At 42.3% G+C, this 143,587-nt stretch overlaps 5 protein-coding genes, 1 long non-coding RNA gene and 1 other non-coding gene across 16 annotated transcripts; 4 read left to right on the forward strand and 3 right to left on the reverse strand.

Moving 5' to 3' along the window:
* Positions 1–9,623: 9,623 nt before the first annotated feature.
* Positions 9,624–28,370, forward strand: LRRC31 (leucine rich repeat containing 31). Of its 2 annotated transcripts, XM_030576528.1 has the most exons (10): positions 9,624–10,160; positions 11,128–11,385; positions 14,224–14,373; positions 14,765–14,932; positions 16,269–16,436; positions 17,749–17,916; positions 19,323–19,490; positions 21,407–21,574; positions 24,140–24,307; positions 25,556–28,370. In XM_030576528.1, the coding sequence occupies exons 1-10, from the start codon at positions 10,148–10,150 to the stop codon at positions 25,873–25,875; spliced, it is 1,749 nt and encodes a 582-aa protein (XP_030432388.1). In that variant the 5' UTR covers positions 9,624–10,147; the 3' UTR covers positions 25,876–28,370. The 2 variants fall into 2 exon arrangements, with proteins under 2 accessions (XP_030432388.1, XP_030432389.1); XM_030576529.1 differs by lacking the exon at positions 19,323–19,490.
* Positions 28,371–31,456: 3,086 nt separating this feature from the next.
* LRRIQ4 (leucine rich repeats and IQ motif containing 4) lies at positions 31,457–44,742 on the reverse strand. Its single transcript, XM_030574245.1, has 6 exons — positions 44,694–44,742; positions 39,190–40,311; positions 35,298–35,471; positions 34,006–34,144; positions 32,814–33,010; positions 31,457–31,606 (listed from the first exon to the last, which is right to left on the reverse strand). The coding sequence occupies exons 2-6, from the start codon at positions 40,288–40,290 to the stop codon at positions 31,457–31,459; spliced, it is 1,761 nt and encodes a 586-aa protein (XP_030430105.1). The 5' UTR covers positions 40,291–40,311; positions 44,694–44,742.
* A 55-nt stretch (positions 44,743–44,797) lies between these two features.
* On the forward strand, positions 44,798–73,356 carry LRRC34 (leucine rich repeat containing 34). Of its 3 annotated transcripts, XM_030574247.1 has the most exons (13): positions 44,798–44,863; positions 45,534–45,615; positions 54,171–54,291; positions 56,172–56,293; positions 56,448–56,512; positions 57,595–57,678; positions 58,936–59,064; positions 60,713–60,808; positions 68,661–68,815; positions 69,984–70,139; positions 71,195–71,321; positions 71,630–71,838; positions 72,325–73,356. In XM_030574247.1, the coding sequence occupies exons 2-12, from the start codon at positions 45,552–45,554 to the stop codon at positions 71,831–71,833; spliced, it is 1,323 nt and encodes a 440-aa protein (XP_030430107.1). In that variant the 5' UTR covers positions 44,798–44,863; positions 45,534–45,551; the 3' UTR covers positions 71,834–71,838; positions 72,325–73,356. The 3 variants fall into 3 exon arrangements, with proteins under 3 accessions (XP_030430107.1, XP_030430106.1, XP_030430108.1); XM_030574246.1 differs by lacking the exon at positions 72,325–73,356 and having other exon boundaries at positions 71,630–72,242; XM_030574248.1 differs by lacking the exons at positions 69,984–70,139; positions 72,325–73,356 and having other exon boundaries at positions 71,630–72,242.
* A 1,180-nt stretch (positions 73,357–74,536) lies between these two features.
* On the reverse strand, positions 74,537–95,393 carry MYNN (myoneurin). 7 transcript variants are annotated; one of them, XM_030574241.1, is made up of 10 exons: positions 94,961–95,150; positions 93,584–93,876; positions 89,039–89,841; positions 87,035–87,194; positions 86,091–86,269; positions 85,642–85,725; positions 84,897–84,983; positions 80,340–80,516; positions 80,191–80,259; positions 74,537–76,040 (listed from the first exon to the last, which is right to left on the reverse strand). In XM_030574241.1, exons 1-9 carry the CDS (start codon positions 95,120–95,122, stop codon positions 80,222–80,224), a joined length of 1,983 nt encoding a protein of 660 aa, XP_030430101.1. In that variant the 5' UTR covers positions 95,123–95,150; the 3' UTR covers positions 74,537–76,040; positions 80,191–80,221. The 7 variants fall into 7 exon arrangements, 5 of the variants coding, with proteins under 5 accessions (XP_030430101.1, XP_030430103.1, XP_030430100.1 ...); XR_004001868.1 differs by having other exon boundaries at positions 74,537–75,474; positions 75,908–80,516; positions 94,961–95,149; XM_030574243.1 differs by lacking the exon at positions 80,191–80,259.
* A 5,267-nt stretch (positions 95,394–100,660) lies between these two features.
* Positions 100,661–100,733, reverse strand: TRNAV-AAC. Its single transcript has one exon. It is a non-coding gene; the product is annotated as a tRNA-Val (tRNA).
* A 2,545-nt stretch (positions 100,734–103,278) lies between these two features.
* Positions 103,279–108,166, forward strand: ACTRT3 (actin related protein T3). Its single transcript, XM_030575753.1, has 2 exons — positions 103,279–103,481; positions 107,248–108,166. The coding sequence occupies exons 1-2, from the start codon at positions 103,279–103,281 to the stop codon at positions 108,164–108,166; spliced, it is 1,122 nt and encodes a 373-aa protein (XP_030431613.1).
* Positions 108,167–109,159: 993 nt separating this feature from the next.
* On the forward strand, positions 109,160–116,226 carry LOC115657533. Its single transcript, XR_004001997.1, has 3 exons — positions 109,160–109,474; positions 111,721–111,759; positions 112,631–116,226. It is a non-coding gene; the product is annotated as an uncharacterized LOC115657533 (long non-coding RNA).
* The last annotated feature ends 27,361 nt before the right edge of the window (positions 116,227–143,587 follow it).

Genomic DNA, 143,587 nt, shown 5'->3' on the forward strand with positions numbered 1-143,587 from the left:
TAGAAATAGGCAAAGAATTATCAATTCAGCTGGTGGTGTGCAACCGGCTGCAAAAACAGAGACAAGGTGAGATGAATGAAAACTGTTGTCACAGTAGGTTTGACAACAGTGGGAAAATAGAATGAGGCAGAGCAGTCTTCTCCAATTTGTCAGAAACAATGGATTTGATTGACATGACTCAGCTGGTGATATTTGTGTTTGAAAATAGCAGTGTAAAGGGAGATATTGGACAAAGCCACCTGTGAAGAAGTAAACAAGAGGGGAAGTTATTAAAAGTTCAAGAAGTATGTTATTTACAACAAAGTAGCGATGGACCTGGTTTGTGTAAGCAGATGCAGCGTCAGCTTTAACTGGATCCAAACAGGTTTTATCACATGCTGCAGACCGGACACTGATTTTCTAAATGATCACTGCCTTAGTTATCAGCCAGCACATTATGATGAGTAATATGTTTCATCAAGTCCTTTTAAGCCAGGTCTCCCTCATATGAGATTGTTGGGCCAAGGTAGAGTTTAGAAAAGGTTTTTCAGTCTTTTAACTGAGATCATAGAATCAAGAAATGGAGAAACATGATCTTGCCAACAAGGAGTTGTGGCCTGAGAACCTCTTGATGCTAACTGGCGAAGTGGTGCATAGGGCTTGCCTGGGTCTGGTATGTACATTTTAGTTCACCAAATGTCAACTAAAAGATGGTGTCACATTGGTCATCAATATCATTGTGAAATGCATATATGGATGTTGTGTAAGAAGTTATGCATATACACTGAAAATTATGTTCTTAAAGGTCTGTGTCTATGGTCTGGGTACCAGGAAAGATGAAAAACAGGTTTTCTGTCAGACAAGAAATGTTTATCTATCTGCCTGTTTACATGTAAATTAATTTTGCATGGTTCACAATGGATCTCCTATCTCCAGTCTGAACTGAATGCTGCTGAAGGATTGTGTAAACTTCCAAGAGAAAAAGGTAACATGAAGAAGTAAACATCATGGAGCGTGTGGGGTGGTGAACCCTATCTTGAGCTGCAAATCAAGGTTTGCTGTAGTATATTTGGGGCACAAAGGAGACACCCTGTCATCTTTCACCTAGGAAGTAAATGGAAAGTGAGTTTGCTTAATGAAAGAGGGATCTTGTCTAGGCTTAGCTGAAAATGCTGGAGAGAACTTTGGGTGAGATAAACATCTTCAGACAGGAGCGTAACTTGTCAGCTAAGTTTGCTCTTTAGAAAGCGTATTGCCAGAGGAACAGAATACACCAGCTGTAGGATTGAATTCAGGTTCACCACTTTGCATAACACCACAGTAATTAATATATAGGTTCTGCTAAGAATCCTCAGAACCTTTATATACTAAAGGTTTCTGAGGATTCGGGGATTGGCATATGTTTCTTGCTAACTTGTACAGAGAAAATGAGGCATGTTGCAAAGACCTGGAAGGCAGTGCCTGCGCTGCCAGAGGCTGGTGTTTCAGGGAGCTGATCCACTAGATGCACAGACAAGATTTCCTTACACTAGGGGCAGGTGGTGTTGAGCTGACTCTCAACTCTGGGTATTTCTGGTGTGCATCACAGGAGGAGTAGCTGGACTTTGCATTTCTGATTGACATTGCTAAAAAGTTGACAGTCAATTAAAAGCATCAGGACAAAAAAAATTGTTACACATATTCAGTGAATTCATTCAGTGTGAAATTGGATTTGTGGATAGCTCAGATAAAAAAGCAGTACAGCGCTTCCAGCCATGAAAAGCTGCCTTGGAGAAGTTTGTAGAAGAGACTAAAAATTAACAACTCTGGGTATGTCTACACTATGCCATTGTAGTGCAGACATGAACTACATGTACTACACAGGGTGTTTCTGGCTATATGTACAAGAAACATGCAAAGATCATGCCTCATTAAGGATACTCTTGTATATTGCATATGGAAGTCAATGCAATTTTTGTGCTTTGTGTCTATTAGGTTAGTGTAGTATGCCCTGTTGCTTTTTCTGGAGTTGCTATCCTTCCAGGATAACCACACGCCTAGAAAAAGAGAGAATGAAACAGGGCAGAGGCAAATTTAAAATACATACTGTATTTAGAAATGGGCCTTATCCTTTAAGTTCAGAACTAGATTTGTATATGAGTTCAGATTTTCCCGAAGTTCAGGGCTGTTCTGATGTTATGCTTACATTTGGCCCCATTGTAGAGATAAGAGTGAGCCATGAAGATACAACCAGGCAAGGCACAAAAATTGCAGTTTAAATTCTCAAGTATAAATGCCAAGTGGAATATGTCTAATTATCTAGTTCCAGAACAGACTCTAGGTTTTTAGCCTAATAAACCACAGAAAAGAGAGTTTAAAGCTAAAGATCAGTTAAGACTTTTCATAAATCATAAGATAGTATGGAAAAGCTGATAGAATTTCAATAATTAGAATTTGTGTAAAGAAGTCTGTTTCCTTAATCCAGCTTCTTTCAGTCAAAGCGGTCAAATGGCGCTAAGAGTCCATGTTAACCTGTAAACTCACTGCACTCTGATCACTCTGACACCAATTAGTATTTCCCTCCCTCCTCCCTCTCCAAGAAAGCTGATTGAGGTAATTAAAGATAATTAGCTAATCAGGCTGGTAGGCCACATGAGCTAATTAGTCCATCAGCTCAAGATTGATAAAGAGACACAGGTGGGAAGTGCAGCTGGTGGGTAGGTGTAGCTAACACTAGTGCTAGCTGAACCCAGTCTCACAGAGGCCTCAGGGAAGGGGGACCTCTGCTCCTCTCAGCTCCTGAGGGAAGGGTCTAAAGCACAGTAGTATTATTGCATGAGACTGTAAGAGTTGGTGGAGGGAACTCAAATAAATGGCACAATGGATACACAACCAGTAGAGTCCAAGCTAGTTCAAATGATGTGAAAAGGCAGGAGGGGAACACACCTTCTACAGTCCAGTTATTTGTTTTAAGAAGTCATATCTGACTCCTCAAGGCTGATTTAAACGTGCAAGTATGAGGCTGAACATGAAGGAACTGGAAAAATTAAGGAGAAGACTAAAAGAATTGTTATTGACATTAGTGCAAGATGGTTGATGAAACATGAGAGATGGCCTGATAAAGTCTGCAAGCATCCATACCAGTGGGCAAACATTCCTACTTAATATCATTAATACTGCTTCTGAGAAGAGAACTTTGTGTCTGAGTTGCTGAAGGTGCCATCCACGAATGCAGAGAAGAAAGTGACAATAAGCTTTTTGCCATTTGTTCAAGACAATACAAACAAAATGAAAAAGAAGAATGAACTTCTTGTGTGCAATCTGCAGCAGAGTGAAATATGTCCAATTGTGAATTCCACTTTGAATCATAACTAGGATGACCAGACACCAAGTGTGAAAAATCGGGACGGGGGTGAGAGGTAATAGGAGCCTATATAAGAAAAAGACCCAAAAATCAGGACTATCCCTATAAAATCGGGACATCTGGTCACGCTAATCATAACTTCCCATTTTTGAGCTATGTGCAGAGCACATGTCTAACCTTGCCCAAGGCAAGTCTATTATGATGTGCTCCAGACAGCTACCCTGCCTGACACCTCATTGAAGATCTACCACTGAGAAGCCATCATTGAGCAGTCTAGAGACCTTAATTTTGATTGTCTCTGAATTACTAGCCCAATCCCATGGAAAAATGGATTTTCTAACAGGAGTGTCACTATAGCTGCAGGTTTTGCAGCTTCTCAGCTTGGGCATACCAAAAAACCTCTTCCCTCATACTTCCTCCCTCGCAGCATTTAGGGCACTGCAACTGGGTCCACTTGTAACAGACTGGTGACTGTCTCTAGTCAGACTGGGCCAGGTTGTGACACAGTCATCCTAAGCATCTGACACATCAATGTTCAACACAAACCTTATTGAGAAAGTACTAACATCTACCGGAGTCCTAGAGCACATGGTGGACGTTCAAAAATTCTTCCAGAATCATCATCAGACTCATAGCTGGTTAACTGTGAAAAGAGGACAGATACCCTAGTCTCCCAATGATCTCAGTGGAGCTCTTTGGAAGATTGTGTCTCTGCATTTGTATGTATGTTGAAATTTGCAGTGAATATATATTGGACTTTCACTGAAACACAGCATGCATGTTATACTGCAAGCAGATCTACTAAGTTTACAAAAGCAACTGAAAGAGCTTTTGGAGCGACGTGGCAGATTATAGTCTGATGACGCAACTGCCTCAGTCTCAATGGAAATCTGACTTGTTCTAGTTAGCAACAAAGAATGGGAGCCACCCAAAGACAAAACTGGAAAACCTTACGTAGAAGCCTCTGAACCTGTCCATGACTGCTCCCAAATAGAAAGGTCAGAGGTTGAGCACCGAGCAGTGACCTTAAAAGTTTCTTTCCTTTCTTTTAGCAGTTCATAGAGTCATAGATATTAAGGCCATGAGGAAACATTAGATCATCTAGTCTGACTTGTATTACAATTTAAAATGGGGGCTCCAGATTTCTAGCCCAAATCTATATTTTTAAAGGAGATTGTGTCACAGCTCATTAAATCAAAAGGGTAGAAAATCATGGGTTTAAAATTATGGCGTATCCATGAATTCAGACTTGTCAGTTTTTAGAAGACTTGCCCTCCTCCCCATCTATGCAGTGAAATACACAGTCTGACATCATTATTTAGGATGACTATCAAAAGTACTTTAGAATGAATTGCTTATCACCAAATACAAACATGCTCAATGCATTAATACTTATTCTGGCTAAAGTTCTATATAATTTAATGGAGAGTTTTCCTGAAGTGAGGCCTGTAGGATCCGATCTGTTGTACCAGATGGTATCGTATGGAAGAAATACTGATCCTTTGACTCTCATGATTTCTAATTAGGTTTCTAGTAATTAATATAGTTTACAGGCCTTGCATGAACTCAGCAGATTACCCATTCATGTAAATGATTAACTGAAAGGGGATTACTCCTGGCATAAATTCAACCAAAAAGAATTTTCCTGCACTGAAAAACTACTCTGACAAACTGGGAAATGGTAATACAGTATAAAAAAATTGTAAATGTATTTTTCTAGCCCTGCAATTTTTCAAAATAATTAATATCAAAGCACTAAGAACACAAATATGATAATATAAAGGTACATTTCGTATGATCAATCACACTTTTTTTCTATTATGAAATCAAAGCACATTCTCAATGGAATTCTTGGGAATGGAATTTAGCAAAAAGGTCAGTTATTTTAAAAAAATACTTAAATTGAATGAATTTTAGTCCCAATCTTACAAATGCATACTTTTGGGAAGGCCCCTGTGTCACGTATATGAGAATGCATGCCTGGCACCCTTATTGCTACAGTGAACTTTTGGGAGAACCAGATAAGCACTCTAACGAATTCATACTCTTAGGAAACCACTACAGTGTCCTAACTGAGACAGTTTGAAGGTCATGGGCAGGACTGAAGAAAAAGTTCAGTTTGTAAGTATTAACATCTCAGTCACCTTCTACAGGAGAAAAATATTGAGTATACCAGCACAGTTATTTCAAAACATTACAAAAACTCTAGCAAAGAACATTTTGAATGGTATTTTTGAAATGTAAAAAACACTGTGAAAAGTTTAAATCTGAAGCCCTATTCCTGCAACCCTTGTATGCATGAGTAGTCTCATTGAGTTCAATGGGATTACTTGTGCAAAATTACTCCTATGCATACATGTTTGTGGGAGTGTTTGATATGTTCTCTGTAATACAATCAGTGTAACATCAAAGACTCTTTTTCTGGTCATTCTAAGACATTAGATAAATATTAGAATAAGGTGTTGGTTTAAGTTTTCATAACACAATGAAACCTGATTTAAACAGCCACCCAAGAAAACAGATTGTCTAGCAAAATCAGCTAAAGGCCAAACTCCAAAAACTTTCAGCTGAATTCAGTCCTCATGTACGCACACTGAAATCAACGGAGATACACCAGTGAGGGTCAATGGAGCTGCTTCCTCTGCACCCATCTTCAAGTAATGACATTTCCTGCTAACTAGCCTAATCCAGAGTACTTATCTGGGTTTCCAAAGACTTTTTGGCTGACTTTGCACAGTTGATGCACATCTGTCTTTGGCAGGAGTTCCCTCGGTTTAAATGTAGCCAGCAACAGATTAGTGGATGACACCAACACGCAAATTTGAACCAAATTGGAAAGATGCATGAAGAGGTTATAGCAGTGAAGGCTGCAGACAATGAGATTGTCCCAGGAAAATGAAATAAAATAGCAGATATACAAATTAAGTGGAGAGAAGAATTGGCAGCCATAATAATCACATTAAAACAAGTTTATTTTCATCCAGTCTCTGTAACAGTGTTGTAGCATAAGATTTTAATACAACCAGGACCTGAAATTGCTGTAAATAAGGTGTGGGACCAGTTTTGGGATGTTGTTTGCTAAGGTGAGGTGATGATTTCTGATCCAGCACCACTGAAGTTAATGGGAGCTTTGCTATATTGACTTCAATAGATGTAGGAGCAAGCTACAAGGCAGGATCTCTGTCTTAAGAAGTTGCCCACATTATAAAAAGAACTCCATCACCATTAAATGCTATAGTCTGAATTCAAAATAACTTTTTTTAAATTCTTGGTTATTAAATATATAAGTCCCTTAAATTCTTTATAGACTTTGGGCCAAATTCATCCCTGTGGAACTCCATTGAAGGGACTGGAATAAGAATAGGGGTGAATTTGGCCCACTATACTTATGTTCTGTGTTATTTTAACTAAATGTATTTTTTAAAATTGGTGCATGAAATAAATAACTGGGAGGGTGGATTTATGTTAGAAGAGGCATTACTAAACTGAAGAGAAAATCCCCATAATGATACTCAATGATTAAGTACATGGAATATAGGATTTCAATGTTTGCAAATCCTTTTTTCAAATCAATTTGTGGCATTAATCTTCTAATGGCATTATTCCCTTGGAATATATGCTGGATTAAGGAGTCACGATGAGGCAAAGTACAAAAATCCAAATTAATCTCTCTATAGTGGATTCTGAACCGACTGCATTTTTAACTTTGTTCTAGAGCAGGTTCTGTTCCTATCCTCACCCCAGTTATTACACAGTGGAAAGAACACGCAAGCGTGTTTATGTGGGGTACTCAAACAGTGGTGCAATCACAAACCACCTCCCTGCATAGCAACTGGGAGATACAGCTGATCTTCCATTAGCCAATCCTGCCCTGTCCAGTGTGTGTGCCCTATTGAGGGAAGAAGACACAGAGTCTCTTCATCATGCAGCAGTAGAGCAAGTACACAAGACTGCACATTGGAGGGAAAGTCAACCATTGCACTGCTGGGTAAGGAGGACATGACCAGGCCCATACACTGCAATCTGCAGCACATGCTAATCCAGGGCACAAACTGGGCCATTCCAAAGCAATGTTAGTGTTTACTCCACCACTCTGCAGCTGTCTGACCAGAGTCATCCTGCTCTGCACTGGAATCACTCTGCTGCCCCCTTTCCCATCATAGCTCCTGCAAGTAAGGCCAGAGATATACCCTAAGGGAGGAAGAAATTAGGTCACTGCCAAACAGCATTTCTAGATCCTGTTGCTGTGGCACTAGATTTTCTGCATAATCCTTTAAAAACCTGAAGCAGTGAAAGCATTTTTGAACGGACAGAACATCCCATGAAGTGTTAGTGTCAAAGCATTAATGTTAGCTTTAAGCTAAAGAACTTGAATGAATCTTTAAAAAAATACTCAAACGCCATGAGCACAGATTGTCACAAACTGCAATTTAACAGGCTCTGTGGCATTGCAGTGAGAGTGCAGCATTTTGTTTCATCAGCACCTGAGCCTTTATTGCAGGAAAGAAGGGAACAGCTTATCCACATTTCAACCCCCCACCACTCGATTCTCAAGCAGAAAGGAAAAGAGCAAGGCAAGGCAGTGGGTCAGATAGACTGGAGACAGATAGACTGATCTGACAGTGGCAGCAACTATGAGATGATGTGCTCAGAAACATGACATAAGATGGAACACAGTGAGATGATAAAAACGTAGCTCACAGAATGGGACCAATCGGAACCATCACTCATGTAAAGGAACTACATCGGGAGTCAGGATAGCATCACCATTCCTGGCATAGGATAATACTAAAGAATGGTAAAGGCCAGTAGAGACCTACTTGGAGAATTATAGTAGCTGGAAATGGAAAAGACCTATTAGGCCAACTCCTCCATCCCCCTGCCAGAGAAGTGTAGTGAGTTCATTGCAGTATGTTTTCTATTTGTTTTTCCAGTCTAGAGTAACACCCCATCCCAAGCACAACTGGGAGACTCTTTCACAATCTAATACTGTCAAGAAGATTTTTCCTGATATTCACTCTAGGTTTTTTCTGTCTTAATCTCATCCTGTTTACTCCTAGCTATACCCTTGTGCATCACCCTAGATAATTCCTCCCTCTCTTTGGTGTTTAAACCATGCAGCTATTTACAGACTGGTATCATGTTTACCCACACCACCTGTCTTTTAGCCAAACTATGTAATTGCTTTTAAATCAGTCCCTCCAGTCCTGCTGATCAATTTTGTTGTTCTTTGCCAAATGCCTTCTGGTTTGCCAGTATCTTTGGTGGTTTGGGTAGGTCTTGCTGAGTTCATGATTTGTTATCAGTGGGCCTCTGTTTGTGATCACAGTAGCTTTCTGTGTGTTGGGCACACGACTCCTCTGAGGATGGATTTAGTAACTCATATTCCTTAATTTTTATTAATGTAGAATTTGAATGGATTTAATGCTCACTCAGGGGGCCATTCTCATAGTCTTGGAGATGAAGGTACTCTGTTTACCCACAAAACAGATTCAGAGGCTCCTTAACTTACGCAAGCTTTCTGTTCCAGAACTCCTTGCATAACTTGAATTTTGCGTAAGTCGAGAATGTATACCCGACCATTTAAAAAAAAATAAAAAAAAATTCTAGCTTTCGGAACTTATGGAACTTTTTCCGTAAGTGCGGAATTGCTTACATAACCCGGGGAGCGTCTGTACAACGCAGGAAATGGCAGAGCAAGCTTCCATATATAGCCCTATCCCTATGCCTCCTCCTTGACCCGGAAGAATTACCTCTGCAGATGAGGGTTCTTCAGTATCCATGAGCCATACAGTCCTTAGTCTTTCTTCTGTGACTGTAGACACAATTGCTTACCAGTAGCCAGGGCTGGATTTAGGGGCAAGCGAGCCAGGTGACCTCCTGGGGTGCTGTAAGGCATTCAAAATTGTAACAAATGGAGGGGTGGGGGTGCCAAAGACACTCCTCAGCTGGGGCGCCATTTGATCTAGGGCTGGCCCTGCTAGTAGTAGTCATGGTGGTGTATCTTGGTTTGTGGATTCTTGTCGACTAGGAACTGAACTGATATTGCCATACAGTTAAACATACAGGGACAGCTCCTGCAAACTTTACTCAGTCAAAACTGACTTCAGTTGGAGCTGTGACTGAGCAAGGATTTCAAGTTTGGCCCATGATAGAACTGAATCAGTTTACAGTCCAGACAATCGAGTACCTAAGGTGAATGAAAATGAGCAAGCCTCTATTATCCCTCTTACTAAAACATTTCCAGCCAAAGAATGCAAACTATTTAAATGCTCTGCTTTGCTCACACTCCTGCAGTTCTTTTGGAGTGTACTGAGGGTGAGTGAAGAGGTGGAGGAAACACAGAGCTTTTTCTTCAGATACTAATGTAATTTGATCTATAAACTGACTCAGCCCTTCTAAAATCAGCTGTTTCCAACAAGCTGTGGGAGGTAGAAAGCTCAGTACGAAGTCCATGCAATGACTTCCTCATTTTTTCACTATTAATTTATTCTAAAAAGAAAACTGACAAGACTAGTCAAATGAATTATTCATGGACCTGGTTACAAAAAGAGTGTTTGCTAAATATTTTGGAGACCTGGTAGCTCACATTCAGCAGAACAAACAGCCCAACAAATTGCAGTTGATCAACTGGTTTGTAGCGAGGAGCTGATTTCAAATTTGTGAAGACAGAAACTCTCTGGTAGACAACAACAATAAAAAATGAAACCACCCAGACAAATCTGGTATTTAAGGAAGAGAGAACTTCACTTCTAGAGAATGGTACATTTGTTTTCCAAGCCATGAAAGTGCTTTAAAAGGTGCAAGGGATCCTTTATTCCAGAAATGGAAAAGACAGGTATGTATCTTCGTCTATTAAAAATATTACAGTCCCAATGCATGAAAAGTTACAAATGTAAACAACATTGCTTTACTTGTATATATAATTCTGATTTATATTATATCATTTGTTTTGTACATTGGTCATGAGAAACATAGTAGTGACTAATCAACTAATAAATAAATTATATTTAGAAATTCTCCTTTCCCACCTCTGCAGAGACATGAAAACCAAATAAAACATTTAAAAACAAAGTGGCATAAAAATTAGCTGTATGTAAAAGGACTGTTTGCCAACAGACTTTGTTTTTATCATTTCTTCCTTCAGCCTAATTGCTGGTAAAATAGCATAAGAACTATATATGAAGGACCCAGTGTTTCTTCTGTTACTTTACAATTTTGTTTTTCTTTTGAGAGAAGTAATGCTTGCACTGTACCTGAAATTAGCTAGTAAAAGCAAATCACAAGGCTTTTCTGGCTGGTGTAAATACAGAGGGTAAAATCCTAACTCCACTGAAGCCAGTGGGAGCCTTTCCAGAATGTCATCCCCAACACTTGGCACTCAGATGTCTGCAAATAATTTTCATGTGCACTGTTAGGCAGGAAATGAAATAGAGGCCACCCATCCAGGTATTCCCCTCCATTGATGAGATAAACTGGCTTTTAGGACTACTATACCCAATGAACTAACATAAAATGGCACCAATATAGCAGAGACTTGGGATCATTAGGTCCACTTGTGTAAAATATTGAGCACCTCCACTGTGGTGCTAAACATCCTCAGCTCCCTTTGAAGGCAACAGGAATTGCAATGAGTTCAGAATCTGGTCCACTGAATCTTATACTATTGATACTGACATGGAGAGAATGGTGTGAAAGTAGCTAAGAAATTCCTGATAATATCCACTATTGGGGGTGGGGGCAGGTAACCAATTAATAAATGTTGCTAAAAACTGTTCTACCTATGTTTGTCAATCCTCTGAAAGAAGCAAACCAGAGTTCCCAGGATAGATGTGAAGAGGGCATCTTGAAGAGATCCCCATTTCAGTTGATTATGAACCAAATCCAAAGGAAGAAATCCTCTGTGGAAAAGGGAAAACATCAGTGCTCATCAGGCACTAGATCCTTCAGGGGCTTACACACTGAGAAATCTGATGGCGAAAGCAAAAAAGAAAGTGAAGGAGCAGAAATCAGTAACTCTAGACCAGATAATCAGAATGAGGACCAAGCTCCCCATGTAGCAGGTAATGCTGATACCACAGTGATGGGTGCATTAGAAATGTATTGATGAATGAGCAGCAAAGAATCCTGTGGCACCTTATAGACTAACAGACGTTTTGGAGCATGAGCTTTCGTGGGTGAATACCCACTTCATCAGATGCATGTAGTGGAAATTTCCGGGGGCAGGTATATATATGCAAGCAAGCTAGAGATAATGAGGTTAGTTCAATCAGGGAGGATGAGGCCCTGTTCTAGCAGTTGAGGTGTGAAAACCAAGGGAGGAGAAACTGGTTCTGTAGTTGGCAAGCCATTCACAGTCTTTGTTTAATCCTGAGCTGATGATGTCAAATTTGCAGATGAACTGAAGCTCAGCAGTTTCTCTTTGAAGTCTGGTCCTGAAGTTTTTTTTGCTACAGGATGTCCACCTTAAGGTCTGCTGTAGTGTGGCCAGGGAGGTTGAAGTGTTCTCCTACAGATTTTTGTATATTGCCATTCCTAATGTCTGATTTGTGTCCATTTATCCTTTTCCATAGAGACTGTCCAGTTTGGCCGATGTACATAGCAGAGGGGCATTGCTGGCATATGATGGCATATATTACATTGGTGGACGTGCAGGTGAATGAACCGGTGATGGTGTGGCTGATCTGGTTGGGTCCTGTGATGGTGTCGCTGGTGTAGATATGTGGGCAGAGCTGGCATCGAGGTTTGTTGCATGGATTGGTTCCAAAGCTAGAGTTACTATGGTGCGGTGTACAGTTACTGGTAAGAATATGTTTCAGGTTGGCAAGTTGTTCGTGGGCGAGGACTGGCCTGCCACCCAAGGCCTGTGAAAGTGTGGGATCATTGTCCAGGATGGGTTGTAGAGCCCTGATGATGTGTTGGAGGGGTTTTAACTGGGGACTGTATGTGATGGCCAGTGGAGTCCTGTTGGTTTCTTTCTTGGGTTTATCTTGCAGTAGGAGGCTTCTGGGTACACGTCTGGCTCTGTTGCACGAGGAAATAGGGAAACAGATCAACAGAGCCAGACGTGTACCCAGAAGCCTCCAAATGCAAGATAAACAAAACCTGTAGGAGAACACTTCAACCTCCTTGGCCACACTATAGCAGACCTTAAGGTGGCCATCCTGTAGCAAAAAAACTTCAGGACCAGACTTCAAAGAGAAACTGCTGAGCTTCAGTTCATCTGCAAATTTGACATCATCAGCTCAGGATTAAACAAAGGCTGTGAATGGCTTGCCAACTACAGAACCAGTTTCTCCTCCCTTGGTTTTCACACCTCAACTGCTAGAACAGGGCCTCATCCTCCCTGATTGAACTAACCTCATTATCTCTAGCTTGCTTGCATATATATACCTGCCCCTGGAAATTTCCACTATATGCATCTGATGAAGTGGGTATTCACCCACGAAAGCTCATGTTCCAAAATGTCTGTTAGTTTATAAGGTGCCACAGGATTCTTTGCTACTTTTACAGATCCAGACTAACATGGCTATCCTTCTGATAATTGATGAATGAGTGCTTGGTTTTACTGCTAGCCAGAATCCCCTGATTTGTTGTTGGTAGTTTATTTTGTATGTGTTGTTTTCTCCTGATTAAGCCACTATCATGCTGTGCCTTATAATCTGAGGGACATAAATCAAGAACTGCGACCCATGTTGCTGAGGCTGGAGGGATAAAGCTTTTGAGTTTCTTCTCTCTTGATTTCTAGTGCCAGAAGTCGATATCAGAGTCAGCTCATCAGTTGCAGAGTTTATGTGGGACATCAGCACCTCAAGTGGTAGCTTGGTTTGCTTGTGTTCAAGGTCAGCTTCTGCGCACCCTGCTGCTAGAGCAATTTTAAGACAACAACAAAAGCAGATATTTCTCACCACTTGATATCATGAGGCTGGATATCAATCTTCTAATTTGTGTGTGTATACAAGGTTGCTATTAACCTTTGTGCCACAGAAGAAATAAAGCTATTATTGAAAGGCAGGTGAAAGGTGAGGTTTACAAAAGAGGTGGAGATGGGGTGGAGAGGCAAAATGTAGAAAGAAGGGGTTACTGTCTTTTGTGCAGCTTTTGGCTGCTGATTTTTGGCCAAGGGTATTAGGTAAAATTGCTGCAGGAGTATTTTTACATATTTGCTAAGTGTTCCTAAAGGCCAGGATAGGTGCACTGTTACTTTATGTACGAATTGGAATGAATAAATAAGATGAAAGGGGGGTTGCTGTGCAGAGCCAAGACTCGCCAAGAGCCACCTCAGTACCTACTCGGCAAGGTTAACGGATGGTAGAGACAGTGGTCAGAGCTGTCACTGAAGGATGGAGCAGCAGCCTTGTGGGATTGCACTGCAAGGACTGATTGAACTGGTGAACCTCCATTGCCTGTACTTCCAAACTGTACCAGCACTGTCATAGTCAGGCTGAACTGAGGGGGTTATAATACTTGTGCAGGACTAGTGCAGGTGTAATGATACACAGAATACATCCGCTTAGTGATTTACAAGCATTTTGTGTGCTTGAACTGGTCTGTAAGTGTCAAAAGTCTCTAGTGTAGACCAGCCCAAAGATTTCACTAGAGACTTTTGACACTAACAGAATCAGGTACCATAAGGTACCATCAACATCAGGGCATCAGGTACCATCAACCAGGGCATGGTGAACCTGTTCCCATTACTCAGGGTAACAATGGAAAATTGACATGGTACAGAGGTTCCACCAGTAATCTCTAAAATGGGAATGCAGCCATTCCACAAGTTCTGCCAGGGTCAGTATGTTTCATTATGTCTTAAGATGACAGTTGCAGTTACACAAGACAAAATCTCATCAATAAGATTACTGTTAAAGGTAACCACAATCCTGGTTTTTTTGGTTATGCAGACAAACCTCCACATCTCATTTCCAAAACAAACACAACATCTGGTATGTGGAGCGTTAAGCAGTTCATGCAGAAACTGGGTAAGAAGCCCAACAGCAAGAATATGGACCTAAATAATTGTGCATTAGATGCAACAGATTTATTGGAGCTGGGTAAGCACAAGTTTTCCCACCTACCTACTGAAAGCTTCTGGAACAGAGTCTTCTATTCTTATTTGCCAATGAAATAGTCCAACCCCACTCCTTTCCTCTCTCCCTCTGGTAATGATACTTTCTTCTTATTCAGGATTTTCATCTGAAGATCCCAAAGGATTTTGCAAACATTAACAATTTAAGCCACACAACAATGCTGTGAATCAGGTAGATAGCCTTATACCCATTCTACAGATAGGGAAACTGAGGCACAGTTTATTTTGAAGACAGATCACTCTGTATCATGTTACCATATTAATTTAGAAAAGCACCTCTATAGTAAGGCATATCGACACACACACATTTACAAATTTAAGTTGGTTATTTTTGCTGTTGTTTGTTTTACCTCTAGTTGCTGTGTTACCTTTTCTACCAGAGCTGGAGGAGCTCAATCTTTCCTGGAATGATTTTGTGGGAGGGGTTCTGAAACCCCTTGCTCTTCGGCTCCATCATGTGAGCAAGTTAAAAATCCTCCAACTAAAAAATTGCAAGTTGACAGCTGAGGATGTTACTTCTTTAGGTACAGTATGGCAGTTTCGTTTACTTTCCAAACCACTCATTACCAAAGGTCTATTGTGAGCTATTAAATCTATACTTCCATCACACCACAGCAGCCAAAATCTCAATCTGTGTCTGTAAACTCTCAGCTATAAAGAAGTGTAAAACACATATACTTGTGAGTAACTTTATACATAAGATTAGTCCCATTGAGTTCAGTGGGGCTATTCATGGGCAAAAAGTCACTCACATGCAGACTGGTTGAAGAATCAGGACCTATTTGCGCAAGTGCAACAAAATTACTCAAACTGGCTTAACGTTTTAAGCAACGAGCTTGAAATGCCTGCTGGTAGAGTGCTCAGAATTGGAAGATCAAATCACAGCATGATCAGTTTAGGCCTTTTTCCTTCAGCAGCAAATACAGGGAGCTCCGTGCAGATGAAGATACTGATATCTTTTGGAAGAGACCTTAAAAACAGACGGGCTGTCTGTTCAGTGTAAGCATTCAAGATCACTCTGCTTTTTGGAAGAAATTTGGCCAAGATTTGCCTTCCTCTCACTGTTCTGCTGTAATTGGCTGCAACAGGCCACCCAACAAAGGGTGAAGTCCCATTTTAGAGATGGTATTTGTATAAGAGACCCTAATCTTACAAACACTTACCGCTGAACATAGGATTTACTACTGTGAGTGAGTTCATTGTGTATGTACAAAGGAAGGGCAAACCCAGGGAAGTTTGGGGCTCTGCAAGTTTATGGATTATTTTGGAGGTTCACAAACTATGGCATGAGCTTGAGTCTGCTTTTAATTTATTGTTTGATTTTTTTCTCACTTCTTTTTTTAATACTCTCTACCTTTCTTTTCTTTCTTGTGTGTTTTATATTTTATCTGTTCCGGTGGATATTTTTTCTCTCTAGCCTGTCTCTGCCCCTTTTTCCACCAGCTCTCTCAGTGCTGTAAAAAAAACCCACCCCCACGAGGGGAGTAGCTGCCAGCACTGGTGCACTGTCCACACTGCCACTTTACAGCGCTGAAACTTGCGTAGCTCAGGGTGTTTTTTTTTCGCACCCCCGAGTTTCAGCACTGGAAAGTGGCAGTGTAGACAAGACCTAAGTGTCAGGGGTGGAGAGTAGGAGGGTTGTGTGTGTGTTACCAGGTATGTGTACTCATGCAACAGCAAATCACCTCCTGACTTGCATTTTCTTTTTCAAAGAAGAAAACCCAACAAAACTGCATAATTAAAATGAGGATGAAATGACTAGTGACATCCTTTCATATTGTGTTTAAACTGTATTTTTATCCTGTACTCAAAATAGTATGTAGAATGATTCATCTTCGACTTCTGGGTGCTTTGTAACAGGAGAGGCACTTGAAACCATTCCTCACCTTGAAGAACTGGATTTATCCTGGAATAATAACATAGGTGGAAAACTATCCCTCTTGACCAAAAGATTCCAGACAGGCTGCAATATCAAAATCCTAAAGTTTACAGATTGCAATCTAACAGCGAAAGATGGAGAATCTCTAGGTAAGTGTATTTCATGTACCTATGTTGAAATACTGGCTCCTCAGAGCTGCAACTGTTTTGGTTTCAGTTTTGGCATTTTACAAGAATCAATATTAAGCTTAGTATTGATTGAAAGTTATTAAATTTCTGGCTGACCACTATAACAGTATCTGTACTGGTTTCCAAAGAAGCCCTTTTTTCTAACCATATGAGATAGGATGATTTTGTGGTTATAGCATGAGGTTGGGAGGAAGGATATTTGGGTTTGAATCTCAGTATTACCAGTGATTTCCTGTGTGATCTTGGGCAAGTCACTTAGGCCAAAATTTTCCAAGCTGAGAGTCTACAGTTAGACAATTAAATGTGTATTTAAGCACATGAATAAAAATAGCCTGATTTTCAGAGGTCTGGAGACGCTTCAAACAGAGAAAGACTTAAGTGAGAGCTTCAAGTGCTAAGCCCCTCTGAAAATCAGGCCATTTATATTTATGTGACTAAATTTGGGAACCCAAGCCTCAAGCTGTGAAGCTCATTACATGAATAGGGCCAAATGTATAATTGGCCCAAGTCTATCTGTGCCATGGTTTTAACCATCCCAAAATGGGGTAAAAATACCTGTTTCACCAAGAAGTGTGCTAGTATGGACAAGGGTACTAGAAATATGTTATTTATTCACTTGTAGGGCCTGACCCAAAGCCATGGAAGTCAGTGGAAAGATGCCATAGTTTGGCATTTATGATCTTTGCAGTGTTCAAGATTTCCTGAACCTTTTGGGGTTTTTGGTGGAGGATTCATGGGGTTTGCAAAACTAGTTGAGTTTATGACACTTATTTTTTCCCTCTACACCCACCCCAACTTAATACTGTGTTCTTTTGAAGTGATTCTGTATTTTGAAAAAGTTTTTCTGTCTAAAGGGAAACTTTTGTGCTATGAACTAAAGATAAAGGATTAAACCTTCTTCCCACTCCCCAAAGCTAGAATAGCTCCAGTGGGTGGTCTGTATTCAATATATATAGTTCATCCTTTTGCATTAGAATGTTCTCTCTTCCCCTCACTGTTCCTTGTTGCACAGTTCTTTGTATTTTTTCCATTTTCTCACCCTACTGTTTCAGTGATTTTATTTCTCTGGTCCCTCCTGATTCCTTTGTTCACCGCATTTCTTAAGCAGACCATGAACCCAATTAATCTAAATCAAACTTTTGAGCCCATGTTGTTAGAATGTGTTTGAATGTAGACAAAACAAGTTGGCTCATTCCTGTTTATAGTGGTGTTTTCCGCAATATCCTTCCAGTAAATCTGGTAACTAACCAATTCTGTTTTCCTTTTATTTCAGCTCGGGTTCTAAATGTCATCCATGACCTCGAAGTATTAGATATTTCTATTAACAGAAACATTGGCTGCAGTATGAAGAGTATTGCTCAGGAATTGAAAAATGTGCCAGTTTTGAAAGAATTAAATTTGCACATGTGTGGATTAAAGCAAGATGGCCTCCAGTGTTTAGGTTAGTCTAGATTTAGTGTGGTTTAGATTTGGAATCCCAAATCTAAATCAAAAATCCATCTAAGGAAATGTCTAGACTACAGGCACTGAAATAGGTATTTTGTGTGATAGAAATCACAGGAATCATAACAATATCAAAAATATTGATAGACAATTATTCTCTTCTGTTTGGGGACCAAGTTGTTTAGTAAAGGAAACAGAGACTTTCAGCTCTAGTTTCTTGGTTCAAAGTCATCTTAAGGGGCTAGTAACACCGGTATGTCTACATTGCAATGTAAGCCCAGGGTTAGTGGGGGTTGAGTCAGCTGACCCATGTTAGGGAACCCTAGGCTTGAGCATCTACGCTGTATTTTAACCCTAGGTTAAGACTTTTGTGACCCATGCTCAAAGCTAGGGCTCTGGCATCCACACTGCAGTGTGCAGACCCAAGCCAAAATAATCATATCCCAGAGTCCCTAGAGCTTCGCCCTCCCTACCTCCTGAAATGTGGCTGCTCTAGCCCTAGGAATGTAGTGCACTGTGGGGAAGCTTTACTGCCTGGCCTGCACCTTACCAGGAAATAGCTCGCTTTGCAAAAGGTTTGACCAGTTCGCTTTCCTTTGCAAACCCAGGAGGCTCTCTGATAGTATGCTTGCAAATTGGTGATCAGAACAGAATGAGTTAACACTGACCTGAGCTGCTGCCATTTGCTGGAGAGGCGGGATGAGGGGAGGTTGAGGGTCTTCCATTTTCAATAGAGTGGATTGCAAATTGTTGAGATAGAGAGGACAAAGTAAGTTGTCCATGGAATTGTGGGTTACTTCTGGATGACTCCCAGGACCTGAGTCAAGTAGGGCTGTGACTACACTGTAAAGCAATAGGGCTCGGATCCTGGGCCTCAGCTTGACTTGAGCTTGGACTTTGCAGCCCTGCAGGGTTCTGGGTCCATGGGCCAAGCCCTGGGTTAGCACAACTGTAGTATAATGTAGATGCCCAGGCCCAAGCATGAGCTTACATTGCAGTATAGACATAACCTAAAAGTCATCACCTGAAGTCTGTCCAGATTATCTTTGTCTAGTTCCTAGTGGGCTAATTATTCACCACATAAAACTCAGTATCACAGTTGGTGCTATTTGGCACCCTTGACGGTATTCTCAGTAAATAGACTAGTATTAATGAGTATGAAGGGTGAGCTGCTCTCTCACTTTTGGGTGGTTCTTTTAGAGTAAGGTTGAGTGACATTAGTGGGAAGAGCTTTGCAATGTTGACTTGCTTCTGTTGAAATTACACAGAAAACTTTATTCTCCAGAGCTGTCATTCCAACACCTTTCGCAAATATTAACACTAGAGTAAACATACGTTAAGTCCACAGTCTGCCTTATGTGTTAGAATATTCAGTGACCATGAATTCTGCCTTTTTCATTTTAGACAGGGCTTTCCAGTACTTACCAGAGCTAAACAAATTAGACCTATCGTGCAATAAAGAAATTGGTGGAGGGTTCAAGGACTCAGCAGCTCATTTGGCCAGTTTTAAAGACCTAGAAGTCCTGGATCTCCACCAGTGCTGTGTAACAGAAGAGGACATGATGGTTCTCAGTAAGAACATTGTTAGAAAATTATTAAGAATAAAAATGTTTTTAACTTTGAAAACTTCTCACAGGCAGAAAATGGACCCCACCTCCATCAGATCGTAATAGTCAGGACTAGTTTATCCACGCAGATTTGGCAGCCCAGTGATTGTGGAGAACAACTACCTTTTTGGTTAAGGTACAGGACTGGGAGTCATGATCATGGGTTAGTCACATGGGGGCTGATCCTGAGTGGTGCTAAGAACTTGCAATTTCCCTTATTCAGCACCTTAGGACTTGCCTACACTTAAACACTACAGCGGCATCACTGCAGCTGAGGCATTGTAGCACATCAGAGTAGACATTACCTATGCCGACAGGAGGGATTCTCCCATTGGCACAGGTAATCCACCCCCCACAAGAGGTTAATGGAAGAAGTCTTCTGTTGACCTAGCGCTGTCTACATGGGGACCTAGGTCAGCTTCACTACACCTCTCAGGGGTGTGGATTTTTCATACAGTTAAACCAATTTAATTTTCTGGTGTAGACTAGGCCTTAGGCTCATGTGTAAAATGGAGCTAGTAACAGTTACTTGCCTCACAGAGATTTTGTGAAGGTTAATTCATTAATGTTTGTAAACTACTTTGAGACCCTTGAATGGAGAGAAAATACTGTTAGAATATTATTTTTGTTAGGCCACAACACTAAAGGGGCATTTCTGAATGCAAGCGACATAGGGCCATTTGGACAAATGTCCACATCATAGACATTAGCACCAGGACCGGCTCCAGCTTTTTTGCTGCCCCAAGTGGCGAAGTGGGGGGAAAAAAAAAGATAAAGCCATAGTTGGTGGCATTTCGGCGGCAGCTCTACCGCGCCGCTTCATTCTTCGGCAGCAACTCAGTGACAGATCCTTCACTCCACCGAAGACCCGGACATGCTGCCCCTTTCCATTAGCTGCCCCAAGCACCTGCTTCCTGTACTGATGCCTGGAGCCTGTCCTGACTAGCACCAACCAGGCAATCTTGTTTTGTTAATTGATCACACTGGAGAAACCAAGGGCCAGATCCTCAGCTGGTGTAAATTGGCATGTCTCCAAGAGATGAATGCACATGAAAATTGAACTCCCCTGTGGCACATAGTGGTAACTACATATCAAGGCAGAAATACAATGGCAGGGTGGTATTAGGAAAGCTTGTACTGCTGTTCTTTGAAGAAACTGAAGACTTCATTTTCCAGGGCTCGTTGTACAAACCCCTCTCAAGAGCACTATTTTCACTTCATGTTACAGGAAATATAGAGTTCACCTCTCACCAAGGAGATGGTTTGGTTTCTTTGTTTTCGGTTACCATTGTATTTTGACATGGATTTTAACCTTTAGAGTAAAAAAATCTCATGACTTGAAGTGTACAGTCTTGGTCCTCCTGATGGGGAAGATAATGTGAAAAGCTACTGATGAAGTAATACTAGTAAGGAGAAGAGTTAATTTAATCATTTAAGTAATAATTCTAGTGATTTATTTTTCATTTGATGCACATGTAATAGGACTTTGATACCTATCTACTGGTATATATTACATGAACATATTCTACCTGAGGTTAGCAAAGGCTGTGAGATTTGGACATAGATTCCCCCATTAATTTTAATAGGAGTTGTGTGTTTAAACCCCCTAGATGGCTTTGAAAATCTCAGCTACTCTATCTATTGGAGGCCAGACTCTGACACCCTTACTTAATGCAAAATAGTACCTACTCCTTGAGTAGTCATACTGAAAACAATGGGACTATTTATGGACTAAAGTATTACTCAGAGTGAGCAAGGGTGTCAGAATCTGGCAATATGTCTTGGGTTGAGTTATAAATAAAAGAAGTTGTAGCAAATAAAACTACAGCTATATAGTAATTTAGGATCACAATGACTAATAAATATTGTGTATTTTTAAAGCACAGGTGATACCTTTACTCTCGAGTCTTCAGGAGCTGAATTTATCATCCAATAAAAATATTGGAGTGTCTACCAACTACCTTTTTAGCAGGCTTAGATTTTTACCAAAGCTGAAATCTGTGATCGTCAGCAGTTGCTCTTTAGGGGAAGATTCTTTTGCATCACTAGGTAGGAATGATTTTTAAACTATTATATATTCTCTGTATGAAGCAAGATGCGATAGTGCAGTAGTTTTGCATTGTCCTTTGATGGGACTCAGCAGATCTGTGGTTGAATTCTGGCTTTGGTCATGAGTAAAAATTTATCTTTCGGTCTTACCCTCGGCTCTGTCTGCCCACATCGCAAAACCAGCACATAATTTGGTCTGTCTGCAAAGGGAAATCTGAAAGTGGAATACCAGGAGTACTATAGGTCAGGACTTAGGTGCATTGTAACAGCTTCTGACCACATTATGCCCGATTTTAATGTAGTCCTATTAATCCTTCATCTTCCAAAGAACTATAATGTATTTACTAAGTTTAGAAAAGAAAGCTAGAGTATACGATCTCATACTTCGCTGGAATTGTAATCATTAGTGGGCAGACCTTGTAATAATTATCCATTTAATACTGATGTCTTAATATTTACTACTCCTGAGTGCAAAGGGATCTTGACACATGCCCATAATAGAGACCTATAGTCGTGAGCATATACCTTTGTTTGAGTAAAGTTTTTTCATCTCTAGTTACCAACAGAAACTTTCTGGCCTCCAAGTAAGCAGCAAGTGTGCAAATCAAGAGCTTATAAAAGGGGTTATAGTAAAATATTGCATACAGAAAAAAGAACCTGTTGTTTATTACTGCTTGCTCTACTGAAGTCAATAGAAAAATTTCCACTGACTTCAGAGGAAGCAGGATCAAGCCAGCACTGGTTTGAGGTCTTTGCAGGCACTGTGCTAAAGAAGCATAAAATATTATTATTGAATAGTGATTTCTTGATATCTTGAAGTCAGCATTGTCAGAAAATGTAATGAATCTTGCCTTTAATTCATGGGTTTGCATCAAGAACTGCTCCCTTTAATTTGTCATAAAATGCTCAAAATTGCTCTTTTCACATTAAATTGACTTCAGTGGGGCTGGATCAGGCCAATATTGCTAATGTAAAACAAAACACCCATCTGGGTGTTTCACCCAGGCCAGTAAGGGGTTCAGTTAACACCTGCCTTGCAGCTCTGGGTGCCTAAATGCTCTGCTGCTGTGCGGCCCACAGACAGAAATGACCTGTGCTTGCCGATAGCGAGTGTAGGGTGGGGCAGAGTGAGGGCAGCCGACTTCAGCAGTGTTCCTGAGCATGCTCAGTCCGTGTGAGCATGCTCAATACAAGCCAAGCAGTGAATCTGTGAGGGGACACATGACCCCCATATGCCCACAGATTTGACACCAACAGCCTGCATTCAAGCTTGCTGATCACACCTTGGCTTTCACTTCCCTATTACTCTGCCAGGGGGTTTCAACAACCCTTCCAGCCCCAAGTTCTCCCCCCAAAAATGTCTCTGCAGTAGGGTTGCCAACCCTCCAGTATTGACCTAGAGTCTCCAGGAATGAAAGATTAATCTTTAATTAAAGATCACGTGGTGTGATGAGACCTCCGGGAATATGTCCAACCAAAATTGGCAACCCTACTCTGCAATACACAGCCGCATGCATCGTAGTACTCACAAAACCTTTTCAGGTTTGCTGCTCCTATCAAGAGACAAAACAGAGCAGCCTGTTAGTTTAACTGGGGTTAACATATCCTTCCCTTCAATCACAGTGCCACGCTGGTTAATAGTAAAACCAAAACAAATTTATTAACAAAAAGACATAGATTTAAGTGATATCAATCAAGTAGAAGGAATAAGGATAGAAATGGTTACAAACAAACAAAAGTTAAAATACTCTACTTAGCCTGAAACACAACTTGACAAACTAGTCATTTGTTCATAGTTTTCTCACCATAGACATTCTTCCAGTATGGCTAGTCCTTCGCCAGGATCCAAATACAAAGTTCACAGCACTTAGTTTCTTTGTCTGCTCATATAAAGGATAATTTAGGGATTCTCTCCTACTGTCTTTATAGCCCAGTAAAACTCTGAAATGTATTCTTCTGAAGTGTATCCCCAAATAAAGTTCCTTTCCCTTGGGGATGTAGACACCAGGCTGTCTGGTGTAAATGCCAAACTGGCTTCTCCCCCACTGGTGATTTTTACAGTGCAAATGATCTTCCTGCAACCTGCGATACAAATGAATAGGCCACTGGCTTGAGGGGTCAGCCCCTTTTTTTGTCAGAAAAAACCTGTTTATCAACTACCCTGACACGCTTGGTTTAAATACATTTTAGTGACATATTTCCACCACAGCTGGATACACTGAGCTGGTCAGGCCAGCTGATACTCATCACTGCTACATATCAGGGAGCTCCAAGCCATCTGACATATCTCACACCATCCCGACCCCCTTTAAAAAAGACAACTCAAGGACGTGTCTGTTAAATACCCATTCTATATGTGAAAAATCAAATGTTGAACTCTTTAGGGAGTATGTGAGATTTTATTTTGTCTAACTTTTACTAAGATCCAATAAACCTACGTTCTAAGCACAAGTAAGTAGGCAACATACTTAAAACCTATTTACAGGTGACTACATGGTGAAATGTCTGCTAAGGCCACGATGATTTCTGTTAGTAAGCAGAAGTTGCTGGTGCTAATCTTTTCAGCTGAGACTGCCCTTCACCTCCCTGAACTGGAGATATTAGACCTTTCTTGGAATAAATGCGTTGGTGGGAACCTAAAGCTGCTTTTGGAAGCACTAAAGCTGGCAACGGAGATTCGAATGTTGAGACTGAGCAGCTGTAACTTGGTGGCTGAGGATCTGACTCTTTTAGGTATGTATAATGTGATGTTTACTAGCAGGCAAGCAGCCGCTGCATTTAGACCACAATTCAGAGACTTGTTCCATGGGTAGAGCAGATTTATGCATAAATCAGATGACAGGAGGCAGAATGCGGCAGTATCTTTCCACCACGGAATTTTCATCTTGTTGATGAGGAATATTTACTCAGTACTTCACACAGCGAGGGGGCAAAAACTGAAGAGTGTAGACAATATTGGAAAAATATGCAGGGACCCATTTAAGCTGAGCTATTTGTATTACTTCACAAATACAACACTTAGAAAATTATAAATGTACAATGCAAACACTAGATTTAAAGCCACTTCTGAGAAGTTTTATATTGTACTTTTCTGGGCTCACTAACTCCAGCTAAATTATATTTTAACAGCATTACATGTAACTTGATTTTAGGGTTTTTTTTGTGAAAGCCCCAACTCTTGGATCATGTTATTAGAAGAGAATATCAGATTTTTTTAAAAGTAAATTTCTACCCCTCTTAGTTGCTGAGAAGTGCTGGAAAATGGAACCCTGAAGTTTCAAACACCAGAAATCAAATTTAAAATTCTCATATTTTTTTTTAATCTCATGATTTTTAAGTCAGTCTGTTGATTTTTGGGAGCCTGACACATGACTTTTGAATGCTTGGAGTTGGCAGAACAGTAATAGCTGCTTTAAAACTTTTGGTCCCTGTAGACCACACAATGGTAAAAAATGCTTGAGGCCTGTTGACTCTACAGCCTTCACCATTGCTACCACTGTCCAAATGGCACCAGTGGTAAATTACAGGTCCTAATTTTCTTAGGGTAGACCCCTGGCCCCTGCTCCCATTAACTTTCCAGCATTAGGCATGGCTCTTTCAACATTTTTCTCTCTCCAAATCTCACTGTAAAATCTTCCTGCCAGTTTCATCCTATGCTTGACATTAAACTCCATCTGACTGATCCTTCATGAGGTTGCCATACACTTTTAACCTAACACCTTTGTAATCCCTTTAGTTCTCTTCGAATTGCATGTTGTAAACTACACAATGTCTTTTGCGATAAAATAGGCTTTGTGAGACCAAGAGCAAGTATCTCTGATTAGTTTGAGCAACATGTTTCATATCACTTAGTAACCAATCATTCCCATGTTTTATTCCTAAAGGACCTTAAATAACATGGTAGTTAAAGAGCACTATTCTTAGTCCTATGCTTTTTTAAACAATATTTGTAATGTGTATTCCAATATCCATTTCTTTCAGCATTAGAGGTCCAAGCTGGTCATCTAGCCAAATTACAGAAGCTAGACCTGAGTTATAATGACAGTGTTTCTGATGAAGGATGGGCCACTTTCTTTCAAGGCTTATCTGCACTCAAAGAACTTTCAGAGTTGGATGTCAGTCTTCGGCCATCATCTTGCCGTGACTGTGGAATGTGGTTCAGCAAGTTGTTAACAGATTTGTCAAAGCTGCCTGCATTCACCGAGATGGGGATGCAAAGGTGGGCCCTTCCGGAATCACAGCAGAGACAACTGGAAAGCTTTAATCAGGATGCCAAAAGGAACGTTCACTTTGACTATTGATGCAGGGTCTGGGTTTCTGAAAAGACCTTTCCAAGTAGCACATGCATTATGTATTGTGTGATTCTGACTCAGAAAATAGCCTATTTTTTACCAGTAAATCTGTTTTCATCATGTCTCTTGAAATAGTCCCCAACTACACAACGTTATTTGATGTGTGAAATACACAGATAACTCCATTTGATCACATAAACTCCAAATGTCTGAGTATGTAAGGAAGGTCTATCTTTCTTATATACATATCTAACTGTTTTTAATAAGCTGCCTTTTAAATGTGAGCCTCTTCTGCCTCATTTGTGGTAATGCCCTTAAGCATATTTGCTGATAGAAAGGTTAGAGCACGTTGGAACACTTATTCAAAATTCAGGACTGCACACAATTCTGACCCCTGTATGCTATGCCAATTACATATTGGTGGTTTTAAAAGGACCACAGCAGATTGAAGGACAATTCCCATGGCAATGCTGGGCTGCAGAGCAAGCCATAGGCATTCTGGGTACGACTGCAACAAATCACAGGATCCCTTGGAGCTCTTCTTGCTTATGTGAGGGTTTGCCCCTGCAACAATCTTTATTGCCCTCTACCTAGACTACTCTGTGTTGCCTCTCTCAGTAGGTACAGCCATGGAGTCTAGCCATTAGCATTAAGGGTCTGATCCATTGCTCCTTGAAAGCAATGGGAGTCTGTGATGCAGTGTGCTCCTCACACCAGCCCTGAGAGAGTTGAATTAGGACAGGTGGGCCCAATCCATCAATTACGTTCCAAATGGGGGAGGTTTAGGTTGCTTGGAGAGCACTAATTAGGAAGAAGCTCAACTGTGAGGGAAGAAGCAGGGCCTCTATAAAGCCAGGAAGCTAGCAACAGAGATGAGTTTGCAGATCTTCTCCCTCTCCCCAGGGAGAAGCAGCATGGTAGGAAGGGGTCTAGGGATGAGAACAATAAGGTGGATGTAAACACAGATCTTAATGGCTTGTTACAGGATCCTGAATTGGAACCTAGAGTAGTGTGTGGGCCTGGGTTTCCCTACCATCTACTGCAGAGTGGTACTGCTAGGAGCAGTGAATGGGAAAACTGCCTGAGTTACTGTGGGACAAGACAGCAGGTTTGAGGCCTGCCTGATGCTGCTGGTGGAAGGGGAAACCACAGTGTGATCTGGCTGGAGGGCTGAGTCACAAAGTAGCTGTATTGGAAGTCTGTAGAGTGGAAGGAGAGTGGCATGTGGGAAGAGAAGAAAGGGATTGCCAAACCAGCTGGAGCTAACTGCAAGCAGAAAGTGCCATCCAGTGGTGAGTAGAGCACCCCCTGTGATAGAGTCCTCCTAGTGACTCCTCTGAGCAGGGGTGCTAGAATGGGGACCATCGCTGGAGGGTGAGTGATGGGTGGAGAGGGATGGGGCTTCTGGGGAAGGGTGGTGGTGAGGGGTTTTGGGGAAGGATGCTAGTGGGCCCCCACTTTTAGGGAGCTTCTGCTGCTCCTGCCTCTGGATCCTGGCTCAGGCCCATAGGGCATGTGTTACATGTTTGATATGCAGCACAAGCCTCCCATCACATTCTCACAATGTCCCTGTGAAGTAGGTACTGTTAGTATTATTATTCTTTCTGCTTTGCAGATGAAGAAAATCAGCACAAAAAATTGAGTGCTTTACTCTAGACCATACAGCAAGACAGGGAAGAATAATCAGGAAGAGAGTTTAGGATTTCCTGGTCCTCAGTCTTGAGCTCAGCCCATTTGACCCATTAAACTAAGGAGCTGACTAGAATGTTCAGTAACCCTTCTGCTGTTCTGTTTGACAGGGCCAGATTCACCCACCCTTGCTCATGTTAATTGCTGCCTTTAAAAGGGCCAGATCCTGCAACATGTGCTCACGTTGAGTAGCGTCTTAATCCACGAGATGCCCCATTGACTTCAATGGGATTATTTGTAAAGTAAGGTACATTTGCTAAGTGGTAGTATCAGAAGCTGCCCCTTAAGTGAGGAGTCCTATTGAAATCATGAGACAGATTGAGTAATAAAGTACTGCTCAATTAGTCCTGAGCCTTCAAGCAGAAAGCTTTTCCCAGTGGCAAAGACACATTAGGCTCATTCTCAGCCTAAGTCACTTTACTCAGGAAGGAGCCTCTGCCGGAAACCCCTTCTGTGTAGGAGTTTAGTATTTTGAAGATTCTTTTGGCAGCTTTCAGCACCGGCTATACTGCAGGCATTAATTTCTGTAGTAGAAAATCCTCTCTTCTGGCTGGTCAGTATGTGTAACCGCCAAATAGACTGCTGCTTTGTTTACCTTTCCCATACTGAATTACTACATTGTTTACTCTATGATTTCATTTGGGCATCTCTGAACTTCCTTTTTCTAGTAACAGCTTGATTGTAAAAATGCACTTTACTATCTGTAGGAGGCAAAACAGAGATCAAATTGTATGTTTGGTCAGACGTGGCATAAAAAAGTTGTTTTCAGAAAAGAAATTCTATAAAGGTGAGCATTGAACTCTGATAATGCAAACATTAAAAAGAAGCAAAGAGCATCAGTTTCGTTCTACTCAGGACTAATGCTTACTACTTGAAGCCTGTGCTGTCAATGTGTCCATTTCTAGCAATAAATATCATGCCAGGAGAATCTTACATCTAATATGGAGGCACTGAAAACATTTTAACATTAGTTTTAACACACACTTTATGTGACATCCAAACTGAGATAACATTACAATGATCTACCAAAAGACCTCCCTCCTTTGCTACACCCCATAGCAAGTAGTCAAGACCTTATGAATATCTTTTTCTGGTATCGCCAAACTCACAATTTCTTAAGATTGTCCTCAATGTGGAGACACTTGCCAATATGCAGGTTGTCTCTTCCCTTGATTACAGTAACCTCCTGTCTCTATTCACATCTGCCAAATGTCCTATATTTCCTTCAAATCCTTCCCTTTTCCAGCAACACCTCTTCAATCAGTCCTGTACACTTCCTAACTTGAATTATTGTCTTGTCATGTTTTGTTTTATTTAGTCTGCAAGGTTTTCAAGGGTAAGAAACATGCCTTATTTATTTGTTCTTCTGGTTTAAAAAAATAAATCTTACCCCCAAACCCCTTTGTATAAACTCTAGGGGCCTTAACAGCAATTATGTCTCCCAATCCATTAAAATATCATCTAGTAACGCAATACAATGGAAGTATTTGCATGCCAACTCAAACAGCAGCAAAACTCTATCCCATTCCACCCAAAGTGCTCCTGCTTTCATCAGAAGACCTATTAAATAGATGGCTTTTGCAGGGAGTCTTGAAGGTCAACAATCTATTGACCAAATCCTTAGTTGTGGAACTGTAGGGAACCGCAGAAGACTGTGTTACAGCCTAGCTAGGGTATTTCCACTTTCTCGGCAGTCGGTCACTGTAGGACACGGCACGCCAGTTATAACCTGCTCTTAACTGGTTAGGACCAGTTTGCATGGCCCTTAGCCAAAGGGCGAACACCGCCTGTGGGAAGTCCCTTGCCCCTGGCCAAGAGGCAGACACAGCCTGTGAAAAGTCCCTATTTGCTTATGTATAAATTGTGTTTGTGTCTTGTGTATATATAGCTGCATGATTCTGATCTCGCCTTTGGACTCAGGGAGTATTGCATATCTAGAGTTTTCCCAGACAGGGTTCTTTTTTTTTTTTTTGATCCTCAGCCTGGGCAGATTTTTCAAATAAGAGGCAACATCCAGGATTTTTGCGGTGCAGCTGTTACAACTCAGAAAGCACTGTCTCTGTGCACCAATTGGTCCCTTCCTTGCAGCCACAGCTGCTGGATCCTACCTGCCCAAGCCCTGGCTTCCAGCTCTGGCTCAGGGGAGAGGTCCACAGGGAGGTACTGCCTCCTGGGCCTGTGCCGGCTGCTCTGTCACCATGACAGGGAGTGATACTGCCCCTCACCTTGAGAATGAAGCTCCAGGTATCCTGTCCAGCACCCCCAGTACACACACGCCTCCAACTCCCCCCATAGCAGTGTTCTATTTTTGGGAACCTGAAATATGGTGACCCTATCATACCCCTCTGATGTGTGAGCCAATGGGGAAGGGCCAGCGCCCTACCTTCTCCCCACCTCTAGTACATGCTGGGAGGGAACGGGACTGCAATTTTTGCCTCCCCCTCACACAGACCACCCACTCATGCTCTGCGAAGCAGCATATGGACTAGTCACAGCCTGCCTCTTAATTTGGATTCAGGTCTTACCCAGGTAAATCTCTCGGCGAAGTCAAGGGAAGAAGGCATTGCCTGAGCAGTACTAAGTCAACACTAGGCAGTGATTCAGAGTATGGCATTCTGTTTGTGGAGTGCTGTTGTGTAAATGTGCAGTGCTGTGTACATGGGTTATACTAACACATGAGAAACATTCATAAATTGCTATATATGAGCAGGGGCACATTAATATGTGAAACCCAGAAATCACAGTACCATTTTGTAATTTGCAAATTCATTATGTTTCAAATATGCCTTTTACATTAAGACATTTTGCAATTGCATGAATTGTTTTTGGGACTAGACATAAATCTGAGGGCCTGACAATTTGCTGCTGTTAAATGCTGTGACTAGACCTACTCAAAATTTTCCATTAAAAAGAGACATTTTTGCAAAAATTTACAAATTTTGGACTTTTTTATAAGTCCTGGTGGGAATAATGATATTTCACCTAACATTCCTCTTGTATTGCTGAGTGAGGCAGTCATCACTTCTCATTGAACTCTTGTGTAGTATTGCTCTGTTTGGTGCTACGGTTGTTGCGTTTTCCCCAGAGGTGGCTGCACCTCAGTGGTAGGCAAAGTGCTATCTAATGGTATACATACATTTAAAACTCTATAGTAATGCAGCTGGATGAGGGGTCACCCAATACAATTAATAGCAGGTTTAAAACAAAAGGAAGTCCTACTTCACACAATGCATAGTCAAACCAGTGGAACTCTTTGCCAGGGGATGCTGTGAAGGCCAAAACTATAGTAGGGTTAAAAAAAAAAAAGCAACTAGATAAATGTCACTATTTGGCTGTTATGTTAGCTTTTCCTGGAGGATAGGTCCATCAATAGCTATTAGCCAGGATGGGCAGGAATGCAACCCCATGCTCTGGGTTTTCCTAGCCTCTGTTTGTCAGAAGCTGGGAGTAGACTGTGATTGCCTGTTCTGCTCATTCCCTCTGAACAACCTGACATTGGCCACTGTCAGAAGACGGGATACAGGGCTAGATGGACCACTGGCCTGACCCAGTGGGGATGTTATGAAAACACTAAACCACTGTAAGACCATTCTCATTACAGAAGACATAAATTTTAAAGAATGTAGTCAGCACAGAGCTCCACAGATACAGTTCACTTCCAGTTAATCAATTGCCCTTGTGCTTTGCAATCATATAAATTTTACCATCTAACCTCATTTAACTGGAGAAATTTTGACACATGCACAAAACTGGCCATAAAACACCTAAGTTATTTTTTAATGTTCAGTGTTCTGGAAACTTTAGTATTGATTATCCCTTACAGGGAGAAGCAAGAAAGTATCTGTCTTCCCAATGTACAAGAGTTCTAAACAGTTTGATGTAAAAATCATATACGGAATTACTACTTTTTGCCTTTTGCACCTTTGCCAGGCTTTTCTTTGCCCTTTTCTTTTCCTTTCTTATCTTTCTTTCCTTTCTTTAACAGTTTTTGAAGCTCAGCAAAAATTCCAAGCCCCTTCCGCACCATCTGCCCACGCCACCAAGCCTGGATCTGAAAGAGGATGGAACAATATTGTTACCCAGAGAAGAAGAGGGTGACTTCAAACAATTGACTTGAGCACTGTCGGCTAGTATTGATGCAAAAAGCTGGGGGTAAATTCATGATTAGACTAAATTAATTTAAAGTAAGAGGATCTGCCAACCAACTAAATTATATTTTTCAGATTATTTCCATGTGCTATTTTAAAATTAAACTAAAATAAAATTTCTCTAAAGGAGGGAACACTCTCGTTGTTCTCTCAACTCTTTGGTCAAGGCAAGGGTTTCAAGTGAAGAGAAGTCATCATCCCAACTCTAAACGTCACTATTTGGCTGTTATGTTAGCCCATGTATCCACAGCCAATTTGGACCTAGCTAATGGTATTACATTGGATCCAATGAAAGGGAAGTTGTTTCCTTTCAGAGGTTGGGTAGCAGTGTGTTAGAAATAAGAGACAATAACTGGGGGAAGGGAAGAATTTGAAGTACAGAAGAATCAGGACTGAGGACCTGCCCCTTGTTCCTTATCCCCATCTTTTGAGCAAAATGACTCTATTGCCTATTGGTGCTGTAGACTGAGCTTCTAATAGCCATCTAGGGCAGTGATACTCAAACCTCAGTGGTTCAGGAGCCAAATTAGCAATCACTATTACCCAAAAGAGCCACAGTAATTCATTGTTTCACTTTCTCTTTTATATTGTGTAATTAGAACCTCACAGCAAAACAACTAAGTATTCTACAATTGGTTAATAACATAGTTCAAGCATCCTGACTGGTTGTTAATTATCAGTGTTTTAATATGTGCTACAAAGAGCTCCAGGAGACACATTAAAGAGCCACTTGCGGCTCCTGAGCCTCAGTCTGAGTATCACTGATCTAGGGCCATTCCAGGCTGAATCTTTGTGCCCCCAGGTTCTACAGTCTTAGGACTAAAGGATGCAATTTATGGCTTCTTCCTCAAGCAAGGATTTGGCTTAATGGCTCTGCATTGTGCATGGACCCAGTGGCCATTCCCCTGCCAAGCCCACATTCCCCATTTGGCAATGAGATAGAGACTCCATAGAACACAAGGAGGTATCTGCTGCTTTACTGCCCCGTCATAGCTGACAGAATTTTTAAGATACGTCAGGACCTTGCATGCATGCCCTGTAGAATGTTGTGTAAAACACATTGCACAAATTGCATTAATAATCCAGTATTTGATCTCTTATGCCTTGTACCTTTGTAGCCTTGGCCTTTTGATGCCTCTTTTCCTGTAAATACTCCCTGATAGCCAAGTTCCCCTGGCTGCACACTTCAATTGGAGGGTCTGTCATAGGGTTCCCATCCAGCAAGACAAGCTGCAGCTTCCGAAGATTGTCCAAGTTTTCTGGGAGTTGGAACAACTGATTGTTCTGAACAAGCAATCTTTGCAAACCTGAACAAATAAAATCACAAAACTGCAATGCACAGACTAATAATAATCTGGAGTGTTCCCCTGGGTGTGCTTACAAATAAACAATGTATTGCTAGGGTGCGAAATATTTACTGTGTATATAAATATTTCCCAGCACATGAACAGGTTGTTTCATTCTATAGTATAAAGAGAGATTTTTCACAGGATTTCAATAACACCAGTATGTTTGTTTTAATGGTATGGTCAACGTTTCCCCCCCCCCCCACACACAAAAATATCAACAAGGGTGTTACTGCTGTTGTGCCTTTCTACTTCCACAGCCCTGACTTATGAGTTTTTAGGCTTAGGCTCAAGGTAACTGCAAGAATACAAAATTGTTTTTCCTCAAAAATAGGAACTAGAGTGAAGCACTCAACAGATAGCTTCATTTCCTAACTGATATGCCACACCCTGAGGTGGGTCACTGGCAATGAAAAATAGACTTGGGAGCTGGGGATCTTAAAGTTTGATCCTCTAAGCTTAAAAGACACCAGTCTGTTAGCAAAGGCTGAATTAGGCTTATTAACCTCTATTTGTGGCCCAACCACCACCAGGGGAGGAGAGAAGGCCACACTGAGTGGGTGTGGGTTACATAAACACCACCTACACACTGCATCTGTGCCTCGGACTCAGGGGAGTTTTGTGAACCAGCAAAATGCTTTCTTGGTAAGAAAGCCGCAAGAATTGTTAATTGTTCTACTTTGTCACAAATTGACCAATTTGAAAAAACAATGCCACCTATATCTGCAGATCATTAACTTTCCCATGGTGTATATTGCATCTGAATATATTCAGTAGGGAAAGTCTTCAACAGATCATCAGACAATAAGAATTTTTAATAATACAGATTACTCAATCTAGTCTCTCATTTGGACCAGGAAAGATGTCTGAGTGGGAAGAGAAATATTTTTGAACTCTGAAATCCCTGCTTAAAGCTATGCCCTTACAAACACAAATGCATAGGATGTTTTTTTCACCTTGTACTTGACATATGGAGTCTGGGAGTTCTTTAAGGAGGTTGTTGTGACAGTCAACTATTTCTAGGTTGCTCAGCAAGCCTATGGAAGGTGGCAGGTACTCCAGACAATTGTTCTCTAGGTACAGCTCTCTCAGATTCTGGAAAAAAATGTGCATGATTTTCTATTTAAAAAAGGGACCTGTATCCTTAAGGAGATCATTGAACAATGCACAACTGAACACTGGCAAATGCAAAACATACGACTGGGGTGATAGCATTGTTAGGTGCTCAGATACTATGGTAATGAGTGTGATATAACTGGATAAATTTATCCAGCAGTGTTTGAGCATCCCCTTAAAGTGCAGCATGACCTATCAAGGCTTGAGGATTTACTTCCTTTGCCTTGGTTCATAGTCATGCACATGCGCTATGTGGTCCTTCTGTCACTCCTGCGTGCTAGCAACCTCTTGAAAGGTATAGCGGCTGCTCTGTAGGCAAGCAGAGAGAACGGAAAACATGAATTCCATCAGCAACTGTAAAGTGGCTTATTGCCTGGGGCTTGGTGGTGATTGATCACCCAATAAAACATGGATTTAACAATGCTACAGCCCTGGTGTAGAGGCTCAACATATTTTATGGGATCAGAAAGATATACATACATAACCTATTCCACACAGGGAGATGGAAATAGTAGAGAGAATCTATGTGAACTAGCTTACAAATAATATAGAGATATCTAAGTTTTGGGTCCATCAACTTTAACAAGACATGTTTGTTACAAATGTTTTACCCAATCCGGGTCAGCTCCAGGCACCAGCCCAGCAAGCAGCTGCTTGGGGCGGCCAATGATGAAGGGCGGCACGTCCGGGTCTTTGGTGGCAATTCGGCAATGGGTCCCTCACTCCCTCTCGGAGCGAAGAACCTGCTGCCGAATTGCCGCCAAAGACTGAAGTGATGGCGGTAGAGCTGCAGATCGTGATCATGGCTCTTTATTTATTTATTTATTTATTTCTTTATTGCTGCTTGGGGCGGCAAAAACCCTGGAGCTGGCCCTGTACCCAATCCTGCCAGACCTCAGTGGGTCCAATTCTGCAAGGTGTTGTGTCCCATCAAATTAAATGGGACTTTAGTGTGCTCAGCATCTGCTGTTGACAGACCCTGTGCACCAAAACCCATTGTCCATGGAAGGTGCATTTGTGGAAAGCCTGCAGGACTGGGATTTATTCTCTTCAAACAGCTTAATTCTTGTGTGCTTCTTTGTGGTACCATGCAGAATTATTACTGAGCTCCTCTCTTTGCTCTTTTTCCTACCTGCAGTTTGCTGATGTCGCTTGGAAGAGTCATGAATTTAATCCCTTTATCTTGTCCCAGATATAATTTCTCTAATGACTGAAGGAGAAAGACTTCCTCTGGAAAGACACTGAATCTGTTTCCAGTCAGACCAAGGCATTTTAAGTTAGAGAGTCCCATCACTTCTGGAGGTATCTAGGCATGTTCCAAAACATACATTAAAAAAAATACATTTATATCCATTAAATAGCTATGTTTTGTTAATTGTTGTTTGCTGTTCTGGGAAATAATCTGTCACGTTACTATGGATCAACGAAGAATATCATGCTGGCCACATTCTATGATATAGCCACATTATGATTGAAATTTTTGCAACATTTCCCTGCTATATTCCCTTACTGAAAGGCATCTCTGTGTAAACTTTATCTGAATTAGGCTAATTCTTAGCATATATGTTCCTTCCAGAAGTGGCTTACTGCAGAATGAAATGTAACAGTGCTCCTGTGCTTCCCGATCCCTCTGATAGTATCTGTGTGTTATACATTAATTTACATAAAATAAAATGTTAAATTGGGTCATTTGCATATATTACCACTTCCACAAATATAGCCTTCAAGGGAAAAAAATAAAACAAATCAAGATCTCCTGGCAGAAGATGCCTTATATCACAAAAGTTAAATGTATTTGATGCCCTAAGAGGAAGATACTCATTATTGTTCATATATTGATGGGTTTCAGCTGTATAATTGTCCCCTAGGCTAGCATAAGATAATGGATCTAAAAGCATTAAGCACTTGTGCATCCATTGTAAACTTGCCTCCTGCTCTGTTTCAGATAGTATGTCACATTTATTGATCCTAGGCAAATGCAATTATCAGACCATTACTTCAGAAAAAGATAGGAATAAATAGAACCAGGCCCTTTTAGCATCTAATCTCTACTATTCAAAGCAGGTTACCATGTCTAGCTTTTCACTTTTTAGTGGTTTGGTTTTGGTTCCTTTTTTCCTAGCTGAATATCTGCCTGTCAGTGGCAATTGGTTACGTGGGGTAGTGAGGCTGTGATTCACATCAGCATTAGGAAACAAGCATTGTAAACATAATAACTATCAGTTTTATTAACTGCAATTTTAATTAAGCTACCGTCACTCATCCACTCCAATGGCTTTAAGAATGTGTTGTTCTAGCACCTTGCCACCTTTGGGTAGCGTATAACAGTGTCTCACATCACAAACAGCTTGTACTAATGCCTTATAACGGGTGGCCAAACTGGGGCTTGCGAGCCACATGTGGTTCTTTTATGGTTAAAGTGCAGCTTGCAGAGCCCACCATGTCACCCCCCACACTTTCCACTGGATGGGGGGAGCTCAGGGTTTCAGCCCCACCGTGTGGTGGTGGAGTTAGGGCAGAGGTGGGCAAACTTTTTGGCTTGAGGGCCACATCAGGGTTGTGCAATTGTATGGAAGGCCAGGTAGGGAAGGCTGTGCTTCCCCAAACAGCCTGGCCCCTGCCTCCTCCCACTTCCTGCCCCCTGACTGCTCCCCTCTGAACCCCCAAGCCATCCAACCCCCCTGCTCCTTGTCCCCTGACCACCCCCTCCCAGGACCCCTGCCTCCTATCCAACCCCCTGCTCCCTGTCCCCTGACTGCCCCAACCCCTATCCACACCCGCACCCCCTGACAGCCCCCCTGGGACTCCCACTCCCTGTTACCCATCACAATCGCTTCCCCCAGAACCTTGGCCCCATCCAACCGCCCCATCCTCCCTGACTATCCCCAGTACCTCCCACTCCCCGGCCCCCTTACCAGCAGCAGGAGCTCACAGCCATGACACCCAGCCAGAGCAAGCTGTGCTTCCTGGCTGGGAGCTCAGGGGCCGAGTAGGATGGTCCCGTGGGCTGGATGTGGCCCGCGGGCCATTGTTTGCCCATGTCTGGGTTTAGGGGCTTCTACCCAGCAGGGAGAGGTCTTGGGGCTTTAGCCCTGTGGGAGGCACCTGCCAAGGCTTCAACAGGAGCAGGGCAGAAGCCCTGAACCTTGGTAGGCACCTCCCGGGGCAGAACCCCCAAGCCTTGACAGGCACCTCCTGCAGGGCAGAAGCCCTGAGACCCCACCATCCTGCCGCTAAAAGCCTCAATCCCTGGCAGGCTCACTGGGTTCTCAACAGGGCTGTCCCTACCCATGTGCAAAGTATGCAGCTGCATAGGGCACCAGGAAATTTGGGGCACCCTGCCCCAGCCCCACCCCCACTCCCCTGAGGACTGCAGCGGGGCTGGGCCTGCACTCAGTGGTGGTAGGAAGTGCAGCGACCTGGCCCCAGACGTGCCACCAGTGAGTGCTGGGAGTGGTTCCCCCCAAGCCAGTCTTCCCCCCCCACCCATGGAGGCCTGGAGCTAATCATCCCCCCCCGAGGGCTGGGGCCCCACCCCCCACAGGGGGAGGGGGCTGTGTAGGGCCCCAGAATAGCTAGGGATGGTCCTGGTTCTCAAAATTCTGAAGATTATTGTCTGCAGCTTGGAGGGTCAGTAAGTTTGGCCACCCCTGCCTTATAATGAACACTGCACAAGCATCAAAGAAAATATCCTCCAAGTAAAGCACTGAAGTACAATTCTTCCATATCATATAATTCTTGGGAAATCTAGGCTCCCACCCTTAGTGAAGTTCATGCTTTGCACCCCAGTACCTGCAAGAATCTTTTTACTGAATTGGGGTCATGGAGTACTTAGAGGTGAAAGGATTTTTGATGCCTTGGGATATAGTTTCAAGACTCTCATTAATGTTAAAGAAAAACAATGAATATCAGGGTTAGAAGGGACCTCAGGAGGTCATCTAGTTTAATCCCCAGACAGATTTTTATCCCAGGTCCCTAGATAGCCCCCCCCAAGGATTGAACTCACAACCCTGAGTTTAGGAAGGCAATGCGCAAACCACCAAGCTATCTCTTAGAAGGTGTTAAAGAGCTCAATGCCATCCTGTAAACGTGGTAAAGAAGAGAGAGCTGTAGATATCTGAACAGATTAAAAATTAAGTTGCAGAACAGTTTGGTATTGACACTCATTGAATGGGGCTAGCAGGGACACTGGGAACTGGCAGGTTACCAATACCTAACTCCATTGCCTAGTGCAGGGTAGACTGTGTCATGGTAAACCAGCGTTGAATTGTAATGACGGAGAAATGAGAGAGGGAAGGTAAGTTATATTGCTTCTACAGCTGTCCCCATCCAGTGACTACTGTGGATGAGACCACCCCAGCAAAAGGCATGTCCCTAAGTTGGGAAAAGAGAAGAGAAATGACAATAGGAAGTCTCACTGTATGGGTGGTTGAAAACATTTTGGCTTCTGCATTGGGTAGATCTCTTCCCTGTAAAATAATATTCAACAGTTACAGTGGTGCTTTCCAGCCAAAGATCTCAAAGCGCTTTGCAAAGGACAGTAAGCATCACCAGCTCTGTTTTAGAAATGAGAGACTGAGGCAAAGAGAGGTGAGGTGACCTGCCCAGGATCGCACAGCTGGACAATGGCAGAGCCAGGAACAGAATCCTTTGTCTCCTGCTGCCCCAACTAGTGGCATCTTTATGTGGCTTTGCTGCCTGGCATAAGGATTGCTGGGGTTTGCATGCTTTAGAGGGTTAAATATCCTTGAGTCTCACATCATTGGATTCAGGCTTGTATTATTATTAATACTATTTATTATTTTAGCATCTAGGAACAACCGTGACGGGCCAAGACCCCATTGTGCCAAGTGCTGTACAAACACAGAACAAAAAGATGTATCCTGCCCCAAAAGACCATACATATTATTATCTCCCTATGTTGTAGAGTTAAGTGGCTCATACTGTTACATTTGAGATGCATATTAGCCTAGTGAATTTGAAGTGTATATAGAATCCCACACCAAAAATAAAGAAATCAATACCTCACATATTTGATTGTCATCCAGTGACAATATTTCCAGATTTTCCATAGCACAGATCTCCTTAGGGAATTCATAAAAGAAATTTTCACTAAGATCTAATATCTTGATACAGGTTAATCTGGTAAAAGAAGAAGGTAGCACTTGCAAGCCAGTGTTTTTCAAATAAATGAGGCAAAGGGACTTCCAATGGCAAATCTGACCTGGAAACTTTTCCAAGTTGTTACCAGACAGACCAAGCTCGTTCATTTCTGTGAGCTGTTTGAAGTTAGGAGGGAGCCTGCGCAGGAGGTTATTAGTCAAATCAAGCACAGTCAGTCTCCGGCAGCGATGCAATGTATCAGGGACTGATAACAGGTTATTGAAAGCTAAAAATAGTTTCACTAAGTTTGTCAAAGAGACAATCTCTTCAGGGACAAAACTCACTAGATTTTGTTCCAGATCTATTATTTCCAGATTATGAAGATGACAAAGCTCCAGGGGAAAGCTTTCAAATCTGTTTTTTTGCAAGTAGATCTCTTTAAGTTTTCTCAGATTCACTACTTCTTTAGGCATATACTTTAGATTATTGCCAGATAGTCCAAGCAGCTCAACATGATGGAGGCATTTACAGATCTCCACTGGGAACTCATCCAAGTTTGCATCATAGAGCCTAAGCTGACGGAGTGCCTGCAGTTTGCTGATGATATGCAGCGAACTGTAAGAGAGTGGATTGCTACTTAAATCTAAGCTCTGAAGATATTTCAGCTCCCCAAGTTCTTCACATATGTCGTGTATGTAGTTCTCATTCAGATAGAGAACTTTCACCTTCTTAAGATGATGGATGTCTCCTGGGATACTTTCAATTAAGTTTTTTTCCAAGTGCAATTCTTCCAGATCTTCCAGTTCAAAGATTTGTAAAGGGATAGTTGTCTGTTGCTTATTGGCTAAATCAATAAAAAATATCCGATCTGTGACGTGTACAGGTAGAGTGTCCTCTAGTTCTTTCGTCACTTGTGTTTCCTGTGAAATCTGCAAACTGTCCTTTTCAGGAATTGTGGTATCTGCTCTTGAGAAATGAACATTCACTGCGTTGGCATCAGGGCTCTGCTGAAAATCAACCATCTGTGCTACTTATTTTTAACTCTAAAGAGAAAAAAATAAGGAATCAGCAGTAATCCAACTTTAACCCACTTAAATAACAATAAAAGGATAAAATAGTTCAATATTTAGGGACAGATTCTGACTTCAGATGCACCCATACCACTGAAACTGATGTTACCCACTGACATCCAAAGCTTGAAAGAATGTAAATAAAGGCATTTTTTGGCCCTTAGTCTATTGGTAAAGGCACAAAGGGCCAAATTCAGTGGATGAAATGCTACTGAAGTCAAGAGAGATGCATCTGATTACATCATGACTGAGTTTAGCCCAATGAGCCAGAAAGTCCTAGGTACAAAATTATATTGACCAAATTTTGTTCTTGGATATACCAGTGTAAATTTGGAGTAATGCCACTGAAGCTAAAGCAGTTACTGCAATTTATACAAGTGTAACCAAGAGCAGAATTTGGCCTTATATTGTCAAGTGATTTTAAATTGAATAAACAGTCCTTACATAGTGTGTTTTGAAATACTTCAAAAGAGGTCTTGAATTTAAGTTTTATGGGCCACATCCTCATTTGGTATAAATCAGCATAGCTCCATTGAGCGATAAAAATTTACACCAGCAGAGGAGATGTGCTTATATTCTTAAAATGTTTTCAGTACAGAACAATTTGGATTTTTCTTCCCAAAATTCAGTGTTTTTTCAAATTTTCCAGTTTACTGGTGCACCAGTGATTCCTCCTGGAAATTAGATCTTTTCTTTCATTAAAGTGTCCCAATTTTCATATTCTACTATTGCTTTGGAATTTTTGCTCAACTGGGGCATTACCTTGATTTCAGTGGGAGTTGATGAACCCAAGTAGCATCATGCCTTTATAGGCTCAAAGGCAGCAAAACACTTAACTTAAAGCATGTGCCTATGCACTTTGCCAAATAGGAACAGGATTATTCACATATAAGGCTAAGGATGTGTTTAAATGCTTTGCTGAATCAGGACCATAGAGTTGTTCTATGGGTTTTCTGTAACAGGCATCATATTGGATATAGTTTTATGATTATACTTCCCCTAGCACAATGGCCCCCAGATCTCAGCTAAGGCCTCTGACCACTATTGTATTACATAATAATTCAATATTAGCAGAGTTTTACAAATGATATCACCATTTCACATGACACATATTACTTCTATAGTTTCTGACCAATATGGACAGGCTAAGTGTCATTTGAATCATATGTATATATGCATTTAAAATCCTAGGATTGCAGAATGTTACTGAATAAAGCAAAATGGAGAATAATAGGAAGAGGAGATGATTAGCTCACTTGCATCTGATGTCACAAACCTACTGTGATAGATGTTACAGTCTCACAAGTCAATGTTCAAAGAGCAGCAGCAGAGAAAGCAATAGGAGGAAAAGCTAAGAGGCTGGTGGCTGACTCATTTACTTCTACATCATAATCTCAGCTGGGATGTCATAATCTCAATGATGAGCAGTTTGCAAGCACCAGCAGAAAGGGAGAGGAATGAAAAACATACAAAATAACAAGTGGTATAGAGAAACTGGAGTGGGAATGTCTGTTGCCCCATCTCATAAAATAAGAACAAGAGAACAACCAATGAAATTGAAAGGCAGCAAATTCAAAGCTGATAAAAGGAAATACTTTTTCACATAAGCCATAAATTAGACTGCAGAACTATTGTCACAGGATGCCCTTGAAACCAAGAAATTAGCATGATTCAAAAAGAGATTGGACACTTATAACAAGAATATCCAGAGTTATAATAGTAAATGATAAAAAAAGTTTTGGAAGGCATATAAAATCTCATGCTTCGGGATTTAAACCAATCACTGACTATTAGGGGCTAAGAGGAGAATTGTTAGAGAGCAAATTATCCCTCATCTGCCTACTGCAGGGTTTCTTGCACCTTCTTCTGAAGCATCAAGTGCTGGCCACTGTCTCAGAAGGATATTGGACTAGATGGACCACATATCTGATCCAGTATGGTGATTCTTGTGTTCCTATGAATGGAAAAAGAGATGGGGAGCAAGGAAAAGAAGCTCAGATTTGGAAACAAAGCAGTAGCCATCATAACCATCCACGTTGGGATTACCAATTTCTAATACAAAGTGAGAGTCCTCAGTTTTCTATTTTTGATGTAGAAACAAAGTTTGTGCCATCATACACCCTGCTTCTGCCCTGTGAGAGGCAGCAGCACATGTCCTGTATACAAGGGTAATATTAAGATAGTGACAAACAGTAGAAAAATGTACTAAATGAGAGGGACAGATACAGACACCTACGTGTAACAGGGTAGTCTGCCCCTTTAAGGCTGTGCGGAAGCCAGGGACCAACCTGCCCTGTTCAATTATCAGACACAGTGCTGGAGGGGTAGGAGCTCCCTATAAAGGAATGAGAAAGCTCAGCTGGAGGCCTGGAGAGTGTTGGGTATTAGTCCCTCCTAGGTGGGGGAGACAGACTAGTGGCCTACATGTGGTGGACAACACAGGCTGGTGAAGTTGGGTGCAGAAGATGGTGCAGTGGTTACAGGACCTTGCAACCTGTTGGTTGTGCTCAGAGACTAATTCTGAAGAGATAATTATTGACTGGTGGTTCTAGACCCATTCTTGTAGATCCTGCCTGTGGGAGCGCAACGTTGGGTAAAGTGGTTTTGGCCATCATCCAGGGAGAGACCTGAGCAGAGTGGGAGTATCCCATGGGGGAGAGCAAAAATGGGACGCTGGGGGAAGTTCTCAAAGGGTCAGAATCCTAGCTAGCCCTAGATGTAGGGTTTCAGAAGGGTTCAGCTCCACCGCGTTGGAGAATTTCCCTTGAGGGGGAGAGGTCCGGGTGGTAGGTTACTGATCCAGCAAACCTGGGCACAACAAAAGAGAGTGCCTAGCAATAAAGTGAAATTATGCAGAATGCTATTGCAGCCAAGGTGTGGGGGCGGGGGAGGGGGGAACACTGTCTCCTAACAATTCCTCCATTAAGTAACATGTAAGGCATCCATTAAAGGGACACACAAAGCAGGTCAGAGCACCAGAAAAAAAGAGTTCTTCTAGTGAAGTCTGTAAGGGGCAGCCCATCAACCCTCCAATTTCATAGTTCTGACAAATTGATGCCATCATAGGATGAGAGACAACCAATTTCAAGGCTTGTACAAGTGAGGGAGAAAGGGAGGTGGACAGTTCATGGCTTTACAGGGAAGACCCCAATCAAACATCCTCCTGTGGAGGGAACCCCAAGTGTATGGCTTTTCAGAATAGAACTCCTCTGTAGGGAGAGGTATTTTCATAGCTGTGTCGCGGGACCCTGCTCCCATATGCTCTTCATGGGGAGGGATCCCCAGCTCACAGCATTGCAGAGCACCCCAGTTCAATGCATTCACTGGGAGGGACCCCTGGTTTCACTCCGTTGCAGAGCACTCCTGTTCAATGCATTCACTGTGAGGGACCCCCTGGTTTCACCCCATTGCAGAGCACCCCTGTTCAATGCATTCACTGGGCAGGACCCCCGGTTTCACCCTGTTGCAGAGCACCCCTGTTCAATGCATTCACTGGGCAGGACCCCCCCCCGGTTTCACCCTATTGCAGAGCACTCCTGTTCAACGCATTCACTGGGCGGGACCCCCAGTTTCACCCTGTTGCAGAGCACTCCTGTTCAGTGCATTCACTGGGAGGGACCCCCGGTTTTACCCCGTTGCAGAGCACCCCTGTTCAATGCATTCACTGGGCGGGACCCCCGGTTTCACCCCGTTGCAGAGCACTCCTGTTCAATGCATTCACTGGGCAGGACCCCCGGTTTCACCCTGTTGCAGAGCACCCCTGTTCAATGCATTCACTGGGCAGGACCCCCGGTTTTACCCCGTTGCAGAGCACCCCTGTTCAATGCATTCACTGGGCAGGACCCCCGGTTTCACCCTGTTGCAGAGCACTCCTGTTCAATGCATTCACTGGGAGGGACCCCTGGTTTCACCCCGTTGCAGAGCACCCCTGTTCAACGCATTCACTGTGAGGCACCCCCCCGTTCCCCCTGTTGCAGAGCACTCCTGTTCAATGCATTCACTGGGCAGGACCCCCGCTTTCACCCTGTTGCAGAGCACTCCTGTTCAATGCATTCACTGGGAGGGACCCCTGGTTTCACCCCGTTGCAGAGCACCCCTGTTCAACGCATTCACTGTGAGGCACCCCCCCCCGTTTCCACCTGTTGCAGAGCACTCCTGTTCAATGCATTCACTGGGAGGGGCCCCCAGCTTCATAGGTACCCCAAGCCAGTGCATGTCATGTCTCGCAAGCGAGGGGCTTTGCTGGCATAAGGAAGGCTACGCGGGGGGTTGGAGTCACCCCGGCGTTGGGGAGGTGACTCTCGCTCAGCTCCTTCCCTAGCAGTGCCCGGTGAGGGGCGAGGGTGGTCCCTTACCCGGGGCGCTCGCTGAGCGGGATGAGGGAACGCAGGCGCACTGGAGAACCCTCCGGCGGGACGGGCGCCAAGGGAAAAGCGTGCGGTCGGTGTCTCCATGGCAACCGCGGCCGGGGACCTGAGCTCGCCGCCGGGGCAGCGCTCGCGAACCCCCATGGGCACGGCCGCAGGTAGCCGCCGCGGGGACGGGGGCCGCCGCCTGGGCCCCCGGACTCTGACCCCCAGCCGCGGGGAGCCCCAGACAGTCAGAGCGCAGGGGCCCGCCGGCCATGGAGACCCGTCCCCAGCCTGGAGCGGGGCAGGGGGCGCGGTGCGCCGCAGGGGTGGGGGCTCACGCCGCCGCGCCTTGTGGGAGACCCCGGCGTGTAGGGTGCACAAGCGGGGGGGGCGGGGGTGTTCACGGCGTCTCTGGGCGTGATCAGATCTGCCACCTCCTCACCCCCATTCTGTGCTGGGGGAGAGACCGGCCATGTGGGGCAAGGCTGGGAGGGACCCACAGGAACTGAACTCGGCCCATTCTGCCAGCAGCACTTACTTACATACAGGGTGTAATGGGGTGGGGGGTGCCTCCGTCCGCCCTGAACGGGCGGATCGGGCAGGCACGGCTGGATCGGGCCCCTAACCGGTGAGGCGTGCTTTGCTGCGCCTGATTTTAAAAAAGCTTCCTTGAAACTAAAACTTGTGAGGACTATAGTTAATGTGTGAAATATCCACTTGTAATTGCCTAGTAGGTGTCGCTTGTTTGCCCAACAGAAATAAGGGGAAAGCCTTTAAAACGGGTGTGTGTGTGTGTGTGTGTTTGTAAAAGGGGATTTTTTTTCTTTTTTTTTTAAATATTAGGCTACTTCCCCCCGTGGTATGATATCGGATTCTCTAGGTGCTTTCACTGATTACATTGAAATGACAGCTCAAACCTCTGAAGGTAACTTTATTGCTAGACAAGTTATACCATGTTAATATTTAATTTGTGTTGAAATTCTCCACTGCTGCATATTGACACTCTTTATTTATTATTTAAGGAAATATCAATGTAAGGTACAGGTCTTTGAGAATATAGTTCTAATTTAAAAGTAGATTAAAGATGATCAAGTATGTTGCAACAGTGAAATCTTTCTCTTGGTTTTGCTTAGTGAAAAATTCAGTACTCACAGACTTGGGCTTGTTATTTTGCCATGTCTACAGGGCAGCAGGGAGCAGGCAGACGGACTTGTGCTAGTCAGGCTTGAGCTATCCCACTAAAAATATCAGTGTGGAACTTGTGGCTTGGGCTACCGACCCCCTGGATCTGAGCTAGGGTGGCTAGCCTGCATCTCCACCAGGGCCATCCACGCTGCTATTTTTACATGCTAGTTCAGGGTTTGGCAACCTTTCAGAAGTGGTGTGCCGAGTCTTCATTTATTCACTCTGATTTAAGGTTTCACGTGCCAGTAATACATTTTAATGTTTTTAGCAGGTCTCTTTCTATAAGTCTATAATATATAACTAAACTATTGTTGTATGTAAAGTAAATAAGGTTTTTAAAATGTTTAAGAAGCTTCATTTAAAATTAAATTAAAATGCAGAGCCCCCCTGACTGGTGGCCAGGACCTGGGCAGTGTGAGTGCCACTGAAAACCATCTTGTGTGCCACCTTTGGCATATGTGCCATACAGGGCCAGCTTTAGACCTATTCCACCAATTCCCCCAAATCGGGCCCTGCGCCTAAGAGGGCCCCGCACTCAGTGAGAATCCCTTCCCTGGCTAGAGGCACCTTTTTAACTTTTACTCACCTGGTGGCGCTTTGGGTCTTCAGCGGCATTTCAGCGGCCGGTCCTTCACTCTCTCCGGGTCTTCAACGATACTTCAGCAGCGGGTCCTTCGCTTACTCTGGGTCTTCGGCGACACTTCAGCAGCGGGTCCTTCAGTGCCACTGAAGAACTGGAGCAAGTGAAGGACCCACCGCCAAAGTGCCGCCAAAGACTCAGAGCACCGCCAGGTGAATACAAGCCCCATGTGTTTTTTTTTACATGTGTTTTTTTTTTAAGTCATCCCTGCCAGGTCTCCGTCGAAACTGTTTGAATTGGGCCCTGCACTTCCTAAAGCCGGCCCTGGTGCCATAGGTTTCCTATCCCTGTGCTAGTTCAAGGCCATCTAGCATGAGTTTGTCTACCTGGGCTGGGAAGGTAGCTCTCAGCCGCAGTGTAGACATACCCTATATGTACAATCCTATAGTAAACATTATGAGAAGATTCTCTCAAGCATCCAAGATTTGTTCAGTGCAGTAGAACAGAGGAGTGGTTCCTGATTCTGTGGGCTTGTCTGCATCAGCCCCTGTGTGAGTTAGGGCCTTGTCTCCAATGTCTGACACACAGCCTTTAACAGGCCAAACTGTTAATTTATGTAAAAAGTCCAAATTGCCTTGTCTTCAGTAGGGTTTTACTTCGAGGTAGGAACATATCTTTTTTTCCCCCAGTGAAGACAAGGACCTGTGTGGAGTGCTAGGGAAGTGTATCAATACATATGTACATATGAAAGGACAAAAAATAACCCTAAACTGGATGAGGGATGCTTAAGTGGTTGTTTTGTCTTTCATCTGTATTACTCTGTCATTTGTCTGATTTTGAATATTGATTAAAAGTGCGAAGTCTAGAGTCTTTCTACCAAGGTAGTATTTTTTTGTTTTTCCCCCCAAGTTTGGAAATGGAATCAATCTTCCTATCAGAACTGCTGACTGTTGAATCTCAGCCCACAGGGGCAGAATTGCTCTGTTGTTTATTTGTCAGAAGAGTTGCAGTTACTTTTAATTGAGTTATTTTAAAAGTTCACATCTCAAGCTCACTACAGGTAGGGGGAATCATTTTGAGGAATTTTGATTTCACTCTCTGAGTATCTGCCTCTTAGGCCTGGTCTATACTACAAAGTTAGGTTGATGTAAGTCTCCTTGCATCAATCTAGTTTTGCATGAGTCTGCATTCAAATATGTCTCCTGCTGATAAAGCGATGCAGTAACACCACCTCCCCAAATGGCATTGAGCCCTGGTGAATGTACTGTGGTGATGGAGTGCAGTGTAGACAAGCACTGAAACTCACTGCTTTGGTCAGTAGTGTGAACTCTGCTGCCCATGGGTCACAGAGATCTGAAGCTACCCACCCACCCTCACTAAAAACCCCACATGTTTTTGAAATGCCTTTTCCTGATTGCCCAGCTTGTGGATACACCATGCACATTGTTGTGTGCAACTGCCAAACCGACCATGCTGGCTACATGCTCCAGCCACACTCCTGCATGGAATAGACAAGAGGTATCAGATCTCCTTGGCCTGTGGGGAAAAGAGACTGTGCAGGCATGGAACAGCCATAAAAATGTGACAGATGACATGGGGGATGCATGTGAAGGGGTATGACAGGAATCAGGGATGATGTGGGAAAGCTAAGGAACTGCAAGAGGCATACCAGAAGGCCAAGGGGCCCAACAGTTGATCTAGTGCTGAGCTGCAGACCTGCTGCTGTTACAATGAGCTTCATGCCATACTTGCCGAGGAGCCTGAGAGACAGATCCCTGCTGTGAACAGTGAGGAGGAGGATGGGGGGCATGCGATCGGGGTGTCCAACTATGTTGCGAGCCAGGACCTGTTTGAGGCTCCACCACCGTCTAGTCAGTCCCAGCAGCAGAGCTCGGATGAGTAGGGAAAGGAACCTTGGGTAAATGTGTGAATGCAGTTCCCATTACAGTGATTAAATGTACAAATGATGCCTGACCCAATGCAGCAGGAAGCAGGTATTGACTTTTCATTAATTTACTCATAGAAGAGATAGCGGTACATCAAACAGAGGTAGAGTTATCTGGTTTTCATTTCCTTGTAGAGTCAGGCAAGGGAGGCCATGCAGAGCAGTTTGTTTATGTACACAGGGATGTCCCTTGAATCTTACAGGGATGTCCCTTGAATCCTCCAGAGAGATCTTGATGAAACTTTTATACTCTGCAGTCTTCTCCCAAAGCTTTCTAGGGATGGCAGTCTTATTTCTTCCCACGCCCGTCCACAATGACTTCATCAGGCACCATAGCGGTAAATAGGCTAGCAGCATATGGGCCCAAGTGGCTTTGGGATGTCAGCAGCAGCTGTGCTCTCTGTGCCACTGTTACTCTAAGGGTATGTCTACGCTACGGGATTATTCCGATTTTACATAAACCGTTATTTTAAAACAGATTGTATAAAGTCGAGTGCACGCGGCCACACTAAGCACATTAATTCGACGGTGTGCATCCATGGTCCGAGGCTAGCTTCGATTTCCAGAGTGTTGCATTGTGGGTAGCTATCCCACACCTATCCCATAGTTCCTGCAGTCTCCTCTGCCCATTGGAATTCTGGGTTGAGATCACAATGCATGATGGAGCAAAAACAGTGTCGCGGATGATTCTGGGTAAATGTCATCACTCAATCCTGCCTCCGTGAAAGCAACAGCAGACAATCATTTCGCGCCTTTTTTCTCTGGATTGCCCTGGCAGATGCCATAGCATGGTAACCCTGGAGCCCGTTTAGCCTTTTTTCACTGTCACCATATGTGTACTGGATGCTGCTGACAGACACGGTACTGCAGTGCTACACAGCAGCATTCACTTGCCTTTGCAAGGTAGCAGAGACAGTTACCAGTCATATTGTACCGTCTTCTGCTGTCATGGGTGCTCCTGGCTGGCCTCGCTGAGGTCGGCCGGGGGCCCATGGACAAAAATGGGAATGACTCCCTGGGTCATTCCCTTCTTTATGTTTTGTCTAAAAATAGAGTCAGTCCTGTCTAGAATATGGGGCAAGTCTACTAGATAACCAGAGAGAACATCCGCTCCGGGTCAGAGCCCCAGAGATCCCGCAGAAATGATGAGCTGCATGCCATTCTAGAGGGTGCCCCTGCAACAGCCCCACCCGTTGCTTCCCTCCTCCCCCAACCCTCCTGGGCTACTGTGGCAGCATCCCTCCATTTGTGTGATGAAGTAATAAAGAATGCAGGAATAAGAAACACTGACTTTTTAGTGAGATAAAATGAGGGGGAGGCAGCCTCCAGCTGCTATGATATTCCAGGCAGGACATGTCCATTACTTATTAAAGCGGCGGGGGGAGGAGGGGAGCTCAAGCTCCTACTGCTATGATAGTCCAGAATCTCCATTAGACATGAAGGGGGGTGAGGAGAGGAGCTCAGCCTCCAGCTGCTATGATGAGGATAGTTATGAGCCCTATTGTACCATCTGCCAGGACTGAATCTCCAGGACACAAAGCTTAAAGAAGGGAATCACCAGGAGTCATTCCCATTTTTGCCCAGGCACCCCCGGCCGACCTCACCGAGGCCAGCCAGGAGCACTCACAGGATGATGACGAGGGTGGCTATCAGTCATTTTGTACTGTACCGTCTGCCACCGGGGACGGGAGGGGAGAGGATGCTGCTGTTTAGCGCTGCAGCACCCTGTCTACCAGCAGCATCCAGTAGACATACGGTGACATTGAAAAGAGGCGAGAAACTATTTTTTTCCCCATTTCTTTGACGGGGGGGCGTACATTGACGACATATTCCATGAACCACTGGCGAAAATGTTTTTGACCCTTCAGGCACTGGGAGCTCAGCCAAGAATGCAAATACTTTTCAGAAACTGCAGGAACTGTGGGATAGCTCGAGTCCTCAGTCCCCATCCCTCCCTCCATGAGTGTCCATTTGATTCTTTGGCTTTCCATTACAGTTGTCACACAGCACTGTGTTGAGTCCCTGCTGTGGCCTCTGTCTATCATAGCCTGGAGATTTTTTCAAATGCTTTGGCATCTCGTCTTCTGGAACGGAGCTCTGATAGAACAGATTTGTCTCCCCATACAGCGATCAGATCCAATATCTCCCATACGGTCCATGCTGGAGCTCTTTTTGGATTTGGGACTGCATGGCCACCCGTGCTGATCAGCGCTCCACGCTAGGCAAGCAGGAAATGAAATTCAAAAGTTCGTGGGGCTTTTCCTGTTTATCTGGCCAGTGCATTCGAGTTCAGATTGCTTTCCAGAGCGGTCACAATGGCGCAATGTGATATACTGCCTGGAGGCCAATACCGTCGAATTGCGGCCGCACTTACCCTAATCTGACATGGCAATACCGATTTCAGCGCTACTCCCCTCGTCGGGGAGGAGTACAGTAATCGGTTTAAAGAGCCCTTTATATCTATATAAAGGGCTTCGTTGTGTGGACAGGTGCAGGGTTAAATTGGTTTAATGCTGCTAAATTCGGTATAAATGCATAGTGTAGACCAGGCCTCAGAAGCAAGAGACCAGCTACAGTCACCACTGCCTGTGGAAAATAGTGCCAGTACTCAGTACCATTGCCCTACATTCGTACCCATGGAGATGGGGACCAACATTTTATTGTTCCATCCTACAGAATTCTCTCCTCACTTCCCCCATGTCCCTGCTGGGCCATACTCACCGTGGCTGAAACTGGAGAGCAGTGCTGTGCACAGGCACTCTGGAGCTGAAGTGTCAATAAGCATGTCTTATTTAAAACTTTAGGAGAGCAAAGGAAGGGAGCTCTGAAATGTAACTTTCACTTTACAAATACAACAATACCACTGTGTATTTTTTCTGTGTCTTCTGCGGTTGTGGCCTGGAGGGGTCCCCCTCCACACCTGTTGAAAGCCTGACCTGGATAAGGAGGAAAAAAAAGACGACTCAGGAGGATATGATCTCTGAGATCCTGCAAGACAGTGCCGTTTCAGACTGTGAGCCGAGGGGCTGGTGGGTGAATATTGCTGACAGCGTGGAGAAGGCCCAGGAGTCCCAGTAGGAAAAGGAGAAGGAGGGAGCTGCACCAGGACATAATGGGGCTTTTCCAGCAGAAAACACAAGACGCTGAAGCCTCTTGACCTACAGGTTCAACAAGCATGGGCTCACCTCCCTTTGCAGTCAGTGAAGAACTCCATGTTAGCACCTTTCCATGTGGCATCAGGGGTCGTGTCTCTATGGCTCCCAATCCATGCTAGAAAACAGCAAGAACAGCTTAACATAAACTGAACTGAGAGAGCCCTGGTTGCTGTTTATATAGGCAAAATGGACTAAAATGGACATGAACATTTTCCCCTTTTAAGTTCTGTTAATTTATTTCCGAATTTTTTATTGTATTTGTTTTTTAATTGCACATAGGTTTTTTGTACTAATTTTGGGATGCAATACAATTCTATTTTTTGGCATCTTTATTACTTCACAACATATGCTACAGAATGTCTAGAACTACTGAAAGCACCCACTACTTTTTATTGTACAGAACGACAGAACTCATAGGATCAGTGACAAACAGTGTAATAATTATAAAGTTACAGCTAACACTGCATATTAAAAGGTACATTAACAGACAGTGTTAAATTCGTAAATGCACATCAACCACTGCACAGTACCCTGCAGCCCCCAAAACTTCAGGACCAGGTAGAGAGCACAGTCCATGACACCACATTACAGTACTGTGGCTAACTGTTACAGGGCTCTTTCAGGGCCTCCTTCAGCTGCCTAGCTCCATGTTAAGCTCTTCTAATAGCTCTTGTGTCTGGCTGTTCAAATTCAGCAGACAGCCACTCCACCTCCACCTTTGTGTCTTGCTGCACAGATATTATGCAGGATATGACTGGCAGCTACAACCATTTGCAGTGTTTTTCTTGCTGAGATCCAGTCATGACAGTAAACGCGGCCAGATTCTCCTCAAGCTAACATAAGCACATTCAACTGTCATTCTGCACCTGCTGAGCTGTTAGTTGAACCTTTCCTTGGTGCTGTTGAGTTGGCCGGCTTCATAAGCAAGTGGTAGGCTGGGTCCCCCGGGATCACTTTTCAGTGTTGGCAGTGATAATCTGCTGGTCAGGAAAGAATGTCCTTGGTTGCAGCTTTCTGAACAGTCCTCTGTTCTTAAAGATGTAACCATCGTGCATCTTCCCTGACCATCCAGTACTATTATTGGGGAAGTGTCTCCGGTGAGCCCCCAATGCTTGTATTACCATAGAAAAGCCTTTCCGCTGATGTAGTCTGTGGAAAGATGGGCTGATTCCAAAATAGGGATATATGTGCCATCTATCACCCCACAACAGTTCGGGAACCACACTGATGCAAATGCATCCACTATGTTTTGCACATTACCAAGAGTTCAGTCCTGCATAGCAGGAGACTATTAATGGCCCTGCATACTTGCATGACAGCTGCTCCCACGGTGGATTTTCCAACTCCAAAATAATTTCCCACTGACTGGTAGCAATCAATTTAGTGTTACAAATTTCCACAGTGCGATCGCCACTCGCTACTCAACTGTCCATGCAGCTCTAATTCTGGTGTCCCTGTGCTGAAGGGCTGGGGATTCAGCATACAGATCCAGGAATGTGGCCTTTCACATCAGAAAATTCTGCAGCCAAGCCTTGTCTTCCCAAACCTGCATTACGATATGACCCCACCAGTCAGTGCTTGTTTCTCAGGCTCAGAAGCGGCGTTCCACCGTCTGCGCCTGCTCCATGAACTCCACCAACAACACTGAATTGGTTCTTGCTATGTCCCATAATAATCTGTCCTCCAATAAATGTTTAAATCCTCTGCCGCTGCAGTTCTTCTTGAAGCTCTGCAAATATCAGAGGACCATACATCCTTGTGTTTGCAATGCTCATGATAAGAGTGTAGAGCGTTGTGGGCTCCATACTTCAGAGATGGCAGACAGTGAGAAATACCATGCAGTTTTGTAAGATTTTTTAAAAAGGCACCAAAATGAAGGGATATGAATGACATTATGGGATAGAGAAAGTTGCATGATGAGAACTTGACCCCTTGTTCCCAGTCATCCCTGCACAACTTATTCCTGCCCCACCAGGTATTGCTAGAATTTCTGAAAAGACAGTGTGCTGGATGATAGTGAGTCGCACACTGGAATACCTATGCACAGTGCACCACTGTGCATCAACACAAGCACTCCTGGTGAATATGCAGAGCACTGATGCAAGGAGCCGAAATGCTAACCATGGCAGCTTTATAATTGCGTTGACCAAAGTTTGTAGTGTAGACATGGTCAAAGAGTCAAGATGGTTCATAGTCCCAGATCCTAATGCTTGTCCTATATGCTCAAAAAGGAGTAGCCTGCAATGCATTTTTTCCATCCAGAAATGGCTACGTGGTTGAACTATTCCCCTCTGTTATGGCCTCATTGCAGAGATTCATGCATGTGAATTCTCCAGACTGCATTATTGCAACACACACTCTTACCTGGTGTTAACACTAAAGATCACTCTAGGCTTGTCTGTATGGAGAGTTGGAGCGTGGGAAATAGTGTAAATCTACAGTGCTCTAGCCTGCTATGTACTAAATGGTCATATGGAAACTCCTACAGGACACTAAAAGTCTATAGCGTGCTTTGACTTACTTCTGCCTCTCAATTTCGTAGGGGCCCCAGATTTTATATGATGGGCATGTTAGAAATGCATAAAACTGTCTACTAAATTGCTTTTTTTTTCAAGCTGTCATGTCAACTCGTCTAAGTCTCCATAAACAGTATTTGCAAGCCTGCCAAGAGTCGAGCCAGACAGAAAACCTTTTCATTGCCCACATGCTTGAAGAAGCTGAGAAAGCAGATATAACGTAAGGAAATAATAAATAGCATATTTTAAATACTTCTGAAAGCTTTGGACAGCGTAAAAGGACCAGGAATGGAATGATGAAAAAAAGTCTGTAGTTGCATATTCCTTCCAGACAGAAAACTCAAAATGTACAAAACATACAGGGCAGTAGTTTCCAAACTATGCAAGCTCTTGTCAACAGGTACGTGAGAAAAATCCTGTAATGGTGGACAACGCATTTTATTTAGTACAGAGGTTCTCAAACTGGAGCATGCCCTGGAGGAATGTTCGTGTGGGAGGAGGGGGAGGTGTGAGCGGTGATGCCAGGCAGCTCAGGCCAGCCCCAAGTGGCAGGGCTCGGGGAGGGAGTGCCACTTCCACTGCCTAACTCACCTTGGGCCAGCCCCAGGCAGTGGGGCTTGGGGGGTGGGGAGTGCCACCTCCACCCTGACCCACCTCAGCAGGCCACTTAAATTTGAGCTGAGCCCCACCTTTGAGTTACAATTTTTGGATGTGCCCCCCCCCCCCCCGTCCAGACAGGCCTGGCGTCGCCGCTCACCCCACAGTTTGAAAACCTTTAGACGCTGCCACAAGTACTCCTGTTCTTTATTCAAGGTAAAGTGGCCCGTTAACACGTCTGCAGTGATAGGATAAAAAGAATGGGTTAGTGGGTTACAGATTGTTATAATAAGCCATAAATCCACTGTCTCTGGTCAGCCCATGATTTCTGGTATCTAGCAGAGTAATGAATTTAAGCTGCCAGGCTCATCTTTTGAAAGTAGGTTTCTTTTGAGGATGAGGACAGATATGTTAGATATAGCGTGATCACTTTGTGAAAAGTGTTCACCCACAGGTGATAGGGTGATTTTGTCCTTTATCATTTTTCTGTGTGAGTTCATTTGAGAGCATAGTGATTGCCTGGTTTCACCCACACAATTGTTATTTGGGCATTTAGTGCGCTGGATGACACATACCACATATTGTGATAGGCATGTATAGGAGCCATGGATCTTGAAAGGTATGTTGATCATTGTGGCAGTGGAGATACGTCTGCAGGTTTTGCATCTGTTGTTCTGGCAGGGTCTGATGCTACTTTGAGCTGGTGTACCCTGGTCTGTGGAGATCTTGCTTCTGAAGATGAGCTTGGAGCGTTTGGGGGTTAGTTTGAAGGCCAGAAGTGGAGGTTCAGGAAAGATTTCTTTCAGATTGGGGTGGGTCCTGATTGAGTCTGGGTTGTGGTGGTTTGATGGCACTGTATATGGGTTCCAGTGTAGGGTGCTGGCTATAGATGACAGATTTCTTTGTGTGTTTGGGGTGATCTGAGGAAAGATGATATAGAGAAAATGGAAAGAGAGCTGCTTTCTTCTGTGCTCAATTATTGAGGGTGGGGTGGAGTAAAACAAAGGAAAAAGGAGAGAATGAACCTTCCAGAATAATCTCCTGAGTCATTTTGTTGCTAAAATTCTAAGTGGGGTCTTGTGGCAGTACAGTGTATCAGGCTGCCAAAATGAACAATTATGAATTATAGGTGGTATAGCATTGTTCTCCATGGATTTTTTTTTAATCCAGATTTCACAATCCTGATAAATATACTAGAGTGGGGAAAGCACTATTACATCTCCATCCTATGATGCATATGGAACTACACCTCTACCCTGATATAACGCCACCCAATATAACACGAATTCTGATATAACGTGGTAAAGCAGCGCTCTGGGGGGGCTGGGCTGCACTCTCCAGCTGATCAAATCAAGTTTGATATAACATGGTTTCACCTATAACATAGTAAGATTTTTGGGCTCCCGAGGACAGTGTTATATCGAGGTAGAGGTGTAATATTTTTGTATAGTGTTTCTTTCTCCTGCCATTCTTATGTTTTAAAGTATTTCTACATTACAACAGATTGACAAAAGGGATCACATTAAAAATAGCTGGAAATAACCGCTTGGTGCCAGTACAGAAAGTTACAGATGAGGATTTTCGAATGCTTGCCTGCATCTTAAGCAATAACACATTTGTTACAGGTATGTCATCTTATTACTTCATATCTCTTTATAAATTGGAAACTAGAAACGGTTTTGAGTCTTGGTCCTTTCTTCTTACCTTTCATGTGGAGATCAATTAGTTATTAATAAGTGATGTTTGTCTTTATTTATTTCTGTATTCTTTGCCTTTCAGGGCTGGACCTTAGATATAATGTATTGACTGATATTGGAGCAGAGCATGCTGCAAAATTCCTTCAGGTAGTTTTCTCTGGGCCAAAATATTTGATTTTTACCTCAAGTTTGTGGTTTCATTGGCCATGATAACATTTATGTGCAATATATTGGTGACAGTATGTGCTGTTTTGGAAAAATTCCAGAAATCTTGGCTTTTCATATCCAGATCCATCAATTTAGAATATCAGATTGCATTCATCGTAAACTTTTTGCAGTTGTTCAATATATGTGTTTTTTACAGTACAGTCTGAAAAAGAGGCATTTGTGTAGCATTTTGGTAGTATATTGTGCATGACAGAATTAATGGAAATGGACAAAACCATAATGTATGTCCTTAGTATGTATGGAAACTTAAAAACATAGGCTTCTAGTGCTAGCCAGAAGCAAGCTATGTACAGGAATCCCTGTAGTCTGCAACTCCACTTCTATGGAGTTAGCTCATTGGTGCAGAATCATGCTCTGAACCTAAACTTTCATTTTAAAAAGAAAATTTATACTTCTAGCTCTAATAGTTGTGTAGAAAATCTTGAAAATGTGATCAGTGTAAACCAATGCAGTATCGCTGACAGCCTGAAACAGTACCTCAGAAGCGTATACTATTGCAGTCTTTTCCCGGGGCTTTGAACTAAAACCTAAGGATGTCAATTTAAATATCAACACTATTAACTTTTTATTGATCATTTTAGTAGCATTTTAGCACTGGTAACCCCCAGTCCCAAGCTGCCTCCCACACCTCCCCGGTTATCTGAACAAATACTTCCCTACCTGCCTAAACCTCCGATTTGCCCCTTGTCATCTTCTGTGATGAGGTTATTTGTTGTAGATACAGAAACCTTTGGCATGTTGAAAACTGAATATGCAAATATAGCAGTTTGAAGCTGGGCCTTTGGTTATTAAGGATGTTTGTTAGTTTTTGGTTAATCACTGCTGTGTTCATGTTTGTGTTGTTTTTAAAGGTTGGTGCTCAATATATTAATTATGGAGAAAACAGTTTCTAAACAAAACGTCTTTCAAAACTGTGTGAGGCATCAGCTCTTTAAAATGAGAAAATGCTCTGTAAAATATACTTTTGAGTTTGGTGTTGGTTTCCTGTTTGTGTACTGTAGGAGAACTCAACCCTGTGCTACCTCAATCTGATGTTTAATGATATTGGCACCAATGGAGCAGAACAGATAGCTAAAGCATTGCATGTAAGTATTAATCAATATACTATAGTAATTTTGACAATAGCATCTGATTTGATATTGTGTCTTGTCATGGACATCAGCATCAAAGTTAATCTGAAAAACACCTTTTCTTTCCTTATATCCAGTATTTGTTGTAACAAAGAGATTGCTTTGTCTTCTCAAGACAGACTGTATCCCTGCTACTTTTATATCATCTTTCAGAAGAAGAGAAAACTGCCCTCTGCAGCCATTGATATTTATTGATTTCAGCTATAAAATAGCTGGATATCTCTTTATGAAAATTATTAAACTGAAAAAACAAAATGTCAGGTATTTCATCAAAATTTGATGGGGCAAAATTTCACACAATTCCATACATAGCCAAGAATTTTTTTATTTTTCCATTATGTTCTGAAACTTGCTATCAAATGCCTTTTATATGCCTATTTTTGTCTTTGTTTTTAAATTTTCCCCTTTTTTTTGTGGTGATATTATTTGCCTTGACATCAGTTTGTCTAGGATATGACTGTATAATCTCACATATCAGCATTATAAAATGTGTTTTTTGTAATTTCATATTTAAATTACTCATAATGGATTTTTCAGTGCAATTTCTGTTACAGTGGCACTGAGGAATTAAAAAATGAAAATTATTGTGTATACACTACAGCGAGGGCCTGATCCTTCAAATGCTTAAGGCCTGATCCAATGCCCACTGAAGTCAATGGGAATATTTTCCTTGACTTCAGTGGACTTTGGATCAAGCCCTTAGTTTTTCAAAAAAGAGGCCAATCTTGCAAAGATCTGCACACAAGCTTAATTGTCTGCACATGAGTAATTCCACTGAAGTCAGTTGACTTCAGTGGGCTTTGATTACTCATGTGAGAAAGGCAGATGAAAGACCTGCAAACTTCTAGTTTTCTAAATTAAAAAATTCAGCTATTAGCTATATATGTGAAATGACAGGCATTATAATAAAATATAATGATGAATGGATTTAACTCTATTTTTAAGCAGTTTGGACACAAATATCAGTCTGGAATTCTTTAATAAGCATATGAAAATTGGTAGATTATAGTGGAAGCACAGATACCCATAAATAATTCAGAACCCTCCCACCCTTACAAACCCTTATGCTCTTGGTAGATTTTACTCAGGCAACTAGTCCCAGTGAAAAGATAGGCAGTTACTTAGTTACTGTTAGGAGTTGGCTGTATTCCTTACAGAAGGTGACATTTTGTCTTCGTGCCAAAGGAAATCCTTTTAAATTTTCTTGCCTAGAGGAATGAAACGCTCCTGCACCTGAGAATGACAGGCAACAAAATTGAAAACAAAGGGGGAATGTACTTTGCTTCAATGCTGCAAATTAATTCGACCTTAGAGAAGTTAGATCTTGGAGACTGTGATCTGGTGAGTAAAGTAAAATTATCAGCTTAAACTGCAAACTAATAGCCTTTCAAGTGTATTATAAATAGAGTGACTAGTTAGCAACTGTGAAAAAACGGGACAGGTGGTGGGGCGTAATAGGCGCCTATATAAGAAAAAGTCCCAAAAAACGGGACTGTCCCTTTAAAAACAACCCTAACCTTAGCCCAGAGAACACTCTCCTCCAGAACCCTCACCCTAGCTCAGTGGGGCCCTCCTACCTGAACCTTAACCTTAGCCCTACATTCCACAACCCTATTCCGAACCTGGGGAGCTCTGCTCTGTATACCCATGATATTACTAACAGTCTTACCCCATACATTACGAAAAAATTTTCTCGTTTATCAGATTCTGTTTATTTTCAGCGGATCTCATAGTAATTCATGCCAATTATTTCAGTTTCATTCTCTTAACATCCTTTGCCTGCTGGTATTTTCAGGAAATGTTTGTATGGATTGCAATACTGCAGAGGCAGATGACCACTGAATGTCTCCAGCACACAGAGCTAAAAATAATAGTATTTCTGGGTCTGGGGTGCAGGTCCTGGGCTGGGGATTGGGGTGCAGGATGCAGGCTTTGGGATGGAGTTTGGGTGCTGGGTGCAGGCTCCGGGCTGGGGCAGGGGGTGGGTGTGCAGGAGGGGGTGAGGGGTGCAGACTTTGGGACGGAGTTTGGGTGCAGGCTCTGGGCTGGGGGTGAGGGTGTAGGAAGGAGTGAGAGGTGCAGGCTCTGGGAGGGAGTTTGGGGGTAGGAAGGGGTGTGTGGGAAAGGGGAGGTGGTGCATGCTCTGGGAGGAGATGCATGCTCTGGGGGGGAGTTCGGGGATAGGAGGGAGTGAAGGGGTGAGGGCTGTTGGGCTGAGGATGAGGGATTCATGATGCAGGACGGGGCTCAGGGCTAGGGCAGGGGTGTGGGGTGTGGGGTGAGGGCTGTGGGGATGAGGATGAGGGGTTCATGATGTGGGGGGGCTCAGGGCTGGGGCAGAGGATCAGGGTGCAGGGGGATGAGAGTTGGGGCTGAGGATGAGGGGTTCATGAGGCGGGGGGGCTCAGGGCTGGGGAAGAGGATTAGGGTGCAGGGGGATGAGGGTTGGGGCTGAGGATGAGTGATTCATGATGTGGGGGGACTCAGGGCTGAGGCAGAGGATTAGGGTGTGGGGGGATGAAGGGTTTGGGGTGTTGGAGAGGCTCAGAGCTACGGCCGAAGGACAGGGTAAGGGCAGCCTGCCCTGCCAGTATGGGATGGCAGGCACTAGGACCCTGGGGCAGCAGACAGCAGTTCTGCCGGGAGCCATTCTACTCCGGCAGCAGAAGCAGGCAGGGGAGAGGTGCTGTGCTGCTTTCTGTCAGGCAGGGACGTAGTGGGGTGGGGAGGAGAGACCCGCGGGGGCCGGGGGCTGATCCAGGCAGGGCCAGGGGAGAGACCCAGGTCCAAATATTGCTGGAGCAGCCCTGTATGTTCCTGGTGCTCGAGCACCGCAAACATATATAACCTGCCACCTATGTTCTAACTCATGTCAATTTGATATTTATGATATTCAAAAAATACATTCTGTAAGGAGCATGGTATCTTTGGTATGTTGCTTTATTTATATACAAGTTTTTCTAAAAAGTTTTATCTTTTTTGTTTTCAGGGTACACAAAGTCTAATAGCAATAGCAACAGTTATGAGCCATAACAAAGTGATGAAAGCACTAAACCTAAACCGTCCTATACTGTACAGCCAAGAGGTAGGGTCAGTTCAATTAAACAGATATATGCATACAGAGAAGCACTACTGATAGCTTTATGGAGGCCTATAATGGTCTTGGACAGTGTGACTTTCTGGGGCTTCTTTATATGCTTGTGTGAGAGCTGCCAGCATTGTTTTTTAAGTCTTTCTGCCCAAGGAAGAGAGACACCAAGAAAACTGTAGGCAGACTAAGGAGCCAAGATTTTCATACCTCCTTGCCTAGGGTTATGCTCCTGAATCATTGTCGTGGTATAATTCCCCACTCTGAACCTCAGCATCCAGCAGATGGAGTACCAGCATGAATTCCTCTAAGCTCAATTACCAGCTTAGTACTTGTAGCGCTGCCACCAACCAGGAATTCCAGTGCCTGGTACACTCTGGTCCCCCCAAAACCTTGCCCAGGGACCCCCAAGACCCAGACCCTCTGGATCTTAACACAAGGAAAGTAAACCCTCTCCCTCACTGTTGCCTCTCCCAGGCTTCCCCTCCCTGGGTTACCCTGGAAGATCACTGTGTGATTCAAACTCCTTGAATGTTAAAACAGAGAGGAAAATCCAACTTCCCCCCTCCTTCTCTCTCCCCCTCCCAGACTCTCCCTGAAAGAGAAAGTAATCCTAACACAGAGAGAAAATTAACCTTTCTTCTTCGAGTGCTGTCCCTGTGGGTGCTCCACTCTAGGTGAGGGTGCGTCCCAGCGCTGTCGATTGTAGATTTTCGGTAGCAGTGCCTGGTTGGGGCGCATGCACCCAGATGGTATCTCCCGTCTAGTTGGAATCTTCCTGAGTGCGTGCGCCCCACACCCTCCTCAGTTCCTTCTCAACCGTCCTCGGCTGAAGACTGGACTCGGCCAGCGAGATCCCTACCCCCTGTGCTGACAGCCTGAAAGACAGCTGTTTCAGCCTCTTCTAATGCCTTAGGAACTGCTCTGACAGAGCTTAGAGGCAGGGATCAGACCTCCCGCGCGGGGAAGGCACCTACTGACTCGGTCCCCTCAGCACCGCAAACGACTGAGGCGCGGACAACTCACTCCTCTTCGGCACCGAGGAAGGCTACAGCACCGGCAGCACGTTCCTCCTCGGCACTGGCAGCGGCTGCGGTGCTGGCAGCGCGTTCGGCTCCGACACCCAGAACGGCACTTACAGCCTGATCAGTTTCAGCGCTATAAGCTGCCGCGGTCCCGCCGGCGCGCTCTGCCTCAACAACGAAAATAGCTGCTGTGCCGACAGCGCGATCAGCCTCGGCACCGCGAAGAGGGTCGGCACCCAGCCACTCTTCTGCCCAAGCACCAGCAGCAGACGTCCTGCAGGGCACCTCTAGGCAAAACACAGTAGGACACTCTCACTGACTAAAGAGCTAGAGCAGAGAACAGGCTTAGCTCAGCCTAGGGAGCAGGAGCAACAGCTTCTCACTCAAAGTGACCTTTTGGTGCCACCTGAGCCACATTCTCCGCTCCTAGATACAGAGGACTCCTTTCTTGACCTGCCACTTTCTCCACCTGAACTGGCTTTCACCGATGGTGACCTTGAGCTACAGCAGCAAGCGGAGTTCTCCCCTCCTGCTTCTCCTCCACAGGCACCTTTACCTCCTCCGGTCATGGCTCAAGCTCAGCAGCCTCAGTTTCCCTACTTTGCCCCCCCGTGGGCGGCACCTGGGTTCTCCTACCCTATGTCTTGGGCTCAGTGGTACCCGTGGGAGAATCCTCCTACCAATCATCTTCCTTCGGTGCCTCAATCTCCTGCTCCACCCACTTCCAGGGTGCCTGAGCCCCCTCCTGAGACTGGGAGCTACGCACCATATCCTGACTCACCTAACCCTAACTCTCCATTAGCCTCAGATGAAGCCATCCTCCCTCCACCTCCACAGACCTTGGACGACTGCAAACAATTTCAAGATCTTTTTAGGAGGGTTGCACTTAGTCAGGATATCCCCTTGGAAGAGGTTCAGGAGACTTAGAACAAACTCCTCAAAATCCTTCAACCGTCTGCACCCTCGAAAATCGTGCTCCCTATAAACAAAGCACTCATGGAGCCTGCTGACACTCTGGCAAACCCCAGCTTCCCTAGTACCAACTTGTAAGAAGGTCGAATGTAAATACTACGTTTCTGCAAAGGACGCAGACTTCCTCTTTTCTCATCCACCACCGAACTCTCTTGTCATTGATGCAGTTGCGCAGCGGACCAAACAGTCACAATATCGACCCACCCCGCAAGACAAGGACCTTAGACGCCTTGATGTCCTGGGCCGCAAGGTTTATACATCCTCTACACTACAATTCAGGACTGCAAACTATTCTGCTCCCCTCGCCAGCTATGATTTTGATAATTACAATAAGCTTTTCGAATTTGCCTCATACTTCCCAGAGGACAGAAGAGCAGACTTCAAATCAATCCTGTCTGAGGGACAACTGATCTCCAGAATGGCCCTACAGGCGTCCTTAGACACGGCGGACACAGCAGCCCGTACCACTGCAACTGCTGTGGTTATGCGCAGATTCTCCTGGCTCTCTGCGTCAGGCATTCCTAAAGAGCTGCAGACCAAAGTGGAGGATCTCCCCTTTGATAAAGAAAAACTCCTCTCGAAAAAAAAAACAACCTGATGAACTCCTCCACACCATGAAAGACTCGAGAGCGACACTCCGCATCCTGGGCATTCACCCATCACTTCCCAGAAGACAACGATACCAACTCTACCAAAGACCACGCACACATCAGTACTATCGCCCTCAATCCAGACCATACGACATAACTAGAAATCGTACTAGACCTCCCAAACGCAGACAAAATCAAAATCAAGCCCCCACCCTCCAGCCACCAGGCAATAAACAACAGTTTTGAAGCTTTGGTCGAGTGTCTTCACGACCACCCCTTGATTCCACCACTTATTGTCCATTTGGCCACCGCCTCCAGTATTTCCAACATGCTTGGCAGCGGATTACACAGGACCGCTGGGTCCTCGAAATAGTTCAGACCAGTTACTCCATCCCGTTCATATCCTACCCTCCTACCCTTTCCCCTTCCCCGTCCCTTTTCAGGGACCCCTCTCACGAGCAGTTACTTCGCACAGAAGTGGCACACCTTCTGCAACTAGGCGCAGTGGAACCTGTGCCGACGCAACACCAAGGGACAGGGTTCTACTCCCATTACTTTCTAACGCAGAAGAAAACCGGGGGATGGAAACCTATACTTGACCTACGCCGACTGAACAAATTTGTGAGGACACAACAATTCAAAATGGTTGCATTGGGCACAATAATACCTGCATTGGATCAAGGGGACTGGTTCACAGCCCTCGACCTACAAGATGCTTACTTCCATATATCAATAAATCCAGCTCACAGGCACTTTCTACGATTCACAATCGATCAGGATCATTTCCAATACAGAGTTCTCCCTTTCGGACTCTCCACAGCGCCAAGAGTTTTTTCCAAGATCCTAGCTGTGGTTGTGGCTCACCTACGCAAACACAGGGTCACACTTTTCCCCTACCTGGACGATTGCCTCATCAGGGGCGACTCCTATGGCGAGACACTTCAAGCCACGCCATCTCCATTTTTCACAGCCTAGGCCTCCAAATAAACATCCAAAAATCTACCCTGATACCCACGCAACAGATCGAATTCATTGGAGCTTGTCTCGACTCAACCCAGAGCAGGGCCTCGCTCCAATACAACAGATTCCTCGCTATCACGCAGCTCATATGTACACTCTCTATTCATCCCAGGACGGAAGCAAGAATCTGCCTACAGCTCCTTGGTCACATGGCAGCTACCACCTTCGTGGTCCAACACGCCCGGCTACATATGAGATGCCTCCAAGGTTGACTCAACTCCAGTTTCAAACCCAGCAGACATCCCTTAGGGATGCTGCTAACTCCTCCACCTCATGTTATAACTTCCCTAAAATGGTGGATAAGTCCAGAAAACCTCTGCACAGGGGTTTCCTTCCAGCAACGATCCCCAACGCTCATGCTCACCATGGACGCTTCTCTGATTGGCTGGGGAGCGCATCTAGCGGAACACGGCGCAAGGCCGGTGGTCTGCATCAGAGACACATCTACACATAAATCTCTTAGAGCTCAGAGCAGTGAGGAGAGCATGCCTTCACTTTCTTCCCCTCATAAAGAACAAATACCTGCGAGTCTTAACAGACAACGTAGCACGTATGTATTACATAAACAGACAACGGGGAGCACGATCACATTCCCTCTGCATGGAAGCCATTCGACTATGGAATTGGTGCATACGACAGATCATCGCTTCCTACCTACCAGGCTGTCACAACACTACTGCCGACGCACTCAGCAGACACTTCTCGACGGAACATGAATGGGAACTGCACCCCGCAGTACTCCAACAGCTTTTCTCCCACTGGGGCACGCCGTCAATAGACCTCTTTGCCACTACCTGAAACAGAAAATTCCCCCGGATTTGCTCCAGGGCGGGACTCGGGAATGCATCCTTAGGGGATGCATTCCTCATCCCATGGGACAACTACCTCCTGTACACCTTCCCACCTATCCCTCTACTACACAGGGTTCTTTGGAAGATCGTGGACGACAAGGCCCAGGTCATCCTTATTGCCCCAGCTTGGCCAAGACAGACATGGTACCCCTACCTTCTCCGCATGTCCTCCCATCACCCATGGGCTCTCCCCAACAGGCCAGACCTCCTTTATCAGGACAATGGACGAGTCCTTCACCCCCAGCTCCAAAAGCTCCACCTCACAGCCTGGTTCCTTCATGGTTCCAAACCCATGAACTAGCCTGTTCCGAGCAGGTCCAATACGTCCTCCTGCACAGCCGGAGAGACTCCACTCGTAAAACCTACCTTCAGAAGTGGAGACGTTTCGCTCTTTGGTGCTCGCATAACCATTTAACACCCAATAATGTGACCCTCCCTAACATTCTAGACTACCTCCTGAAAATAAAACAGGACGGACTTTCGCTCAGCTCCATCAAAGTGCACCTGGTGGCGCTTACCACTTTCCATGACCTATTGGATGGGTACTCACTCTTTACACACCCCACCATTAAACGCTTTCTCTCTGGCCTGCAAAATCTTTACCCTGAAATTCATCCAACAGTGGCTACGTGGAATCTTAACCTCGTTCTTCATGCTCTCATGAAACCTCCATTTGAGCTGTTGGCTACCTCCTCTCACCTCCATATGTCCATGAAGGTGGCTTTCCTAGTTGCCAAAACATCAGCGAGGAGAGCTGGTGAAATGAGTGCCCTCATGGCCCACCCTCCCTACACAATCTTCTCCAAAAATAGTCACTTTGAGACCACATCCTAAATTTCTTCCTAAGGTGGTGTCAACCTTCCACCTCAACCAACCTATATACTTACCTACTTTCTATCCCAAATCTCACAAAACTCCGCAGGATGCAACCCTGCATACTCTCGACGTGAGGAGAGCAATTGCCTTTTATTTAGAACAGACTAAACCATTTCGCAAGTCTCCACGACTCTTCGTTTCCATTGCCGAAAGATCAAAGGGCATGGCCATCTCTAAACAACGTCTATCCAAGTGGATCTCTGACTGCATCAGATCCTGTTACCGGGCGAAGAATCTTCAACCACCCAACAACATTAGAACTCATTCCACTAGAGCCATGTCGGCATCCATTGCCTTCTTACACAACGTTCCCATTCCTGATATCTGCAAGGCGGCTACATGGTCATCTGAACACACATTTGCAAACACTATGCTCTCACACAAGACACCTCGGCAGACGCAATAGTAGGCCATACAGCACTATCTTCAGTACTCACTGCTGCATCTCCAAAGTCCCACCAACCATAGTGGGTATTGCTACACATTCACCTAGAGTGGAGTACCCACAGGGACAGCACTCGAAGAAGAAGAGAAAGTTACTCACCTTGAAGTAACTGAGGTTCTTCGAGATGTGTGTCTCTGTGGGTGCTCCACTCCCCGCCCTCCTCCCCTCTACTTTGGAGTACTAGTCGGATGCTCCACGGTAGAGAAGGAACTGAGGAGGGTGTGGGGCGCTCGCACTAAGGAAGATTCCAACTAGACGGGAGATACCATCTGGGTGCATGCGCCCCAACCAGGCACTGCTACCGAAAATCTCCGATCGATAGCGCCGGGATGCACTGTTACCTAGAGGGAAGCACCCACAGGGACACACATCTCGAAGAACCTCAGTTACTGCAAGGTGAGTAACTTTCTCTTCTCTCCCCCTTCCCTCCTTTCTCCCCACCAGTTCCCTGGTGAATCCAGACCCCGTCCCCTGGGATCTCACACTAGAATTAAAAAAAGCAATCAGGTTCTTAAACAAGAAAAGCTTTTAATTAAAGAAAGAAAAACAGTAACATTTATCTTTGTAAATTTAAGATGGAATATGTTACAGGGTCTTTCAGCTATAGACACTGGTAATACCCTCCCAGCCTAAGTATACAAGTACAAATTAAAATCCTTTCAGCAAAATACAAATTTGAACTCCTTCCAGCCAAATACACATTTGCAAATAAAGAAAACAAACATACGCCTAACTCGCCTTATCTACCTAGTACTTACTATTCTGGACATATAAGAGACTGTATCAGAGAGATTGGAGAGAAACCTGGTTGCACATCTGGTCACTCTCAGAACCCAGAGATAACAACCACCAAAATCTAACAGCACACACAAAAACTTCCCTTCCCCAAGATTTAAAAGTATCCTGTCCCCTGATTGGTCCTTTGGTCAGGTGACAGCCAGGCTCACTGATCTTGTTAACCCTTTACAGGCAAAAGAGATATGAAGTACTTCTGTTCTATTAACTCTTACTTATCTGTTTATGACAATCATAATTTAGGCACATGAAGAAACAGCCTTCTTTTCAAAGTGCTCAGTTCTTAATCTCAATAGAAGCAGTTGGATGATCAGCCCTTATTTAGGGGTTGTCTAACTGGGAATTGCAGAGTAAGAATGGCTTTTTTTGTTTAGCTTAAACTCTTTCCTAAGTGACATAAACAGAACCAAAGAAATGTCACTCTTAAAATGAGGTAAGTATCCATTTGAGGGGTTCTGACAGTATAACTACATCCATTTAAATTCACATCTTGGCTTTTACTGAAGAAACTTCCCTGTCTAGACAAGCCCATAGGTGCCTAACCATGGATTTAGGAGTCTAATTTTAGTCTCCTGCTTTTGGAAAAAATCTGGACCAGAATAAACACCACGCTATACTAAGGGCCCAATCCAACACCCACTTAAGTTTATCGGAGTCTTCCCATTTGTTACTCCTCTCTGGTCTGTAGGCTTCTCCATTGTGTCTACTTGACTGAAGCCCCATTTAAATTATTGTCTTAACCAAAGGTGATAACTTTGAAACCAATTCTCTGCCTCTTATAGAGGCAGGATATATGTTTTTTCTATAGTTAATCCCTCTTTCAAAGACTTCTGCTCTTCATAAACTAATTGTTGATACCTATTTCTGTCACACCATTGACGTCAATAGAAATTGGATCAAGTCCTAAAACGTTGTGTCATGGAAACTTGGAAAAGAAATGATCAAGGTAGTTGAGAGAACTAGTAGTTAGAGTATTGACTTACCTGAGATTTTCACTGCAGAGGTATACAGTTCCTTAAATCTGCAGCCACATTTTGGTAACTTTCACTATTTTCCCAGTGACCACAATAAGAAATTGTTTCCTGATTTTTTGTATATCAAGTTGTAATACATCAGAAGGAAGATGATTTAAGGCCAAATTCTGCTCATGGACATCTACCGTTGACTGCAGGGAAGGCTGAACTTCTTCTTGGAGCCAAACACCAAAGAGTGGTGTTTCACCCTAAAAACTGATATGATGTTAAAATTATAGTTTAACTGTGATTTTATTTTTAGGAAGAGACCACAGTTCACACAGCTCTAATGATGAAAAATAACTCTTGTCTTATGGAACTGCATTTGTGCAAACATGAAATGAAGAACTTCGGTGTGGAGCGTCTGTGTGATGCATTGTATGAAAACTGTAGCCTGCGATATCTTGACCTCAGTTGGTAAAAGATTCACCCTCTGTTTTTGTTTAAATTACACAAACATAGAGTATATTGTTGCTGGTGAAAATTGTGCACAATGCAATATCAGTATAGCAGGCATGAGAGGTATTCTATGGTATTGATACCATTCCCTCCAGAAAAAATGTGATTTTTCTAGGTGAAATGGAGAGTTGAGGTGGAAGCCGTAGTTGGAGGGAATGCAACGTTATTAAGGGATAAACTAGTATTTAGCCACAGCCTTGGCTGTGAGGGTGGTGGAGATATGCCACCACAGAAGGAGCACGAGAAAACATTCTGCCTCAGGGAGGTGCAATGCTCCTTGTGTATATGGAGGAGCAATTAACAACACTGCTTTAAGGGGTGCAGCATCCTCCACCCTCCCCAGCCTGACTGGTCAACTCTAATATGACTCTGGCTACAGAAAGAGCAGAAGAGAGTTCTCCCTCTCTCCCCTCCCCCGCTGCTTAAGGGCTATGCCATAGTCTAATCCTAAATTTTCAAGCTGCAATCTAAGTGGTCAGCTATATCTCATTAAATCATTTTCCTGCCTTGCAGGAGCCTGAGGCCTTAGTGCATTTCAATCCCTCCTTTTTTTCTACCCATTGTCACGCAATAGTTTAGTCTCCTGAGGGCTTTAATACTTTGGTCTAATTCTTGTTGTTGGGCTTGGTGTGGGGATAGGGTAGCTAGGTGGTGTTGGTGGCCTGTGATATAGAGGATGTTAGACTAGATAATCTGATGGTCCCTTGTGGCCTTAAGTTCTGTAGTACTGTACACCTGAGTGAAGAAAGAGCACTTACTCTATAGTACATACTAATCAGACAGTGTGTGAACTTATGCCACTCTACAGAAGATGTAAAAAATCAAAAATTGGAAAAATACAATATAAGATGTTTAGGACCTGATCCTGTTATCCAGCAACTATTGGAAGTGCCTGCACATGGATTGCTAGAAGGGGTTCTAAAAATCCCATTAATCTGTTAGCTTGTGTTAATAGTTGCCAGTTTGAGTAAAAATCTGGTTAGAGTACATGTATTGTACATTCCTTCAACAGCTGTAAATTTCAGAACAGTTTATTCAGCAGCTTATGAGGCATTTTCTGCCTAGGAAGTAATACTGCAGGTTTCTCAATAGTATCCCCCCTTTAAAAAATATATTTCTCTTTCAGTAATAAAATAACTCGTGATGGTGTGAAATTTGTGGGAGAACTGCTGAAACGGAATCAAACTCTGGAAATCCTAGATCTTAATTCAAACAGGATAGAAGATGATGGAGCCATCTATTTGAGTGAAGCCCTGGCTTTGTACAACAGGACTCTTCAAGCGTTAGTATAGATGAAACTCCCAAAAAGAGATTGCAGGTGTAACTAGTGGCAAACGTGACACAGCAGTATATGAGTTGGTACTGTAATACATCACTTTTTTACGCTAGTGATCCAAACTGCGAAGTCAAACAGTTTCCAAAATCACACATAGATCGGGACAGCTGGGGACATTGATGATGACAGTCCCATTGCTTCACCTGGGCTCTGGCAGAACCAGTGAAATGCCAGTCCAAGGAACGCTCCCTACTCAGCAAAGCAAACCTGAGTGTCTGGACTGGCTGGATTGAACTGCTGGGTTAATCTGTGGGAGGGAAGTCACATGGACTCTCTGCTCTTGGGAGGAGGGATGCTAGAAACAAGAAAGATCTGGTTCTCGCTTCCTTTTAGTAATTTGACTGTCTAGGCTTTGCAGAGGATTTGCAAACATAAGTCCTAATTGCTGCACAGAGTGCCATTTAAGTCAGTGTGACACACAGCAAGAATAAGGGTCTGTGTGTTGTTTCAGGTCTTAAAAAGGATTTTCTTGAAGCCTTTTATTAGTTTATTTCAGGTTCACCAGGAGATTGTCTAATCTCTCGGGCAGGATATATTTTGTGTCTTGTAGAAAACCATACCTTTGGCTGGATGTAAGCACTGATCATAGCTGTTTGCCTGAAGCCATTAGTTTTGGGGAGTAAAGATCAAAGGGTCTGCTAGGTGCCTCTGAAAACCTTTCAGGTTCACCAATACAAAAATATCTCTCCCAGCTCCAGGATCAAAGTTTAACTTGGCTAGAAGCCCGGGCCATGCTTCAAAAAAGACTAAAAATGAGAGCTGGCCACCAAGCATAGGGTCACCTGCTTTGAAGAAATGAATCGTCAAAGTCTTTGCCATCCAAATCAAGGAAGTGCCTTGAGGAATATTAGAATTATATAGTACTTAATAACAGATTTGAGCTATACAAATAATTGTTGTTGCTGATTTGTTCCAAATACCCGTACTGATGAGGTAGGAATCAAATGGCTTGGAATTTAACTTATATAATTTGTTTTTGTTTTATTTCTTCTGTTTACTAGGTTAGCAGTAGTGAGCAACAATATGAGTGGAAAAGGACTTGTTGCTCTTTCAGATTCAATGAAAACAAACATGGTGCTTTCCTACATTTATATTTGGGGAAACAAATTTGATGAGGCCACCTGTGTCGTAAGTGTTTTCTTCATCATTGACCCTTTCCACAGCTTATCTTCTTTTTATACAACTAGTATGCTCACTAAAACTATTTGTAAAACTTTATATTTTATTTTATTGTAAAATTATGGTAGTTGTGGCATGGTCTTCTCATACCAAGCAATTATGGGACAGTAAAAATATACAAGTGATTAAAATGCCATTGAGTGCTGACCCAGTCTGCATCATCTTCTACTGTTCTGCGTTGGACTTTCTAAGCCTCTGGCAGGTAGAACATGTTAGAGGAATGTTAAATTTAAATCCTTTGCATTTGTTCATTTCAGGCATTTTCAGACTTAATTAAAACTGGCCGCTTGAAACCAAATTGTACAGACGTGGATCCGTATGAAGTGGATGGGCATGTATATCTTGCAGAACTCTCTCATGGCCTCAAAAGGCATTACTATTGGACACCAAGTTATGGGCAGGTTGATAACAAAGATGCTAATGCCAGTCTTGCAATAGGAGCAGTTGCAGAACATTTGTGAACAAGGTAACAACTTGATGCATTTATATCTATCAGCGTGTGGGTTCTTCTGTCTTATTTCTTTGTAAATCAAAATGACAGTATATAGTTTCTTGAGGAAGGTATTTTGGAGTGCGCCAATATACATTTGAAAAGTACTAGAGATAAAAGCAACTCAAGCTGAGTCTAACATGAGTTTTTTAACAAAGTAGTATATGTTGTTGCTGTAGGTAGTGGTTCCCAACCTATTTAGCATTGTGGGCCACATATGCAGCTCTCTCTGTATATTGTGTGGATGCGACCCACAACACATACTACCTATATAGCCCTGAGGATGTCATATGGGCCACAGCTGTGCGCTGACTGAGCTGCAAGTTGAGAACCACTGCTGTAGATAAACAGAAGTTTGGTAAATGATGCCCAGACTATGATTAAAGGACTCTTTTGATGAAAGTGCATGGGTTTAATTGCTGTCATTTTTTATATAAGGAGACACAATGCTCTCTCTTACAGACTATTGTCTCAAGCGTTTGTCTTCTTTCTGTGCCTACTCATTTAGTCAATATGATCCACCCTCCCACAGAATAACAGAGGAAGAACAACCAACTATGACAGCAGTACTTTGCACTGATATCTTCCACAGGTACAGCACAAAGTTTTGGGTTTTAAGTAACAGATTATACTGTCCTTAAACAGAGAGTGTACATTGGTAAGAAAATCAGGCTTCTAAAATAAAGCAAAATTGTCAGGTAGGTACAGCAATGCATTTAAAAAGCAACTATAAGTATTATTGTTAGTTGGACTGGGGGGGCAGCCAGGCTCCCAGCAGGGAGCTGCCAACAGAGTTAAGAGACCAGGCTCCCATGTTGCCCCTCTGGTCCGTGGAAGCACACCTACTGTGCCATCAGGGTAGAGTGGACATGCACCACCACAGTAATTACCTTGATGGCTGTTAAGTAGACCTAATATAGGTCGACTTAAGTTTCTAGTGTAGACATACCCTTAGTGGAAGGTTTATTTTAGAAGTATGAGAGTATGTTTATATTCTTTGTCAAAATCTTAGATCATCCTCCCCTTTTGCTGCACATTTATGTTCAAAGTACTTCCACTGATTAAATTAACAACTTATGGATTGTTAACTAATAATTAATGCTAATGCTGGATAATTGTATTCATAAAAATAATGTAAGCTTAAAATGGGCTGTGATAAGTAACCATGACTCTGCCAAAAGCAGTGTTTTAATTGGTTTGATGAGAGCAATAACATCAAACAAAATGTGAAAGGATAAATGGCATCCATTTTGAAAATAAGTGATGTGTATTTTCAAAGAACACTTTCACTGCACCTCATTATTTATTTTAGCAGTAAGAGCCTTGGCCTGTGACAGCATTCTGTTCTATTGACATTATCACCAAAAGTTGTCCACATCTCTAACACCACTAATTCCTTCACGTACTTTTTGTGACAGAGTGCTATAAGATGACTACTTCTAAATCTATTATAGTACTTATTTCAGCAGGTTTCTTCAAAATAACAAATTCTGTCCGAGGACTAAGTTATCTTGTATACTTCTGAATTAAAAAATTACTGTAGGCAAGAAACTACTACTTTATTCCTGTGAATAAACTGTAATAGCTGAAATGCTACATAGTTCTCATCTTTGGAACTCCAAGGGGAAATTGAGGCACTGGGACAGGATATGATTTGCCCAAAGTCACCCAGCAAGACAGTGGCAGTGCTTTAGCCAACAGACTCTACTGTCTCCATAGAAAAAAATACAAGTGATATCTTAAAAAAAAAAAAAGATAGTCTTCTACAGAGGTTTTCACTGCAAAGTAGTTTATCTCTGCTTTAAAACATGGGGATAAATTTACATTGTTTTGCACACTGCTTTGAATCTTTCACTGCTCAAAACTAACTATAGTAAGTAGTACACCTCTACCCCGCTATAATGCGACCTGATATAACACGGGTTCACATATAGCGCAGTAGCAGCAGGGCTCGGGCAGCGCTTTAAAGGATCCAGGACTCCGCTGCTGCGGGGAGCCCTGGGCCCTTTAAATCACCGCCGGAGCCCTGCCACCACTAACCCGGGGCTGCAGCAGCAAGGCTAGGGCAGCGACTTAAAGGGCCCAGGCTCCTCACAGTGACCAGAGCCCTGCCACTGCTACCCTGGGGCTGTGGCAGCGGGTCTCTGCTGGCAATTTAAAGGGCCCGGGCTCCCCGTAGCGGCCAGAGCCTGGAGCTCTTTAAATCACTGCTGGAGTCCTGCCACTGCTACCCTGGGGCTGTGGCAGTGGGGCTCGCTGGCACTTCAAAGGGCCCGGGGCGCCTCGCAGCTGAAGCCCCAGGCTCTTTAAATCACTGCTGCAGCCCTGCCACTGCTACCCCATATAACTGTGTTTCACCTGTAACACGGTAGGGATTTTTGGCTCCCCATGACCCCATTATATCGGCACAGAGGTGTATTTAGAATGTTTTTGTTCCTTTACACCCCAAATATTACCTTGTAGCAAGGGACCTGGGTGTTTTCCTCTGTTGGAAAGAAAATGTAATGAATGATGCTATTCTCAAATAACCCTTTTACAGCTGTATACGGTGCTAAGGGCTGTCTCTGAGGCCTCTATGACGCTAGTGTACTGTGTTGTGATGGTGGTTATGTTAGACTGTCTCCCCTCCTCCTTTAATTACTACCCTTTGTAATTACAAACACCAGACAGAAGCTGAGGGAAAATTACAAAACAAGTTTATTAAAGCCTAACAAACACTGCAACCTATGTATGTACAAAACCCCCACAGGGGATTATAAAAAAAAGAATTGAACTATATATACACAACAGAAGGAAAAAACACTTTGTATATACAGGAAAAATACTTCAAAAATAACTTAACCCAAATCGATTACTAGTTCTTATCTAGACCCATTTCTGTAAGTCTTACCAACAACCTCTTAGAAAGTCCAGTCTTGTAATCCTTACTCAAGGCTTTTCTATGCTTGGAACTTACCCAATAATTATTGCAGAGTAGCTATTCTGGTATAACTCTCCATTCTGGAATAGCTAGCTATTTTGGTAAATTTCCAAGAGTAGTCATGCCCTCAGGCAAAACTTCCATTGACGTTAGTGGCCTTGCTGAGATTTGGATCACACTGGAGATATTCTTTAGATGTCTTTTCAAAATTTTAAAGAAATGTTAATGCTCTCGCTTTCATTTTTCAGAAAGGAGAAATTTGGTTAACTATTAACGGCATTTAACTATTTAAGATGTCCACGTTTTCCCCCATTCACTCTTTACATGGACCATCAATCCTCTTGATAACTTCCAGCTCCCAACTGAACTTGAGAGCAGTACGGTTTCACATAAGAGATGCATGGAAAGTACTCCAGGCATTGTCACAGATATGCAGTTGAGCTCTCTCTCAAAGCTTGACAGCACCCAGCTGGAACACTCCTACACATTTTTTACATTATATGTTTATTAAATTAATATATTTAAGGAAATTAACTCAGCAGCTGAGTCATTTTCATCAAAGTTGAGGATAAGAATTGGTACTCAAGAGTACAGATCATTAAATTATTGCTGCAAGAGAACAACTTTATCAGAACCTGTGTATTCTGTGAAGAGAGGTTTAAAACCGTTGTCTTGTAAAAATGATGATCTTCCTGTGTATAAAGAAAACTAAATGAGTAATATAAAGCAAATGTCACCTCTATAAATATCTAAACTGGATCCAGTATAAATCTAAGTACTGATTTTTTTTTTAAAAAGTCTGAAATGTAAGAATACTGTAGTAATCTAAAATTTTAGAAATATAAAAACAGTTGAAACAAACATTCTTATGGAATGCATATTCTACATAGGAATGTGTTTTTCAGAGAGTTAGTTTGCTCTTCTGGTAATATATGCATTACTCAGTAATTCTGAACAAGTTAAACTTTAAAAAAAAATAGTAATAGCACATCAGAAGAGATGTACTTTAATACATTTAAAGATGAACTTGCCAAATAGCAGTGTAACCATATGAGCTGGTGGAGCGCTTAAGACGGCTTTTCTTTTGTGCAATACTAATTACTAAAACTGCATTCATCCTTATACCTTTGCTGTATTTTTGGTCAGAAAATGCAGCCTTAGATCTGGTCACATGGAGTGGACCTTTGTCACTTATATTCAAGGCCCTGCTTTTTGGTGCGATTCTTCAGTCACAGAATTACCAGTTGGCCACGGAATCCTTGAGAGATTATGAGGGGAAAAAAACAAAGATTTCAAAAGAATGAAAAAAGCCACACTGCGCACCACTGACAACCCAAAATGATTCATCCAGTGTCCTAAACTCGTGCTGAAGGACAGTAGATGCTGGCAAATGCTGGAATGGAGCTAAGTGCAAAGCAAATACAGTGAAGGTCAGGAAGCAACGGCAAGGATTGGCTTCAGTGCAGTAAGAAGACTCTTGGGAGACTTGGTTGTACTTCATAATGTCCAGTAAGCCTCAACAGCAAATCGACCATATGTAATTAAGCATTAAACAATCAAAAACAGTATTACACATCACATTTAAAATTATAAACAACAAAAGATGAAAGGTCTATTTCATTTAAAAGGTACAGACAAAGAGGAAAACAGACACATGGATAAAGAAAGCAACAAATAAAAGACAGAGCCATGCCCAGGATTCAGGAATCCATTTGCAGAGGATAAATCCACTACAAAATTTTTCACAAGGCCCTTTCAATTAAGGTGAAGATGAGTTGTTATATGGAGTAGAGTAGGAATTATATTAAGTGGCATCTTCTATGCTCTTCTGTGTACCAGGGCCTAGACCCAAGGCAGCAATGCAGATAAAATGGTATCAACAAATAACCAGCCAACAAAGAATGCACTTAAAAATATCACAGGTGCTGTTTGTCTGACTGGAGAAAACATGCCTCTGTGGCTCTTTATTTGATGATTCTTGACAGGTCTAAGATTGACTTGGTGAGGCATAAAAACACTCCCACTAATCACAATGGACCTTAAGCGGTGACGCTGTCAGACACTAGAAACACTGCTTGTAAAAGAAAAAGCTAATGTAAATTCCTTGGGCCAGGCTTACAGACAATATAGTTCAAGCTGCAGTAGCCACAGTTGGATATCAACAGAGGCAGAAGAAGATATGGATAACTCAAGAGATATGACATCTCACTGAGGAAGGAAGGAGTTTGAGTTAGTCTGTATCCACAAAAAGAACAGGAGTACTTGTGCCACAAGTACTCCTGTTCTTTTTGAGGAAGGAAAGATACTGAAAGGAAAAATCCTGAATGCTAAAACCAACTAGAGTACTGGAAAAAGCAGAGGAGTGCATGAAAGCAGATAGAGTGGTGAAAAGCAATGCAAGGGCAGAAGAATGAAGATTCAATGAAGATCTAGCAGCTGAAGCTGCTGCTATTAAGCAATTATCAGGGCTATTTACCAAGTGATTAAAATCCTGTGTGTCAATTTCAGAATAGGACATGGGCCAATAAAAAGTAAAGATGGAAAAATGCTTACAACTGAGGTAGAACAGAAAAAAAAAATGGACAGAGCATTCACAGAAATCCTCAACAGACCAAGGTTGACTTCAGCACCAGACTTCCTTTAAACATGCAGACCTGACCAACTTGATGTTAACATCAGTCCAAGAGAGATGACAGAAGTACAGGCCACAATCAGGAAGCTGAAAAAAATAAAGCAGCAGCAGATGATCAAATCACTGCAGAAATGCTAAAAACATTTGATACCATCATCTTAATGAAACTTTCAGAGGTGTTCAATAAAGTTTGGGAAAAAGAGAAGCCTCCTGACCAGTGGAAACATGGAATCATCAGAATGTCCAAAAGGGGTGATCTTATTGACTCTAACAACTGAAGAGGAGTTACACTACTCTGTTGCAGGGAAAGCCTTCTGTAGTGTGATTCTAAACAGGATGAAAGAGGCAGTGGATGCAAAGCATAGAAAACAGGCTGGATTCAGGCCCAAAAGATTCTGTGTAGACCAGATATTCAGTTACAGACTACCGCAGAAGAAACTATAGAATGGCAAGCTCTCCTCAACAATTTCACTGATTTTTTTTTTTTCAAAAATACAATCATTATGGACTATTCATTCTTCACTCCTATAGAATCCCAGCTAAAGTCATAATCATCATCAAGGCCACGTACAGAGATGTGAAGTGCTCTGCAAGGGTGGACACCCAGACAACTGAATGGTTCAGTGTGGACACTAATGTGAAACAGGGCTGCATTTTATCACTGCTGTTGTTTGGCACTGCCATAGACTGAATATTGAAGTGTATTAGCAACACTAAGACTGGTATAGCATGGGGGAGTTGGCAACCCAGACTTTGCTGATGACATGCTGACTGACACCCATGAAAAGTAACTAATAAAGACACACAACCTTGCCGCCACCAATGACAGGCCAAGCAGGGCTCAAAATTAGTCATGCTAAAACAAACATCTTTGAAACCTAGATTTCAAGCAGTAATATTAATATTACTGGCAAAAGTATCAAGAAAGTGAACCCATTCATCTACCTTGGCAGCAATATATTGAGCAACGGACATCACAATAAGGAAGTGACATCAAGAATAGGAAAGGCACCCACAGCATTTACTAACCTTAATATAGAAAATCAAACCAAAACTGAGAATTTTCAATTCTAATGTAATCTCAGTGCTAACATATGGCGGTGACAGATGTAGATCTACCAAATGGTTAGACAGAAAACTAGACACCATTGAAAATAAGTGCCTATATAAGATTCTGAAGAGTGAGAGACTTCATTACCAATGAAGAGATCCATGAAATCATCAATCAGCAACTCATTTCCACCACACTCAGAAGGAAGCCCTGAACATATCTGGGGCATGTACTCCGGATGTCAACACAGACTCCACATGAAGCTGTTCAGTGGAAACCAACTGGTGTGAGGAAATAAGGAGTCCAAGAGAATCCTTAGGAAGAACCGTTAGCAGAGAGAGAGAGCAGAATAGTTTGTCTCAGCACCATAGAGCAGACAGAAGCAGCAGCAGCAAAAGACAGAGGAATTGAAAAGCCTAATATCTGTCCTGTGTGCCAACTCTGGCACAAGAATGTTTAACAAAAAACAAAAAAACCAACCTTTTTCACATGGGTCTTGCTACAAACCACAGGAACTGCCTAAAACTGCACTACTGGCACGGGAAAGTAAGCAGTAGATAAACACTGAATTAATTTTTTTAAGGAAATGTTTTTCTGTTATGCCCTCCTGAATTCTGGCATGGAATTGTAAGAGCCTATTGTGGGTAACCCAAAAGTTTAGGGCCTCTGGTCAATCTTCTTTACTAAAACACCCCCATCTTTAGTTTCACTTAATTTTTTTAAGAGTAAATGTATTGCTCATTTATTGTAAGATCATCAGGGCAGGAACTGTCTCCTCTGATGTGTCTGTACAGTGCTTAACCCAAAAGGGCTCTGATCCTGACTGGGAGCTCTAGGTGCTACTGTAATGTTAATAACTATGATGATAAAAGTCAAACATGTGCTACCCGTCTCCTCACAGCTAACTCAACACACCTTCATACTTACAATAATCTTAATCCAATCTGACCAACAGCATTCATCATATTCCATATTTTGACCTCTCCTGAGCAGAAGACTGTCACATCTGTCAAACTAAGAGATGTTTGGAGGATGTGGAGATATGACAGCTGGGGCAAACTCATTTTTGTCACTTCTGAATGTGAATCCAGGCCATGGAAAGGGAAAGGCATTGTGCTATCTAGCCTCTAAATCACTGTTCAAGGAAAAAGCCTCCCTCATCTGTCAGTGGCATTTGCCCAAAGCTTTCCATCTAGTCTCAGACTGGCAAAAGCTACTTCTGATCAACACCAATAATGCTTCAAAAACATTTCACCAGAGAACTGGCCCAGTTGCCATCATATACTTCTCTGACATTGGCCTGGAGTTTGGGAGCCTGTGTTTAATAAATTTTTCATGCAATTTTTTTTTTAAAACAAGGCTGTGTACAAGGACCACACCTGTGAGTCAAGGTATTTAAAGTAAACCAACAAACAAAAATATGGCTTGAAAGTCTGCTCACAAATGACACTAAAATGTTAGCTCTGCATGAGCATTGGAGGAGATCTCCAGAGTACAGTTACTTATCTATTTAACAGATGATTCTTAAGGCAGGTGCTCTGGAAAGATATTTCCTCCTAGGAAATGTCAGTGGTCAATTACAATGGTAAATATGATTTCAGATTAGCAAAATTTAACAAGAAGTGAGAAACAGCACTGCACAGCGTAGATACGTTACCAAATGTCTTCACTCAAAAGAATGAGTAAGAGAAAGTCCAACAGCTTGAATGATGATGTTCACCTTACCAGTAATGTGTGTGTTCACTATCAGGATTGTCTAGTTGATTCCCATATCGCACAGAGTCAGTACAACTGCTGCAAGAAAATAAACTGAGGTTCTGAATATCCAGTAACAGCAGATCTCAGCAATGTGTCTGAAGAAGGAGACTGATTACCAGTTATAGGCAACAGCATCTGATGGTCTTCTGTCCCAATGGGAAGAGGAAGTGGTAAAGACATCTCAGAAGGCTTCACATCTGCAGACTCTGACAAAGGGCTTTTCTGATTCTGAATGGATTCTTGTTCATTGTAGGAATTATCAACTGTGTCAGAATCAAGGGTGGTTTCAGATCCTCGAAACAAAACAAACAAAATTTGTAACACATTTATTCACGAGGAAAAAGTAAAATGCCTGCAATTAACGTAAGGAAAAGTACACTAGTGACAGGAAAAACTACTGAGTGGGTGAGGTAAATTAAGATATGAACCTTTTTTATCGTCAAAAACCCTCAACACTCCCCTACCATCAAATGATAGAATCATAGAAATGCAGAAGTGGAAGGAAACTCGAGAAGTCATCTAGTCCAGTCTCTCTCCCTCCCCCCACCCAAGCAGGAACAACTACACCTACTTCAGTCCCCTTACAAACACTTCATTACAACTATTTTCTTTAGGGAACAAAGACTGGGTAGAGAACTGCTCAAAATTCAGCAAGGGTGCTCTGCAGCACGGCAAAGCTATCCCTTTCATCTGGCTGCCCAGTAGGCTTAAAAAAGAGTTCTCCAAGTGTAAGCACTTGAGGTGTCTGAAACTCAGTCCTTGTAATTCAGTTAGACTTTAAAAAAAAAACAAAAAACACCTTCAGTGACTGAACAAGGCAGATAATGTTGCTGCTCCTCCATCACTTGGCGACAAGGTTACTTTTTGTTTTGAGTTACATAACCTGTCATACCAGTTCTGTCAGACAGATTCTCTGAAAGCTGTAGCTTGGGAATTTTGAACATGGATGAAAACCAGCAAATCCATCCCTTATTAAAAACAGAACTAACTCCCTTCTTCCCGCTGCCTCTCAAAAAAACTCTATAGTTTTACCACTGTTTCTTCGGAAAGCTGCCCTTTCATTTTATTTCATGGTGTAACAATAGTATTTTACACTTACCATAATACCTTTCAAAGCACTTGGAGAAACTAAGGGCTTGTCTACATGAGAGAGTAAAGGTTGCCAACTGACTTAAGTTATTCTGGGAGATTCCTCCCCCCCACCCCAAACAGGACACAGTGTCAATTTCTCAAACTATCCTATTAAAATATCCTGGATTGCTTTCAGTAGCCACCAGGAGATCAATGCTGATTTCGGGAGACTCCAGGCCAATTGTAGGATTGGCAACCCTATGAGACAGGTTAATTAAATTGGTGCACTTCCCGCTATAGGTATTTTTATTTAAGTGACTGCTAAACCAAAATAAGTGTCTATGAACCAGTTTAATTATACGGGTTTGACACCTGTATTAGGTTAAACTGTTGCAACTTTCCCATGTAGACAAGGCCTTAGGAGTTGATTTAATCTAAACAGCTATAAACCACTCTTACATCAAAATGAGTGTCCACACAGACTTTTCACTTAACGAGTGTTAAATCACGTCTCTAGTTAAACTCCTGCATGCCTAAGGTTAATTAAGCTTTGCTCTGTTCGTGTCAGTTCAATATGTTTATAATCTCTATTTGAAAGATGAATAAATTAGGGTGGAAAGAAGTTGTGACCTTATTCTGATTCACTGCAATATCTTGATAAAGTTCCATTCCTCAGCTGGAATCTGTAGATTACACTGGTCTCTCTGTATAAAAAAGTTCCTCTGACTTTTTATTGCCCAATTTGTGTAGCTGAAGTTGACACCCTTCACTCTGGCCAGATCAAGTAGCTTTGCAGCCTGTCTGTTCCTTCTAGAATACTGCACATCTCAGTGACTGAGGTCCCCTTTGTTTGCATGCAATGTTATAAATGTGATATTTCAGGTAGCATATGCAGTTATAAAATGTCCCTCCTGTACAGTCTGTGTCCCTGTTTTATCATCCTGGAGTGTCTGTGTTTTACTGCTGCTAAGCATGGTATTGATGAGGAACAGCAGCCATTGTAACCCCACTTCTTCAATGTTTATGTGGCTGCTCCTCCTCCTCAATTGTATTGTCTGTAGCTTCATTTCTTAGAGAAGGGCCTGACTCAAAACTCTAGGTTCCCTTGAATTGTGAGGAAGTTCAGATCTGGGTCAGAGCCTTGCTTCTCAGACCCATCTCTACTCATTCCCTTTCATACAGTACGTTGATGTCAATAAGCCCCAATACTCCAAATGCATTGTTCCTCTTTCTTCATACTGGCTGGCCCACCCAGGTTCATATCAGCAGCAAGTTCCATTGCCTTGCTGCACATTGCATCGCTCCCTGCTCCTCCACGGTTGGTAGATCAAGAGAATGAAGTGGGTCCTTTGCCACAAGCTGGGGCTGTGCCTTCCCAGGGTTCTGCTCTTTCCACCTAAAGGAGTTCACAGGCTACTCCACCCTGGGGGTACACAGTGTCCCAAAGGGATAAGAGAACCTGGGGGCTTGGCTGCATTGCCCTCGCCCCCCCTCCCAAGCCTGCCAGGGGAATATGCTGTATCCAAGAAAGGGGTGTGCCAGCAGGGAGCTCAAAGAGGCCTGAAACCTCCTCTTGGGCTGTCTCTAAATGGTGGCCTTGAATCCTGAGCACTCTTGCAGTATGTCTATATGGCACCACACTGTGGAGTAAGTAGGGGTGTGTTAACTGTAGGCTTGACAAAGTCCTGGCTGGGATGATTTAGTTGGGGACTGGTCCTGCTTTGAGCAGGGGGTTGGACTAGATGACCTCCTGAGATCCCTTCCAACCCAGTCTGAGCTTTAAGTATCAAGTCCCTGATGCCTGTGTCCAGGTCATGACAGCTCGAGAAATGATACATCACAACAGAGCCTCCATTATCTGGGCCACAGTAGAGTAACAAATCCTTAATGTCACAGTTAATGGGGAATTATGAGGAAAATCAGCAGGGATTCCCTGAAATATTCTAGCAGTGGGCTGTAGAACCTTGGGCATGTCAGGCATCATCTCTTCAATTAACACAGTGCTAGGAGGAACAGAACTTTTGCAGGAGAAGATTGTTTTTACACAGTCACTGTCTAGAGTACAAGTACACTTGAAAAATCAGTTTTGTTCAGGTCTCAGCTGAAATGGGTGACAATGGACCTTTCATTAAACTTTGACATATGTCTCCCCTGCCCCTGAATCCTTATAAGGCTTTGAGTCAGGCCCTGCTGAGGTTAGATAAGGATATTAATTAATCGTGCCATGCTAATACAATATTATGGTAACATGCAAGGGCCACGCACTAAGCAAACTTTCAGAGTAGCAAAGCAAAGGTTTGCCCTTCTCCTGTTGATGCTACTTTAACTCCCTTCTCTCCCTGCCACCACTTTTGCTTATTTCTCACCTCATCTTCCATGTGTCCACATACTCAGCCTGCACCACACTCCAGCTCCCTCAGCCTGGCCCTCCTTTGCTTGGCAGCCTCTACATCCGTCTCCCAACCCATCTCTTCACTATTCTTCCAGCTCCACTTCCACCAAATCCTCCCCAGCAGCTTACAGCTCGTCTCTCCCTGACGCTCCCTTCCTTTATCTACTAGATCTTCCCCACCCATTTTCTACATGCAGTTTCACCAGTCCGTGATCCTCAAAGCTGCCACTGCACATTACTTCTCCTCTCGTTCTGCTAGTCTCTCCCCTGTACTGTCTGGGCCAGCCCCTGTGATTTCTTTTTTTTTATACAACTAGAGGCAAGGAGGTTGTGATATTAATGCACTTAAGTACGGACAGATGTGATCCAGTCTAAGAAGGCATGTGGAGCCAATCTGGAGGGAGGCTGTTTACATTATCATCTGAACTGCCCACATACAGTACTGAGCATGGAGGAGTTGTAAGATATCTGTATACCAAAGTTACTGCCATTCAAACACTTGCATATAAATCTAGGAAGAATAGGACTAGGTATAACTGAGAAATCTTTTTTAGGATAGAATTCCTAACTGTAAGCATTGCACCAGCTGTCTATCTGAGCTTGTGTGCCTGTTAATCCAGCTCAGATATGGATTAACTTTGACTATATAAAAAAAAAACCCAAACCAAACAAACCCACCATCTTTAACCATTGCATAAAGGAACGGGCCTACAAAGAATCAGGAAGAGTAATTCCTGGAACTGGTGTGTCATGTACCTCAAATCTATACCTGGAAGAGCCATCAGAATGTGGGGTAGAGCCATACTGAATAAGATCCACAAAAGTCTTGTGTGACCCAGATGACTTTCACAGCTGTCTTAGAGCAGAAATCTTTCAGTCTTATTAGATGAGACCAGATTTTTAAAACATGAATAGTCTTGTCAGCAGCCCCCCACTCTCTATTGACAATAGTGGCTTAACACTGTAGTCACTGCATTTTCTTTAAGATCTCGCCAGGATTTCCATTTTAAAGCCTGCTTTTTCCAATCCTTATCTGAAGGATTTTGGTGCCATTAAAGCACATATTCTAGGCATTAAACAGAGCTACTAGCCAGACCTCTTTTCTTATCTAATTTTGTGTTACATTTAAAAACAAACATTTATTCAGCACTAAAGCAGAATTGTTATTCTGGTGACCTCAAAAATTCATTTTTATAAGACTAACACTTACCTGTGTGAACTTTTGTTTTGTGCTTTTTTAAATTTTTTATATCTGTGTAAGAATTTCCACACAGTTCACAGATAAATGGTCTTTCACCTGAAAAACGGGTTTGACAGTTAGAATTGCAGAACATAATTGCAAAATGGCAACAGAGAAAAACTATTTCTTAAGCTGTCTATGGGACAAAAGGCAAAATAACTGCAATGAAAATTACTTTAACAGCTTTATGAACTAAACCCATCTAAAAACAGTATCCAGAATGAAAACATTCAAAGAAAGACGAGATGAAAATGGTGAATACAGGACTGACTGCTTCATCCGAAGCAGATCATACAATCAACTTGTCTTTGTACAAATGTTTATCTGAAAACTAATACTGCACCGTGAATATTTTCTTTAATATTTAAATAATTCCCATGTTACTCCATATTACAATGCTTTACAAAAGACCGCACTTTATAATCCAAGGAATGGATAAAAAAGTATAATCTCTATTTTACAGTTGAGGAAACAGACTCCAAGAGGTTAAGTGGCATGCTGACTCACACAGAGACATTTTAACATCAGAGTTCTTGATTCTCTGCTCTGCTGAAGTCTTGTTATTTTAGATTTACAGCAGTTTAGATTTATTTAAAGAAAAACTATCAATTTTTAAATGAGTTAACATAGATTCACAGTGTGTCCTCTTAATTTATGTCTCAATTATAGCACAGTACATCGTATTTTAAATCCTGAAAAAAATCTGGAAACTAACCTGTATGAGACCGAAAATGTTTATTGAGCTCTCCTGAGGAAATAAAACTTTTGCCACAAATGCCACATATATATGGTTTCTCTCCTAAAGGGTACAGAAGGTGGTTAGTTTTTCCAATATATAGACATGTGTATGTAAAATACACATTAAACAGAGTCAGTGTACAATGCTGTAAACAGCTCCCCAAACCGCAATGAAAATTCAGATTTGCAACACTAAGCAACCCTCAAGGAAAAACCCAAAGAAAGTACTAGAGTCATGTCAGCTCTTTCTCCTATACAGATTCCATACCCACTAATGCAGACTCCATTACTCTACTCCTCCCCCAATCCAGCTCTTTAGACTCCCATATCACTAATTGCTCCCTTTATCTCTTCCGCTGCAGCCAACCGTCTCCAAGACGGATCCCCAATTTATGCCAGCTCACTCAGCAGCCCATTTATCCTCACCTGTATGTTTTCGAGAATGAGTTATCAGAGAACTGGACACTGCAAATGCTTTCCCACAGGTGTCACACACATACGGCTTCTCTCCTGTATGGCGACGAACATGGTACGTCAGCGTACTGGCCTGAGCAAATCTCTGCCCACACCTATCACACACGTAGGGCTTCTCACCACTGTGCTTCCTAGTAAGAAACACATGCCTTAGAGGATCCCGCACAAGATGAAAGGAACTTTGTATTACACCAGTTAATGTCTTGTATCTGGCTTCACTGTGGTGATATTTTGTGGCCTAACAGGAGTAAGATTAAAGTCTAGTTTTTAGATGGAAGTTTCTCACCCTCAGGGACAGCTCCAATTCCCAAAGTCAACAGAAAGAGTCCCACTGACTTTAGTGGCTGCTGGATCAGGCTAAGGGCATTGCACAGGCAATAGGTCAACCCTGAGAAGTAAGCAAGACTTGTGTCACTCTACTATGAAAGCTGACTATCAACGCTGACAGCCACTGCAGAGAGATATGTTGTACTCTCTCCCCTGCCAGAGAGTATGAATGGATTCATCCCTTCACCAAAACAATAATGGCAGAGAAGTTCTCTTCTCTCAGTATGGTTAGAAAAGGAAGAAATTACCAAACGCAACAGGGATGCTAGGATGAATGATCCCACATGGACTGCTATTCCAAATCAATGCCTTGGGTGGAAGAAGCATGCTGAGTATATACACTAGTCTGCAATGAAGACCGGGAACTGAAAGTAGGGAAGGGACTGGGAATGACAAAAAAAAAAAGGTACAACATTTCTTTAGGCCTGATCCTGCAAGCGCGCGCGCGCACACACACACACTGAACTTCCTGCACAAGTAGTAGTTTAAGTCAACTATTCACATGCATGAAACTAAGCTTGTGCATAAGTGTTTGCAGGATCAAGGCTTTAGTTAGTACTTTCACTCGCCTGGCATGGATCTTCAGATTGCTTGAAGTTGCAAACTGCAGATTGCACACATCACATTTATATGGTTTCTCTTCTCCATGATGCATGCGACTGTGGAAAACAAGCTGGCACTTCTGGGCAAAGCCTTTGTCGCACAATTCACATTTGTATGGCTTCTCCCCTGGGAAAGAGAAACTGTTACGCTTCCACTGTCTTGGTGTCTATGTAAGAAAGCCTTCAGTTAAGTTAGTTAACCCAAACTCAAGAGGTTGACCCTAATACTTTTTGTTTAGTGATGCCACATAGCACCCAACAATCAAGCAGCTGAGCCTGCACATTATGAGAACTGCAGCAGATAATTTTTTTAAAGCATCACCATGTGAAAATTCTCTCGTAATTAACTCTTAGTTTTAATAAAATCTATTCTTCACAATTAATACTAGCACTGCACTGTCAGTAGGCAGAGAATCAGTTTAACTTATGCAAAATCCTGGATATTTGAGATGGAGAAGACCTGTTAAGTCATCTGGTCTGTCCAACTAGTATGTTCTTCAGTTCTTGCTAATATCTCGTTAGTGTCAACTGCAGCACGCTAACAGCAGTTCCATGATCATTCACTATTTTTGAATTGCTATTAGGGCATTCTCTAATAAATATGTGCTAAGTAATATTCCTAGGTCTCATGGGACTATAGTAGGAGAACATTAATTTACATTACTATGGTAGAGCAGAATCTGTTAGTAGGCAGAGCTTTCAGAGATCCTTAAATGTAATACATAATGCCATAGATCAAGGCTCGACAAAAAAATAAACGACCAGACGCCTGCTCTCCAGAGGACTAAACCTGCCATCCAGTGGCTGATACAAATGATAAGGTTCCCAACCATCCATGCAAAGTCCAGGTGCAAGAATCAGGAAAGGGAAATGCACTGCTGCTGTTTCTACCAAAAACACTGTCCTTGAACCCTGCTCAGGGGCTCCAACTTTCATATTAGACTCTGGCTAGTCAGCGTCTGGTAGATAAGAATCCCTCTCCCTTGACTACTGGAAGGGAAAGGAGTTCTTCCCTCAGCCCACCCTTACAGCCTCTTATTTCCCCCTACTCTACTCCTTCCTGAGATTCCTGGAAATAGGTCTATTGCTTGAATCTGCCCAATGAGAAGCATAATGAAACAAATCACTTTTGGAAGTTTCACTACTCCCCTAGAGTTCTGAATAACAGCAGTAAAAGGCACTCATGTGTAGACAGTTTTACTCTGTCACCTACTGAGAAGGCTATGAGCAGCAGCCGCAAAGGCACCGGGGCTGTCTGCAAACAGCACGGCATCAGTTCATATTTGGAAAGTTATTCTCATAACCATGTGCTATAAACTTTGTGTAATTAAATGAAAGCTCAAATTCCGTAACAATTTATGGCTTAGCAATGCACTATAAAGAAGATATCACTGTCGAAGTTTCCTACTTGCCACTGGAGATTGGATTTTTCAGCCCCTGATTGTTATCAAACTCACTCTGGTACATCAAGACTTGACAGACATAAATAGCTGCACAGATTACTATATTGTGTACATCATGGAAATCTGAAAGCCAGTGAACTAATAAATTATAAATGCCATTAATGTGACATAGCAAGAAAGGAGAGTCTGATCTGTTGTATATCAGTCAGACATTTTCTGCATTGCACTCCGCTTATTTACCTTACAAGGATAAAGGACTGAATCAAATCTGCTGGGACTTCAGGAAGTCAAGGTATTCCCTACAGAGTGCTTTGACTGCAGTGCTATCCTTTCTAGCTATACTATTTTTCTAGACACATTCATAGTTTCTATTTTTAAATATTATAGACTGGCGGAATGCAATGAGCACTGACCAGAAGTTACCATCCAAATATACAGAATGTTAGCATGAAGATTCGAAGCTTCTGAAACAACATATTGGAAGAAAACAGGGCTCCTTTTTAGTTATGCTTCCCTATGCTATCATTAAAAATGGAAGAAGTCCTTATAAACCAAGACCACAACTTACCTGTGTGCGTTCTGACATGTGTTTTCAGCTGATTACACTGTGTAAATGCTTTTCCACAGAGCTGACACACATAAGGCTTTACTCCTTTGTGTATTCTCATGTGTCGTCGTAGACTACTGGCTTCTGAAAATATTTTCCCACAAGTGTTGCACACTGGCTTGGCCTTGGAGTATTTCTGATCGAGTTCTTCTCCAGAGCTCTCCAGTTGGTAAGAGTTCTTTTCACTAGCTATATTAGACATACTGTGTTCTTTCAATGCACAGTTCTGCTGTGGCTTCCCCCGTTTTTGTTTCACTGTAATAGTCTGAACCAAAACATCTTGTGCTGCAAAAGTTTCACTTTCCACCACAGACACTAGCTGTAGCTCTGCGTTATCGCTGCCTTGGGCAGCTTGTTCCGTTATCTGTATGGCCAGTTTATTTGCATCTAAAAACATATCGACTGATGAGTTCTCAATTATGTCATTCTGATATTGCACTGGTTTATTCTTTGTGTTTTTCTGAGAATTAAAAGTCTTTTTTCGCTTTCTGGTCTGAGTAGATTTCTTTTCTAAACCCACTTTTTTTGCTTGTGGCTGAACTGAGTCTGCAGAAGGGGCATCTGATTTCTCTTGATTATTGTAATCTTGAAGAGTGAGGAGGCAAGTCTGTTGGTTCAGTTCAATGTTTCCCGTAATACTAGAAATCTCTGTAGAGGAGGGATTAGCAATAAAAGCAAAGTCTTCCATCTTTATTTTACACTTAGTGACCACCTCCTCCACTTTGAGATAGTCAGCAGCCTGATGAATTTCTTTAACATTCCAACTGCAAGGAAACAAGGCTAAATGACAATATTTTGGACAAAGAAAACCTGTGTCTCTAAGAATCAATATAAATAAATACACCGCTACCTCGATATAATGCTGCCCTCGGGAGCCAAAAAATTTTACCACATTATAGGTGAAACCGCATTATATCGAACTTGATTTGATCCCCTGGAGCGCACAGCCCAGCCCAGACCCCCCCCCCCCAACACTGCTTTACCGTGTTATATCCGAATTCGTGTTATATCGGGTGGCATTATATCGGGTTAGAGGTGTACTAAGATTTTTACATGGCTGTTCTCTTATTTAAAAATAGTTTCATGGTTAAAAAAATACAACAACGGTCAGGGGAGAATCTAACAAAAATCTAACTTTATATCTTTGATATTTTGAGATTAATTAACACTGATATATGATAGGAGACGTACAAGCTGACAAAAATAATAATTCTATTGTGGTTTCATTCAAGGATCTCAAAGCACTTCACAGACAATAAAACCTCAACACCTCCGTGAAGTAGGTATTAGCCCCATTTTACAGACAAAATTGTTTTCAAATGGTCATTACTGTGGATCAGTGGCAAAGACAGGAGTAAAACCCAGGACTATAGCTTTAGGCCACTATACTTTTGCTATACCTGAACAGAGGTCAACTTATAGTGATTTAAAAAAAAAGTCTAAAAAATGGGTTATACACTATTCTAAAAAAAACCAAACAAAAAAACCTCTCTGGAGCTTACAATTCTTGAATACTAAATCAATGGTAAACAAAGTGATTTTATTATGGTAATAGGTTACCCACAGGACAGGTTTTAAATAAAGCTATTCACCGTCAACACAATAGACAAAGCAATTTCAGAACAATAAAATGACTAAGAATTATACAGATCACCTTGGTCTAAGCTTACATGGATTCAGTATAAATGGAAAAGGGAAAAAATGATGATTAAAAAAAAGAAAAGCAGTGAAGTTCAGAAGGTCAGCCCAAATTCTGATATTCTGAATATTCCTTCATGTGAAATAATATGCAATACTAAAGTGAGTAAAACAGAATTTACCACAGGTGTTCTTTCAACCCCTTTTTTCTTATCTCCTTCCCATTCTCCTTTCTTGTCTTATCTGTCTTTCATTCCTGTCTTTCTTCTTGTCCATCTATTTTCTCCTCCTCTTCCTCTCTTTACCTCTCTTCATTAAGGACTAGGCCAGCAGTTACAGAAGCATTCTAAGGATGCTAGAGTGGTCTCTAAAAGCATTTTCCTAAAGAAAAACTGCTGTAACTGATTTGAATAGCTTAGAAAGATAAATATTAACTGCAGAATAATATCTTGAACACAAACCCCTAAGTTAGTTCAGCATTAGGGTTGCACAGTTCAAATCACAATAGGCTAGGAAATACAAAACCTAAGGTTCCATCTATTGCTTTAACTTGTCTGCACCGCTGATGGAACATTAAATTGTATTATACGTAAGATACATGATTTTACCACAAAAATATATATTAAAGATACACAAAGAATAGAAAATACTGTGGAAACTATTAAAAACTAGACATTTATCATGGTACACGAGATATATCTGGTCTAATAGGGACTACCAAAAATACAATGGTATAAAAAGTAAATACAGTGGTGCTGTAAAAAAAAATCCATATTTTTAAAAACACCCACTGTACTAAATATGTGCAGTGTGGCAGAACTAATGATGCTCTCACATTGCCTGACTTTTTGTCATTTTATTTATGCAACCAAGATGCTGTATTAACAGTTTTACATTCAGTTTCTGCCAGAGTGGATCCAATTGCAGATCAGAGCCTAAGTAACTAAAAACTGCTATTTTTGGTACTCAGAGGTAGTAATTAGAATACCTTGTATTATACAAGTTTTCCTCTCAAGCACTGATTGCAGAGTGAAATTGTCTATGGCTCCAATCCTTTAACTATTTTTGCATGGAAGCAATTGTTTTCTTTCCCCAGATGAACAACAGGAAAAACTGACTTACACACAAAGTGATGTAAAGTGCACAAAGTTAATAACTAAAATGCGAAAAAATATTTGTTCTCTAATCACTTACAAGTAACACCTCTTATTACTGTACCTGAAACAGTAACAGGTAAAACAAATTCATACAGAAGTGCAATTTTGAATTGATGGTGTCCCTAAACTATCTATTACAGGGTGAATGGCCCCTTTAAGAGGAAATGAATCCAGTTCACCTGTGATTAGTTACCTGCCTCCCAACAGGGCCTGACAGAAGGTAACTTGCCTCTATAAAGACCATGGCAGCAGTTGAGAAATGGGAGCCTGTCAGAGTTACTTGGAGAGTTCTACATAAGACAGTGATAGTTGGGAGTATCTTGTGAAGAGAAAAATGTAGAAAACTGTTGGGAGAGTCAAGTAGATGGGAGCTGTTGGAAAGAACTGGCCAAATGAGAAAACCCTGAGAAACGGAAGACTCATATAGAAGCCTCAAGGTAAAGGGGAAGAACTAGCTCAGAGTAGGCCACGCCCATGAACTAGAGAACTGATTCTAGAGGGAAGTTCCCATAAAAAGGGCAGGACTTGCAAACAAAGGAGCGTGGGGAATGAAACACTGGAGAGTATGTGGCAGAGATGTGGCAGCCTGAGCATAGGAATTGGAGAAGAGGGACTGTTTACTCTTGTGTGGGCAGCCAGGAGTGTGGACCAGGATTGCTGCATTTCAACCTGCCTTATTTGGGGGTTTTTGAGAACTGTATTACTCAGAGGGACTTGCTGGAGGTTAACATTTTATTTATAAGTTAGACCTTTTAAGAAGAGTTTCACTTAGACCTAGAAGGATGACAGTCCTTTCCTGGGTGGGGAAAGGTGACATTCAGGGTGATCTATAGAGGAAAAGATGGGCAACTTACTCAACCCTGGAGATTGTAGGAGAAATTGAGGGAGGACTAGCCCTGACCCATCATGGCTGATTACAGGAGGATGCTCCGCTGGTGGTGAGCCCTGTTACATCTTCTCTCAAATGCTGGTGTTTGCCTTTCTTATGCAGCTAGGTCTGTCTATGTATGAGGAAAAATGGGCTCCTGTACAATCAACATTACTGTGGGGGTTATCCTTCTTCTCCCAGAAATTAAGTACGATGGATCTTTTTAATCTCAATCCAGAGAGTCAAGAGTCACAAATATGAAAACTCCTACCAGCAAGTCATTTGACCAAATATAGTTTGGAGAAGATTTATACAGACACTATGGAAAGTTGATTCTAGTTACTACCCTGACAAGGTAGCTGGATGTGAATTGTCTGAAAACCACAGACATTCTAAATGGCTTCTGGATGGCTTACGCAAACTAAGTTTTTAATTGTTTTTATATTTATAATAGAGCAATCAGGGTCACCATGGTGAGTCTGGCATGCACATAAAGGCTTTGGTATAGAAACTGAGTAGATGAATGGGGACAGGTGGGGGAAAAACTACAGCAACTCAATCTGAAAAATGATTAGGTGACAGCAATTGTGAGGGCTAATAATGAGTTTAGATACCTTAGCAAGAGAGAAAATAGGAAACCAATTTCAGTTTTAACAAGCTAGACACTATCACACACTTTATTTTCTATTCAAACGAACCCTAGTTGGTTCATATGCATGGCAGTATTTTAAAAGCCAAGTGGAGAGCTTTATTCTTTAGTATGTCTTGTATTTAAAATTAAATGTGTTCTGCCATAAATTATGCCAAAGAAATCAGTGCTTTAAACAAAAAAAAAAAAGTTACCTGTCAAGGTTTAAGTTTCCTGTGTATATAAACTCCAGGAGTTTCTGAAATCCATCAGCCTTCACTTGAGTCTGATCCAAAACCACATTACTGTCAGAGGCATCCCTGTAAAATGCACCAAAGTACTCACTGAAGGAGGCAAGCACATTTCTGTGAGCTTTGAACTGGAATTCACCAATAACTACCGTGCAATCACAAAGGAAGCCTGCCTCTCGCTGCTTGTTCAGTCTTTCTAGAAGATGCTCACAGTGATGGGAATACTGCATTTTGGTAGAGCGATGGAGCGTCTTGGCCTAAAGAAACGAAGGAACTTGTTTACAACTGTAATTTCATGTCTTTCAACACAGTAAGTTAAGTGGGACAGTGTCCAATACTATTCCCATGATCATTGCAGTGCAACTCACTTTAATACTATGTCCTTTGTACAAAATATTAAAAAACAGAAACAGAGCATTGGATCCCTCTCAATGTGGGACCAGTTAATCTTAACGCATACAAAGACAAGGTGTGGGAGAGAAAAGGATGTGGGGGTGTGTGTGTGTAAATTTTCCCCTGCCCCCAAAATCTGAACGCTAAATGAATCATTCATTGCTCCAAGTCTATCAATCTGATGCTTCTACAGAAATGGTCCTGTAAAATGAATGTTAAATTTTCTCACTGGTGGAGCATCTCCCTACAGAAACAGATTCCTGTCCAAGGGGTGGGAGGATCATGGGAGGGGTTACTAGGAACTACTGAGTTCTGCCAGATCTGCAAGTGCGTGGCTCTTAGGAAGACTCAATCTCTCTGCATAACTTTCTCTGGGTATACCGGGGATACTGTTTACTTACAGCTATGTCACAGGAGTGCTGTGAAGATCAGGGATCCTATCAACTTTTTTTTAAAAAACACTTTATCTGGCTCTAGGTGAGTGCCCTGGCTAGACCCTCTTCTTATTTTGCTACAGTCAGTAGCAGCTGTCAGTGCGGGGCATTAACACAGCAACGAGAGACAAAGGAGAAAATATCTGCATAAGGCCAGCACAGGTGCCAGGGGTCTGCACCTCACTGTTGTAGTTACTCCTTGCAAGCAGCCTGTCTCAAGCAGACAGTGCCCCCTCCCCTGGGCGGCTGGGCAGCACTAGGCCGGCCTGCCCCGGCCCAGGGGTGGGGAAGGAGAGTAAAGTGCCCGGCGTAGACAAGGCTTCGCCAAGTAGCCCATGGCAGCAGGGAGGCGTAAGGGGGCACCTGCCCCGTGCCACCTTCGCTTCCAGGCGACTCCATTCTCCCCCCGCTCCTCAGCTGCCTGGGGCGGTTCCCTTGCCCAGTGCGTGCCCCCCCGTTACTTGGTTCGGTCCGGTCACCGCCCCCTCCATCAGCGCTCGGCCCAGTCGGTCACCTCCAAGGAGTGGCTGAGGCGGCTCTGTCTACACCCACATATAACCCGGGGTGGTTGGTTCCGTCTCCTCTGCCGCTGCCACCACCCCTCCGGAGCGGGGCGATTTAGTCCCGTCCGCTCCCACAGCCCCCAAGATGGGTCGATTCGGTCCCGCCTGCCCATCCCCCAAGCGGCGGAGCCAGCTGACAGGCCCTGCTGGGGTGGGGGATACTGTACACACACCTGAGGAGGAGAGACCCAGTCCGTTCACCTCAGGCCGCCATTTTACGATGACAGCACACGCACCGCTTCTTCGCTTCCGAAATATCACTTCCGGTCTCAACCTCGGAGGTCTCCGCCCCCATCCACATTGGAGCCAACCAGGCTCCACGTTACGTAGCTAACAGGACCTGCTTCCCACAGGGCACAGCGTCATCCTCTAGTCTCGGTCTTACGGGGCTGCTGGGGGGTGGAATAGAGGTGGTGTGCAGGGCGTGGACAACAATTCCCATCGTGCACCACAGCACCGCAAACGGGAACCCCGAGTCAGCGTGGAGCAGTGCACGCTGGGAAATGTAGTCCCGGCAAGGCTGCCCTTCGAGTCAGTGGGGGTGACGGGTCTTGTGGCTGCCAGAAATGGGCTTCCAATGCCGAGATCTGGCAGCTCATGTTACAAAGTCTAGGTAGCTTGTTCCCACGTGTAATTTACAAAGGAGCAGGGGCCCAAGCTGCAGATGACCTTGACTACGTGGGATAGTTTACCAGTTACACAATGCAGCCATACTAGTATAACCCCCACAAGGGTACTCTTATTCTGCTGTCCGAGTGGCTTTTCAGGTTAACTTAAACTTCCTCCCAAGAAACACTGAAAAATTCACACCTTGCCTTAAACTGGTGCGGGAGCAGGAGCCTTCCTGTGTAGAGATGACCTCTTAAAGCAAGGAGCCAACCTTGAATTTCAGATCCAGATCTCAAGCCATGATTCAGCGAGTCTGGTTCCAGATGGTTGGCTTAACCCTTTCTCTAGCAAAAACATATAGAACTTTTAAACCATAGTTTCAGGATGTAGATTCCAGTGTGGAATATGTCTTCTGAGACACACAGTCACATGCATACATATATTCAAACAAGAACACACAGGCACACAGACATGCACAAAGAAACATGCACATAGAACCACGTGCACACACACAGATAACTGTTACAGTTTGATAGTAAAATCTGATAGTTAGGTCTTCTCAGATGATTGTGCAGCCTTCTTGGTCTCCTTTGCCTCATCTAGAAAGGGAAATTGTAGGTCTTTATTTCTGACTTTTTGCTACCTCTCCGCTATCTTATCTGTAAACGATGGGAATGCATTTGCTTCTCTCCATACTGGGGATTTGAGGCCATGGTCAATAATTAAAGTTGTGAAGTGCACAGAAATATTAAATGCAGTTTGAATAAATGAGTTTCTGGGTGTCAACCTGGTGCCCATTCCCCTAAAGAATACTTTATCAGAGAGATGTGCACTTGTTCTCTCATATCTCTACCTCTTTCATCTCTACCTGAGAGAGGTGACCAGGAATATAGATCAGTCTGTACAGTTGTGAATAACTTCCTATTGACTAGGAGCTTGATCTTGGTGCAGACACTGCATTTAATTGGGGGTATTCAAGTGATATGTTTCATGTGGATTCTTAACTCCTCCCCCACTTCCCCACTCATGTTTCCATATGTTTGCACAAAAATCATTATAGTGATGACTTATTAAAAAAAAAAGGCCATGGGAGAGAGGGGAAACCTCTTGATCAAATGAGTTTAAATTTGCACCATAAACTAGACTGGTTGCTTAATTAGCTGGCACTACCATTTTCAAATGAATATGATGATGTATATGGATTTTAGGGAGGCTGCAAAGTCCTGCTTCAAACACAAACACTACATTGCAACTGTCACAGTTACTGTACTAAATGCACATCTGACTCCTCTCAGACTCATTGAGTGCAGACACACACCCCCTTAGGTCTTGTGCCTCATGTCATCACCTTCCACTCTACTGCCAGGCCCTGGCTGCAGTTCCTGGTTATTGTGGTTACCTCAGAAAGTCTGACTTATGTTCAGCACTTGCAGTTTTCTTCCTTCTAGGAGCAATGACCATGGTAACCAGTGACAAGACAGCCTTCTTAAAGCAAAGTATTATTTAAGGATAAAGCATTTCAGAGAAAACATTTATTAAAACTATAGACTGTATGCATGTCTAGCTTAACAGGCATCTAACAATCTCCTCTATGGGGAACCTAGTAAGTCTAACTTCCTACAGACTTTTTCAAATCCTCTCTCTGTGTCACTTTTTTTCTCCAGGCAGCTGCTGGAACTGTCCCCTTTCCTCACTCCTTTTAACTGTTTAGACCTGGTCTACATAGCAAGTTAGGGCAGCTCAGCTACATCAGTCAGGTGTATGAAAAATCCTATGTAAGTCCCCATGTAGACAGGGAAAGAATTCTTCCATTGACCTATCTACTGCCTCTCAGGGAGGTGGATACCTATACCAACAAGAGAACCACTCCCATCCACATAGATAGTGTCTACACTAAAATGCTCTGTGGCACCACTGTAGCTTTTTAAGTGTAGATAAGCCCTTTGTGTTCTTTTGATCTCTAGGCTCCCAACATGGAAAAACAACTGTGTCATGTCAAACTGGAGTCTGGAATTACACCATTCTGTTGTAACTGCCCTTCTCCCCCACCCATGTTTGCTGGGAAATTATTTATCTGGATCCATTGTATTTCTTTCTGCTTGTTTTTCCCACAGCCCCTTATTAAGTTAGAACAATACATTCAAACAGGAAATTTGAATAACCCACCATAATTCTACAGTAACTTTATCTCACTGACTAGGTCACATACAGTGTTTATAAAATTATTACATCTCAGTATCTTTAGTTTATTACATAGTATTTTCAAGTCTGTCACAGCAACTATAACTAAAATGCATCTGTGGCTGACCCATAAATAGGAAAAGACTTTCACAGATCCATTAAGGGAATCTTAACTGGGACGGTATAGAGTTAATGCAGATAATTAAATATTTAATTAAGCCAGTAGAATACTCTATTTTAAAGGTTCCATTTTACTAGGTGAACTAAATTAAATACAGTTTTATTTGCTGTTAAACAATTTGAGTTGCCTGGCATATCTCTTCAGTTCTGTTGCTTTTGTTACCAATGTCCCTATTTCATATATCAATAATATGAATGAAAGTGACAATATTACAATAGTTATTTAACAGAAATAATATTGCTTGTCGAAGGTTCAGACAGTGCATTTCAGGCTAATTGTCTGACAAAGATAACAAGATATGTAAGCCCCCTACCTACCCTCTAAATATATGCACACAATTACAATTTCTTGTTGAAAATCTAACGGCCAAGTGTATTATCACAATATATTATTTTAACAATTGTTTCCATTATTATCATTGCAAAGTAACCTATTTGTTACATTAGTTTTATTATTGCTTACTCTGTTATTATTTGTTGTTTACTGAGGACCATCAGAGTTGTGAGTTCAATCCTTGAGGGGGCCATTTAGGGATCTGGGGCAAGGGTAGGCAACCTATGGTACATGTGCTGAAGGCATCAAGTGAGCTGATTTTCAGTGGCACTCACATTGCCCAGGTCCTGGCTACTGGTCCGGGGGGCTCTGCATTTTAATTTTATATGAAGATTAAACTTTTTAAAACCTTATTTACTTTACACACAACAATAGTTTAGTTATATATTATAGACTTATAGAAAGAGACCTTCTAAAAATGTTAAAATGTATTACTGGCACGCGAAACCTTAAATTAGAGTGAATAAATGAAGACTCGGCACACCACTTCTGAAAGGTTGCTGACCCCTGGTCTGTGAGTTCAACTAGATGACCTCCTGAGGTCCCTTCCAACCCTGATATTCTATAATACCCTCATATCTCAATGTTTTGCATCATTTCCTTTACACATAGGAAAATATGGTCCCTGCCCAAAAGAGCATATAAGCTAAGGCTCTAATCATGCAAGCGTCTATGCACATGAGCAATTTTACTTGAACATAATGGGACTACTCTGAGGAATAAAGCTGTGTGTGTGTGTGTAAATGTTTGCATTGTCAGAACATGCATTAGACAAATACAGGGGAGTCGCATCATAGGCACATTTAACTTGCGCAATTTCAACTATACACGCTTGGCAAAACAAAAACAAAATACAAAAAAAATAATTTAAATACTGTACCTGTAGTGCGGGCGATTCCGCCTGCCATTCCACTCAATGAGCATTTGACTATATGCGATTTTCACCTTACACGCCGACTTCAGAACCTAATCCCTGTGTAAGATGCAACTCCCCTGTAATACATTGAAACAAAGAATGTACCAGCCTTTTCTTTCTTTCTTTAATGTTAGATAAATTTCATTTGGGAGGCAGGCCAGTCCTTGCCCACAGACAACCCGTCAACCTTAAACATATTCTCACCAGCAACCACACACCACACCATAGTAACTCTAACTCAGGAACCAATCCAGTGCCAACTCTGTGCACATATCTACACCAGTGACACCATCACGGGACCTAACCAGATCAGCCACACCATCACCGGTTCATTCCATTGTCCACCAATGTAATATAAGCCATCATGTGCCAGCAATACCCCTCTGCTATGTACATCGGCCAGACTGGACAGTCCCTATGTAAAAGGATAAATGGACACAAGTCAGATATTAAGAATGGCAATATACAAAAACCTGTAGGAGAACACTTTATCCTCCCTGGATATACAATAGCAGATTTAAAGGTAGCCATCCTGCAGCAAAAAAACTTCAGGACCAGACTTCAAAGAGAAACTGCTCAGCTGCAGTTCATTTGCAAATTTGATGCCATCAGCTCAGGATAAACAAAGACTGTGAATGGCTTGCCAACTACAAAAGCAGTTTCTCTTCCCTTGGTGTTCACACCTCAACTACTAGAAGAGGGCCTCATCCTCCCTGATTAAACTAAACTCGTTATCTCTAGACTGATTCTTGCTTGCATATTTATACCTGCCTCTGGAAATTTCCACTACATTCATCCCATGAAGTGGGTATTCACCCATGAAAGCTCATGCTCCAATGCGTCTGTTAGTCTATAAGGTGCCATAGGACTCTGTCACTTTTTAGGGATGCAGACTAACATGGCGACCCCTCTGATACTTGACAAATTTAATTGTTAACAAAGAAAGGCTAGCAAATAATAAGCTGTTTAACATTACTCATTACTTTCAGGGCTTTGATATTGCCCTAATGCTCTTCTCATATATGAGGTACGATATCATTACAAAATGCACATAACTGAAACCTAAAATGGTGCTTAAAACTTTAATCAACTGCAAATTGTGTATTTTTGCACTCATTTAAAAATAATCCAAAAAAATTATTAATCTGAAACAGATTCACTAGTGTACATTCAAGTATTAATTATTCAAACAACAACAACAACAAACCAGACAGCTGCCTGGTCAATGCTATCAAGCATTTAACTTACTTTTTCGAAGATCTCATCCTGGGAAAATTAAAGGATTAAAATGGTACCAGTCAAAGAGATTTTAAACTGCCTCTTTTGAAAATGTACACCTTTTTTTCCCCTAATGCAACAGTATCCAATGTAGCTAGTGTATTTAAAAGAAGTTTTAAAACACAAATTTACAACAAGGTATATTTACAAAACTGTTTCCGCCCGGTTTCGAACCGGGGACCTTTCGCGTGTTAGGCGAACGTGATAACCACTACACTACGGAAACTCATCTGGTAAAGAACTAGGAAACTTTCTCTTTTAGTAATGTGCTGGAGAACCCTGCGTGCTCTAGTAAAAGTTGTTATATGTGGGATCTTCCTGAAACCGGCACATTTACTAGGGAAGCAACCCCTGCCTAGATTCACGTGGAGGACGTGTGCATCTGACCAGGTTTCCAAGCCCTCAGTGGAGCTCCTAACACAAATATCGGTCAGACTGAGGCAAAAATTGCCCGAAGCACCACAGTGAAAACACTTTGTGTGTGTGTGTTTGGGGCGGGTCACCGCAACAGGGCTCCACTCGACTGCGCTTTCGGAGCATGCACGGCCCCCACTGTGACTATGGATTGGCCCCTCTGGTCCACGCACTGTACCCCGCACTCAGCAGGGGCAGCACCCAGCCTCACGAGGATTGCAACTCATAGCTGCACGTGTACTGTACGGATTCCACCCCCCGCTCTCCCGCGAGTACATTACCCCGGTTCCCTCCCTAAACGGGCCTCCAGCGTGCGCCCATCCGCAGCACGCCCCATACCCCCTTTGGGGCCTGCACAGCACGCAGAAGTGCATGCGAACCGACTACAGCGTTCACATCTCCACGGGGGACCTGTGGCTACGCAGAGGTCTCCTCTTTTTGACTCCTACCCAGCCACAAGCGTCAATCTGCTCTCTCCAGGGCTTGGTGGAAAGACCAGGGGCAGGGCTCAACAAGGGCATAATGTCCCTTCCTTGGCATTTTCAAAGGCTGCCTAATTAATTTAAACAGATTCATAGTGCGGGTGGGAGGAGCTCTAATTTCCTGATCAACATGGGGGTTCTTTAGTAGTTAAGCATGACAGAGTTTGACTTTGTTTTGAGTCACACACATGCTTTCTCCCCTGCCTGCCTCCGCCCTGCATACCACCATTCATGTTTAATTTTTCGTTTTAAAGATTGGATGGTTGGTGGAAGATATTCCTTCAACAACCAGAGTATATTAAAATTACTATCTGAATTCTAATAAAATATTATTCCTGTAGATTAAGTGACTCAATATTCTTTCAGTACTGTAGTATTAAAGGGAGCTCAGTTTTGGACTAAAAGGTAAATGTTGTTAAAATAACTTTTTACAAAACCAAAAATCAGTCAAACATTGCTGTTAATTTAAAAAACAACAGTAAAAGCAGGGGAGGGGCGTTAAATCAGAAAGCAAATAGTCCCCCCCCGCCCCTACCCCCAATGTTTGTATTTAAACAATGCAGCATTGTGTTAGTAAATAGTGAAAGTTATGGTTCTGATCCTGCAATTAGATGCACATGGCTAGGCGGGCCCCAATAGCCACCTACATAGACCCAGTTACAAAATCCTGGCCTTAATTTGTAGGTCCAAGAAAAAAAGAACATTATAGCAACAAGAGGGCAACATTTCTCAAATAAAAAGCTGAAAAGAGCTATAAGAAGAAAAATAAATAGGTTGTATTTATATTAACAATAACATATACCTACAGTGTCTTTAATCCCAAAGAATAACAAATCCCATTACAAATTTAACAAATTGATATGCAAACTATATATAGGAATCACTTCATTCACCTCAGAAATGCAATCATCTTTGCGATGAAATTCATCCACTGTTTAACAGCACCACTCAGTTTAGAGGAAGTAAAGAAGACTGCCCAGTTAAAACTATATTGGGAACCTAGCCTGCAAAATGCAATTGCCTGGGTTGGAATTTGTCTTGGACACAATGGTTAACATCTTGACTCTTACAAAAACTATCTTGGACTCTTTAATTACCTCAAATCATCAAGACCTCATATCCCATATATTAAATTAAGCTGCTAGGAGCTGCCTTAGGCAAAAGCAAAATAGGAATCTACTGAGACTTGTGTACTGGGAACCCAGAGAACTAATTCAGTACTCTGTGGATTTGTCCAGCCACCCTTTCAAGCAACAGAACAAGAAGAGATTCCCTGCCACTGTCCAGAGCAAAGTTTGGGTCTGCCCACATGATGATGGCAGGCTTGCCAATTTGAAGGTGCTGCCTGCCCTAGAGGCATGTTAGAAGATTTCATTACTGACTCAGAGGGAAAAGTCCCACTACCAGAATCAACACCATCAATTCCCAGGGGCAACTTTCAGATCCTGGACCTCCCTAGCAGATTATTCTAATTATTTTTAAAGTATATTAATAAAATTTAAAAATAAAACCCCTACCCCATTCAAATATTGTACCTTAAAAAGGAGGGACCCCCAGGCATGTTGTTATTGCTCTTAGTTTTCATGTGGAATGCAATGAGGCACTCAGCTACGACAGTCACAGATAGCAAGTTAAATCCTGGGGCTCTAAGCCGGCTCCTTCAACAGTTAGGGAGTTTCCTATGCAGGTAGTGAACAGGCTGGACTTTTCTTAGCTTGATAAGGGCTGAGGAGGTGTCTTAGCAACAAGGGCACTACTCCTGTATGTGCCTTTGTCACAATAGGAGGGGATTATCACATGAAGGGGAAGTTGCTGGCCCCCACCACTCCCCAGTGGCCTGAGTGGGAAGTGGCAGGTGGAAAGCCACCTCCTGAGATGGGGGATATGTTACCGGCTGTGGTTATAGACAATGGCTCAGGCCTGATCAAGGCAGGCATAGCTGGGGACAAGGAACCACGTTTCATCTACAGCAACATAACAGGCAGGCCTAAAGCCAAGTCCGTGATGCTGGGGGCAGGCCAGAAGGACCTTTACATTGGGGATGAGGCACAGGCCAAGCGGGGGATCCTCTCCATCAGGTATCAGAGAGTGGTGGGAGCTAGGCCTGGGGAAATGAGAGCAGGCCAAGGAGCGGGTCCTCTCCACTTGGTCTAAAGAGGGGGACATGGAAAGTGGGTAGGGAGCAGGTCAAGTGTGGGGGGGTTCTATTCTTTGGGAGGGGTTTGCACTTTCACCTACTAAACCTAGGGTTGCAAGCTCAATCCCTTGAGGGAGCCACTTAGGGATCAGGGGCAAAATCAGTATTTGGTCCTGCTGGTGAAGGCAGGGAGCTGGACTTAATGACCTTTCAGAGTTGATTCTATGAGATAGGCATATCTTTATATATTATTTAGGTAGGAAAGGAGATGATGGGGGTCCTACCCAAGGTGGGTTGGTTTAGTGAAGAATGTGTCCATCAGGTACTAAGGAGGGAGGAGGAGCCATCCCTGCTCACACAGGAGAAGCATGTCAAGCAGGGTTGGGGAGGCCCTGCCATCAGGTGCTATTAGCCTTGTGGGAGGGAAGGTTGTGAAGCAGCAGTTAAGTGGATGCAGGGTGAGCTGGGACAGGAAAGCTGGCATCTGAACAAGGAGGGAGCATTGCCTCAGACAGCAGTCTCCTTTGCAGGCCTCTCCTCATGGTGAGAGTTTGGTACAGGACAGAGGAAAAGTTTTCCTCTGTGCCAGTCACTTCAATGTTTGATCATGGAAAGTGCTGCAAAACGAAATTGTCAAGGAACCTGCAGGGTCTTTTCCAAATGAAAGGCTGTTGCTATTGGCTTTTGCTTTGCACAGACTAATACAGGTATCCCAAAGGTAAACATGAGTCAAGGCCAAACAAGGTCAAAAAGTGGGAGGGAGAACAAAACAAGGGAGAAAGAATACAGACTAACAGAGGAGGCTGGAAGTGCAGAAAAGAAGGGAAGAGGGCCACAGAAACAAAGAGAGAGAGGATAGAGACAGAGAAAGATGCATCTCAAATTCTGTGCAGTTCGACTGCAGCAGCTTTATGCACTTTTGCACCCAGTGTGAAGGTTTCCAAAGGGCATGGGGAAGTGTGCAAAATAAGCTCTTCTGACATGTAGCTACATTAGTGCATTTGGGTATGAAAGCAACATTGCAAACACCTATTATGCTTGAAACACACCTCATGTCCACACACAAAAGCAGTGGCAGGAGTGCCCTGCTGCGCAGTTGTACTTCCCGAGCACCATTGTATCCTGCATCCCCCTTCCCTATTGCACTGCTAATGTAGACAGAAAATGCTGTAATTGCAGCTGCATCTTTTCATAGGCCTAGGCTGCAGCTACACACAATAATACACTACTGTTCTTGTAATCTCTTTAGCAGTTGCAATGTACAGTGTTTCTTGTATTTCAAACTATATTCCTGTGATAAATTACTGACACGTCTATTATTTTTACATATGAGAGTTTTCTGTTTAATAAGGTGCGATGCATGCAGTGTTCATGGTTTTCTTGTTTAAAAAAAATAGAGAAGCTTCCGTGAAGCATGTGCTACTTTGTATATTGGAATACACTGCCTTATACAGTTCCAGTTTTCTTTTAAATGGTATAACACTTCTCCAGTTATGGATAACTCCTACAAAACATTGATTTAGGGACCTGTGCTGGACAAATTGCACCCATTTTACAGTAGAAGTACAATGATGGGAAGGAGTGGTGTGACATGCTGAATAGCTTTATATTAGCCAAGATGGCTAGTTTGTGGACACACTGCATCATTACAATTTACAGCAGTTCTGCAGTTCTCTCTGATGTAGATAAAGCTATTGATTGACAGTGCACCTACAAATAGGTGGGAAGGTTGTGTAGGGAGCAGTAGCAGGGAGCGGAGTGAAAGGAGGGAATAGGAAAAGCTCTGGGTTAGGAGAAGAAAAATTCAAGGGATCTGGTGGAGAAAAGGAAGCACTAAAAGAAGAACAAGAATAACTGGGGAGAAAGAAAAGAAAGAACAGACTGGAAAATTGGACACAACGAAGAGTAAAAAAGGAGACCGAAAAAGGAAAGATAAATACATTGATCTCTCAGGGCTTGTCTAGACTAGTCTACCAATTAGTTCAAATTAGCAAATGTGAGTGTAAAGTGTTAAACTAAATACTCCACAGACATTTTTTTTCTGGATACAAATGGTTACACTTTACTTCAGGACTTAGCCCAGGGTAAACCACAAACAACCAATTCCCTCAAATGAAAACAGTACTACAAACTCTAGTCTAGACAAACCCACAACCTCGGCAGGACTGGAATTTAAAGACAAAGGTTACTAGCACTTTATGACTGCAAGGAAAATCTGAATGTGAAAGCTGGGCTCTCTTTGGTGTGACCCATGCAGAAACTTGCGCTGATATAATGAAACTAGTTTTAATGAATACCTTTCGTTGTTTCCATGCAATTCACATACACACACACACACACATGCACACACACTTTACATGGAATAACAAAAGATGTGAATTAAAACCTTACATTGATGGAGGCTGAGTCTACACTACATGGTTATGCTGCAATAATCTCAGTAATGTAGACACGGTCTGTTTGTTCTCTCACACAACCACATGCAATGCACATAATACCTTGTTGAACCCTTCGCCTACATGGTGCTAGTTTCTGGGCAGACTCTATTAGGCTTTGCTTTAGGTGCGGCCTCTAAAATGACTCTTACCATTATCTTAAGTTAAGGGAGTGTTCACACACATCAATCTCAATGAGTTTTTAATTCAACCCATAACAAGGCTTCCCCCAGAGCATAACATTAGTATGAGGCAAATTTCTGAGTAGACCAGCCCTTCTTGTGTCTCCAGCCAGTCAGCCTGAAACAACTTTAGAGAGCTACAAACTGCTTCTTTTCAGTGTTAACACCGAGGACTGTACAGGGCCAGATTCTCCATGCACTGCAACTTGTGCCAGTTCAAAAAGTGTGCATAATAGGTGTAAAATTCTACTAAATCAGAAAAGTAGTATGTTGCACCCACGTTGTAGTCACTAAGCTCTGGTGTAGATGACTGCACAAGATGCAGGCCAATAGAGAATCTGGTCTTCAGTTTCTACCTACCACTGCTAATGCTAGTTCAGCTCCACTGGTATTAGCAAGGTTGGGGGAACTACCATAGACCACTGCCACCAGCAGTGTTTTAAATATCTAGTTATCTAGCCCTCTCCAGATCATAATTGATCAACATGGTTCTTAAAACACTGCCAGCACCCAGTGTATGCTAAGGCTCCCAACGTTGATGGTGAATTTTTGCAAGATTTCTCTAGTGTAGACAAAGCTAATGTCTGGGACTTCCAAGAATCTTTAATCATCTTTCTCTACCCTTTACGCTCTCTATACTTGTTGAGTGCTATCAGAGAGTAAGGTAAATCTTCCAGCTACTAATCTACTGGATGAATTTTTGAGGGCTGGCAGAAGAAATACTCCCACAATAATGTTTAATAAACATACATTATCAATAGTGAAATTAATAAATTGTAAAGATTCATACTGAACTTTTCAGTAATATTTTAAAAATAATGTTTAGATACTTTTTAAAATGTAGGTCCTAATCCTGCAACGTGCTACATCCCTTCTTAGATGTGCTGAGAGTCAGCAGCTCTAGGAGGCAATCACCAACATTCTTTAGCCCAGGCCATTATTAATTTTATTTTTCAAGGAAACACTTGTGACTTAGAGTTTGATATGCAGTACACTTCATGAAATGATATACTTGAGAAACACCTGACAAGTTGAACCTAGTAAATGGTGAAGGCTGCCTTTGTTTTTTGTCTGATTGAATCCCATGTAGGTATCCAGTGGAGCATGGAATTGTCACATCTTGGGCGGACATGGAGGCTGTGTGGAAGAATGTTTATGACCATGACCTGAAGATGAAGGCAAGTGAGCGACCAGCACTGTTCACCGAGGCACCGCTCAATCCACTGGTCAATCGAGAACATATGACAAAGATTCTCTTTGAGCGCTTTGAGGTACCAGCCCTTTATGTGGCCATCCAGGCTGTACTGGCACTCTATGCGTCAGGCCTTACCACGGGCTGTGTGATGGACTCTGGTGATGGCGTTACCCACACTGTACCTATCTTTGAGGGCTACTGCTTATCCCATGCTGTTCTCCGGCTTGACCTGGCTGGCCGTGATCTTACAGACTACCTGATGAGGATCCTTAAAGAGAGCGGTGTCTCCTTGGTCAGTACAGCTGAAAGGGAGATTGTACGAGACATGAAGGAGAACTTGTGTTATGTGTGTCTGTATCCAGAGGAGGAGTTGGCTAAGAAACCAAGTGAAGTAGAGAAATCCTACAGGCTGCCTGATGGGCAGGTTATTAAAGTCCAGAATCAAAGGTTCCGCTGCCCTGAGACCCTTTTTTGCCCATCTAATATTGGCATGGAGGCCCCAGGGATTGACAAACTCTGTTTCAACACCATCATGAAGTGTGACATTGACCTGAGGACCAACTTTTTCTCCAACATAATCCTGTCTGGCGGTTCCAGCCTCTTCCCTGGCATGGCTGAGCGCATCACTAAAGAAATAATCCGCATGGTCCCCAGTGACACTGAGGTGAAGGTCATGGCTCCCCCTGACAGGAAGCTCTCTGTTTGGATGGGGGGCTCCATCCTCTCCTCCCTCTCTGCCTTCCAGCAAATGTGGATTACCATGGCAGAGTACAGGGAAATTGGGCCTAACATAGTGCATAGAAAATGCTTCTGAAATCCAGTTGTTTTAAAAAGGATCTTACTGAAAGTGTTGTGGGAAAGAAAAGAACCTCAAATTATAGTAATCCCAAAACTCTAGGAGGCCTACGCCAGTAGTATTTATTTGGCGAAAGACTAATAAAAATCATAACTCTGGGTGTGCTTGTTCTAGAATATATCTTTATGAATATGTGTAAAATGTTTTGGATTTCTAGTGAGAGTTTTTTACACAAGGACAAAACAGTGCGGAAAACAAGTGAAGTAAATTAAATTGACAGTTTTACAACATGGCTTTTGCAATCTTATTCCATTATTACTGAATGTATGTATAAGTGTAATATCCCCACACTTTCTAACAGACATTTCTGTTACTAAAATGTAATGTTGAGCAGGAAATAACTGAGGGACACAGGCCATTGCAATGTTATGCACATATTTGATAGATTATTTTTCGAGTGACCTAGTCGGGAGATATTCACAGAACAGAAACTCCTTTCTTTTGAGTTATGAACACAAAATAAAGAGATCCACTTTGTTTTCCTTTGGCTGGAACTAAGGTCAGATTAAGGGCCTGCCTCACTACAAAAAATTCTCCCTAGAATTGAGTGAGAATTCTGGCCATGTGGACTTGATGCCCATGTTAAAGAGACAATAGTTTCTCTGGCTATAGGGATGCGGTGCCATTGGAGTGTATGGGAGAACAGAATAGGTTTCCTGGCCATGTGATTTTTGTGTGAGGAAACAACATTACAAGCTGACCACCCTACATACTGCTGCTAGAACTGGGGTAGAGTAGAAAAAAAAACAGGTTCTTAGGCCCCGTGGTTTGTTTGTGGGCGGAGTCAGGCATCTCCAATCTCCCGCTAGTGATTCCATTCCCCCTCCATGCCCCGCAGAGCCAATGGGAACAGACGGGACTCCCGCTAGCCAATCCATGCGCGGGGGCGGGACGGTGGAAGGTATATAAGGCGCGCGGCAAGGCGGCTCGGTCGCTGCGGCGGCCGGGGGGGGCTCGGTCTTTCTAACCCTAAGCGGAACGTGGCCCCTCCCCGCCGCAGCCGTCCGCTGTTTTACTCGCTGACTTTCAGCGGGCGGGGGGAGCGGGCGGAGACACCAACCAAAAAACGTCAGCGAGGGGCCCTCCCCTCCCACGCCGACCTGGGCCGGTGTGGGGCCCGCCAGGGAAGTCCCCGCCGCCCCGCCCTGGTGAGGCCGCGGTCAGCCGGTTCGCGCCACTGCTGCCGCGAAGAGTTCGTCTCTGTCAGCCTCGGGGGCGGCCGGGGTGGAAGGGCGGGTCCCGTGCGGGTCGGCCGGGAGAGCAAACGTGAGTGGCGGCCCCTGCGCAACCGCCCTCCCCGAGCTGTGGGGCCCGCGGTCGGGGCTGCTCTCAGACACGCCGAGCCGGGGGCGGAGGAGGCGGGGCTGGCCAGTGCCGAGAATGGTCCGTCCCTAGCAGCAGCCGCCGTTTGGCTGCGCTCCCGAGGGGCCGCGCGAATCTGCGTCGGGCCCCCTCCGCCGTGAGGCGGCTGCCCCGCGGTGCTGCTGGGGGCCAACGGCGGGCGGGTCCTGGAGCCCCCCGGGGCCCCGTTCCGTGTCCCCCAAACGCTCGCGGCTGGAGCCCCGCTCCGTGACCCCCCCCTCGCCCCAAACACTCGAATCTGAAGCCCTGCCCCGTGTTGCTGCCCCATGCCCTGACCCTGTCCCACCAAATAACGGGCCGCCCCCCCCCCCCCCGTGCATCTCCCCCAGACATGCTGGGGGCCTTGCTATGTAACCCCCCAAACCTGCTCCTGAGGCCCTGTTCCATGACCCGTGGCCACCCAGGAGCCTGCTCCATGACCCCTCCACCGTGCCCCCAAACGCTGAGGCCTGGAGCCTTGCTCCATGACCCTCACCCTTCCCACAAACACTCCTGTCTGGAGCACTGCTCCGTGTCCCTATCCCCCAACGTGCGCCTGGGGCCCCACTCTGTGACCCTGTCCCACCAAATATATGTGCTGGGGACCCCCTGCCCTGTGTGTCTCTCCCAAATGTGCTGGGGGCCCTGCTCTCTAACCCCCTTCCAAAACCTGCCCCTGGGGCCCTGCTCCATGACCAGTGGCCATCCAGGGGCCTGCACTGTGACCCCCATCTCTCCCAGGGTGCTGCTCTGGGACCCCAACACAAGCACAGGGTCCTGCTCTGCCCTCCCCCAAACCCATGATCTGTTACTCTGCCTCCTCCCCCCAGGCACACAGGGCTATACTCTGTGACTCTCCATGCTTGGTAGTGTGTGAGTATGGCAAGAAGGGTCACAGGTTGGCTGTGTGCTCGTAGTTGGGTGAGTAGCAGAGTCAAAGCATAGTAAAGAGGTTGTTGGGAGAAGGGAGGCTCAGAGACCCAATTTTATTATCTGTGGATTTGCTGCATCCAAGAGGAGGTCTGCAGGTAGAAACAAAAGTAGAGATTCTGGGGCCTTGAATGTTCAGTATCTCTAGAGAAGCTTCTTTTTGTCTGGAAATAGCTGATTTTTGCTGTTGCTCTAGTAAATCCATCCCCTTGAGAGGGGGTAGCTATGTCAAAGGAAGAATTTTTATCAGCCTCATGATGTCTGCACTGGGGCTTAGGTTGGCTTAACTACATCTCAGGGCTGTGAATTTTTCACAACCAGGTGAGTGATGTAGCCAGGTCAACTTAAGTTTTAGGATCATATTTTGGATGAATATGTATTTTAGTCCATGTTAACTCTATGGGACTATACTGTGTTGGCATAATCCCGAAGTGTAGATGCAGCCTGTGCTGACTTCCCTAAGTGAATAGCTATCTCAACCCTATATTTTAAGTGAAGACCAGGCCTAAAACTCAGTGTAGGCCTAACTGCATTGTATAGCTGCAATTTAGTAACTGAATAGATGTTTGACCAGCACCACCTAGTGTCTGTTTTCTTTCTTTACATGTAAAATTGGGGTAGACTAAGGCAAGGTGGAGTGAGTGGGGAAATACATGCTCCATTGCCAAAAGAAAAGTAAGAAAGCTATGTGTGTGTCCTGTTCATTGATTAAAAAAAAGTTCCCATTTTGATAGAGGTTATGTATAACACATCTAATGAATTTTTTCTTACTAAAAATATAAAGCTCTACAACCCTTTACCATTGTCCTGTAGTCCAATTTCTCAGTTCAAAGTAACTGCATTACTAATTTTTATTTGATAAGTTCAGAATATCATCTCTTTTGTTTTCTCATCTAAACTTTAGCTTAACATCTATCAAATATTGCTTTTGGGACTTGTAGGTAACCAAAGAGAAGGCAAGATTTCCTCACACTCAACAAAACATCCTAAAGTAAAATATTTTCAAGTGAGGGTTCCTACCCTTCTGTCCTTCCAGGCTCTCCCTCCCTCACCCTTCCTTTGACAACAATAAATAGAATTGTATGGGGTTCGTACCTGAAACTACACAAGTGTCTGTCCTTGCTTGACAATGTTAATTGCTGTAAGATGCTTACTTTTCTGGAAAGTAAACATGTCTCTGTCATGTTGCTGAATAGTTGGAATCCCCTCTGCAAAAAAACTCACTTTTTTTCTCCTTTTAGATTTCCTGCCAGTTAAAAGTAAGCAGGGAACAGCTCAAGGTACATCTGTTTAGTCTTATTTAACATGCCTTTTTGTCAAACAAATCTGGCACTAGATGAAATAATTACCTCTAGACATGCCATTGGTCAAGCTAGGTGAAAGGGAGATGGCAAGTGTAAAAATGCAAACCTGGATGGAAAGAAGGGTCCAGCTGAAACAAGGGGATCCTGCCAGATGTCCTAGGGCAGTGGTTCTCAATTGTACTGGTGACCCCTTTCAAATAGCAAGCCTCTGAGTATGACCTCCCCCATATAAATTAAAAACACTTTTTTATATATTGAACACTATTATAAATGCTGGATGCAAAGAAAGATTTGGGGTGGAGGCTGACAGCTTGTGACCCCCTATGTAATAACCTTCTGACTCCCAGTTTGAGAACCCCTGCCCTAGGACCACCTAAAGTGAAATTGGAGAAAAAAATTCACAATTAAATATGCTTTACTGGAAAAGTCCCAGTCTGGCCGGGACCTAATGCCTAAGAAACAACCCTTGGTTTGATTTACTAGTTGGGTTGAATGTTTTATAAATGAAAATGATTAGGGCAAGATGTGATTGTTCAAGTACTTGGGTCCTAGGTGATGGTAGGCTTTATGTTGGTAGTTGTAGCTTGCAGAGATAGATGTAATTCCTATGCAAAGGAGTGATATCAGCCATGTGCGGCAATGATCACAGCCTCTAGATCAGTTGCATGGAAAGTTCAGTGATGTGGGCATTGCTGTTGGCTAGCCTGAGGGTGGCAGTGAGTGTGGTGAGATCTTTGTATAAGAGCAATGAGTGAGCCTCAAGCATGTACTGGAGTTGACTACTTTAGCAACATCTCTAGAGAGCAGTCAAGAGACCAACCCTTGAGTGTTCCTTCTCTTTCTTCAGGTTCTGCATCTCTCTGGCCAGTAGGGGTATGCTCCCTGAATAATTGAGTACTCTCAAAATCACTGAATCCCTGAAAATACTCTTACTTTGCTCTGAAAGTCATCTGTTGTACTTGGTTTGAGTTTGTCAGCTGTCTCATCAACATAAAAATGTTGGCTAGACGGTTTAATAGCAAAGGTATGGTCCATATGGAGCAGTAAAAAGATTTAGGATTGTGTCTGCATATCGATACCACAATCCATCACCACATGATCTTCTGTAGCATTCTGGTCGGCAAAGGAAAGAGAATGGAGCCTTGAAGACCACAGAAGGGAAGAAGATAACATTGTTTTCAACAATTTTAAATAGATTTGGAAATTCATTACATAGTTCATTATCCATGATTTTTTTTTTAATTCTTAGGCTCCTAGTCTTACTATATTTAATTTGGTTTCCCAGATCTTCAGTCCAGCATGTGATAATAGCACTGGGCCAAATCTATTCCTCATGTACCTCATTTTAGTGGAGTTTACAAATTATTTACAAATGTTAGGGAACTGAGGTCTTTAGGGAACTGGGAAGCGTATTACTCCAAATTTACTTCTATTGGTTTGTACGACAGCAAGCAAAGTTTTGTGTGAGATGGCTGTCTTGGGGTGTTACGACTCTGATTCTACAAAAAAATCAGGGAAGATTCAGCTATTGCGGTTGTGCTGCCTTCCCATCTGCACTAGTGCTTTACTACAGAAATGGTTCAAAAGAGCACTGTTGTGGCTTTTCAGGAACCAGAATAACTGAAGCTCTCAGCAGGTTTTCCCTTTAAGAGCTTAAAACTATTTGTTAGTGGCCGCCACCACAGAAAGTGAAGAAAATCACACTTGATAGTTCTCCCCTTGAAATTCAATTGTTATCAAGCAGCAACCCCTGTGAGAGAGAGCAGCTTGGGGAAGCAGAGCTGAAGTCGTGTTGTCCCTTGCTTCATTTCATGTTTCAAGTTTTAAATTCTTTTTTTAAAGCATAACTTATTGTATGACTTATTTAACACTTGTGTACAATGCCATATGTACACTTGCTGTGTGTAAAAAGAATAAAGACATGATCACTGCTTCAAGGACCTCATAATCAAGGATAGATATGACATGATGTGATACAAGGAGAGAGAACATCACTCAAGGAGGGAAAGGAAGGATTTACATACAATAAGTTTATGAAGTTGCTTTCATAAAGTTTTCATCATGTTAGGATTTAATTTTAAAACATGGCCCCACTGTGCCTTGGTGATTTATGCATGGACGTTCCACTTAAGGCAGATGGGTAACTGCCTTTGGTATTGTGCCTCTTTTTACCTTGGCATGTTCTCCGTAGTGGCAGGGAGATGCTGTGGCTAGAGGCAGGCTATGGGAAATATTCCCCATTGCTCCATCAGCTCTGTGGAGCATCTGTAAAAAAGTACAGCCTGGGGCTGTTGTTAAATTTCCTTCAGAGACCTTCTATGTGGTGGGATACCTCTTTCAGGATAGTGGAAATGGCAGTGCTGCTGCCAAGGAGCTGGAGGAGGAAAGGGACCAGAAAGTTAGTTTGCAAGTGCAGAGTGCTACACAGATGGCTCTCTCCTCCCGTGTATCCCCCAAGAGCTGTGGGGTTCTTGAATGGGCCGCAGGTTGAGGCATTGAGGAATCAGTTCCCTGTAAAAGAATTTGGAGAGAAAACTGTGATAGGCACCCTGTAGCGTATCTTTCCCTCTGTAGGTTTCTGTCACATGTAGGCACAAACTGGGCCTTTGTTGTTTTAAATTAAAAAAAAAACTTGAATTTACTATTTAAATAGGTTAGTATGGAAGGAATGGTAGAAAGAGGGGAATTTGCAGGATATACTGCCCAAAGGCCTTGTTGGGCCTGGTAAAAACATGAATCCAGTTAATTTCTTAGAGGTAGCCGCTCAGCCCGCCTTCATAAAAATGGTACATTTGCTGAAGTGCATCAGGTAGGAGAAATAACAATATAATACAGAAATAACAGTAAAAGTAGCAGGAAGGTCTCATACTGTAGAAGACCTGAAAGTGCTATAACAAAATGAATCTTCATGGCCCTGAAGAATTTGTGTGTGCTGTTTGTTCAGTTCGAGACATAAAAGTGTGCACATTCCCCCCTCTATTTTTAATACGCTCTTTTGGCTGCATGTTTTGCCATGTGAACTTCGGTTTTTGTCAGTGGTTCAGTGGATAGAACACTGGGCTGGAGACGGCACTTATGTTCTATGCCTGGGTCTGCCACAGACTATGTGACTTCTGTCAAATCACAGATTCTTACTTCTCCATCAATAAAATAATAATAATAATATGTAACCACCTAAGGGCTAAGCCCTAAGGGCTTATCTGTATGCAGAAGCTGCACAGGTTTAGCTAAAATTAAGTTAAGCTGCTGCAACTTGTGTGTGTGCATGTGTGAACTCTCCTATTGGTTTAAAATTAACTATCTTGGTTTAGTTTGTGCCTGTAAATTTACTGATGCGAGCTAAACCAATATAAGCCAGGTTTAACTCATATAAAAGTGGTGTCCACACATAAAGTTGTACCAATTAAAGTAAATCATATAAAATCACACCATTAGTAGGTAAACTGTTACAACTCTTTGTGTAGACCATGCCTAACAGTGAGATCTATGCTTTAAAAATACTATATAAGGGATACTTATTCATATTATTTATTATTCTAGTTAAAGAAAATTCCAATAAAATATTTTCTTTTTAAAAACTAATATTCATGTGATTGTCTAAGAAAATGAAGGTAGAGTTTAAACTGAACTACAGTATAAAGTCTAACAAAACAGCTTGACCTTACTTGTGATACAAACAAACAAAAGTGTCCTGGCGAGGAATAATAGTTATCAAAGATTGAATAACTGTTTTATTTGAAGATTGATTAACTACAGACTAATCTGGCTAAACATTAATTGAATTTAACCTAGTCCTGTTCCTAGACTAATCTAAGGGTATATGGAAATTTTTAAAATGTAGGTGTGATGTCATATATACAGATATGAATTGGCAAAAAGGCAATGGGAGAGATGTAGCTTTTTTAACCATTGTATTGATTTTTGGAAATAATCTTTATATGTAAAATGTTATTCAATCAAATCTGCATAACTAATAAAAATGGGAACTGAAACACATGCTGGCTTTTCATATTTATGTATCCCTTTTTGCTTTGCGAAGATCTGCATTTTCAAGTTGACATGCTTGATTCAGAAAATTGAAGCCAGAGTGCTAGATGTTTCTGGTAGGTCCATTATACTATCAGCTGTGCAGGTTGTTCTCACAGTTCAAATTAATCTTTCTGTGGATTGCTGGGTTTTTTGTTTGTTTTGTTTTGGTCCTTGAATTACCTAATTACATTGGCTTTCGTTAATCCTGTATTTACTGTCTATATGTTATTTGGATAAATATGAATTTGTAACAAAAAGTAATGAAATGACTTAATTTCAATTGGCCAGAGTAAATGCATTTAAGTAAAATAAAGATACAATAGTATTTTTAACACCTAGCAACTTTTGTCTTCAAAGTGCACTACAAACATAAGTATTGTCCTTGCTCTACTGAGGGGAAAACTGAAACTCAGTGAAATCCTGGCTCCTTTGAGTTTAACACAAACCTCCTATTGAATTTAGTGGGGCCAGGATGGTGTCCCCAGAGTTCATAGACTTGCCTAATCCCACATAAGTCAGTCCCAGACCCAGTGTTAGAAATCAGGAGTTCCTATTGCCCAGGCCAGTAGACCAAGTTGCCTCTCTGTGGGTGAAATCCATCTTTGTACAGAGTACTAACAAAGTCTATGCATGGTTGTGAGACTTCAGTAGTGTGTAAACTTTGCACAGACAGCACAGGGATGAATTGTTTCCTATGTAATTATTGCTTGCTGCTAACAAAAACATAATAAAAATAAAAGTTCAGGATCAGGACTCATGTTATCTTAAAATTATCTGCTTCAGTGGAGTTTCAGCTTTTGAAGTCAATGGTAATTAAGAGTATCCAGTTTTATGGGCACAAAAAAAGCAACCGTGGACATTCAGCTCCTAGTTGTATCAGTCCCTAATATTATAATGGTTTAGGAGCAGAACTACCTTTTGTCCAGGAGAATGGTACAGTTATGCAGATTTATGTTTAATGAATTTCTTTCCTATAACTTTATAAGTCTTTGTTTTTGCTTTTTAAATCAGTGCTCCGAAGCAAGTTTGTCCTAGATGTATATATCTTGGCTGATCCATCATATATTTTTTGAACAGTAGATGGCAACATCCATTCACCTGTAGCAAAAATCCAACACAAATATTCAACACATTACACAACCCAATGTACAAGTCTGAAAATATCCACAGTGTGAAATAGAATCATTCTTAAAATGATCATTTACAGTTGTAGGTTCAAAGTGAAACAATTGGTATGAGCCCTGATATGCTATGATTCTGATTATTTGTTTTCCAACCAAGGGTGGGGTTACAGTGAAATTGGAAACTGCAGTTGCAGTTGTTGCAGATTCCTAGTTCTTATATTGATTTGATGGATGTTTGTTAAGCTTTGCAGCAGGACACCACTGTGAAACCTCATTCCTAATCAGTGGAAGTATGGAATAAGCATATATTTTAATATATATTTACATTAAACTTTGTAAAAGACTAAGGAATCTTGATTGAGCAGCTACACCTGATTGCAAGCAAAATGGTTAATAGTTTTTTTTCAGATATCAGTTACACTTTATAGTTTGCTTTGTGCTTAGAAAATGTGCAAAATGGAGAATGTTTTCTATACCTTTAACTTTAGGCATTACCTTGTGAAGTAAGAGTTTCAAATCTTGGCTCCCTTGAAATTAATGGCAAAACTCTCATTGACTTCAGGATTATTTTATTTTATTTTAATTTTTCAGGATTTCACTTATTGTGATTAATAATTTGTTTGGATACCATGTACCTAAATAGATAATGGCCAAAATTTTTGAATCTGTGTACCTAAAGTTAAGCTCCTAAATCTCTGTTTAGGTACCTAAATATAATAGCCTGATTTTTAAAAAGTGCTGAGTACTTGCAGCTCTCATTGACTTCAGTTATTTTTTTATTGCTCAACACTTCTGAAAATCAGGTCACTTTATTTAGTACTTAAATATGAAAAAAATTGAAAAATTAAGCCAATGCAGATATATAATATGTTTCAATTTCTTTTACTGTGTAAATAATTTCACTCTTTGATTCTGTGGAATATCTGGTTTGCTCTGCAAGTGTGAATGTCAGTCATGCAGGTGTGAGAGTGAGTGGTCTAGTTTCCCAAAATTACAACCACTTCACAGCACTGGTTTTCAGTTATAAAATTTTCAAAAGTTCTCATGAGTTATTGTAATAATTAATGTTCTGAGCAGACAACAGGTCTCAGAATTGCAGTTTTATTAAGAAGATGACCAGACTCTTGTGTGGTGATAATATAGTGAATTATGGATCATTCACAGAAATGATGATGATGTATTGGTGACATTTTTTCTTTAAGATTTTGTTTCTTTTTGATGCATTTCTGGGTCAAGTGAATTGTACAGTTGAATGGTTTGCTGTGGCCTGTGAGGGGGAAAGTATGGTACAGAGGATAGGGGATTAGACAGGGAAGTAGGAGATGTAGGGTTTAGTCCCAGCTATTCTGTTGAGTTCTGTTGTGCCCTCTGGTACTTAACTTCTTGGTATCTCCATCCATAGAATGGGGATAATGATTCTTACCTTCTTTTGAGATCTACAGATGAAAAGTGCTAATTATATTATTCTCTTAATCCCCCTGATTCAGGGCAAAAACTGAACACACCCCTATTATTTTTTGAGAGGCCATGCCTTTCATAATGTGAACATACCTTCTAACAGCAAATTCTCAGGATCAGTACAAACCCATCAGGCTACCATATTTGCTCTACATTCTGTTTCCTTCAGCCTTCAGAGCCTTCTAAAGAGCAGAATTATATCACTCCTTTCATTGCACTAATATTATTTTATTTTATTTTAAACAACTGTATCACGGGATCTACTATATTTAACTAAGTATGTCCACCATACAGTACATGTTTTTCATCACAGGAAGCAGCTTGAACTGCTTACAACACATAGAGTATACATTTGTCTTGTTTTAGAATAGCTTTATGCTGTTCAGCTGCCTTTATGTCCTCTTCTGTGTCTAAAGATAAGTATGTTCAAGTATAATTCTGAAGTTTTTATCTTCTGCACCATCAGCTTACGTTCGAGTTACAATTTCATATTATGCTTCTCTAGGAAGCTTTGTGCAAGCTTAGTATGACAATTAAGGGAGTGAACTGGCAAAAGTCTGTTGATTTCCCTCTCTTTTCTTTCACTCTTATCTCAAATTCTCTAAGGTACACCTCTTTATCTACATGTTTCCAAGAAGGTGTTCAATTAATAACTCAGATGAATTGTGGCTGATAAGATCTTTTCATTATTAATTTAACTCTTCTTTTTAAACAGAGTGCCAGAAAATTGCTGTTTTTGTGTTTTCTCCATTTATTCTGGCTGGATTTTATATAGCGTTGAAGTCATGTACTATAGTCCTTTGGTTCTGCTCCCAAGAAATTATCAGAGATTACAGTAGAGGCGTTACAGGCAAATAGGGATGCTCACTGCTGTATTGAATAGCAATTTTGTTGTGTACTTATGTTAATTTTACTGTGTTTTTATTTATAGGAAAAGGTAAACCTGCAGACTAGGACATGTCTGATCTTGATCTGATTAAGCAGAAAAGTTTTTAGTTGTTTTGCTGCTGAGTTTCTTGTGGCTGTTGCAATTTGTAGAGGACAGTGATGCAACACAGCTGACAAGCATAACAAAACTAATTTTTTCAGTGGAGACAATCATAAGACTCATTAAAGGGCAGAGGTTTATTGGCTTCTAGTGCTAAAATGTTGTTTAGTATTTAAACAGAGCATTGTTTAAACACACTCTGCTCTTTCATTGGATGTGACCAAGAATATGTTTAGTTTCCATCTTGTGACAGATAGTGCAACCACAAGAATGCCTTTGGGGACCATATTGTATTAAATTGATGTATCACTGTGGGCCAGGGATTGTGTGTAGGTGCCTCCAGGAACCAAAAACAGTGGGGCGTGATTAAGGTGAATCACTTAGGTTGTAAACACCTTCAGAGAGGTACCGCTTCCTGGGTAAGCTTGCATATGCTGGTTCACACTAGGTTTTCAAGAGATCAGCAGAGAAATAAAGGGCTTTTGATATAAAAAAGGCTGAGTTTAAACTGGCTCAGGGCCTCCTTTCATATCTAGCAAATGGACAGGACTTTCTGTTCTAGGAAGTGCTCCGGTCCTACATTCTAGTGGTCCCATAAAACTGAAGGGTGACCTCTGGCAGCTTTTATCATGCATATAGGAATATTTGGGTTTTTTTGTGTTTTCTATGTAATGCTTTTACCTTAAGAGTAAATGTGCTTGCTTAGAAAGAGTTGTGTGGCAACTGTAACTGGTGGCAACACACTGTTCGTAGTACTTGGAGAGAAAGCAACACAGGCGCCAGCTGCCAGGAGACTAGCTTGCTGCAGATATCTCAGTGTATATCAGAGGGCTGTGAAATTTTAAAATCCACAATCAGAAGGGACAAGGGTCTCTGCCCGGAGTCAAGTGATAGCAGAAGACCTGACTGGGAACTCCTGGAATGGTACCTGGAGGGTTATAGAAGCAAGTTTGACACATCTGTGTTGGTATAGTAGCAAGTTTAAACTTAAGATGAGAGCTAAGACGAATTGATTGTTATTATCATAAATTCTTTTGGCTCTCGTCTAAAATTTAAATGTAGCTGTCCCCCTGAAGCACGTATATCTCTGTCAGTGTGGATTAAGAGGTGCATAAAAATGTACTCAGAGTTGTCTAGGATTGGAGCTGAAAGGATTCAGCCTCTCACTAGGCTGGGCCATTCGTTTAATAAATACGAAATGAATATAAGCTTTGCATCAATGTTTGGATAATGTTGCAGTGAACCTAGTTAATTGGAAATTTGTGAATAGAGGAAGAAGCTCCCATATAATCAATTTTTTTAAAATTCAAGAATATTCAGCTGAAATGAGACTAGTTTTAGGGGTCTGTGTTCTTATAAGTATGTTTAATAATAGTTGGTGAAAGTTAAATCGGCCTGATTCTGCCAATTTCATCTTATTATAACTGAGTCCCTGACCATTACCATCAAACAGTCTCCAGCTCTAGATTACAACCTGTTTAGTATTAACTAATTGGGTGGAACATCAAGCATTTGGCAGTGTCAAATATTTGGGCAGTGTCACAGACAGTACTGGAAGATACTTGAAAGATTTGGATTCTTGTGTGTTAGCAGCTGCTGCCATGTTTCAGGCCCTTCAACTTCTTTTGTGGGGATGTCGTTGGTGTCAAGCTTGCTATGAAGCCACAGATCTATAGAACCATGGTTATGCCAACTCTGTTGTATGGAACCGAAATCTGGGTGCTGAGAGAGGCTGAAGAATGCTGGATTGATGTTTTTGATTCTTGTTGTCTTTGTCAGCTGCTCCATGCCAAGTTGCAGGACAAGATCAGAAATGAGGATATTTGAAGCCAAACCCAGGAACTGCCTCCATCAACACTAGCTCTGTTTCGGTGGCTTTCTTAGTATGGACATATTAGACTGGAAGACCAATGAATTCTGAAGTGCGTGTACCATAGAACGCAACTACCTTGCTGCTGATCACATGGGCATCAAAAGCTTCAGTGGTGTGACAAGAATGTGATAGATGGGCATAAATGCACTGAATACACAACCAGACCACCTTAGGCACTTTGCCAGAGATCGATCTGGGTGCACGGCAGCCATGTCCCTTTGGGATTTGCCATGATGATGATGGTAAAAGTTAAAAACTTTTGAAAAGTTGCATTTACATGACTTACCTTCCTTTATCTTAAATTATGGAGTTAAATATACAGTTTGAGGTCAGTGGCAGAATTCTAATTGAATTCAATGGGAGCAGAATGAAGCCCATAATACAATCAATCCCTGTACATTTGGAGCCATCAGAATGAATGATAAATATCGGGAAATGCAAACTCAGATCCTGCTCATGCATTCTTTATTCATTCAAATGCCTATGGACTTCAGTGAAAAATTAGCCTGAAACAGGCTTACTGAATTAGGATCTCTGTTTTATAGACAGAAACTTAACCAGGAGGGCTAATAGTTAAAAACATTTAATTCCTCTAAAAATGACAAGAACATGTTTTCAGATCTTTGATATGTGTATTGAGGATGGTAACACTGGTGATCTGAAAGTGAATGTATGAGAGAGGTTGTTAGTGCATTGGGGTGATTGAGTGTCATGATGGTAGTGGGCTAATGCCTGAAGACTGGTGCTGTGTTGGGTGTGAGTGCTGCCTTAACTTATGATTTCCTTCCTTTTCAGAGCTTATGTTGTAAGGAAAAATGCATGGGAAACCTCAACTCCAAGTTAATTATGTTTTTGTATGGTGGAATTTCCTAGTGTTTAAAGTAATACATAGATAGGCTGGGGACTCAGAAGTGGAAACTTGCTGAACGGCTAGTGAGAGTATCTAGATGGGTGTGGGGGTGCTGCAGAGTTTGTCAAATTATCATCTTCCTTTAAAACGTTGTATGCTTGGTGGAAAGAGCTTTAGTGATGCTCAGTCTGGCACTTTCATATGAAGCTGCAGGAGCCTGGGAGGCTGAAAGATTTGAGTGCTGAGCAGAGAAAAAAGTAATTTAAAACTGTCTCCACAGGGAGAGAGGAGTTTTAAACAGAGCAGATATTACTGCTTCCCTGGTCCTCTGTTTTCCCTAATGCTGCTTTCTAGTCAGTTCTGCTTCCAAGACCCTCAGCCAGTTTCCATCTCATGCTTTAAGTCCTAGGCAGATGCTTTCTCCTCCCCATTTACTGACTTGCCCAGTGTTCCCCGGTAGACTCTAAATGCTTAACTTTTATATATATATAGGCTAAGATATTCAAAACCACTTAGGGGATTTAGATGTACAACTCATTTTAATTTCAGTGGGAATTGTACATCCTAAAATCTCTAGCTGGTTTTGAAAATTTCAGTCATAAGTACTGCTTACAAAGATTAGACATATAAAATCATAATAGAAAATACATAATTGTATAAAATGTACATATCAAAAACACATGTGCTTATAATTTACAAGTAGAAAACTTTACACGGTAGTAGAGAGGGTCCAGTAACAGGGATGTGGAAGCAGCAGTAGGGGAGCATTGGACTTGAGGGTCACTGGTTAGAATGTAATGGGTAGAGACAATTTGGTCATGGAGGTCACGGATTCCTTGACTTTAGCAGATCTCTGTGACTGCTTTGGCTTTAGCCCCAAGTGCCGGGGCTGTCAGCTGCAGGCGGGTGGGTGGGGAAGGAACTGGGGCCGGGGCAGTCAGCTGTGGGCAGTGGGGTCAGCTGTGGGTGGCAAGGCTCGGGCTTGGACTGTCAGCCCTGGGTGGTGGGTTTCAGGCTGTCAGTTCCGAGCAGTGGGACTCTGGGTTGGGCTGTCAGCCCTGGGCATTGGGGTTTGGGCTCAGACTGTCAACTCTAGGCAGCGGGGCTCGGGCTCTGGCATAAGCCACCTGTGGTCGGGCTTGAGTGTCAGCCCTGCCGTGATTCTACCCTGATTTTTGACATTTTTACCTTGATAGTTCCGTTTATTTTGCTTAATTTTACCATGACAAAATTGTATCCAGAGTAATGGGCAAGGGGCCTTTCCCAGGGGCTGTCTGGAGAGAAGATTCTGTTTTGCTCACATTAGGAAATGCATTTTGTGCACCTAGAAAGTCTGGAGGAGAACAACTCCCCTTGTGCAGACTTTGACATTCAGGGGGCATGTTCTGAGAGAGGATCCTTTTTTATAGCTCAGCCACTAAAGCACTGCATGCATAATTGGCTGGGGTGTAAGGACAGTCGTTTTGATGAAAATGCTTTTTCTGTTGGGCTTTCTATGAGTGATTCATTGCGCAAAAACACATTGTAGAAACCATTTTTCATTGGAAGTAATTGATGAAAAATTAATTATATGCCTTGCAATTAATCATAAATTACATTTTATGACAAATTAATTTGATGAAAAAATATGGTTAACATCTCTGCTTAAATAGAAATTGTTATTCCTAACAAAATGAAATAAATAAAATTAAAATAAATGCACATTAATAAGCTTTTAAAAATAGCCAATTTCTTTGCCCTCGGGAAAGGCTATTCCTCACTGTAGCATAACTGCATCTTATGGACAAAAGTCTCATATGACCTCTATAAAGCCAATGAGCATCATACCCTCTTCAAGAATAGATACATGAATTAGTGGTCAAATGATTGATTCTGTGGTAAATTCTTATTGGGAAATATTTATTTCATGCATCGTGATTGTACATAACACTGAAAATATCAAAACACACACAGTGCTGGGTATTCCAGGCTCTTAAAAGGACTTCACAACATATACTGCAGGACTGACATATTTTGAAGTGTTTTTCTACCACACTCAAGTTTCTCAGTCAGTGGTACCAACATTGTATATGTGATATAATGCCATAGAGTTGTCTGTTGAATTGATGATCACCCCTGCATGATGAAACTCTATCTTGTAGGACTTGGTTACAAAACTGTAATGTCTAACATGTTTGAAATATGGTTTAGTCTTGCAGCACAGATGGGTTCAAACCATGTTTTAATCATATTCCTGAATTATACTACAGCCTTGCCCAGAGTGTTACCTGGTTCAGGAACACGTTAAAGCAGGACAACTACAAGACTGAATGATTTTATAACAATGTCAAGCTCTACCTTGTAACCAGTTCTTGCAACACAGCACATTTTTCAAAATGTAGAGAGGGCCTAAAGTTTTTTCCATCTTGATATTGAGGCAAACGGAAAGACAGGTGCTTAGGAAAAAAAACAAACCACTCTGCCAGTGCTGTCCACATAATCTTTTTCTTTTGCAACTGCTTAGCTTGACTAAACTCATGTTGGTGCATCAGATCAGTATCAAAATGTGGGACAGACATTGGAGATGGTTGTGCCATTGAGAAATTATTCTTGAATGACATGTTTGACCGTGAAGAGTAAACACTACTCATTGGAAGCTGGTAGTCAGCTCAGTGATTTACCAATTGGGTGGCTTTTTTTTCCCCCTTTGGACATCATTGTTGGAGATGTATCTTTAAACCAGCTATTTCTAGTTAGTAACAGGTATATATGCTGCTTGACTGAAGGCTTGGGAACCAAATTTGAAATCCAGAGGAGATGTATTACCGCTGGCAGAAAGGCATAATTCTTAAGTAGTTTACAGGTTCCTAACTAAATACCGTGTAATACTTGACAGGGAAGAATACATGTTGACAGCATTTCTTAAGACATGCTTCAAGGACAAAATTAAAATACTTCCATAGGGTGTAGACATCAATCACCAGAAGGATGTTCTTGTACACCAAGTACCATAGAGTATAGCTTTCCAATGACCTTAACGCACTGGCCAACACAGAAGCTGCTATAGTAATTACAGATTACATTAAGTATCAATCAAAAGCCACCATCCAACTAGAAGACAAACCTTTTATGCATTATTAAAATAAGATCCTTCCCAGAAGAGTCAGGCTAATAAAATTGAATTTAATAATGCAGTGAGCAAAACTCAAGTTTAAAAAAAATCAGTTTCTCTTTTGTTGATAATATCCTACAAAATCCTATGTTTTTATATAATGCATAAAATAAATAAATCTTTGAATAATCCCTCACATGGAATCACAGTTTAGTCACACATTCAGAGGCTCCCTTTATTTTTATTGTAATTATATTTTATTGGGAAATAATTGCTATTATATATCAGGTATGCATCATACTTATTGCTACAGATTAAAGACTTGAGGTGAGCTCTACAGAATATTCCAGCTAGTTATGATATGGAGCATTTTTCTAACAATAGCATTCAATGTTCTACAAATACAAGCAATGTTCCAGACTTGCTAAAAATTAGGCCCTTTGAAGGAATCTCAAAATCACTAATAATTTATTAAAATCTTGATCAGTGCGTAATAGTATGTTCATATATTACTGATGTTGCAATTGTTAGTGGACTGTAGTATAGGAAAGGGGCCTCTTTCATAAGAGTTCATATTCAATATATGATTTCCTATCAATCTAATCTTTAAAACAATCTACTTATATAGCATTCACATAAGTTATAGATATTTTGGAGAAGACAATTGTAGAATATTTTCTGCATTATTAGTTTTCTATCTTTACTGTCCTAAAAGGTTTGAGATGGGGCCTTCCTGAATGTATCGTTCAGTTAACTCAACACAGATTATTTAGAGCATAATTTAAAGCAGAATATTGTATTGATTCACTGGGTAAGTAGTATAATAATACTTTTTTATAAGCAAGGACAGATGACGTCAGTTTCACAAAGTTTTGTCTTAGGAATAGATAAGCAAGTTTGCACAATCTTGCTCTTAATTATTCGCATACTGAATAGATAGGAAAGTCACATGCAGTGCCCATGTTGAGGGCATGCATAAATGAGGATATACATGGCTGTCTTTGATTTCAAAATGGGAGGAAAGGTTATAATTTATTTATTAGAACACAAATATTTAAGCCGATATCTGTTGCCCCAGTCCAGCTCTTCTCTATAAGACACCATAGCCTCAGCTTTTTTGCTCAAACACTTTGAGAGAAGATAAGCTGCTGGGTATCCTCCATACCTTGGCACTGGCCAGAATGGCACTGCCAGTTAACAACACGATCCTGAGGCCTGCCAGGACAAGTATGGCACACCCCTCCCATATACACAGCTACCCTCAAAAGGGCCCAAAATGTTACGACATCCCACCCAGGGGTTCCTGGTTTTACGCTCTTTCAAGTTCCCTGGTTGTGCAGGTAGCAACTGAAGAAGCCAAACACCGCACCCTTGGTCGACACCAGCCTATAAAGAGGGCAAACACTTGGACCTTTTGGGACGTAAGGTATTTTCCTGATATAGCTTTCAATACAGAAACACAAACTACCAGTTTTATTAGCCAAATACGATTTCCTGAATTACAGTAAGTTTGAGGACTTTACCAGTAGCCTGCCTCAACAAGATCAGGCTTGTTTTCAGGCACTTAAAGTTGATAGCAAGGATAGCCCTGTAATTGATCATGGATGCAGCAGCTATCTCTTCCAGGGCCATGGCGATAACCATAGTTGTGCATAGGGAGTCTTGGCTCCATTCTGGTTTCCTGAGGGAGGTGCAGAATACCATTGAAGATTAATTTTTTATTAATCTAATCTTTTAAACCAAAAGACAAATGAATTGCATACCCTCATGGACTCCAGAGCCACCCTTGGTTTACTGGGCATCTACACTACTGCTGTTGAGAGCAAATTCCACCACCTGCTATTCACCCAACACTACAGGTTGCCCCATTTCTACTGTCAGAGACCATCTGAACCCCTGAGGAAATGCCAAAAGACTCACAGACCTTGCCTTCTGGGGTTGCCTTCGCAGGCTTTGATGTAGCAGACGCAACCTCCACCTAAGAGGTATTTCTGAGGCAAACCTGAGAGCCACCACCTCATGACCACCCTATCCCTTTTCGGGGTCATTTAGCACTCTTTCCCTACCCTTGGAGTGTGATAACAATAGACAAATGGATGTTGAATATTATCCACCATGGCTTACAATTGAGTTTGCCATGCTACCTCTTCCAAAACCCCTCTTCCTGTCCCTCTTCAGGGACCACTCTTATGACAGCATCCTCACCCAAGAAACAAGCTCCTTATTATGAGGATCAGTAGAATGTGTTCCCCCAGAATACCAGGGAATAGGGTTTTACTCAACTTACTTCTTGATACCCAGGAAGAAAGGCAGATGGAGACAAATCCTCGATCTTTGACATGTCAGTCCTTCCCTCCTTTCAGGGCAAGATGATCATCACCAATGTATCCCTGGTGGGCCCACATGGATGATCATATGATATGTGGTTTCCCTGAGAATCCAGGATACCCATAAATATCCTGGAATTCTAAGCCATAAGGAAGGCATGCCTATCCTTTCTTCTGTACATTCATTCCCATCACGTTCTTATCATGTCAGACAACACCACCACTGTTTTCTGTATCAACAAACGGGAACGAGATTAACTGCTCTATGCACAGAAACAGCCAATCTCTGGAATTGGTGCATCAATCATCACATCTTCTTGTCCGCAGCCTGTCTTCCAGGGACACATAATGTACTCGTGGACTCAGCAGACATTTTGCGATTGACCATGAGTGGGAACTTCACAATTCAGTTACATGACATCTTCACCCAATGGGGGACCCAAACAGTTATCTATTTGCTTCACAAACAAACAGCAAATGAATCACATACTGCTCCAGGGGAGGCCTCACCCACCGCACTCAGGGCAATGCTCTCCTACTCTCCTGGTCAAACTCACTCATTTACGCCTTCCCTCCTCTGCTGCTCCTGCAGGTACTGTATGAGATCTGACGAGGCAAAGCGACAGTCATTCTTATTACCTGCTGCTGGCCCAGGCAATTCTGGGTTCCCAGTCTTCTCCACATGTCAGACTGCCCACTGATTTACCTCCATGATTTCCCAGACCTGCTGACCCAGTATGATGGTGAGATCAAGCATCCCAACCCACATGCGTTCCACTTCAGAGCGTGGTATTTGGATGGACATTTGCTTTAGAATGCACATGCTCTCCAGCTGTACAAAGACATCCTTTCTAGCAGTGGGAAGGACTCCACTAGGCAATGTTACCAAGCCAAATGGAAATGTTTCTCATATTGGGTCCAACAAAAAGGAGTTTTACTTGAGTCAGCGGGAATCCCCCTCATCCTGGATTATGTTCGGTCCTTGAAATCATCAGCTCTTGCCCTCAACTCATCTGGTGGTGATTAGTGCATTCCACTCTCCAGTGGAAGATTGGTTCCTATTTACACACCCATTAACCGCTAGCTTTTGGAACGTCCACGAAAACCTTCTCACCTGTCCAAACAATCATGCCCCAATGGAACCTGAATCTAGTTCTTTCCATGCTAATGAAACCACCCTTTGAGCTGTAGCATTGTATTCCATGTTCCTCCTTTCTATGAAAGTTGTCTTCGTTGTTATCAGTTCCATCAGTTGGGTTGGCAAGCTTGGCGCTCTGATGGCAGATCCACCTTTCACATTTTTTTTAGAAGGTCAGGATCTTCCTGCATCTACACCTCAATTTTTTTTATCAAAGGTCGTCTTCCAGTTTCACATCAGTCAATGCAGTGACATACATACCTGTTTTCTTCCCGAAGCCTCATGCATCCTCTGAGGAACATTGACTCAATTCCCTAGATGTCCAGCAAGCCCTCACCTTCTTCTTGTAGAAAAATAAAACCTATCAGGAAGTCCCCTAGATGGTTTGTTTTGGTAGCAGAAAGACTCAGAGGACAAGCTATCTCCACCCAAAGAATTGCCAAGTGGATTTTGGGTTGCATTAAACTCTGCTACCAACTATCAGGCTTACCCCTTACCCCCCCACACACAGAGGGGGTAAGCCTTGACCACACGATGTGCCACTTATGGACATATGTAGGGCAGACACATGGAGTTCTGTGGACACCTTTGCAGTGCACTATGCTCAGTGCAGGATTCAGCAGTGGATGCCTCCTTCAGTATGGCAGTTCCCTGCATGACCATTCCATCCTCATCCTCACACCCTCCTCCTCCGACACTTTGATTCTGTTCCTGCTTCTGTTGTGCTTTTTGACTTGGGTAAATTACTTAGCCTCCATGTGCCTTAGTTTCTGTCTGTGGGATGAGGTAATAGTACTCACATTTGTGAAATGTTTGGAGAGCATGAGATGAAATGTGTTATGTAATCCAATAATAGTAGCAAATGTTAATTTAATGACACATGACCGACTAGGGGATTGCAGTCTGTTTTGATGAACTGTTGTGTTATAGTCACTTTTCTTTTCTTTCCTCAGATCTTGGAACCTGCAATGTGTCATTTAAATAATTTTGTCCTCAGCATTCACAGATGAGTGTAGATTCATGCCTCCAAATGTTTAACAAATGCCCAGACTCTCTTACTGGGATATACCCTTAGCTACATTCTTGGGATCATGATTCTCAAAAAAATTGGAGCTTAAAGCCAAGTCAGTGGTCTGGTTTTCAAATATCTGAGCATTTAGCAGTTCAGTTTGATTTTAATAGAAGCTGTTGGGTGCTCAGCACTCTTTAAAAATTAGGTTACTTATTTAGGAACCTAACTTTAGGCTCATATTATTAAAAATCTTGACCTGAGTCTTTTCTTCTCTCTCCCTCTCTCGCTGTCTCTGAAAGGGTGCCCAAAGCAGAAAGCTGAGCTACTCTATGCCAAATTCAGCCCATATGCAACTCTGGTGCAATCAGTGGAGTTGTGCTTGCTTACTCCAGAGGTGAATTTGGCCCTCTCTCTTTGTTGTGTGAGCAGAAATTCTATTTTAATACATTACAGGCTCCCAAGAAAACCTTTTTAATTGACATTTTCCACATATTCTCTGTTTGTTCTGTCTTTTGGTCGAGTCGCATTTCCCTACTCTCTGCCATACACTAGAATTCTGGAAAATCTTGCTCTCATGCATAATGGAGGAGGAAAAGTTACAAAGGAGGAATTTATTGGCTTCAGTCTCTACTCCTGGTCTCTATCTTGCTCTACAAGCTCATACAGTATTGTGTGGTAAAGCCAAGAATAGAATTTTCTCCTGATGCCAAGCCTATGGCCTTAACCCCTTCCTCCCATGAGAAACCTAGCCTTCTTACTCTATTCAATTTCCTAGATGTCGCCAAAAAAAAAAAAAAATCTTGTGTTATTTTGGCCTATAAATTGATCCCGGTGGGGAAAGAACAATGGTGGGTAGGAAGCAGTGAATGAAGAACAATCTAAATATTGATATGAAAATAAGCACGTACAAAGCACTATGTCTTCTCAAACTGCCGTGCATGTAGAACTGTTTAAACCTGATACTAGATATTTCAGCTTACTCAAGTTGATCCTGAGTGAACTGCCCATTTTAAAATCACTAAAAAAAAAAAATTTAAGGGCCCAATTCTGTACCCACTGAAGTCAGTGAGTGTTTCTGTTCTCTCCAGTGACTGCAGGAACAGACTTTAAATCAGTAAAACAATTTAGTGTGGCCACAATGATTTACAACTCAGAAATCAAATGTCATGTCCTGGCCTCTCTTCCCACCATTGCTTTTTCTGAGCTTCAAACAGACAACTATATTTTCCAGACTCTGGCTGTTCGTCCAAGCCACCCCAGAGAGATGAGCCCGTCCTCTAAAACATTCTGTTTGGTGAGACCAGCCAGTGGAGATCTTCTCTTCTGCCCTTATTACAAGGATCCTGTTTTCATCTCTCCTGGTAACACCTGCTGTTTTAGTGATCATATTTTGTGAGTAGTGTCTGTCTCGGGAAACAAAAGGCATTCAAAGGATGATGAAGGTACAGTGGATTGGCTTGTGTGTGTTCAAGTGCAAATCACTGCTCAGTCATGGTCCGAGTCTAGTAATGAGAAGAGTATATCTGAAGCCTAGTATGAAGATAACACCAGCCAAGTTCCCAATGCTCCCCACTTTTCCTGCACTCAGTATTGCAGCAGAAAATTAAAGAGCAACTATGGTCTTGAATAGTGTTTCCTGAATCAGCGCCCACATCTTCAAAAACAGACACTGCCTCAAAGTGTGAAAAGCAAACCCACTCCAGAAGATCTAGCTGCACAGATTTAAAAGGAGCAGAGGATCGGGCTGATATGGGGACTCATTTTGCCTTTTGCTGTGCTTTTCAGCAAATCTTTCATCAGATTCACAGCTGCAGCTGGCCTACATTAGCAGGCTCCTTTTTAGGATTTCTTCTCCAGAAAAGCACATTCACAGCTTCAAGAAACTGCAGAGCAGGGGGAAATGGATGATCTCCTAAAAGTTGTTGGATGCCAAGTTGCCCTCACCCGAAGGAATTTGGATAAGTAGCAGACTCTCATGTCTGTTACCGCACATTGGGCAAAAATCTGACTTCTCAGTTTTAGCCAGTTCCATAATATGAACAAGCAGCAGCTGCTAAACTTCCCATAAGAAGGTTCAGTACCTTGTTAAAAGGAAATCCCTGCTTTCTTTGCTCTCACAGACAACGAGCAGCATGGTTATACATGATGGGCCCAGACTTGTCGTTTTAATGCAAGCAAAACTTCCACTGAAGACAACAGAGAATTTTGCCTATCTAATTGAAATTTTGCCTGTGAGAGCACTGCATGGTCAGGCCTTGTATGTGTTGTTGTTAAGTATGAAAATGCAGCCCCACAGGAAGACAGAACACACAAGATCCTTTATTAACCAATATAGTGTGAAATGACCATTGTTGACCTTAATTATATTTCGTTCCAGGCATATGTATATATTATTTAGCATGATTTTTAATTACAGTGCAACATAGGAACCCCAATCATGGATCAGGCCCCATTGTATTAGGCACTGTACAAATGTAAAAACATAGTCCTTGCCCCAGGCAGCTTACAATTTAAGTAACAGAACACAATAGGAGGTCAAAACAGATAAACAGGATTGGAATATGAGGGAAGAAAATGAACTGAGTTGAACAGAAAGGCACAATTTGTAGATCATCAGTTGCATAATTCTGGTTATTTCCACCGTCTGTCATTGCTTTACTGGCAGATATCAACTTGGCACCAAAAGTGCATGCACATCTGCATCTCTACAAGAAATTCTCAAAGGAGAATACAGGAAGTGATTATTGGGAAGATGCCCCAGATAGCTATATTATCTTTTAGGAGATTATACAGTTAATAAACATCTTTGGCAGAGAAGATTTAGCACCAGTGTCTTCTCAGACATCAGTGATATATATAATGAAATTGTCATAATAATAGGGAGGCCTTAAGTTTTCTCTCTGGATCGTTCTTTAGCTCCAGGAATTATTTGTGTATCAGCATTTACAGTAAAACCCACCTAAAAGCCATTTGTGCTTTGAAGATCTCCCCACCTTGCTTTAAGCACATAAATTTGAAATTTTGGATTGTATCATTGTAATCCATCTGTGGCAGTGGCGTCCTAGTCTCATACTGATATACCTCATTACTCCATCATGTAGTTTTTGTGCATGTGGTTTTGCTTTTGATGAAAGAGTTCTCAGTCATAAAGGTGGCAGTCATATAGGCTTTTGTGAAGAATTAAAACTGAAAGATTAAACCTGAGCTATCTCTGGAAGTGCAAGAGAGAAAAACAACGATCTTTGTTCTCCAGCCCATCCACTGGAATCTTAGGGCCGGTTTGGTTATCCTTTATTCTTCTGAAATGCTGATTCAGGAAGTCACTGATACTGATGATAGCTTGATTCAGGTGCTTTCCATTGATGGAGATCTGCACTTGCTCAAAACTGAAATAAAAATGGAACATTGCTGTGGTAACACTGTCTAAGGAACTTATTGAGTTTCTAAACTGGCTCCAGACTGCAGTGTCAGCAAAATGTCTGAAAGAGAAGAATGTTTGTTTGATCCACTGACAATGGACAACACTGAAAACTGCTCAGTCTAAGGGATGCCACACATGTACTTGGATCACCAGCCAGGAATACATAAGGTATATTTAAAAATAACTATTTAAAATTCTGATTATTTACATTTTTTAATGAAAATAATGTTGCCATCTGCTGTTCTCCCTGCAACCTAGCATTTGTTATGTCATTTACTCACTTTCTGCTTTTGATGCAGCCATAACTTTTTATAACTCTCTTAATAACAGATTTATTCAAAGCTTAATCAGACCTTAAAGCTTTTTTAATCTGTCTGGATTTTGAAATAGAAGATCTGATTCTAATCTCACACTGGTGTGAATAAACTGACATCTACTGTCCATTTCTTTAGAGAGACCAGTTTCAAGGAGCCTGTCCCCAGAGCTGTATTCTGCTATAAGTTTGGTTCCGCTGTCTTTACGCAAAGGGACCAGACTGTGATACCCTTACTCACATCAAATGGTACATTCACTGGGTCACATCAAAATCAAAGTAAACAAACCTTTAAACTAGGTTCGACGGGGACAGGTGAGCAAAGCCCACAGGTAAGTGGGGAACAAGACCTGGGAGATGGGTTGGAAACAGGAGGGAGCACGGGCTATAATGGCAGAGAGGAAGGAGGGTCAGGGCAAAGCTGGGAGGCGAGATCAAACCAGTATCTTAGATGCCTTTATACAAATGCAAGAAGTATGGGTAATAAGCAGGAAGAACTGGAAGTGCTAATAAATAAATACAACTATGACATTATTGGCATTACTGAAACTTGGTGGGATAATACACACGACTGGAATGTTGGTGTGGATGGGTATAGTTTGCTCAGGAAGGATAGACAGGGGAAAAAGGGAGGAGGTGTTGCCTTATATATTAAAAATGTACACACTTGGTCTGAGGTGGAGATGGACATAGGAGACAGAAGGGTGGAGAGTCTCTGGGTTAGGCTAAAAGGGGTAAAAAACACAGGTGATGTCGTGCTGGGAGTCTACTACAGGCCACCTAATCAGGCGGAAGAGGTGGATGAGGCTTTTTTCAAACAATTAACAAAATCATCCAAAGCCCAAGATTTGGTGGTGATGGGGGACTTCAACTACCCAGATATATGTTGGGAAAATAACACCGCGGGGCACAGACTATCCAATAAGTTCCTGGACTGCATTGCAGACAACTTTTTATTTCAGAAAGTTGAAAAAGCTACTAGGGGGGAAGCTGTTCTAGACTTGATCTTAACTAATAGGGAGGAACTTGTTGAGAATTTGAAAGTAGAAGGAAGCTTGGGTGAAAGTGATCATGAACTCATAGAATTTGCAATTCTAAGGAAAGGTAGAAGGGAGTACAGCAGAATAGAGACCATGGATTTCAGGAAGGCGGATTTTGGTAAGCTCAGAGAGCTGATAGGCAAGGTCCCATGGGAATTAAGACTGAGGGGAAAAACAACTGAGGAAAGTTGGCAGTTTTTCAAAGGGACGCTATTAAGGGCCCAAAAGCAAGTTATTCCGATGGTTAGGAAAGATAGAAAATGTGGCAAAAGACCACCTTGGCTTACCCTTGAGATCTTGCGGGACCTACAAAATAAAAAGGCGTCATATAAAAAATGGAAACTAGGTCAGATCACAAAGGATGAATATAGGCAAATAACCCAGGAATGCAGAGGCAAGATTAGACAAGCAAAGGCACAAAATGAGCTCAAACTAGCTATGGGAATAAAGGGAAACAAGAAGACTTTTTATCAATACATTAGAAGCAAGAGGAAGACTAAGGACAGGGTAGGCCCACTGCTCAATGAGGAGGGGGGAACAGTAACGGGAGACTTGGAAATGGCAGAGATGCTTAATGACTTCTTTGTTTCGGTCTTCACTGAGAAGTCTGAAGGAATGTCTAGTATAGTGAATGCTTACGAGAAGAGGGTAGGTTTAGAAGAGAAAATAACGAAAGAGCAAGTAAAAAATCACTTAGAAAAGTTAGATGCCTGCAAGTCACCAGGGCCTGATGAAATGCATCCTAGAATACTCAAGGAGTTAATAGAAGAGGTATCTGAGCCTCTAGCTATTATCTTTGGGAAATCATGGGAGACGGGGGAGATTCCAGAAGACTGGAAGGGGGCAAATATAGTGCCCATCTATAAAAGGGAAATAAAAACAACCCAGGAAATTACAGACCTGTTAGTTTAACTTCTGTGCCAGGGAAGATAATGGAGCAGGTAATCAAAGGCATCATCTGCAAACACTTGGAAGGTGGTAAGGTAATAGGGAATAGCCAGCATGGATTTGTAAAGAACAAATCGTGTCAAACCAATCTGATAGCGTTCTTTGATAGGATAACGAGCCTTGTGGATAAGGGAGAAGCGGTGGATGTGATATACCTAGACTTTAGTAAGGCATTTGATACGGTCTCGCATGATATTCTTATAGATAAGCTAGGAAAGTACAACTTAGATGGGGCTACTATAAGGTGGGTGCATAACTGGCTGGATAACCGTACTCAGAGAGTAGTTGTTAATGGCTCCCAATCCTGCTGGAAAGGTATAACAAGTGGGGTTCCGCAGGGGTCTGTTTTGGGGCCGGTTCTGTTCAATATCTTCATCAACGATTTAGATGTTGGCATAGAAAGTACGCTTATTAAGTTTGCGGATGATACCAAACTGGGAGGGATTGCAACTGCTTTGGAGGACAGGGTCAAAATTCAAAATGATCTGGACAATTTGGAGAAATGGTCTGAGGTAAACAGGATGAAGTTCAATAAAGATAAATGCAAAGTGCTCCACTTAGGAAGGAACAATCAGTTTCACACATACAGAATGGGAAGAGACTGTCTAGGAAGAAGTATGGCAGAAAGAGATCTAGGGGTCATAGTGGACCACAAGCTTAATATGAGTCAACAGTGTGATACTGTTGCAAAAAAAGCAAACATGATTCTGGGATGCATAAACAGGTGTGTTGTAAACAAGACACGAGAAGTCATTCTTCCGCTTTACTCTGCGCTGGTTAGGCCTCAACTGGAGTATTGTGTCCAGTTCTGGGCACCGCATTTCAAGAAAGATGTGGAGAAATTGGAGAGGGTCCAGAGAAGAGCAACAAGAATGATTAAAGGTCTTGAGAACATGACCTATGAAGGAAGGCTGAAGGAATTGGGTTTGTTTAGTTTGGAAAAGAGAAGACTGAGAGGGGACCTGATAGCAGTTTTCAGGTATCTAAAAGGGTGTCATCAGGAGGAGGGAGAAAACTTGTTCACGTTAGCCTCTAATGATAGAACAAGAAACAATGGGCTTAAACTGCAGCAAGGGAGATTTAGGTTGGACATTAGGAAAAAGTTCCTAACTGTCAGGGTAGTTAAACACTGGAATAGATTGCCTAGGGAAGTTGTGGAATCTCCATCGCTGGAGATATTTAAGAGTAGGTTAGATAAATGTCTATCAGGGATGGTCTAGACAGTATTTGGTCCTGCCATGAGGGCAGGGGACTGGACTCGATGACCTCTCGAGGTCCCTTCCAGTCCTAGAGTCTATGAGTCTATGAGTCTATAAACAAAAATCCTACCAAACCAAAATGCTATTCTGTCCACACAGTTCTCCACCTGGGAAGAGGATATGAGAGAGAACCAATCACACATGACAGCTGTTAGTCATGATGCTTAATGCACTACTAGAAGGCATTCATGCTGTGGTGATGAGTGCAATATGAGAAGCTATAAAGAATAGAATAGATATTAGTGGGGCTCCTGGTGGAGAAGACACCACTCAGTATAAGGGTATCATAATACGACCCTTGAATTGTACCATACTTCATGAGGAGTCCCACTGAAAACTGTGGGCCTTGTGGAATAGGTTGGTGGTCAGTGTGATTAAGGGTGGCAGAATTTAGTCTTATCTTTTGGGATTCCACAATTCCAGGATTGTGCTTGTTTCTTCTTGATCACCTACATCTGATGATGTAGATCTGGTTCAGCACTGATGGCAGTATTTGGCTCTACTGCTGAATATAGCAGAATATCAGGTCAAAGAAAGTGATTCTCATACTGGTGAATGAGGAAATATACACACTTAACTTCCATTAGCATTAATGGAAAGTTACCCATGTATATTTTCCATGCATCAGTGGAAGAACAGACTTCAGAATGTGTCTCCATATTAGCCTCAATAGATCTGAAAGTAGAAATAGTGACAATACTCTAAAGAAGATACAAATAATTATTCCTTTTTATTTTATTTTAAAAAATAATCATTTTGCTAAATCAACCATGGGTTCAATTGCTGTGTAAAGATTATTTAATGTCTCTGTGTGTTTTAATAGTAATGAATGTTATATGAGTTTGTGGTGTAACTTTTCAAGCAGAAAATAAAAGATGATGGAAAATGTCTGAAATATTGGTATAGAAATGAGTCCTAAACAAAGCTCTTTTGTTTAAAGCCTACGAAGTGATAAAAAATTTCCCATGTACTGTAGGGCCTAATCCTGCCCTAGAATGCATGCCTGGAGGTGTGAGCTTTTCTGAATAATTTATGCAAGTGAATACCTTAAATTTGCCTCTAACATATACTTTAGCTTGTTTTATTCATTTAATTTTAGTAGATTTATTACTTTATTATGTTGTGCCTAATCTTGCAATTCTTACTCAGGAAAAACTTCCACCAAAATTGTTGGAAATTTTGACTCAGCAAGGATTGGACCATTTGTAATATTATCACAAAAATGCTGTAACTGGCCACCATTTTCTATTCTCTGTGCTCATAGGCTTTTGTGTTTTATGTAGCGTTGTTCTCATGTTAGGTACTGCTGGCACTGATGAAAAAGTTTAATTAAAAATACTATAAAGAGTCCAATTTAAAGATCAAAGATTACATTTTATTAAAAATCCAGTACTTTGATACCATGGTAGTAGGTGCCTTAGAAATACCATAGATGGATTATATAGTAAATTATTCTTACTTCTCTTGTTTCTCTCTTCTTTTGTACTTCAGAGATCATAATGCATGAAGTTTTAAAGGAGAATAAATAGTAATTTTTAAAAATTAAAAACAAGTGGTTTTCCAGTTCAAACTGAATTGATCAAAAATGATGGAAATGATGAAGTGAGACCTCAAGAATAAATATGAACAAAAACATAATAAAAATTGACTGGGAACATAATCCTGAATGCTAACATAAATCCATTTCCATTGTAACAACTGTGGTCTAATTTAATCTTCAGAATGTATTACTGCCCAGAAAGAATAGAATTGACAAGCTCTAATGCATGGGTTACTCTTAAAATTCCACTTTAACTATTGACCTGCTGAGGGTGTCCACTCCTGAAAAGACTATCTTAATTATCAATGTCATCCATCTCAATAAAGTCTGTGTATGTGTATTATTTACAGATTATTCCTGAAACTACTAAATGACTCTCATACAGGCAAGGGATCAAGAGTTCAAATTATGCTATGTTATCATCAGACTATAACAATGGATCTTGGGTCATGAATTGGACCTCTTATGAATTAAGTGTGAGCTGGTACTAAAAGAAAGGAAAAGCTATACTAGTATAGTTATGCTGCCTACCTAATAGTCAGATCCTGCAAGGTGCTGATTGCCTCCTGAGTGGTGCTGAGTGCTCTCAACTTCCACTGAAGTCAATGAAAGTTAGTGATGCTCAGTGCTATGTTTTTACGTACACAAAGAGCAAACACAGTATTTTCAACGGAATGACTTTTGAGTATATCAAAACCAAGAAAGGACAAAAGTAAAGTCTTCTGGAGAGCAAAATGTGTGTGTGTCTTTGTTACAAGCTAGAAACCGCTCTAACAGCTTAACTGGCCAATAAACTTAAGTTCCTGCTAACCTAGTTTCCAATGCATTTTAACCATCAACCAGTGTGAATAGGTGTAAGGAATGTTAGTACTGGTTTTAAAAATGTTTTCTGACCTAGCCTAGGTAGAAATGTAGTTTTTAAATGGTTTCTAATTCTATTAAATTGTTGTAAAGTGTTGTCATGTTCTCTTAAGTCATTGCTGTGTTGCATCCTAGAGGTGGCTGCATTTCAGTAGTGGGTGGTGTAAGCTCAGTATATAGTATTTTGGGGTGAAATGTGAGCAAAACTTCCATTGACTTCAGTGGGGCCAGAATTTCACCCCAGATTATTTTGTAAGTAAAGCACTTTGCGATCCTCCAGGATGAAACATGCATTATAAACATAGATAATATTTATTAACAATTATTTTACTATAACTTATGAGCCCTACTCTTTATTACCCAAAATTTGCTTTGGGAATACTGTAGGAATTGAAGAATCATAGGAAGATTACAGGAAAACAATCTGTTGAGTCATATAGTCAATCGTCTGGCACTTCTTTTAAGCATAGGAGTAAACTGCAAAGGAGAAACAAACCACAGAAATACAGCGATGCCTTGCTTCGTTTCAAAATCTACATTTGCGGTTATATTTTAAATACTAATAATTTAGATCTATAATTGTTGGGTTTAATCTAGTAAGGAACCATTATTATTTTTCATGGGGGAAAAACAGTTTAAGAATCTTTTGTTGTCAGTGTAGACAGACATTTTGTACAATTTTGCCGGTGGCCAGAAAGCTATCAGTGCACAATCCACAATAAGACTTGGATTAGTGGATAACACAGACACCATAAGACACAGAATCTTTTCCATAAAATGTTAAGTCTTGTGAACCTGTTTCCTGTGCCCATTCAAGTGGGTGCTAAAGACATTATATTCTGTAGGGAATCAGAGGGGTAGCGGTGTTTGTCTGGATCTGTAAAAAGTGGCAAAGAGTCCTGTGGCACCTTATAGACTAACAGAAGTATTGGAGCATAAGCTTTCGTGGGTAAATACCCACTTCATCAGATGCATGCTCCAATACTTCTGTTAGTCTATAAAGTGCCACAGTACTCTTTGTCACTTTTTATATTCTGTAGGGTATTCAGTAGGGAAGACCTGTATCCATTTCTGGAAAATACTGTTGCAAGATCCTACACAGTTATGCCCTATAGCTTGCATGTGGGCAGGATAGATGCCCAATTGCCTGCATACAATTTCATCAGGAAAGGTATATGATTTATTGCCCTGTAAAGGGTTTTGACATGAAGCCTGTGAAAATCACTGTATAAATGCCAATACAATGCAATGCAATATAAAACATCACAAAAATACTTTATTCATTAATTCTGACACTGCTTTTTGTACTGGAATGAAATATAAATGTATTCCTTACATTTTAAAGAAAAAAATAGGTTTTTTGGTTTTACAAATGTGCTAGAGTTGGCCTTACTTAGTGGCTCCTTAGCAAGAAAAGCAGAATTCTGTTTGTCTTGTAATGATACTACAGATAAATGCAAATAAACCACTGACTTAGAGGAACTGGGAACATTCTTGATGATAGAGACCCCAATTCTGCTCCCATTAAAGCAAGTGGAAGCTTTGCTCTTGACTTCAGAGAAAGAGGACTAGGCCCAAGGAGGACTTTATCAGTGTAAAGACTTTACTCTATAGGGTAATGGAGCTTGTATTCAGTAATACTAAAATCTTACTTAAATAGCTCAATAACCAAAGAAATAGCTTCCCCAGACTTGCAAACTACTGTACAAGGTTGTTTCAAAGAGTGGTTTTAGTACAAGAAACATGCTTTAAAGCAAGTATTTTACTTACCCATTAATACCGATCAGTTTGGGTTCCTTAGTATTGCTGCTTTTTGTCTCTCTCCTTCTTCCCTCATCCCTCCCCAGGAATACAGAACACTACTTTATAATTGCTTTCACTTCTGGCTCCAGCAATGGGGACCTTCTCCATTCTGCATTTGCCATGCTTCCCATAGGCTGAGGCATAGGCAAGAGGTCACCAGGTCTGACCAGATTTATCATTTTGCACTCTACTAGACTGAAGTCTGAGCAGACCTCAGCAAGTGGTAAAACTCCTATTGGCTTCAGTGGAAGCAGGACTGAGTCCATAGTGAGTCATGTACCTATATTATTATAGTGTTAATATGTGAGGGTCCTATAATTAGGTTTTCCCCTCCCTTGCTTCTTCTGTTGAAATTATCCTTTACTGTACCTGTTATTTTGCTGTACCTTGTCCTGTTCCTTTCAGATATAGGGTCCAATCTTGCTATTATTCAGGCAAAGCACTCATGGGGTGAAATTCTGGCCCCATTGAAGTCAATGACAAAATGCCTATTGACTTCAGAAGGTCCATGATTTCACCCATTGACTTAAATGGCTATGAAAGAGCTGTAGGATTGGGCACACTTTTTAGAGATTCACATACTCCATTTTCTGTTTGTTTTATCTCTATGTGATAACGTTTTATTCCATTTTCACTTAGGAAGTTCACATTCTGTTGATCTTTCCACCTATACGTTGAACTGGTGTATTCCCATTTGTTTAATGTTTTGGCTATATTCCAAATATTTTTTTCTTTTGTTTGCTGTAGTTCCCCCACCCTTTCTTTTCAATTTTCCAAAATATTGTGTCTTCATTATGCTGTCCGTTTAAGAGCAGGGCAGGCTGGGAATCCTCTCCAGGATATAAAACAATAGTCAGCGGTAGGAAATCAATCCAGTTTTTGGTAAAGGAAAGAGTTGCAGACCTTGAAACTATGAAGGTATTGGTGGTGTCTGGCTTTCCTTTAGTTACATTTGTTTCTTTCTTTTTGTTGCTAATAGAAGGGGTTTGGTCTTGAGCTCTACTGCTTTTTAGGCTCTGGGATGTAGATGACTTTATTATATACTTTTTATGTTTGGTGGAGGAGCCAGGAGCACTGGGATTTCCTGCTAACCCAGAAGAGGGCATATGCCAAAGATTCCTTTCTGAGAGTGAAGTTCTAGCACCAATGTAATCAATGGCAAACCATCCTACTGACTTGAATGGAGCTAGGATTTTGTCTTTAAAATTTAGGATGTAGGGCAAGGGGGTCTCTAATATGTCACATGTTTTGCTAGACCATACATCCATAGGCTCAGCTCACACTGCAGCAGCTGCTGAAAGAGATAACACTCCAACCTACATGGGTCAGCTAACAGGAGTGCAAATACACCAGTAATTAGTGTTTCAAAGTCCACTTTCCAAAATTTCCCTCAAGAGCTCCACCCTCAATAAATGCTGCATTGTAATATAAAATATATAAAACAACTGTTAAGTGATGGACGTTAGGAAGCATTTCTCAACATCCAGCCTGTTTTTATAGTCATCTCACCATGTCTCACTAATGCTAGCTGCTACCTGCTTCCCTATAACTGTCACTCTTAATCTTTCTCTTCCTTGTCTCACCTCCCCCCAACCCCTAGTCCATTCACAGCAGTTTCCTATCAGCTTGTCTCCCCACAAAAACTCCTCAGCATAGTCTGACCATATAATTCATTCATTCTGAATATGCAACAAGATCTATAATGTCTCTAGGCTATGACCTTGCCTTTGTAACTTTTATCCTCATTTGCCCCAGCTATCCCTCTGTTTTACCATCCCTTATCTTGTCAGATCTATTCTTATACTGTAAACTGGGGGAGGCAGAGGCTTAGACCGTGTTCAGTGTATATCTAAATTCTGACTTATACTTATGGGAACTCAGTGAATAAATAATAATGAGCAGGTTATCCATAATTGTCCCTTAGGACATTGAAACACTTAGTACGGGCCAGTTAAAGACAAAAAACCTTACTAGATGGACTAGAATGGTAATTGATCTGGTATAACAACTCAAAGTGATCCAAAGTCTAACTGTATCCTTCAGATTACTGTGAACCCAACCAGTGTCTGATCCCAGCTTTGGTCAGGTTTGCCTGGGTAAAAGCTACAGAATGGAGGTTGGTGATAGACGTCTGTGTCATCTTTATCTTATTTACTGTATGTCTCCCATCACCATAACATCAGCCTTTACTGTATTTATCCTGACAATTCCCTTCAGAGGTAGGGAAGTACTCTTATCCCCATTTTACATATGGGAAATAGAGGTGAGAGATTAAATGACTTGTCCAGAATCGTATAGCTGGGAATTGAAACCAGATCTCTTGCATCCCAGGTAGTGTCCTAACCACCCTCTGATCCTTTCTTCAACCTCCAGTTCTTCTTCGAGTGATTGCTCACATCCATTCCAGTTAGGTGTGCGCGCCGTGCGTGCACGTTCGTCGGAAACTTTTTACCCTAGCAACTCCAGCGGGCCGGCAGGTCGCCCCCTGGAGTGGCGCCGCCATGGCGCCCAATATATATCCCTGCCGGCCCGCCCGCTCCTCAGTTCCTTCTTACCGCCGTGTCGGTCGTTGGAACTGTGGAGCGTGGCATAGCTGTCCTCCACGTCCCTAGCTCTCCTAGTTATCTATCGTTTATCTCTAGTACTATTGTAGTTGTTAATTAGATTGTTAAGTAGTAGTTAAGTTAAGTAGTTTGTAAATAGTTCTTCGCCGGGGGCTTAGCCCTTCC

Source organism: Gopherus evgoodei, chromosome 9 (genome assembly GCF_007399415.2).
Source record: "Gopherus evgoodei ecotype Sinaloan lineage chromosome 9, rGopEvg1_v1.p, whole genome shotgun sequence".
NCBI lineage: Eukaryota > Metazoa > Chordata > Testudines > Testudinidae > Gopherus > Gopherus evgoodei.

What these genes read in the sequence shown, in the direction of transcription:
- ACTRT3 (XM_030575753.1), top strand. Translation starts at nt 103,279, where the DNA reads ATGGGGGATATGTTACCGGCTGTGGTTATAGACAATGGCTCAGGCCTG. An exon ending in CGGGGGATCCTCTCCATCAG is followed by an intron (nt 103,482 to 107,247) that starts GTATCAGAGAGT and finishes AATCCCATGTAG; the next exon opens with GTATCCAGTGGAGCATGGAA.
- LRRC31 (XM_030576528.1), top strand. An exon ending in CCAAGCTCCCCATGTAGCAG is followed by an intron (nt 11,386 to 14,223) that starts GTAATGCTGATA and finishes TTGGTTATGCAG; the next exon opens with ACAAACCTCCACATCTCATT. An exon ending in AGATGGCCTCCAGTGTTTAG is followed by an intron (nt 17,917 to 19,322) that starts GTTAGTCTAGAT and finishes TTTTCATTTTAG; the next exon opens with ACAGGGCTTTCCAGTACTTA.
- LRRC34 (XM_030574247.1), top strand. Translation starts at nt 45,552, where the DNA reads ATGATATCGGATTCTCTAGGTGCTTTCACTGATTACATTGAAATGACA. An exon ending in GACAGCTCAAACCTCTGAAG is followed by an intron (nt 45,616 to 54,170) that starts GTAACTTTATTG and finishes TTTTTTTTCAAG; the next exon opens with CTGTCATGTCAACTCGTCTA. An exon ending in AGATAGCTAAAGCATTGCAT is followed by an intron (nt 57,679 to 58,935) that starts GTAAGTATTAAT and finishes TTTCTTGCCTAG; the next exon opens with AGGAATGAAACGCTCCTGCA.
- LRRIQ4 (XM_030574245.1), bottom strand. Translation starts at nt 40,290, where the DNA reads ATGGTTGATTTTCAGCAGAGCCCTGATGCCAACGCAGTGAATGTTCAT. An exon ending in GCGACATCAGCAAACTGCAG is followed by an intron (nt 34,145 to 35,297) that starts GTAGGAAAAAGA and finishes ATTTTTTTCCAG; the next exon opens with AATCTGAGAGAGCTGTACCT. An exon ending in CTCCATATGTCAAGTACAAG is followed by an intron (nt 33,011 to 34,005) that starts GTGAAAAAAACA and finishes TTATTTGTTCAG; the next exon opens with GTTTGCAAAGATTGCTTGTT.
- MYNN (XM_030574239.1), bottom strand. Translation starts at nt 95,122, where the DNA reads ATGGGCAGGCGGGACCGAATCGACCCATCTTGGGGGCTGTGGGAGCGG. An exon ending in ACATGTCAGAACGCACACAG is followed by an intron (nt 87,195 to 89,038) that starts GTAAGTTGTGGT and finishes TCTCTTTCCCAG; the next exon opens with GGGAGAAGCCATACAAATGT. An exon ending in ACATTTTCGGTCTCATACAG is followed by an intron (nt 84,984 to 85,641) that starts GTTAGTTTCCAG and finishes CCCGTTTTTCAG; the next exon opens with GTGAAAGACCATTTATCTGT.